This window comes from Coregonus lavaretus (genome assembly GCF_964263955.1).
Source record: "Coregonus lavaretus genome assembly, chromosome: 27".
Classification (NCBI taxonomy): domain Eukaryota; kingdom Metazoa; phylum Chordata; class Actinopteri; order Salmoniformes; family Salmonidae; genus Coregonus; species Coregonus lavaretus.
The window spans coordinates 14,134,251-14,278,429 of record NC_140014.1 but is presented as its reverse complement, the minus strand read 5'-3'; the positions used below and the strand labels follow the sequence as shown (position 1 = coordinate 14,278,429).

The 144,179-nt window shown below is 44.3% G+C and overlaps 2 protein-coding genes across 3 annotated transcripts; one reads left to right on the top strand and one right to left on the bottom strand.

The window, feature by feature from the left end:
- The first annotated feature begins 28,151 nt into the window (after positions 1 to 28,151).
- Positions 28,152 to 53,224, top strand: LOC311102551 (inositol-trisphosphate 3-kinase A-like). Of its 2 annotated transcripts, none has more exons than XM_084143925.1 (7): positions 28,152 to 28,847; positions 41,451 to 41,550; positions 48,275 to 48,488; positions 50,872 to 51,076; positions 51,344 to 51,445; positions 51,835 to 51,906; positions 52,063 to 53,224. In XM_084143925.1, exons 1-7 carry the CDS (start codon positions 28,425 to 28,427, stop codon positions 52,288 to 52,290), a joined length of 1,344 nt encoding a protein of 447 aa, XP_084000051.1. In that variant the 5' UTR covers positions 28,152 to 28,424; the 3' UTR covers positions 52,291 to 53,224. The 2 variants fall into 2 exon arrangements, with proteins under 2 accessions (XP_084000051.1, XP_084000050.1); XM_084143924.1 differs by having other exon boundaries at positions 28,185 to 28,847; positions 41,454 to 41,550; positions 52,063 to 53,198.
- A 2,666-nt stretch (positions 53,225 to 55,890) lies between these two features.
- Positions 55,891 to 132,230, bottom strand: LOC311102470 (tyrosine-protein kinase receptor-like). The gene is made up of 29 exons (XM_084143827.1): positions 132,048 to 132,230; positions 106,185 to 106,274; positions 97,955 to 98,104; positions 97,446 to 97,674; positions 94,840 to 94,979; positions 94,581 to 94,721; positions 90,621 to 90,770; positions 89,185 to 89,285; positions 88,697 to 88,857; positions 88,335 to 88,429; positions 86,601 to 86,699; positions 84,578 to 84,752; positions 83,436 to 83,586; positions 83,098 to 83,217; positions 82,575 to 82,731; positions 81,990 to 82,172; positions 75,163 to 75,261; positions 74,528 to 74,680; positions 74,222 to 74,335; positions 71,745 to 71,931; positions 71,511 to 71,601; positions 60,172 to 60,236; positions 58,530 to 58,659; positions 58,110 to 58,207; positions 57,921 to 58,013; positions 57,575 to 57,676; positions 57,291 to 57,425; positions 57,061 to 57,151; positions 55,891 to 56,968 (listed from the first exon to the last, which is right to left on the bottom strand). Exons 1-29 carry the CDS (start codon positions 132,097 to 132,099, stop codon positions 55,898 to 55,900), a joined length of 4,623 nt encoding a protein of 1,540 aa, XP_083999953.1. The 5' UTR covers positions 132,100 to 132,230; the 3' UTR covers positions 55,891 to 55,897.
- Between the last annotated feature and the right edge of the window lie 11,949 nt (positions 132,231 to 144,179).

The window sequence follows — 144,179 nt, the reverse complement described above, 5'->3', positions numbered from 1 at the left end:
CAATGTTTATAAAGAAAGTAAACAACTACTGTACTACTGCGTGGCCGCACACGACTCCAATACCATCATTACGTTTGCTGACGAGACGACGGATTTAGGCCTGATCCCCAACGACAATGAGACAGCCTATAGGGAGGAGGTCAAAGATCTGGCAGTGTGGTGCCAGGACAACAACCTCTCCCTCAACTTCAGCAAGACAAAGGATCTGATCGTGGACTACAGGAAACGGAGGGTCGAGCACGCCCCCATTCACATCGGGCTGTGGTGGAGACGGTCGAGAGCTTCAAGTTCCTCGGTGTCCACATCACTAAGGACCTATCATGGTCCAAACACACCAACACTCGTGAAGAGGGCACGACAATGCCTCTTACCCCTCAGAAGGCTGAAAAGATTTGGCATGGGCCCTCAGATCCTCTAAATGTTCTACAGCTGCACCATTGAGAGCATCCTGACCTGTTGCATCACCGCCTGGTATGGCAACTGCTCAGCATCCGACTGCAAGGCGCTACGGAGAGTAGTGTGTACAGCACAGTACCTCACTGGGGCCGAGCTCCCTGTCATCCAGGACCTCTATACCAGGCGGTGTCAGAGGAAGGCCCTACAAATTGTCAAAGACTCCAGCTACCCAAGTCATAGTCAAGTTTGGGACCAAAAGGCTCCTTAACAGCTTCCAGCCCAAAGCCATAAGACTGCTGAACAGTTAATTAAATGGCTACCCGGACTTTCTGCTTTTCACCCCCTACCTACATGTACATAGTACTTCAATCAATCAATCACCTAACCAAACCTACATGTACATATTATCTCAATCAATCATCCCAATTACCTCGTACTCCAGTACTCTGACTCGGTACCGGTACTCCTGGTTTATAGCCTTTATATACTGTAGCCTCGTTACTTGTTATTTTATTGTGTTCTTTTATTGTGTTACTATTTTATTTTTATCTATTTGTTCATTTTCTTACTTTGTAACTGCATTGTTGGGAAAGGGCTCGTAAGCAAGCATTTCACAGTAAAGTCTACACTTGTTGTATTCGGCGCATGTGACAAATAAAAATTTATTTCATTTGAAAACTATCATTTTGATATCATGTATGGTCAGTCCTTGCATCCATAGCTCTGTCTATACATTTTAGAGTGATTACATTTCTCCAGCCCCATCCCTCAGCTTTTTACCAAAACAGTGGTGGGGAAGCCGCTTTGTTATTGTTTCAACTGCTGGTTGGCCCTTTAAGCACATTGTAGTGATAATACTTAGAAACAACATCCATACTAATGCCTGTTAGTGCCACTCAATATATTAACTTAACTCTTACATCTCTGCCCCTAGTAAATGTTATTGTGATAGACAGACCTCTTTTGTACTTACAATCTCCATACTGTAGTCTGCTACTTTTGTACTCACACACAGGATATGGGCCTTTCTAATAGAATTGTGTATAATAGTGTTATGCTTTAAATCTTAATTCTTATAGGTTCTGGGTCAAAGTCTTGATTACGTGGCCATACCATACAAAATGTTACTAAACAGTCCACTACCATTTTACTACCTTCAGGATTTTCACATAGGGTAGACCCTGATTGTACATACTATCTCTGACGGTGGCATTCCAAAAGGTTGAGGTCATGTGAGGATGTTCTATGTTGTGCCGTAGCAATCCGTCAATACTTGTAGAGAACACATCATGTACTGTGGGATCAGAGAGTGGTTTATAAAAAGTGAACAATACCGAGGGCCATAGCAGCCCTCATTAAACCCTGTGATCAAAGATAAGATCAATAAAGAAAACACACAGGCAGGCAGCACTCGTAGATACAGCAGGAACACTACAGGATACACTACATGATCAAATGTATGTGGACACATCTCATTCCCAAATCATGGGCATTAATATGGAGTTGGTCCCCCCTTTGCTGCTATAACAGCCTCCACTCTTCTGGAAAGGCTTTCCACTAGATGTTGGAACATTGCTACGTGGACTTGCTTCCATTCAGCCACAAGAGCATTAGTGAGGTCGGGCGTTCTCCTGGCATCCGCCAAACCCAGATTCGTCCGGCGGACTGCAAGATGGTGATGCGTGATTCATCACTCCAGAGAACGTGTTTCCACTGCTCCAGAGTCCAATAGCGACGAGCTTTACATCACTCCAGCCGACGCTTGGTATTGTGCATGGTGATCTTAGGCTTGTGTGCGGCTGTTCGGCCATGGAAACCCATTTCATGAAGCTCCCGACAAACAGTTATTGTGCTGATGATGCTTCCAGAGGCAGTTTGGAACTCGGTAGTGAGTGTTGCAACCGAGGACAGACAATTTTGACGTGCTATGCGCTTCAGCACTCGCCGATCCCGTTCTGTGAGCTTGTGTGGCCTACCACTTCGCAGCTGAGCCGTTGTTGCTCCTAGACGTTTCCACTTCACAATAACAGCACTTACAGGTGACTGGGGCAGCTCTAGCAGGGCATAAATTTGACAAACTGACTTGTTGGAAAGGTGGCATCCTATGACGGTGCCACGTTGAAAGTCACTGAGCTCTTCAGTAAGGCCATTCTATTGGCAATGTTTGTCTATGGAGATTGCATGGGTGTGTGCTTGATTTTATACACCTGTCAGCAACGGGTGTGGCTGAAATAGCTGAATCCACTAATTTGAAGGGGTGACCATACTTTTGTATATATAGTGTATGTACTGTACAGGAACACATATCAAAGAGGAATAGCTATAAGCAATACACATTAATTACCAATTGATTACCGGTACTTTTCACACCCATACTTACAGTATATCACACAAGGTGTAGAAAGCAAACACAATTTAAAGAGAGAGAGAGAGAAAGAAAGAAAGAAAGTGTGAGAGAGAGAGAGCGATTCAGAGTGTTTAATGGTCAAATGTACAGGTGTGATTGCAGGGTATAGTGAAAATAAGTGAGAGAGGGCCCACAGTGCATTCACTGCACATTAAATCATTACAGATATAGACAGATCATTCTAGATCCATACCACACTGTACAGTAAGATCTAATTTAGCACGTGTGCCCTGTGCTCTGGCACGAGATGGCTGGGTGGCAGGGGCTGTTCCCATAGTAACTGAGGGGATTAGATTATCAGGCCCGGGTAAACCTGGTGGGAGGAGTTTGTGTAAAGGATGTCACACTGCTTGGTTAGCGAATACCACTTCCTTCTGATTTGGCTCACACCGAGGCTCGAACCCAGGACCTCTGCTTTACTAGCACACATGACCACCCTCCCGAAGCGTCTTACCAGTCGCGCCACATGAAAAGCTAGCTATTCGCTGGTACAAGTGGGGACACTTCAGACTGAGGAGTATGTTTCACACATCCACACTACATTTGCACCAGGTGAACAGTGATTGCATTCGTTTTGGAAACGGGCTGCCTCCCAGGCATGAGCCAGGTGCCCCGTTCAAAGCCCACTGGTGAAGTCGGCTCAAAACAAAAGTGACATAGCCTAGGATAGATTAAGCATGTGGAGTAATGAGTCGGATTCTTTGTTTTCACATGCAAATGTAATTGCTTTTGATAAAAACGCTTTATCTGGTGCACCGCGGCTCAGGTTAATAGAACTCCCTCAATGTCAGAACTCATGTTGTCAACCATGGTTGGCATCAACTCTCTGTGCTCCAATTGGTCCTGAGCAGTTCCAACCCCTCCTCCAGGCTAGTGATTATCTGCAGTAGTTTGGCCCTGTCCTGCTGTGCACTGAGCCCCGTCTGCATGCCGCTTGGCCCCCTGGGTCTTTCATCCAGTACCAGCACTCCTGCTGGGTGGAAATCATTAGTCACCAAGAAGTACAGGTCGCAAAATAGTTGGGAAGAGATTTTTGATGTGCCAATTCCATGGCACATGATTTATGAACTGATACACAAAACAACACTGGATTCAAAACGTATACTTTTTCAATGTAAATTATTATACAAAATTCTTGCAACCAATAGAATGTTATGCATATGGGGGATACAACCATCCCAGCTCTGCAGATTTTGCTGCGAAGAGACAGAATCATTTGATCACTTGTTTGGTACTGCCCATACAGTGAGGGAAAAAAGTATTTGATCCCCTGTTGATTTTGTACGTTTGCCCACTGACAAAGACATGATCAGTCTATAATTTTAATGGTAGGTTTATTTGAACAGTGAGAGACAGAATAACAACAACAAAAATTGTTATGAATTGAATTGCATTTTAATGTGGGAAATAAGTATTTGACCCCTCTGCAAAACATGACTTAGTACTTGGTGGCAAAACCCTTGTTGGCAATCACAGAGGTCAGACGTTTCTTGTAGTTGGCCACCAGGTTTGCACACATCTCAGGAGGGATTTTGTCCCACTCCTCTTTGCAGATCTTCTCCAAGTCATTAAGGTTTCGAGGCTGACGTTTGGCAACTCGAACCTTCAGCTCCCTCCACAGATTTTCTATGGGATTAAGGTCTGGAGACTGGCTAGGCCACTCCAGGACCTTAATGTGCTTCTTCTTGAGACACTCCTTTGTTGCCTTGGCCGTGTGTTTTGGATCATTGTCATGCTGGAATACCCATCCACGACCCATTTTCAATGCCCTGGCTGAGGGAAGGAGGTTCTCACCCAAGATTTGATGGTACATGGCCCCGTCCATGGTCCCTTTGATGCGGTGAAGTTGTCCTGTCCCCTTAGCAGAAAAACACCCCCAAAGCATAATGTTTCCACCTCCATGTTTGACGGTGGGGATGGTGTTCTTGGGGTCATAGGCAGCATTCCTCCTCCTCCAAACACGGCGAGTTGAGTTGATGGCAAAGAACTCGATTTTGGTCTCATCTGACCACAACACTTTCACCCAGTTCTCCTCTGAATCCTTCAGATGTTCATTGGCAAACTTCAGACGGGCCTGTATATGTGCTTTCTTGAGCATGGGGACCTTGCGGGCGCTGCAGGATTTCAGTCCTTCACGGCGTAGTGTGTTACCAATTGTTTTCTTGGTGACTATGGTCCCAGATGCCTTGAGATCATTGACAAGATCCTACCGTGTAGTTCTGGGCTGATTCTTCACCGTTCTCATGATCATTGCAACTCCACGAGGTGAGATCTTGCATGGAGCCCCAGGCCGAGGGAGATTGACAGGTCTTTTGTGTTTCTTCCATTTGCGAATAATCGCACCAACTGTTGTCACCTTCTCACCAAGCTGCTTGGCGATGGTCTTGTAGCCCATTCCAGCCTTCTGTAGGTCTACAATCTTGTCCCTGACATCCTTGGAGAGCTCTTTGGTCTTGGACATGGTGGAGAGTTTGGAATCTGATTGATTCATTGCTTATGTGGACAGGTGTCTTTTATACAGGCAACAAGCTGAGATTGGGAGCACTCCCTTTAAGAGTGTGCTCCTAATCTCAGCTCGTTACCTGTATAAAAGACACCTGGGTGCCAGAAATCTTTCTGATTGAGAGGGGGTCAAATAATTATTTCCCTCATTAAAATACAAATCAATTTATAACATTTTTGACATGCGTTTTTCTGGATTATTTTGTTGTTATTCTGTCACTCACTGTTCAAATAAACCTACCATTAAAATTATAGACTGATCATGTCTTTGTCAGTGGGCAAACGTACAAAATCAGCAGGGGATCAAATACTTTTTTCCCTCACTCTATATAATGTTGTTGGGTCTGTAACCATGTATGCCAGTGACAGTCTCTTCCCATTCAAATATTTGTTTTCAACAAAAAGTTCAGTAATGGTCCCATGTAATTCCCGTTGATATTGCAAGGGTTGTTTTGTTTGCACAATTCGCTGTCTGTGCATTGGTATATTGTATATAAAAGTGGATCTTCATGATTGTATTTTCCTTCCTTTTTAGACCACCAAGATGGTTATCCAAGATGGCGTAGCGGTGCGGTCGTGTTCTCTGTTGTGTGTCCGTGTAAATAGCCTGTTTTTTGTATTTTTTTTGTATTTTACGAATATTTTTCCCTATCACACTTTTCATCCTTCTACTAAATATACTTTCCTGCAACCCGCCTCACTCAATGTGGAACGGATTCTATTATTTACTCACCTTTATCTAGAATCTCCAGTTGAAACTAGCTAGCCAGCTAACTAGCTAACTAGCTACTTGCTATTAGCCACCGTTAGCGGTTTTCACCCAGAACATCGGATTTTCTGCCGGAATAACTGAATCACTGGACCTTAACACCGGATCACAACTAGCTAGCCGCAACTGAATGGATGTTGCTGTAGGCTAATCACCACTGCCCCCGAAGCAAGCACCAGTTAGCCTTGAGCTAGCCTCGAACCAGGCCCATATCCCGTCTATCTACCTCTTTGTCTACCGGACGGGAGTAGCCAGCTAACTAGCTACTTGCTATTAGCCACCGTTAGCGGTTTTTCACCATTGTTCGTGGCCTGCACTACCTACCAGCCAGCTCTAGACTGGACTATTATCGGCCAGTCTGCACTGTCTGCACAGCGCGTTATCAACCCAGAACATATCGGATTTTCTGCCGGAATCACTGAATCACTGGACCTTTAACACCGGATCATCGCAACTAGCTAGCTGAAACCAAATGGATGTTGTTGTTGGCTAATCAGCCTTGAGCTAGCCTCGAGTCAGGCACATCTCCCGGCTATTTACCTCTCTGTCAACCGGACGGGACCTCCTAGAGTCGACACGGAGCCCCGCCGATCCATCACGACTGGTCTGCCGACGTAATCGTCTGTGGTTTCAACAGGCTTCCCGTTGCGACGACCATGAAGATCCATCTGCTAGCCCCTGCCCGCTAGCACACACAAACAACAGCCGTGCTTCCTGCTCGCTGTGATGTAGCACCAATTCGAACTGCTCTCGGACTCACATATTGCTGTTCACTGGACCTTATGATCACTCAGCTGCACAGCTGATGCCTGCTGGACTGTTCCTTTACACGGTACCCTGTCCTGTTTATCTGTTTAGCCTCAGCCCAAACATTCATCGCCATTACCAGTTGTTGTCTTAGCTCTCTCTAATAACACCTGTGATTGCTTTATGCCTCTCTCCCATGTCAATATGCCTTGCCTATTGCTGTTCCAGTTAGTTCTTATTATACAATTTCACTGTAGAACCCCAAGTCCCTCTCAAACTGTCTCAAATAGCTCCTTTGTTCCACCCCCCCCCCCCCCATACACGCCGAGACCGGCTCAATCGGTGCCTCCAGTGATGCTATCTCTTTCATTGTTACCCAACGCTTAGGTTTACCTCCACTGTACTCATATCCTTCCATACCCTTGTCTGTACATAATGCCCTGAATCTATTCTACAACGCCCGGAAATCTGCCCCCTTTATTCTCTGTACCCAACGCACTAGAAGACCAGTTCTTAAATCCTTTAGCTGTATCCTTATTCTAGTCCTCCTCTGTTCCTCTGGTGATGTAGAGGCTAACCCAGGCCCTGCAGCTCCCAGTACCACTCCTACTCTCCAGGAGCTATCATTTGTTGACTTCTGTAACCGTAAAAGCCTTGGTTTTCTGCACGTTAACATCAGAAGCCTCCTTCCTAAGTTTTAGTTATTCACTGCGTTAGCACACGCCGCCAACCCTGATGTTCTAGGAGTGTCTGAGTCCTGGCTTAGGAAGGCCACCAAAAATTCAGAAATGTCCATCCCCAACTACAACATTTTCGGTCTAGATAGAACTGCCAAAGGCCCCCAGCTGTGCCCTGGACACCATATGTGAATTGATTGCCCCCCATCTATCCTCAGAGTTCATACTGCTTGGTGACCTAAACTGGGATATGCTTAACACCCCGGCCATCCTACAATCCAAACTAGATGCCCTCAATCTCACACAAATTATCAAGGAACCTACCAGGTACAACCCTAAATCTGTAAACATGGGCACCCTCATAGATATCATCCTGACTAACATACCCTCTAAATACACCTCCGCTGTCTTCAACCAGGATCTCAGCGATCACTGCCTTATAGCATGCGTCCGTAACGGGTCCGCGGTCAAACGACCACCCCTCATCACTGTCAAACGCTCCCTAAAACACTTTAGCGAGCAGGCCTTCCTAATTAACCTGGCCCAGGTATCCTGGATGGATATCGATCTCATTCCGTCAGTAGAGAATGCCTGGTTGTTCTTTAAAAGTGCTTTCCTCTCAATCTTAAATTAGCATGCCCCATTCAAAAAATTCAGAAGTAAGAACAGATATAGCCCCTGGTTCTCCTCAGACTTGACTGCCCTTGACCAGCACAAAAACATCCTGTGGCGTACTGCATTAGCATTGAATAGCCCCCGAGATATGCAACTTTTCAGGGAATTTAGGAACCAATATACACAAGCAGTTAGGAAAGCAAAGGCTAGCTTTTTCAAACAGAAATGTGCATCCTGTAGCACTAACTCCAAAAGGTTTGGGACACTGTAAAGTCCATGGAGAATAAGAGCACCTCCTCCCAGCTGCCCACTGCACTGAGGCTAGGAAACACAATCACCACCGATAAATCTACAATAATCGAGAATTTCAACAAGCATTTTGCTACGGCTGGCCATGCTTTCCACCTGGCTACCACTACCCGGCCACCAGCTCTGCACCCTCCGCTGCAACTTGCCCATGCACGCTTCTCCTTCACACAAATTCAGACAGCTGATATTCTGAAAGAGCTGCAAAATCTGGACCCCTACAAATCATCTGGGCTAGACAATCTGGACCCTTTCTTTCTAAAAATTGTCGCCGAAATTGTCGCAACCCCTATTACTAGCCTGTTCAATCTCTCTTTCGTTAACGTCTGAGATCCCCAGAGATTGGAAAGCTTCCACGGTCATCCCCCTCTTCAAAGGGGGTGACACTCTAGATCCAAACTGTTACAGACCTATATCCATCCTGCCCTGCCTTTCGAAAATGTTTGAAAGCCAAGTTAACAAACAGATCACGACCATATCGAATCACACAGTACATTCTCTGCTATGCAATCCGGTTTCCGAGCTGGTCATGGGTGCACCTCAGCCACGCTCAAGGTCCTACACGATATTATAACCGCAATCGATAATAGACAGTACTGTGCAGCCATCTTCATCGACCTGGCCAAGGCTTTCGACTCTGTCAACCACTGCATTCTTATTGGCAGACTAAATAGCCTTGGTTTCTCAAATGACTGCCTCGCCTGATTCACCAACTACTTCTCAGATAGAGTTCAATGTGTCAAATCGGAGGGCCTGTTGTCTGGACCTATGGCAGTCTCTATCGGGGTGCCACAGGGTTCAATTCTTGGGCCAACTCTTTTCTCCGTGTATATCAATGATGTCGCTCTTGCTGCTGGTGACTCTCAGATCCACCTCTACGCAGACGACACCATTTTGTATACATCTGGCCCTTCATTGGACACTGTGTTAACAAACCTCCAAACGAGCTTCAATGCCATACAATACTCCTTCCGTAGCCTCCAACTGCTCTTAAACACTAGTAAAACTAAATGCATGCTCTTCAATCGAACGCTGCTGGCACCTGCCCACCCGACTAGAAACACTACTCTCGACGGGTCTGACCTACAGTATGTGGACAACTTCAAATACATAGGTGTCTGGTTAGACTGTAAACTCTCCTTCCAGACTCACATTAAGCATCTCCAATCCAAAGTTAAATCTAGAATTGGCTTCCTATTTCGCAACAAAGCCTCCTTCACTCATGCTGCCAAACATGCCCTCGTAAAACTGACTATCCTACCGATCCTTGACTTTGGCGATGTCATTTACAAAATAGCCTCCAACACTCTACTCAGCAAATTGGATGTAGTCTATCACAGTGCCATCCGTTTTGTCACCAAAGCCCCATATACTACCCACCACTGTTACCTGTACGCTCTTGTTGGCTGGTCCTCACTACATATTCGTCGCCAAACCCACTGAGCGACACCCACCCATAGAATACGCACCAGCAGGTATATCTCACTGGTCATCCCCAAAGCCAACACCTCCTTTGGCCGCCATTCCTTCCAGTTCTCTGCTGCCAATGACTGGAACGAACTGCAAAAATCTCTGAAGCTGGAGACTCTTATCTCCCTCACTAACTTTAAGCATCAGTTGTCAGAGCACCTTACCGATCACTGCACCTGTACACAGCCCATCTGAAATTAGCCCACCCAACTACCTCATCCCCATATTGTTATTTATTTTGCTAATTTGCACCCCAGTATCTGTAATTGCACATCATCTCTTGCACATCTATCATTCCAGTGTTAATACTAATTGTAACTATTTTGCACTATGGCCTATTTATTGCCTTACCTCCATAACTTGCTACATTTGCACACACTGTATATATATTTTCTGTTGTATTTTTTTGGACTATGTTTTCTTTACCCCACAAGTAACTGTGTTGTTGTTTTTATCGCACTACTTTGCTTTATCTTGGCCAGGTCGCAGTTGTAAATGAGAACTTGTTCTCAACTGGCTTACCTGGTTAAATAAAGGTTAAATAAAATAAAAAAAATAAAAAAAATAAAAAAAGTATAATTTAATTACAATGAAGTCAATAATTTACCTCAGTGCAACCTAATTATTCTGTAACTCAACAAATTAAAAAAACTTGATTATTTACTTTACCAAAAACTAAAATACTATTCAATTCCAACCAAAACAATCAACTTGGATGAAAGCAAATCCCTGGATGGAGGAACCCAACTGTGTTACTTCAATTGGTAACGTGTAATAGAACCAATTTCCTGCTAAACAAAATATTATGTTGGTTTACAAACACCTAAGTATGACTCAAAACATAGAATTTCTTCAAGTCTCACAATTATTAGACCAATAAAGTGTGTTTGAACACAGCAAAAATACATATACAGTACATAAACAAATGTAACACTTCCTCTTATTAAATGTTCAATATTTGCCACAGAATTCCTTTAAAAATAAGTGCATTTGCAACCTGCATTAATAAACAGAATTGTTTCCAGGCATGGTATCTGAACTTCAATAAAACTGTAGAAGCTACCATACACATGGTAAGTAGAGTGCTGTTGTACATTTAACAATATTTTCCAAGACAGAGCATATCGTTGCTGTCGGGTGAAACCCTTGTAACTCCAAATGTGAAGATTTATTTTTTTACATATAAATTGAAAGGCAGGACAACCCTTTTTTAACCTCGTAAAATGTCACAGTGCTAGGAGTAAAGACACTTATCTAAAATATAACCTAATTAAAATTTGACCATTCATTAACATTGAAAAAAAATGCTACATTCAATTTCCTGATATTTGAAGATACAATACTTTCACCCGACAGCGACGATATGAAGTCTTCTCTAACCAACACCACAGCAAGAAAATGCTCCATTCCATTTCATGTTCAGCTTAGGGTCATGATGGTTGCTTTTTGTTAAGAGCTACCTGGAGCTTCCTTGTACACACACTCAAATGAGCTCAAATCTGTAACCAAAGCAATAACATCAGTCTTGGTTATTGTGAGCTTTGCAGTTTGCAACAAAGATTCTGCACTTTGGCAGACATTGTGTTGATCAAACTGCATTAGAATTTAAATTAACACTTCGAAAATGTTTTGATGAACTTGGCCTATAAGTGAAAGCTCAAGAAAGACAACTCCTTATGTAAACAACTTTTCCCCCATAGTATAAAATCTAAGTGTTTTTTCTGGCAACCTGTATGAATAAACCAAACTATTTAAAGGTATATTTGAACTTTGAATGGTTTGTTTATGTTAGGAGATACCTGGAACTTCCTTGCACACACTCAAATGAACTCACATCTGTAACCAAAATCAAGTTGAGTATCAAATCTGTAAAGAACATAAACCATAAGAGAAACACTATCAACACCTTGGTGTTGATTACTGTGAGCCTTGCAGTTTGCAACATAGATTCTGCACTTTTGGAGACATCTTCTGTCGATCAAGCTGCATTAGGACTCTCTGTAACACTTCAAAAGTGAAACGGAGTGGCTTTGGATAAACCAAGTTGAGTACATACAGTGGGGAGAACAAGTATTTGATACACTGCCGATTTTGCAGGTTTTCCTACTTACAAAGCATGTAGAGGTCTGTAATTTTTTATAATAGGTACACTTCAACTGTGAGAAACGGAATCTAAAACAAAAATCCAGAAAATCACATTGTATGATTTTTAAGTAATTAATTTGCATTTTATTGCATGAAATAAGTATTTGATCACCTACCAACCAGTAAGAATTCCGGCTCTCACAGACCTGTTAGTTTTTCTTTAAGAAGCCCTCCTGTTCTCCACTCATTACCTGTATTAACTGCACCTGTTTAAACTCGTTACCTGTATAAAAGACACCTGTCCACAAACTCAATCAAACAGACTCCAACCTCTCCACAATGGCCAAGACCAGAGAGCTGTGTAAGGACATCAGGGATACAATTGTAGACCTGCACAAGGCTGGGATGGGCTACAGGACAATAGGCAAGCAGCTTGGTGAGAAGGCAACAACTGTTGGCGCAATTATTAGAAAATGGAAGAAGTTCAAGATGACGGTCAATCACCCTCGGTCTGGGGCTCCATGCAAGATCTCACCTCGTGGGGCATCAATGATCATGAGGAAGGTGAGGGATCAGCCCAGAACTACACGACAGGACCTGGTCAATGACCTGAAGAGAGCTGGGACCACAGTCTCAAAGAAAACCATTAGTAACACACTACGCCGTCATGGATTAAAATCCTGCAGCGCACGCAAGGTCCCCCTGCTCAAGCCAGCGCATGTCCAGGCCCGTCTGAAGTTTGCCAATGACCATCTGGATGATCCAGAGGAGGAATGGGAGAAGGTCATGTGGTCTGATGAGACAAAAATAGAGCTTTTTGGTCTAAACTCCACTCGCCGTGTTTGGAGGAAGAAGAAGGATGAGAACAACCCCAAGAACACCATCCCAACCGTGAAGCATGGAGGTGGAAACATCATTCTTTGGGGATGCTTTTCTGCAAAGGGGACAGGACGACTGCACCGTATTGAGGGGAGGATGGATGGGGCCATGTATCGCGAGATCTTGGCCAACAACCTCCTTCCCTCAGTAAGAGCATTGAAGATGGGTCGGGGCTGGGTCTTCCAGCATGACAACGAGCTGAAACACACAGCCAGGGCAACTAAGGAGTGGCTCCGTAAGAAGCATCTCAAGGTCCTGGAGTGGCCTAGCCAGTCTCCAGACCTGAACCCGATAGAAAATCTTTGGAGGGAGCTGAAAGTCCGTATTGCCCAGCGACAGCCCCGAAACCTGAAGGATCTGGAGAAGGTCTGTATGGAGGAGTGGGCCAAAATCCCTGCTGCAGTGTGTGCAAACCTGGTCAAGACCTACAGGAAACGTATGATCTCTGTAATTGCAAACAAAGGTTTCTGTACCAAATATTAAGATCTGCTTTTCTGATGTATCAAATACTTATGTCATGCAATAAAATGCAAATTAATTACTTAAAAATTATACAATGTGATTTTCTGGATTTTTGTTTTAGATTCCATCTCTCACAGTTGAAGTGTACCTATGATAAAAATTACAGACCTCTACATGCTTTGTAAGTAGGAAAACCTGCAAAATTGGCAGTGTATCAAATACTTGTTCTCCCCACTGTACATCAAACCCAAAAGTAAGGCACAAGCAGATGCGACTGAACTCAGTTCATTCACCACCTCCACTCCTTCAATGACTATGCCGATGTCTTCTGGTGGATTCAGTAGTCCTTCACCTTCCTTAGGAATGACAAACACTGCTATGGTGAGCTGCTCCAACTCCCTCTGAGCCTCATCAGCCTGAACGCAAAGACAAAATAAAATGTTAAAAGGACACCATTCACTTTTCTGTAGTCTAAAATATATAATCAGTACAGGACATGCTGACAGAAACTAAGTACCAAGTATTCCTTGATCAGATCCTTCTCATCTTCTCCCAGGTAGATGATGAGGGCCTTCAGGACTCTCTTCTAATATTAGTGCCTTGCAAAATAATTCATCCCCCTTGGCATTGTTCCTATTTTGTTGCATTACAACCTGTAATTTAAATATTTTTATTTGGATTTCATGTAATGGACATACACAAAATAATCAAAATGAAAATGAAAGTGATTCTGAAAAAGATTAATAACGGAAAAGTGGTGCGTGCATATGTATTCACCCCCTTTGCTATGAAGCCCCTAAATAAGATCTGGTGCAACCAATTACCTTCAGAAGTCACATAATTAGTTAAATAAAGTCCACCTGTGTGCAATCTAAGTGTCATATGATCTGTCACATGATCTCAGTATGTATATACACCTGTTCTGAAAAGCCCCAGAGTCTGTAACACCACTAAGCAAGGGGCACCACCAAGCAAGCGGCACCATGAAGACCAAGGAGATCTCCAAACAGGTCAGGGACAGAGTTGTGGAGAAGTACAGATCAGGGTTGGGTTATAAAAAAATATCTAAAACTTTGAACATCCCACGGAGCACTATTAAATCCATTATTAAAAAATTGAAAGAATATGGCACCACAACAAACCTGCCAAGAGAGGGCCGCCCACCAAAACTCACAGACCATGCAAAGAGGGCATTAATCAGAGAGGCAACAAAGAGACCAAAGATAACCGTGAAGGAGCTGCAAAGCTCCACAGCAGAGATTGGAGTGGCCAGAAAAAAGCCATTGCTTAAAAAAATAAATAAGCAAACACGTTTGGTGTTCGCCAAAAGCCATGTGGGAGACTCCCCAAACATATGGAAGAAGGTACTCTGGTCAGATGAGACTAAAATTGAGCTTTTTGGCCATCAAGGAAAACGCTATGTCTGGCGCAAACCCAACACCTCTCATCACCCCGAGAACACATTTACATTACATTTACGTCATTTAGCAGACGCTCTTATCCAGAGCGACTTACAAATTGGTGCATTCATTATGATAGCCAGTGGGACAACCACTTTACAATTTAGTATATTTTTTTATAAAACATTTTTTTTATTTCTAGAGTATATTTTTAATTATCATTATATATATATATATATATATATATACATTTTTTTTGGGGGGTGGGTGGGGGGGTAGGGTGGGGGGGTAGAAGGATTACTTTTATACTATCCCAGGTATTCCTTAAAGAGGTAGGGTTTCAAGTGTCTCCGGAAGGTGGTCAGTGACTCCGCTGTCCTGGCGTCGTGAGGGAGCTTGTTCCACCATTGGGGTGCCAGAGCAGCGAACAGTTTTGACTGGGCTGAGCGGGAACTGTGCTTCCGCAGAGGTAAGGGTACCAGCAGACCAGAGGTGGAAGAACGCAATGCCCTCGTTTGGGTGTAGGGACTGATCAGAGCCTGAAGGTAAGGAGGTGCCGTTCCCCTCACAGCTCCGTAGGCAAGCACCATGGTCTTGTAGCAGATGTGAGCTTCAACTGGAAGCCAGTGGGGTGGGCGGAGGAGCGGGGTGACGTGAGAGAACTTGTAAAGGTTGAACACCAGACGGGCTGCAGTGTTCTGGATGAGTTGTAGGGGTTTAATGGCACAGGCAGGGAGCCCAGCCAACAGCGAGTTGCAGTAATCAAGACGGGAGATGACAAGTGCATTCTCCTTATGATAGCCAGTGGGACAACCACTTTTCAATTTTGTATTTTTAAAAATAATTTAAATGTTTTATTTCTAGAGTATATTTTTAATTATCATTTGTTATATATATATATATATATATATATATATATATATATATATATATATATATATATATATATATCAAGACGGGAGATGACAAGTGCCTGGATTAGGACTTGTGCCGCTTTCTGTGTAAGGTAGGGTCGTACTCTGCGAATGTTGTAGAGCATGGACCTACAGGATCGGGTCACCGCTTTGATGTTAGCGGAGAACGACAGGGTGTTGTCCAGGGTCACGCCAAGGTTCTTTGCACTCTGGGAGGAGGACACAACAGAGTTGTCAACCGTGATGGCGAGATCATGGAGCGGACAGTCCTTCCCCGGGAGGAAGAGCAGCTCTGTCTTGCCCGAGGTTCAGCTTGAGGTGGTGATCCAACATCCACACTGATATGTCTGCCAGACATGCAGAGATGCGATTCACCACCTGGTTATCAGAAGGGGGAAAGGAGAAGATTAATTGTGTGTCGTCTGCGTAGCGATGATAGGAGAGACCATGTGAGGATATGACAGAGCCAAGTGACTTGGTGTATAGAGATAATAGGAGAGGGCCTAGAACTGAGCCCTGGGGGACACCAGTGGTGAGAGCACGTGATGCGGAGACAGATTCTCGCCACGCCACCTGGTAGGAGCAACCTTTCAGGTAAGATGCAATCCAAGAGTGAGCCGCGCTGGAAATGCCCAACTCGGAGAGGGTGCAGAGGAGGATCTGATGGTTCACAGTATCAAAGGCAGCGGATAGGTCTAGAAGGATAAGAGCATAGGAGAGAGAGTTTGCTTTAGCAGTGCGGAGAGCCTCCGTGACACAGAGAAGAGCAGTCTCAGTTGAATGACCAGTCTTGAAACCTGACTGGTTTGGATCAAGAAGGTCATTCTGCAAGAGATAGCAGGAGAGTTGGCTAGAGACGGCACGCTCAATAGTTTTGGAGAGAAAAGAAAGAAGGGATACTGGTCTGTAGTTGTTGACATCGGAGGGATCGAGTGTAGGTTTTTTGAGGAGGGCTGCAACTCTCGCTCTCTTGAAGACGGAAGGGACTTGGCCAGCGGTCAAGAATGAGTTGATGAGCAAGGTGAGGTAAGGGAGAAGGTCTCCGGAGATGGCCTGGAGAAGAGAGGAGGAGATAGGGTCAAGCGGGCAGGTTGTTGGGCGGCCGGCCGTCATAAGTCGCAAGATTTCATCTGGAGAGAGAGGGGAGAAAGAAGTCAAAGCATAGGGTAGGGCAGTGTGAGCAGGACCAGCGGTGTCATTTGACTTAATAAATGATTATCGGATGTCGTCAGCATTCTTTTCAAAATGGTTGACGAAGTCATCCACAGAGAGGGAGGAGGGAGGGGGAGGAGGAGGAGGATTCAGCAGGGAAGAGTAGGTGGCAAAGAGCTTCCTAGGGTTAGAGGCAGAGGCTTGAAATTTAGAGTGGTAGAAAGTGGCTTTAGCAGCAGAAACAGAGGAAGAGAATGTAGAGAGGAGGGAGTGAAAAGATTACAGGTCCGCAGGGAGTCTAGTTTTCCTCCATTTCCGCTCGGCTGCCCGGAGCCCTCTTCTGTGAGCTCGCAATGAGTCGTCAAGCCACGGAGCAGGAGGGGAGGACCGAGCCGGCCGGGAGGATAGGGGACATAGAGAGTCAAAAGATGCAGAGAGGGAGGAGAGAAGGGTTCAGGAGGCAGAATCAGGAGATTGGAGGGAGAAGGATTTAGCAGAGGGAAGAGATGATAGGATGGAAGAGGAGAGAGTAGCGGGAGAGAGAGAGAGAGAGCGAAGGTTGCGAAGGCACATTACCATCTGAGTAGGGGCAGAGTGAGTAGTGTTGGAGGAGAGCGAGAGAGAAAAGGATACAAAGTAGTGGTTGGAGACTTGGAGGGGAGTTGCAGTGAGATTAGTAGAAGAACAGCATCTAGTAAAGATGAGGTCAAGCGTATTGCCTGCCTTGTGAGTAGAGGGGGACGGTGAGAGGGTGAGGTCAAAAGGCTGGGCTCCCTGCCTGTGCCATTAAACCCCTACAACTCATCCAGAACGCTGCAGCCCGTCTGGTGTTCAACCTTCCCAAGTTCTCTCATGTCACCCCGCTCCTCCACACACTCCACTGGCTTCCAGTTGAGGCTCGCATCTACTACAAGACCATGGTGCTTGCCTACAGAGCTGTGAGGGGAACGGCACCTCCTTACCATCAGGCTCTGATCAGACCCTACACCCAAACGAGGGCACTACGTTCATACACCTCTGGCCTGCTAGCTCCCCTACCTCTACGGAAGCCCAGTTCCCGCTCAGCCCAGTCAAAGCTATTCGCTGCTCTGGCACCCCAATGGTGGAACAAGCTCCCCCACGACGCCAGGACAGCAGAGTCACTGACCACCTTCCGGAGACACTTGAAACCCTACCTCTTTAAGGAATACCTGGAATAGTATAAAGTAATCCTTCTTCCTGCACCCCCCATAAAAAATAAATGTTAAAAAGGTGGTTGTCCCACTGGCTATCATAAGTTGAATGCACCAATTTGTAAGTCGCTCTGGATAAGAGCGTCTGCTAAATTATGTAAATGTAAAATGTAAATGTAAAAGAGGAAAGGAGTGGAAAGAAGGAGGCAGAGAGAAATGAGTCAAAGGCAGACGTAAGGAGGTTAAAGTCACCCAGAACTGTGAGGGGTGAACCATCCTCAGGAAAGGAACTTATCAAGGCATCAAGCTCATTGATGAACTCTCCAAGGGAACTTGGAGGGTGATAAATGATAAGGATGTTAAGCTTGAATGGGCTAGTGACTGTGACAGCATGGAATTCAAATGAGGAGATAGACAGATGGGTCAGGGGAAAAAGAGAGAATGTCCACTTGGGAGAGATGAGGATTCCTGTGCCACCGCCGCGCTGACCAGATGCTCTCGGGGTATGCGAGAACACATGGTCAGACGAGGCTTAATATCCTTGTCATCTATCGCCCTCCAGGTTCCCTTGGAGAGTTCATCAATGAGCTTGACGCCTTGATAAGTTCCTTTCCTGAGGATGGCTCACCCCTCACAGTTCTGGGGGACTTCAACCTCCCTACGTCTACCTTTTACTCATTTGTCTCTGCCTCCTTCTTTCCACTCCTCTCCTCTTTTGACCTCACCCTCTCACCATCCCCCCCTACTCACAAGGCAGGCAATACGCTTGACCTCATCTTTACTTGATGTTGTTCTTCTACTAATCTCACTGAAACTCCCCTCCATGTCTCCGACCACTACTTTGTATCCTTTTCTCTCTTGCTCTCCTCCAACACTACTCACTCTGCCCCTACTCAGATGGTGATGCGCCGTCGCAACCTTCGCTCTCTCTCTCCCGCTACTCTCTCCTCTTCCATCCTATCATCTCTTCCCTCTGCTCAATCCTTCTGCCTCCAATCTCCTGATTCTGCCTCCTCAACCCTCCTCTCCTCCCTTTCTGCATCCTTTGACTCTCTATGTCCCCTATCCTCCCGGCCGGCTCGGTCCTCCCCTCCAGCTCCGTGGCTTGATGACTCATTGCGAGCTCACAGAGCAGGGCTCCGGGTAGCCGAGCGGAAATGGAGGAAAACTAGACTCCCTGCGGACCTGGCATCTTTTCACTCCCTCCTCTCTACATTTTCTTCATCTGTTTCTGCTGCTAAAGCCACTTTCTACCACTCTAAATTCCAAGCATCTGCCTCTAACCCTAGGAAGCTCTTTGCCACCTTCTCTACCCTGCTGAATCCCCCCCCCCCCCCCCCCCCCCCCCCTCCTCCCTCTCTGTGGATGACTTCGTCAACCATTTTGAAAAGAAGGTTGACGACATCCGATCCTTGTTTGTTAAGTCAAATGACACTGCTGGTCCTGCTCACACTGCCCTACCCTATGCTTTGACTTCTTTCTCCCCTCTCTCTCCAGATAAAATCTTGCGACTTGTGACGGCCGGCCGCCCAACAACCTGCCCGCTTGACCCTATCCCCTCCTCTCTTCTCCAGACCATCTCCGGTGACCTTCTCCCTTACCTCACCTCGCTGATCAACTCATCCTTGACCGCTGGCTATGTCCCTTCCGTCTTCAAGAGAGCGAGAGTTGCACCCCTTCTCAAAAAACCAACACTCGATCCCTCTGATGTCAACAACTACAGACCAGTATCCCTTCTTTCTTTTCTCTCCAAAACTATTGAGCGTGCCGTCTTTAGCCAACTCTCTTGCTATCTCTCTCAGAATGACCTTCTTGATCCAAACCAGTCAGGTTTCAAGACTGGTCATTCAACTGAGACTGCTCTTCTCTGTGTCACGGAGGCTCTCCGCACTGCTAAAGCTAACTCTCTCTCCTCTGCTCTTGTCCTTCTAGACCTGTCTGCTGCCTTTGACACTGTGAACCATCAGATCCTCCTCTCCACCCTCTCCGAGCTGGGCATCTCCGGCGCGGCTCACTCTTGGATTGCGTCCTACCTGACCGGTCGCTCCAACCAAGTGACGTGGCGAGAAGCTGTCTCCGCACCACGTGCTCTCACCACTGGTGTCCCCCAGGGCTCAGTTCTAGGCCCTCTCCTATTCTCGCTATACACCAAGTCACTTGGCTCTGTCATATCCTCACATGGCCTCTCCTATCATTGCTACGCAGACGACACACAACTAATCTTCTCCTTTCCCCCTTCTGATAACCAGGTGGCGAATCGCATCTCTGCATGTCTGGCAGATATATCAGTATGGATGACGGATCACCACCTCAAGCTGAACCTTGGCAAGATGGAGCTGCTCTTCCTCCCGGGGAAGGACTGCCCGTTCCATGATCTCGCCATCACAGTTGACAACTCCGTTGTGTCCTCCTCACAGAGTGCGAAGAGCCTTGGCGTGACCCTGGACAACACCCTGTCGTTCTCCGCTAACATCAAGGCGGTGACCCGATCCTGTAGGTTCATGCTCTACAACATTCTGAGAGTACGACCCTGCCTTACACAGGAAGCGGCATAGGTCCTAATCCAGGCACTTGTCATCTCCCGTCTGGATTACTGCATCTCACTGTTGGCTGGGCTCCCTGCCTGTGCCATTAAACCCCTACAACTCATCCAGAATGCCGCAGCCCGTCTGGTGTTCAACCTTCCCAAGTTCTCTCACGTTACCCCGCTCCTCCGCACACTACACTGGCTTCCAGTTGAAGCTCGCATCTGCTACAAGACCATGGTGCTTGCCTACGGAGCTGTGAGGGGAACGGCACCTCCGTACCTTCAGGCTCTGATCAGTCCCTACACCCAAACGAGGGCATTGCGTTCATCCCCCTTGGCCTGCTGGCTCCCCTACCTCTGCTGAAGCACAGTTCCCGCTCAGCCCAGTCAAAACTGTTCGCTGCTCTGGCACCCCAATGGAGGAACAAGCTCCCTCACGACGCCAGGACAGCGGAGTCACTCACCACCTTCCGGAGACATTTGAAACCCCACCTCTTTAAGGAACACCTGGGATAGGATAAAGTAATCCTTCTAACCCCCCCTTACCCCACCCCACCCCCCCAAAAAATAAAATAATAATAATAATAATTGTAAAGTGGTTATTCCACTGGCTATAAGGTGAATGCACCAATTTGTAAGTCGCTCTGGATAAGAGCGTCTGCTAAATGACATAAATGTAAATGTGAATGTAAATTATTTAATATTTTTATGCAGCTACAACATTTACATGAGAGTAATGTGAACACTATGGGGATGTTGACCTTAGGATATTTTAAAGGGGCAACTACAGAATTATTTACATGAGCCAAGTGATAACTGAGCAACATATTTAAACCATTGGAAGCTTAAAAGATAATTAACAAAATGTAAATAATTAATTAAAAAAACTAAATCAAACCCAGTTCAGAACTATTGCCTTTTTGGAGATGGCGGCCCAGTGGAAGTCCTTCGTCCAAAGCTTGCTGAATGCATGCACTGAAACAATCAGAAAACACAAAACAAACAAAATTAGGATACTGAAAACAATTACTGAAAACATTTTATTTTGGTATCTTAAAAAAATGGAGAAATTGATATTATTTTTCCAAAATGAATTTGTTATACAAACTAAATGCTGGGTTAATAAATAATTAAAACAATTTCGTCATTTCGACAACCCAGCTCTGGGTCAATATAGGAAAAACATAGCATTGGGTTAATTTACCCCAGTGGGGTTGGGTTATGATTCTAACCCAGCACCTTGGGTTGAGATCTTGACCCAGCTGCTCGGTAAATTAGACTATATTGCTGGGTTAAAACAACTGTAATTCTAATTTAAATAGTGCTTATATATTTTTTGCCTTCCCTACCATACCACCCCCTCCCTTCAAGATACAATCAAGATACAATTGTCACGATCGTTGACACATGATGAAGCGGACCAAGGCGCAGCGTAATAAGCGTACATACTTTATTTGTACTGAACACGACACAAAAACAATAAACAACGATGCGTGACGTCCTGAAGTTATACACAACACAAACCTTAACGGAACAAAATCCCACAAACCCGAATGAAAAACAGACAGTTTAAATATGGCTCCCAATCAGAGACAACCAACGAACAGCTGACACTCGTTGCCTCTGATTGGGAGTCACTAAGGCAAACATAGAAAACAACAAACCAGAACCCCCAACATAGAAACACACCACATAGAACAAACACACCCTGGCTCAACAACTAGAGTCCCATTGCCAGGGTGTGACAGTACCCCCCCCTAAAGGCGCGGACTGCGACCGCGCCTCAAAAAGAGCAAAACAGGGGAGGGCTGGGTGGGCATACCTCCTCGGCGGCGGTTCTGGCTCCGGGCTTGACCCCCACTCCTTCTCTAACCCCCCAAAGTACCCCTGGTCCGGTCTGGCCCTGCTGGCACGGGCCGTGCCGGACTGACGACGCACACCACTGGCTTGGTGTGGGGAGCAGGAGCGGGCCGAGCCGGGCTGTCGAAGCGCACCCCTGACTTGGTGCGGGGAGCAGGAACGGGCCGAGCCGGGCTGACGAAACGCACCACTGACTTGGTGCGGGGAGCAGGAATTGGCCGGACCGGGCTGACGACGCGCACCACTGACTTGGTGCGGGGAGCAGGAATGGGCCGGACCGGGCTGACGACGCGCACCACTGACTTGGTGCGGGGAGCAGGAATGGGCCGGACCGGGCTGACGACGCGCACCACTGACTTGGTGCGAGTGGCAGGAACATGCCGGACCGTACTGGGAACACACACCACTGGCCCTACGTGGGGATCAGGAACAGGCCGGACCGGACTGGCAACACACGCCAGTACCTCTCGCCGTGCCTCTACAACCTCCTTCCCCCTGGTGACCAGTGACTCCCGTAACCTGGCGTCCTCCTCTGCCAATCCGCTGGGCCGCTCTGCCGCGGTCTCCTGCTGGCCCGTCGTCCACGGCGTTAGCCCCCCCCTAAAAAATTTCTGGGCGTCTCCCCTACCCGTGGACCAGGTCTCCATGTCCCTCGCCAGCCTTTCGCCCTTCTGCCACAAGGTCAAGCCCTTCTCCTCCTCACTCGGCTTGACCCAGTCGAGGAGGCGAAGGAGATCTGTTAGGGATCTCCCTGGCGATGGCTCCTGGACACGCTGCTTGGTCACATCTTGGTGGGATTTTCTGTCACGATCGTTGACACATGATGAAGCGGACCAAGGCGCAGCGTAATAAGCGTACATACTTTATTTGTACTGAACACGACACAAAAACAATAAACAACGATGCGTGACGTCCTGAAGTTATACACAACACAAACCTTAACGGAACAAAATCCCACAAACCCGAATGAAAAACAGACAGTTTAAATATGGCTCCCAATCAGAGACAACCAACGAACAGCTGACACTCGTTGCCTCTGATTGGGAGTCACTAAGGCAAACATAGAAAACAACAAACCAGAACCCCCAACATAGAAACACACCACATAGAACAAACACACCCTGGCTCAACAACTAGAGTCCCATTGCCAGGGTGTGACAACAATGTTGAATTTGAAATAATTAATTTGTTTTGCCTGCATTTCAGAACATACATCACGACAGAGAATTGTCCACAATGTACAAGAATATATACTTTTTTTAAATAGCACATGAAGTATGCTCCCTCTAATTCTCTCTCTCTCCCCTCCCGGAGGACCTGAGCCCTAGGATCATGCCTCAGGACTACCTGGCCTGATGACTCCTGGCTGTCCCCAGTCCACCTGGTTGTGCTGCTGCTCCAGTTTCAACTGTTCTGCCTGCGGCTAGGAAACCCTGACCTGTTCACCGGACGTGCTACCTTGTCCCGGACCTGCTGTTTTCGACTCTCTCTCTCTCTCTCTCTCTCTCTCTCTCTCTCTCTCTCTCTCTCTCTCTCTCGCTCTCTCTCTCTCTCTCTACCGCACCTGCTGTCTCGACCTCTGAATGCTCGGCTATGAAAAGCCAACTGACATTTACTCCTGAGGTACTGACCTGTTGCACCCTCTACAACCACTGTGATTATTATTTGACCCTGCTGGTCATCTATGAACGTTTGAACATCTTGAAGAACAATCTGGCCTTAAATGGCCATGTACTCTTATAATCTCCACCCGGCACAGCTAGAAGAGGACTGGCCACCCCTCAGAGCCTGGTTCCTCTCTAGGTTTCTTCCTAGGTTCGTGCCTTTCTAGGGAGTTTTTCCTAGCCACCGTGCTTCTACATCTGCATTGCTTGCTGTTTGGGGTTTTAGGCTGGGTTTCTGTATAGCACTTTGTGACATCTGCAGATGTAAAACGGGCTTTATGAATACATTTGATTGATTGATTGAACATAGCTTAATAAAATAGAAAGGATATTTTCTTAAAACGATTTCTAAGGAAGTACGTGTGCTATTCTGTTTTGAGCTGCCGTCATGACTCGTGACCGCCAGTGTGGCCGTAATATGGTCAGGTAACAGCCCTAGTAAGGATGCATATGGATGCAACCCATTTGAGGTGTCGAAAATTGTGAAATATGCGCTGGGAAAAGTGGAGTCTGTCAGAGTGACCAGGAGTGGTCTAAAATTGCAGTGGGCCTCAAAAAATTCCGGACAACAGAAGTTTCATGCTTTGAACTTCGGAGTAGAGCACCTGTCAAAAGAGTCATCTCAGGGTTGACGACGGACATTCAGGTTGAATACCTGAAGAGAATTCCTGGTGTGGTTGGTGCCCGGCATCTGACACGCTGGGTGAATGGAGAAAAATAAGAAAGTATGTCGGTCCTGTTGTTTTTTGATAAAGAGCATCTACCTACGCATGTGAAGCTTGGTTATGTAAGATACACTGTAAGAGCTTTCTTTCCGAAACCACTGCAGTGTAAGAACTGTAAAGGATTTGGCCATGTTTCAAGTGTGTGCAGACGGACGGAGTATACTGAAGAACGTTGTGTAGAAGGTCGACGGTGTTGCAATTGTGGTGGGGATCATGATCCCGAGTTCCTGGAGTGCCCTGTAAGGGTGAAGGAGATTGAGGTGGCAAAAGTTAGAGAGACCAATCAAATCTCTTATGAAGAGGTGATTAAAAGAATTGAGAGAAAAAAATATGCTAGTGAAGATATGGTAGTGGATGCACCAAAGCCTGTAGTAAATGTTTGTTGCCAGTCAAAAGATACCCTGTGTATTAAGAAGGTGGATGTTGTGGGGTTCATTGCCACAGTTATAAACTGTACTGCTCAAGTCTCAAAGAAGTCTAAGAAACTGGACATTATTGTGGCTGCAGCAGAAAAGTTTTTGGGACTTTACATCTGAAGACTTGCAAGGGGTACTGGTGCCGTAAGATGGCCCGCCCTCCCAGGCTCCCCTTGAGCATGTGTAGGGATCAGATCTGTTTCTTTTTTAACAGTTAAGTTGTTTGTAGCTTGTTTTTGGACACAGGTCCAGGAATGGCTAAAGGATTGCAATATTTACCTGGAGCTAACCCTGCAGAAAGCACTACTGGGTGATCTGAAAAGTCATAGTCAATCGATCAATAATATAATAATACTTTTAGCAAAAATGTTTATATTCAATTTATGATCTGTAGAAACAATGAGAATAGAAAGGTTCAGAACTTTTGTAAAACATCATAGTACAGTTGAAAAATATATGGCAAATAGAAATCCAATATGGATGGTGTTAAGAGATAGATGGGAGGTGTTGAATGGAGCTGAAGGATGGGACTAATAACAACAACTAATAACAACAAGATAACTAATGTAAAGCATACTGTGTCCATAATAAGTATATAGGTTATAGGTTGAGAGCTTTTGTGAAAGAGCACAGTTAGAAAAATATGGCATATAGACGCAAACCAGATGGACATCATGAAAATGATCAGAGGAAGTTCAGGAGTAAAAACAAACAAAATATAATTATTGTAGAATTTGACTGTGTCCATAAAATGTATATAGTATGTATGGGCTGGAAGTAGAGGCCTAAGCGTTGTTGTTCACTAGTTTACTCCAATTGGGGAAGCGGTGGTGGGGTTGGAAAGTAATGAAGGGAAATTTAATTTAAAAAAGGATATGTGTGTGTGTGTATGGATGTATGTATATATGTATGTATGTGTATATATATGTGTGTGTATGTGTGTGTATGTGTGTGTATGTATGTGTATGTGTATGTGTATGTGTATGTGTATGTGTATATATATATATATATATATATATATATATATATATATATATATATATATGTATGTATGTATGTATGTATATATATATTTGCGAGAACAAAAACATATGGGGGATTGGAAGTGATGCAGACAATTACATTGATGGAAGTTACAATCTATCTGAAATATTAAAGCTGATCTACCCCCTAAAAAAAATAGTTAAGTTGTTTGATTTAATTAGTAGTTTGGTCTTTTTTTGTGTATTATTATTATTATAATTATTTTTTGTTTTAGTTTTCTTGATGGTTGTTCCGTTTTGGGGGAAATCTTGTTTTCATCCCGCACAGTAGGTGGTGGGATGCACATTAAATTGTGCAATCGCCAATATACCATAGAAGAAGAAGAAGAAGAAGAAGAAGAAGAAGAAGAAGAAGAAGAAATATATTTCACTCATTCAGGAAGAGAGACACAATCAGGTTGTTGTGATCGGAGAGCAGATGATGAAGTGGATTCTGAATCTAATGGCGGTAGAATCAAGGAGAATCAAGGAGAATAGTCCCGTGTAGCTCAGTTGGTAGAGCATTGTTGTTCACTAATTTACTCCAATTGGGAAAGAAAGGTGGGGTTGGAAAGTAATGAAGGGGGTATGCACTCTGCTAAATGACTAAAATGTAAATGTACATTTGAACATTGTCCAAAAGAATGGAAAACGGGGCAAAGTAGAGTACAGTGATGAGAATGTCACTTCGTATCTTGTAGGAGTACGGTTTGTAAATGAGGAGCAGTTGATCGAATTACAATCTTGAGGAATCCATTTGAGATATCCAAACTGATGGAGAGAGTGCTGGGTAGAGTGAAGGCTCACCTGATTTGATACGTTTGAAGTGTCGTGTGTGTCTTTTAGAAACAGGGCACCCCTCAAGAGGGTTATATCTGGCGTCTCGTGGGAAGTCGATGTTGAAGAGATTACAAATATTCCTGGAGTGATTGATGCACGTCGGATGAATCGTGTGGTGAATGAAGAAAAAGTGAAGAGTCCATCTGTTCTTTTGTTTTTTGATATTGAGTCTCTCCCTACTCAAATGCAGTTAGGGTATATTAACTACAGAGTCAGATCATTTATCCCAAGACCAATGCAGTGTGATCATTGTAAAGCTTTTGGTCATGTTTCAAGTGTTTGCAGAAGGGAGATGCCGAGATGTCCTCTGTAGCTCAATTGGTAGTGGGTTCGATCCCCGGGACCACCCATACATAAAAATGTATGCACACATGACTGTAAGTCGCTTTGGATAAAAGCGTCTGCTAAATGGCATATTATTATTATTATGTCCAAGTTGTGGAAAAGATAATGTGTTATAAAAGTGATGAAAATGTGACATGTTGCAATTGTGGTGGGAACCATGAAGCCAACTCTTTTGAATGCCCCACAAGGGTGAAAGAGAATGAGGTGGCCAAAGTCAGGGCTTTCCAGAGCATTTCATATGCAGCAGCTGTTAAAAGGGTTGAGGGTTTGAATGGTGCACTTGAAGAGTCCATGGTGGTGGATAGGCCTTCACTGCAGGCTGCAGGGGTTGCCTTTCACCAGCAGGATCCTGACATTTTAAAGGTTAATAAGGTGGACTTTGTGGCCATGGTGATTAAAGGTGGAGAGAAGGTCCAGGAAGATAGAAATCATTGTTGATATAGCGGAGCGGTTCCTGGGCTAAAAGTTTCTTGGCAAAGGAGTTACATGGAATATTGTCAAAAGCTGTACCAACCTCTCAGGCCCTAGAGCCCGAGAAGGGAGATATGGAGATTTGAAAGAAGGAAGAAGTGTGAGTTTTGTTTTGTTTTGTCAATGTACTATTTGTATTTGTGTGGATTAAGTTAGTTTCCCTATTATGTATGGATTGTCTTTTTACCTTGTTTTGGTTTCAACCCTCCAGTTGGTGGCGGCAATACACCTTTTTGGGTTGTAGTCCGCCATAAAACCCACAAGAAGAAGAAGAAGAAGAAAAAGAAGAAGAAGAGGAGGAGGAACAGGCACAGGCACAACCACAACCAATGCGGAAGATAAGTTTGTGTGTGTCGACGCGGTGTGCGCCATGGAGTGGGGTTCCCCAAAATACCAGTCAACACATTGGACCGCCAATGACGACCGCCTGAAATCTCTCTATGCCGGACAGTAGCCTAAACAGAGGAACACCCATTGCAGTATTGCACAATACATTGAGAGTTGCACTCAAAAATAGTACCTCGTTGAGATTACCAAATCGTAGCGCCGTGCAATTTGGGATTACGTCGGTTGTGCACACTCCCGCACGTTCATCAGTCGAATGCCGAAGGAGAGGGAGAAGAGGCGAAAGACCTCCAAGGAGGCAGGTCTGTCTGGCGCTGGGATTAGTGAAGGGTTTGTTAAAGAGCGCAGAACAAGCTGCAAAGCATCTGAGATTCGCGATGAACTGTGCCAGATGACAGAAGTAAGGTTACCTGAGGTTAACTCCACTCAAGCGCAAACTAGTATGATGGAGGTGCTCCGTGTACCGCAGGTGACAATAACCCCAGATGGAGGCTGCTCGCATGAGATCGGGCAGGAGGACTGGGCTGATGTGGACGGTCCTCTACGACGGAATATGTCAAACTCCTCTATCTCCTCAACAGGTTCCTCCATAGAGTCAGAGGATGACATTCTGAGTGACAACGAGAAAAAGAGCAAGGGGAATATCACATTAGAACATTTGTGTGAGGACACGGGAGAAGTGAGTACAGACTATTCTTTATTAAAATAAAGTCAAGTTGTTATAAGTGCCTTTTGCGTCTCTTTTCATATTTTAAGGAGAAATTGTGCACCAATATTGAATTTTAAAAGCCTGTTATAGTAAATGAATTGCCCTTTAATAAAGCTGGGTTGAGAAACTCTGCTACCTTTATTATAGATGACATGGAGAATTCAATAAATCAGATTTTTATATGAATAAAGACTTGCTAAAGTGCCAAAATTCTGCATTTTTATGTCTGTAACTTCTAGGCACCCTCTGTGACTTCTAGGAGGATTTTAACCCACTTAACCCCAAAATGTATCCAGGTTTTCACCATCATATAGTTAAGCACTAGTTGTGACAGTCATTTCTGAAGATTACTTTTTATTTCATGTGGTTAGTAATTCATTTACATCTGCCCCTCATTTTAAGGTCAACCCTGTTAAAGCTGCAATATGTAACTTTTTGGGGCGACCCGACCAAATTCACATAGAAATGTGTTATAAATCTGTCATTCTCATTGAAAGCAAGTCTAAGAAGCGGTAGATCTGTTCTGTGTGTGCTATTTCTGTGCTTCCCATTCTTAAGTTTAGTTTTTGCAGTCTTTTACTTTTGTCAACCCTGTTACCCATAGATACAGGCTAGAAATGTTTTGTCTACTAGCATATCTCAGATCTGGCAGTCATTCTGATATTATGACTGAGAACTCTGTCCTGTCATGGGGAAGAATAAATCTAGCCCTATCTACATGCCAAGTACAGTACCATGTTTGGATGAAGAACAATGTTGAAGGTTCTTGAAAAGTTACTAGATTTGTTCTTAAATTCAAATCACATTGCAAACAGACATATAGAAAATATCTTAAAGCAGGGTCCAATTGTCTAAAGTAATGACATCGATGTGGTTATTTGATCACACGTATTATATGTATTGACCTACATGCTCAACGAGCACGGTCTTGAGTGTGTATTAGGTTACATTAGCAAATAGCCAAGGAGCCAAAGGGAGGGGAAGGGCTAGGCTATAGTTGTATGATAACTGGAAACACGTCTCTTCTCTGATTTATGAAGATCTTCTTCATTCTTTAAAGCTGTAATATGTAACTTTTTGGGCAACCCAACAAAATGCACATAGAAATGTGAGTTATAGATCTGTCATTCTCATTGAAGGCAATTCTAAGAAGCGGTACATTTGTTCTATGTATGCTTTTTCTATGCTTCCCTTTTACTTTCGGTTTTGTACACCAACTTCAAACGGCTGAAAATACAATGTTTTTGGTTATAGAAAATATATTTCACAGCGGTTTAAATGGTAGAATGATTCTCTACACTATACTTGCTTGTTTTGTCACATAAACTATTAGAATTTGAGCAACCAGGAAATGGCGGAGCGATTTCTGCATAGTGCATCTTTAATGGATGTAAGCCTACTGATGAATGTACTAAACGTCCTTTCCTTAATGTATTAATTAATATTTTAGAAACCCTTTCATACACAAGACATAAAGCCACATACAGTACGTGTGATACTGGTATAATCAGTTGTTTTGAGGATCTGTATAATGTTTTCTTCTTTATAGTGCAGTAACAATGAGTCACTGAACCTGAGTGAAAAACAGCACATTTTCGTATCTAATCAACAGCCAAGTGATCAGTCAGCGCTTATCACTTGGGTAATTACAGACACTTATTACAGACACTACTCTAATGGTTTATTTTGTCTTGTTTGAGATCATGTCAGATAGGCCTATAGTTAGCTATCTTAAAGGTCATTTCCTCTTTTGTGGTGCTCTTCTGTGAGACAACACAGAAGTGGAAAGGAATTAAGTTACCCCCCCATCGTAATTGAGTTAACTCCCTTCATTTCTGATGGGCCCTGGTTGCTGGTCTGAAGCAGCCATTTTGTTTTAGCCATGTCTTTATAGCACATAATACAGGCGCTGCTGTAAGCCTGACCTGCAGTATGATTTAGGAGGACTGAGGGTGGTGCTGTATTTGACTTCAACACTCTTGACTGATGATTTGCTCTATAAAATAGTGATACAGTTGTGTTGTCAGGACAATAGAGTAGTTTTAGATCCTCAAACTTAAAAGTAGCTGTGAATACCTATATGATGATCCAACAAAGTCTCCAAATAATGTCACTTGTGAACGTAAAAACATAATTCAATGTATGACTTCTCTTCTAAGGCCTCTGTTCCTCTACACCACTGGGTGGAAAATCTGATCGAAGTGAATAATAATCTGCTTGTTAGAAGCCATATTTGACTTTGTCTCCGACATCTGGAGATCTGTGTCTCTGTACCTCTGTAACTCTTCAGAGCTATGCTCAGCCATCTCCATAGAAGGATCTTAGCTGTCAGCTTCCTTTAAACACACTGAATACACATTGCCTGGCCCTGCTGGAAGAGGGCTGAGCTGTGTACACTACATAGTGGTGCTCAGTGCTCTCCAACTGGGCCAGGTCAGTATGACAGGCCACTTGAAAAGCTCTCATACCCAACCCTTTTATTGATCTTTCCAGTCATTTAAAACAAACAATAGTAATGGAAAAAGTGCCTCCCTGTTCTGAAAATAGAGATTTCATTAACTCGCTAACCTTTTTAATATAGCAGATGAAGTGTCCAGTCAGCCCCCACACTTACAATACAAGCCACCCCCATAGTCTTATGTGCAAATTTTAGCCACATTGACATTTAGTTATTGCCCTTTCAACACAACAAGAAAAGTACTACTTTGTACACTAGGTTACCCATTCTGTGTTTCCAGTAGGGGAGAGTGGGGTAAGTTGAGCCATTTTTTACATTCAGCATCACTCTGTCAAGGAAAATATATGACTCTTTCTAACAAATGTATCTACATATATTTCAAGATGTTGTGTATCCCTGGAAATAATCAGAATTCATGTAAACATTACAGTTTTGAAAAAATCACTTGTTCAAAATAAGTAGTGTCTTGGCATGACACCCTGGGTATGTGGTAAGTTGAGCCACAAGGACAGGGTAAGTTAATCTGCCTACAAATTTCTGTTCTGAATGAAATATTACCACCACCTTTTGAAAACCATGTCTATCTTTATTTCCCTAACACAATTCAACACAATTGCTTTTTTGTCTTTTAAACATTTTAGGCATCTTTAATGCAGGCTTAACTTTTTTTACTTTTTTTTACACTTTTAACAAGGGCCATGTACTGTTGTTAGCTCATATCCCAGTGATAATGCCTTGCATTATGCCTGGGAAGAAAACACAAACATTTGCACAACTTGCCATTGGCGCAACTTACCCCAAGTCAAACATTTTGACTATATTAGCCCACACAGCTACAAGGATGCACTTTCATGATAGGTTTAAGACCTCATATTGAAGCTTATAGAGACCCCAACTGATGTATAGAATAATCTTAAAATTATCTACTTTGGTTTAGATAGAAGCATCATGAAACCTCTAACACAATAAATTCATTTGACTTGGTGAAAATCTGTGTTTTTGGACCTAACTTGCTTACCACTTTTTCCATTTGGTTTCTTCCTTCAGATTCCATGAAAGGATGACCTCTTCCTAAATATTTGGTAAAATGATTAATTTTGTGAATGGTTTCCTAGAAACAAGGGTGGCTCAAATTGCCCCTTTGGCTCAACTTACCCCACTCTCCCCTCTGACAATAACTTGTAGTGAAAAAGAGTAATACACTTTGATGGCATCACATTTATTGGCACTAGCAATTTGTGAAAAAAAATGGTATGTTAATGATTGCTCATATTCAAATCTGCCAGGTTGAGAAACCGTTGCAAGGAAAATGAACAGCTTGAGTGAATCATTCAGTATTGTCACTCCCTTGTTCCAGGTCTTGTTGACTGTTCTGTCATTTTAATGGGGCAAGTTCAAGTGTAGTGGGCTTTCTTTGCAGCTGATTCTAGGAGCCTTATTTTCCATCAGTCTGTCAAACACAATAGGTACGGCTTTACAAAAGAGGTGTGTCCCAGACCTCACTAGGAATGTATTAGTAGATGGTTAAAGAAACAAAAACGTTTCACAAACATTTAGTTATTGTAATTTGTGAGAACACGCCTCATACCGTTATGGAAATTGATCATTTATTTTCATGAATTGAAATACCTACTACAATGTTGAAATTCAGACTAGCTTTTACATTACGTCTATAGAATTATATGTAGCCACAACTGAAAGGACTATATCTTCATATCTCCTTATCGTGACAGAGCACATGGCTTTTTTAAAATACATGTGCATTAATACGTTGTCACTGTACACTGTTGGTAATTCTGTGTTTGAGAGAAAGTTGAAGGCCTGTGTGGACATATGACACCCACATAGCTGCCTATACCAACAGAAAGTCAATTTTATATGCCACATCAACAACACCAGCGAGTGTCACTTGACATTTCAGAGTAGCTGTGAGTTCTGTTATTTGTTTTCAGTGTACACAATCAACAGAATGAGTAGTGTTTTTTCACTGCGGCCAATGACCAGGGCTTCACTTCCTTTTACTGCAATCTCAGCATACTGCATAGTGACATCCAACCTCTGTTTCATTCATTACCCTGAATTGTCATTGTCACTGGACTTGCAGTGCATTCGGAAAGTATTCAGATCCCTTGACTTTCTCCACAATTTGTTACATTACAGCCTTATTCTAACATTTATTAAATTGTTGTTGTTGTCCCCCCCCCCCCCCCCCTCCTCAATCTACACACAATACCCCATGATGACAAAGCAAAAACAGCTTTTAAGAATGCATTTTTTGGGAAATATCACATTTACATAAGTATTCAGACCCTTTACTCAGTACTTTGTTGAAGCACCTTTGGCACCGATTACAGCCTCAAGTCTTATTGGGTATGATGCTACAAGCTTGGCACACCTGTATTTGGGGAGTTTCTCCCATTCTTCTCTGCAGATCTTCTCAAGCTCTGTCAGGTTGGATGGGGAGTGTCGCTGCACAGCTATTTTCAGGTCTCTCCAGAGCTGTTCGATCGGGTTCAAGTCCGGGCTCTGGCTGGGCCACTCAAGGACATTCAGAGACTTGTCCCGAAGCCACTCCTGCGTTGTCTTGGCTGTGTGCTTAGGGTCGTTGTCCTATTGAAAGATGAACCTTCGCCCCAGTCTGAGGTACTGAGCGCTCTGGAGCAGGTTTTCATCAAGGATCTCTCTGTACTTTGCTCCGTTCATCTTTCCCTAGATCCTGACTAGTCTCCCAGTCCCTGCCGCTGAAAAACATCCACACAGCATGATGCTGCCACCACCATGCTTCACCGTAGAGATGGTGCCAGGTTTCCTCCAGACGTGACGCTTGGCATTCATGCCAAAGAGTTCAATCTTGGTTTCATCAGACCAGAGAATCTTGTTTCTCATGGTCTGAGAGTCCTTTAGGTGCCTTTTGGCAAACTCCAAGCAGGCTGTCATGTGCCTTTTACTGAGGAGTGGATTCCGTCTGGCCACTCTACCATAAAGGCCTGATTTGGTGGAGTGCTGCAGAGATGGTTGTCCTTCTGGAAGGTTCTCCCATCTCCGCAGAGGAACTCTGGAGCTCTGACCGAGTGACCATTGGGTTCTTGGGCACCTCCCTGACCAAGGTCCTTCCTCACCTCATTGCTCAGTTTGGCTGGGTGGCCAGCTCTAGGAAGAGTCTTGGTGGTTCCAAACTTCTTCCATTTAAGAATGATGGAGGGCACTGTGTTCTTGGGGACCTTCAATCCTGCAGAAATCTTTTGATACCCTTCCCCAGATATGTGCCTCGACACAATCCTGTCTCGGAGCTCTAAATCAAATCAAATCAAATTTTATTTGTGACATGCGCCGAATACAACAGGTGTAGACCTTACAGTGAAATGCTTACTTACAAGCCCTTAACCAACAATGCAGTTTTAAGAAAGAATACCAAAAAAATACCAAAAACATTATATGAGAAAATAATAAGAAAGAAAAGTTACAAATAATTAAAGAGCAGCAGTAAAATAACAATAGCGAGGCTATATACCGGGGGCACCGGTTAGTCGAGGTAATTGAGGTAATAAGTACATGTAGGTAGAGTTATTAAAGTGACTATGAATAGATAATAAACAGAGAGTAGTAGTAGCAGCAGCATAAAATAGGGGAGGGGGCAGCAATGCAAATAGTCAGGGTAGCCATTTGATTAGATGTTCAGGAGTCTTATGGCTTGGGGGTAGAAGCTGTTTAGAAGAATCTTGGACCTAGACCGCTTGCCGTACGGTAGCAGAGAGAACAGTCTATGACTAGGGTGTCTGGAGTCTTTGACCATTTTTAGGGCCTTCCTCTGACACCGCCTGGTATAGAGGTCCTGGATGGCAGGAAGCTTGGCCCCAGTGATGTACTGGGCCGTACGCACTACCTTCTGTAGTGCCTTGCGGTCGGAGGCCGAGCAATTGCCATACCAGGCAGTGATGCAACCAGTCAGGATGCTCGCGATGGTGCAGCTGTAGAACCTTTTGAGGATCTGAGGACCCATGCCAAATCTTTTCAGTCTCCTTAGGGGGAATAGGTTTTGTCGTGCCCTCTTCACGACTGTGTTGGTGTGCTTGGACCATGTTAGTTTGTTGGTGATGTGGACACCAAGGAACTTGAAGCACTCAACCTGCTTCACTACAGCCCCGTCGATGAGAATGGGGGCGTGCTCGGTACTCTTATTTTTTCTGTAGTCCACAATCATCTCCTTTGTCTTGATCACGTTGAGGGAGAGGTTGTTGTCCTGGCACACACGGCCAGCTCCTGGGGGCGGCCTGTGAGGAAGTCCAGGATCCAGTTGCAGAGGGAGGTGTTTAGTCCCAGGGTCGTTAGCTTAGTAATGAGCTTTGAGGGCACTATGGTGTTGAACGCTGAGCTGTAGTCAATGAATAGCATTTTCACATGGGTGTTCCTTTTGTCCAGGTGTGAAAGGGCAGTGTGGAGCGCAATAGAGACTGCATCATCGGTGTATCTGTTGGGGCGGTATGCAAATTGGAGTGGGTCTAGGGTTTCTGGGATAATGGTGTTGATGTGAGCCATAATCAGCCTTTCAAAGCACTTCATGGCTACAGACGTGAGTGCTACAGGTCGGTAGTCATTTAGGCAGGTTACCTTAGTGTTCTTGGGCACAGGGACTATGGTGGTCTGTTTGAAACATGTTGGTATTACAGACTCAGACAGGGAGAGGTTGAAAATGTCAGTGAAGACACTTGCCAGTTGGTCAGCACATGCTCGGAGGACACGTCCTGGTAATCCGTCTGGCCCTGCGTCCTTGTGAATGTTGACCTGTTTAAAGGTCTTACTCACATCGGCTACAGAGGGAGTGATCACACAGTCGTCCGGAACAGATGATGCTCTCATGCATGTTTCAGTGTTAGTTGCCTCGAAGCGAGCATAGAAGTAATTTAGCTCGTCTGGTAGGCTCGTGTCACTGTGCAGCTCGCGGCTGTGCTTCCCTTTGTAGTCTGTAATAGGTTGCAAGCCCTGCCACATCCGGCGAGTGTCGGAGCCGGTGTAGTACGATTCGATCTTAGTCCTTTATTGACGCTTTGCCTGTTTGATGTTTCGTCGGAGGGCATAGCAGGATTTCTTATAAGCTTCCGGGTTAGAGTCCCACTCCTTGAAAGTGGCAGCTCTACCCTTTTAGGTCAGTGCGGATGTTGCCTGTAATCCATGGCTTCTGGTTGGGCTATGTACGTACAGTCATGTACAGTCACCATGGACAATTCCTTCGACCTCATGGCTTGGTTTTTGCTCTGACATGCACTGTCAACTGTGGGACCTTATATAGACAGGTGTGTGCCTTTCCAAATCATGTCCAATCAATTGAATTTACCACAGGTGGACTCCAATCAAGTTGTAGAAACATCTCAAGGATGATCAATGGAAACAGGATGCACCTGAGCTGAATTTCGAGTCTCATATCAAAGGGTCTGAATAGTTATGTAAATAAGGTATTTCTGTTTTTTTTTTTTAATACATTTGCAAACATTTCTAAAAACCTGTTTTCGCTTTGTCATTATGGGGTATTGTGTGTAAATTAAGTTAATCCTATTTAGAATAAGGATGTAACGTAACAAAATGTGGAAATAGTCAAGGGGTCTGAATATTGTATCTCCGTACTTTAAAAAAAATATGGTTTTACTTTTATTTATTCAGGGGAGCCCAATTTGAGACCAATGGTGTCCTGAGTACAAACCTCTTCACAATCAAGAAAATGGACATTCCAAATAAAACACGAAGAATAAAAAAAATGCTACAATTTTAACAAATAAACCAATACAATCAATCAATTGGTCGAGACCAGAGGGACCTCAAGAGTTAACCCACCCTGCGAGCGGGTTTGGTAGCTCATTCTTTTATACTTTAGTAGCAAAGTTAGGTAAGTTGGAAGCTTGTGTAGTAGAGCTTTGTAAACAATCTGCTTCCTGCTATTTAGGGAGAGGCAAGATCTATTTCTGAAAAATAAGCCCACTTTAAATCTTAGCTTTTTAACTACAGTGGCTTGCGAAAGTATTCACCCCCCCTTGGCATTTTTCCTATTTTGTTGCCTTTCAACCTGGAATTAAAATTTATTTTGGGGGGGTTTGTATCATTTGATTTACACAACATGCCTACCACTTTGAAGATGCAGAATATTTTCTCTTGTGAAACAAACAAGAAATAAGACAAAAAAATAGAACTTGAGCGTGCATAACTATTTCTCCCCCTTTGTAGAGCCACCTTTTGCAGCAATTACAGCTGCAAGTCTCTTGGGGTACAGTGGGGGAAAAAAGTATTTAGTCAGCCACCAACTGTGCAAGTTCTCCCAATTAAAAAGATGAGAGAGGCCTGTAATTTTCATCATAGGTACACGTCAATTATGACAGACAAAATGAGAAACAAAAATCCAGAAAATCACATTGTAGGATTTTTAATGAATTTATTTGCAAATTATGGTGGAAAATAAGTATTTGGTCAATAACAAAAGTTTCTCAATACTTTGTTATATACCCTTTGTTGGCAATGACACAGGTCAAATGTTTTCTGTAAGTCTTCACAAGGTTTTCACACACTGTTGCTGGTATTTTGGCCCATTCCTCCATGCAGATCTCCTCTAGAGCAGTGATGTTTTGGGGCTGTCGCTGGGCAACACAGACTTTCAACTCCCTCCAAAGATTTTCTATGGGGTTGAGATCTGGAGACTGGCTAGGCCACTCCAGGACCTTGAAATGCTTCTTACGAAGCCACTCCTTCGTTGCTCGGGCGGTGTGTTTGGGATCATTGTCATGCTGAAAGACCCAGCCACGTTTCATCTTCAATGCCCTTGCTGATGGAAGGAGGTTTTCACTCAAAACCTCACGATACATGGCCCCATTCATTCTTTCCTTTACACGGATCAGTCGTCCTGGTCCCTTTGCAGAAAAACAGCCCCAAAGCATGATGTTTCCACCCCCATGCTTCACAGTAGGTATGGTGTTCTTTGGATGCAACTCAGCATTCTTTGTCCTCCAAACACGACGAGTTGAGTTTTTACCAAAAAGTTCTATTTTGGTTTCATCTGACCATATGACATTCTCCCAATCCTCTTCTGGATCATCCAAATGCACTCTAGCAAACTTCAGACGGGCCTGGACATGTACTGGCTTAAGCAGTGGGACACGCCTGGCACTGCAGGATTTGAGTCCCTGGCGGCGTAGTGTGTTACTGATGGTAGGCTTTGTTACTTTGGTCCCAGCTCTCTGCAGGTCATTCACTAGGTCCCCCCGTGTGGTTCTGGAATTTTTGCTCACCGTTCTTGTGATTATTTTGACCCCACAGGTGAGATCTTGCGTGGAGCCCCAGATCGAGGGAGATTATCAGTGGTCTTGTATGTCTTCCATTTCCTAATAATTGCTCCCACAGTTGATTTCTTCAAACCAAGCTGCTTACCTATTGCAGATTCAGTCTTCCCAGCCTGGTGCAGGTCTACAGTTTTGTTTCTGGTGTCCTTTGACAGCTCTTTGGTCTTGGCCATAGTGAAGTTTGGAGTGTGACTGTTTGAGGTTGTGGACAGGTGTCTTTTATACTGATAACAAGTTCAAACAGGTGCCATTAATACAGGTAACGAGTGGAGGACAGAGGAGCCTCTTAAAGAAGAAGTTACAGGTCTGTGAGAGCCAGAAATCTTGCTTGTTTTTAGGTGACCAAATACTTATTTTCCACCATAATTTGCAAATAAATTCATTAAAAATCCTACAATGTGATTTTCTGGAAAAAAAAATCTCAATTTGTCTGTCATAGTTGGCGTGTACCTATGATAATAATATACTTTTTTTTCCCGAAAATGACATTGTAGGATTATTAATGAATTTATTTGCAAATTATGGTGGAAAATAAGTATTTGGTCACCTACAAACAAGCAAGATTTCCCACTGTATGTCTCTATAAGCTTGGCACATCTAGCCACTGGGATTTTTGCCCATTCTTCAAGGCAAAACTGCTCCAGCTCCTTCAAGTTGGATGGGTTCCACTGGTGTACAGCAATCTTTAAGTCATTCCACAGATTCTCAATTGGATTGAGGTCTGGGCTTTGACTAGGCCATTCCAATACATTTAAATGTCTTTCCCTGTATTTAGCGGCATCCATCATTCCTTCAATTCTGACCAGTTTCCCAGTCCCTGCCGATGGAAAAACATCCCCACAGCATGATGAGAGGTGTTGGGTTTGCACCAGACATAGCGTTTTCCTTGATGGCCAAAAAGCTCAATTTTAGTCTCATCTGACCAGAGTACCTTCTTCCATATGTTTGGGGAGTCTCCCACATGGCTTTTGGTGAACACCAAACGTGTTTGCTTATTGTTTTCTTTAAGCAATGGCTTTTTTCTGGCCACTCTTCCGTAAAGCCCAGCTCTGTGGAGTGTACGGCTTAAAGTGGTCCTATGGACAGATACTCCAATCTCCGCTGTGGAGCTTTGCAGCTCCTTCAGGGTTATCTTTGGTCTCATTGTTGCCTCTCTGATCAATGCCCTCATTGCCTGGTCTGTGAGTTTTGGTGGGCGGCCCTCTCTTGGCAGGTTTGTTGTGGTGCCATATTCTTTCCATTTTTTAAATAATGGATTTAATGGTGCTCCATGGGATGTTCAAAGTTTCAGATCTTTTTTTATAACCCAACCCTGATCTGTACTTCTCCACAACTTTGTCCCTGACCTGTTTGGAGAGCTCCTTGGTCTTCATGGTGCCACTTTATTGGTGGTGCCCCTTGCTTAGTGGTATTGCAGACTCTGGGGCCTTTTAGAACAGGTGTGTATATATACTGAGATCATGTGACACTTAGATTGCACACAGGTGGACTTTATTTAACTAATTAAGTGACTTCTGAAGGTAATTGGTGGCACCAGATCTTATTTAGGGGCTTCATAGCAAAGGGGGTGAATACATATGCACGCACCACTTTTCCGTTATTTATTTTGTAGAATTATTTTTAAACACTTTTTTCTTTTTCTTTTTACTTCACCAATTTGGACTATTTTGTGTATGTCCATTATTTGAAATGCAAATAAAAATCAATTTAAATTACAGGTTGTAATGCAACAAAATAGGAAAAACGCCAAGGGGGATGAATATTTTTGCAAGGCACTGGAGCTCATCTGTATATTTTTTAAACATTCAGTCTTTGTCATCCAAATGCCCAGATATTTATAGGTGGGGACCTGATCAATGGGAGAACCTTCGAATGAATAAATATGTAGTCCATCATAAACATTTTTGCGAGAATTAGAGAACAAGATGTATTTAGTCTTGCCCACATTAAGTATACGTTTTAAACCTACCAGGGCTTTCTGTAAGGCAACCTGGCCAGATTGCAGCTCTAACATAGCCTGGTCATCAGTTGGGGCAATGGCATACATAAGTGTCGTCTGTTTACAGATGAACATTACAAGTTTTAATATCTAGAAAACTAGACTTAACACCATCAGAAATCACAATGTGATGTCTGCCAGATAATTCTCAAACCACTTGCAAGAAGCATGATACAGGCCTATTTCAGTCAACCATTGTTATGAGAATGTGATGGTCAACAGTGTTGAAGGCCTTGGAGAGGTCTATAAAGAAGGCAGCATAATGATTTTTATGATCTATGCAATTTAACACATCAGCTGAAACAGTGCCATGTCCAGGTCTAAAACCGAATTGGTGTGGAAATGATTCCATTTAGAGTGTAAGAAAATAAAATGTTATGTTTCACCTCTGTGTCATCAAGCAAGTGCTAAGTACTGTCTGTGAAGCATTTCTGCTGTGAACATGCTGTGTGACTCACTCAACGTCTCATCACAGATAGGGAACCAAAGTCATCATGTCTCTGCCTGAATCATCCACATCTCGTTGAACAAGCTGTCCATGACTGTGTCTTAATGCAAATCACATGGAAACAGCAAGCCAGTCAGGTGGGACCATACACAGTAACAGTGGCCAAGTGATTATGACAGCTGTCCATCAACAATTTGATTCAATGATCATTATTGTTATACAACTTAATTGACATCCACCCGACTAGTGAGTGCTGGCTTGAGGAGGACAGTGTCGCTGCCTGGTTGATAATGAACCAGATACTCCAAAGAGGTAAAGCTGACTGTTACTGTGCTTGGTCTTCCTTCAGCAGAGCAAACCCTGGTGGAAGATAGAGACTATCGTCAACTGGCCTTTTGTTGGCTCCCAGAGAAGAAACCTGTCCTGGGTTCAACTAGCTGGACACAAAGGTAAAGCACAGTCATCATGGTCATGACCCCTCACCTATCAGAGCAGCACACCAAAAACCAATCACTAATGTAAGATGATACATACTGTACACATTCCACACAAAATAAAGCACACAAGACACAGACCGTACTGTATACTATTAGTCACACTCAACTGCAAATTCAATCTGAAACAATCTTCTTGACCCTAACCAGCTTCAAGACGGGTCAATCAACCGAGACCTCTCTCCTCTGTGTCACGGAGGCTCTCCGTACTGCCAAAGCTGACTCTCTCTCCTCTCCTCATCCTCCAAGATCTGTCCGCTGCCTTCGACAGCATAAACCATCAGATCCTCCGCTCCACCCTCTCAGGGCTGGGCGTCTCAGGCTCTGCACACTCTTGGATTGCATCCTACCTGTCAGGCCGCTCCTACCAGGTGATGTGGAGAGGATCTCTGCAGCACGTCCTCTCACTACTGGTGTCCCTCAGGGCTCGGTTCTAGGCCCTCTCCTTCCCCCTTCTGACACCCAGGTGGTGACAGGCATCTCTGCGTGCCTGGCAGACATCTCAGCTTGGATGTCGGCCCACCACCTCAAGCTCAACCTCAACAAGACGGATTCGCATTTCCTCCCGTAGAAGGCCTGCCCACTCCAAGACCTCTCCATCACGGTTGACAACTCCACGGTGTCTTCCTCCCAGAGTGCAAAGAACCTTGGCTTGACTCCAGACAACTCCCTATCATTCTCTGCAAACATCAAAGCAGTGACTCGCTCCTGCAGGTTCATGCTCTACAAATCCATAGAGTACGACCCTAGTACCTCACACAGGAAACGGTGCAGGTCCTAATCCAGGCACTTGTCATCACCCGTCTGGACTACTGCAACTCGCTGTGGGCTGGGCTCCCCGCTTGTGCCATAAAACCCCTGCAACTTATCCAGAACTCTGCAGCCTGCCTGGTGTTCAACCATCCCAAGTTCTACCATGTCACCCCGCCCCTCCACACACTACACTGGCTTCCAGTCGACGCTCACATCCACTAGAAAACCATGGTGCTTACCTACTGAGGAACTGCCCCTCAACCTTCAGGCTATACTCAAACCCTACACCCAACCCGAGCACTACATTCTGCCACCTCTGGTCTCTTGGCCATCCCACCCCTACAGAGGGTCCGCTCCCGCTCAGCCCAGTCAAAGCACTTCTCTGTCCTGGCACCCCAATGGTGGAACAAGCTTCCCCTTGAAGCTAGGACAGCAGAGTCTCTGCCCATCTTCTGAAAACAACTAAAACCCAACTACCTCTTCAAAGAGTATCTTGAACTTATTACACATTTGTTGTTACAACCTGAATAAAAATTGGATTCAATGTATACTTTTTTCACTCATCTACACACAATATCCCATAATGACAAAGTGAAAACATGTTTTTAGAAATTTTTGTAAATGTATTGAAAATTAAATACAGAAATATCTAATTTACATAAGTATTCCCACCCTGGAGTCAATACATGTTAGAATCACCTTAGGCAGTGATTACAGCTGTAAGTCTTTCTGGGTAAGTCTCTAAGAGCTTTCCACACCTGGATTGTACAATGTTTGCACATTATTCTTTGAAAAATTCTTCAAGCTCTGTCAAGTTGGTTGTTGATCATTGCTAGACAGCCATTTTCAAGTCTTGCCATAGATTTTCAAGTCGATTTAAGTCAAAACTAACTAGGCCACTCAGGAACATTCAATGTTGTCTTGGTAAGCAACTCAAGTGTATATTTGGCCTTGTGTTTTAGGTTATTGTCCTGCTGAAAGGTGAATTTGTCTCCCAGTGTCTGTTTGAAAGCAGACTGAACCAGGTTTTCCTCTAGGTGCTTAGCTCTATTCTGTTTCTTTTTATCCTAAAACAACTCCCGAGTCCTTGCCGATGACAAGCATACCCATAACATGATGCAGCCACCTCCGTTCTTGAAAATATGAAGGGTGGTACTCAGTGATGTTTTGTGTTGGATTTGCCCCAAACATAACGCTTTGTATTCAGGGCATGAAGTTTTTTGCAGTTTTACTTTAGTGCCTATATTTTTTTTATATTTTTTATTCTGTACAGGCTCCCTTCTTTTCACTGTCATTTAGGTTAGTATTGTGGAGTAACTACAATGTTGTTGATCCAACCTCAGTTTTCTCCTATCACAGGCATTAAACTCTGTAACTGTGTGTCAGTGATGTCATTTCAGGGCAAAAGTGTTTTCTGGCTTCGTGCTTTACTGCCGCTTCTCCCTGGTACCTGTTTTGCCTAACAGTGTTTACTCGTTAACTGTGATTCGTTATTTCTTCGTCTCTTTTTTGTTGTTTTGTTTTTGTCCACTTTTAGGCCTACTGGAGTTGTGACTTTTACAACCTTGGCTTATTAGTGCTAGCTAGTTAGCTTTTAGCCTACCTCTGAAAGGCTCAGCATGGTCAATCCGTGGTCTGCAGTGGCTTTACAACATTTACTACTGATACAGACTCTGCAGAAGTCAGAGCAAACTTACTTTTTGGCTTCACAGAGCTGTTCTCAAGGAAGTGAGTTTGTGTTTTATACAGGACCTCCCGCCCCCACCTACCATCAACCAATCATGTCAATGCGGAGCTATACGGAGCCCTCTACATTGTTACAAAATGTGAAAGGCGCATGGCAATGCGGTACAGAGCTTGATTTGGCCTCTGCATGCCTCCGGAGGCTCTGCAATTGCGTCACACCCTCAATACGAAGCCTCCGACCACATTTTCAGATCAAGCACTGCTGTGATCACTTCCACCTGCCTGGATTCTTCCTATGATCGCTGGCCTCCTGTTTCACTGACCCACCTCTGGATTATTGCCTTGGACCTCCCTCCTGGAATACCTATCAGATTACCCACTTTGATTCTCCCGCAGCCCGGTATGGCTTCCGCCTCCCCCTGCTTATTTGCCGGTTAGCTCTATGGCAGTGGTCACCAACCAGTCGATCACCAAACATTTCTGTAGAAAAGCCAACAAAGGCTTGCACTCCTTTTTTTTGTGTGTGTTGCGCTGTTGTCTGTAGTTGCAATTGATTCAGAAGCCCTGCGCATGGGGCAGGCAAAGTGTTCCCATTTTGAACCATTTCGTTTGTCTGAAAAGACAAACTCCGCCTACCAGGCAGACCGGGAGATCTGTGGCTAAAATAAGTGTGCCTACTGCAGTGGCCAATCGGATAGCTAAAATCACCTTGCCTACAGCTTTCCCGGCTACAGCAAAGTTTGATACTAGCCAACATGAGGTTTCATAAGTTTTAAAACCATGACGAGAGAGAGACTGTCAAAGAATACAGCAAAGAGCTGCTGTTTTTATGAGTGAGTTCATGTCTGTTTTTATTCAACACATTAAACGCGCTTCTCCCTACTTCTCCCGCAGCAATGAATGAGTAGCCAAGTGTATCGATAGCCTTGCATTTTACTTATTATTAGCAGCTTCTCGTGTCTGTTTTAATATCAAGGAATATTTCACCTTCTCTGGTCATTGGAACAACATGAATTTGTGCATGAGGCAGATGCAGTTCGACTTGAGTTTCACCATCAGGTGGAAGACTGTGTCCCCTCTTTCTGCTCAGTCTCACTGGAGAAAAGGAAGGAGAGAGTAGGGACCGTGAGAGGTGGAACCTCTGCTGCTCTCTCCTTCCCTCCGCTGTGATTAATGCCGTGTTCAAAACAACTGGGAAATCTCGGACTTCCGACCTCAGTAGGATCAAGACAACTGGGAACTCTGACAAAAATGAGATCCAACTGGGAACAATCGTTTTGAACGGTCATCCAACTCAGAATTCCAAGTCGGAAACTCTAGAGCTCCGACTTTCCGACCTGAAGATCACTGACGTCATGATTTGACCATGTATTATTTCCCGAGTTCCCAGTTGTTTTGCAAGCACCATGACCATCAGATGCAGGTACCATCAGTCGTGCCTCGCATGTGCTACACCAACTGATCTATTTGTTATCAAAGCTCGAGTTTTGAAATATAATATGGTCTGAGAAGAATATCAGCAGGCCAGGCCTATAGCCAATATGCTGTGATAATGTGTTAGGCCTACTTCACAAACCTCCTTCCTAAATAACTATTTTTATTAGGTTAATGCTACATTTGAAGTCCTGTTTAAGAAATATTCTGAGCGGTAGAACTCTGCTTGCTTTTTGACTGCGAAAGTGATCTTGACTCAGAAAAGGTTGGTGACCACTGCGCTACGTCCTCTACCCTGAAGTGCTTCTCTCCCTGGCTCTGGTAACCCAGTCTCAACTCTTTTGCCATCGCGTGGGCCCCAGTCGTCAATCTCATTGAGTAAGTCTCCGCTCTCTCTTTGCTTTTGCTCTGCTGGCAAAGATTTTGTTTTTGACTGTGGGTTATAATGCTAGCTGGTTTAGAGTAGGCTAGTTGGGCTCTAGCTTGCTGCTTTGCTGACCATTTACATTTACATTTTAGTCATTTAGCAGATGCTCTTATCCAGAGCGACTTACAGTTAGTGAGTGCATACATTTTCACACTGGCCCCCCGTGGGAATCGAACAACCTCAGGGGAATGTTCTGTGGTGGTTGTTACAGATGTTGTGCACAACATTTTAGTGCATGTTAGGAGAACATTCCAAGGATATTTCATTTAATCACTTTCTGAAGAAGAAGAAAATATTTTGTTATCAAAAACATAATTTTAATGTATTGGGATGTTATCATTTTAATGTTAGATAAAAACTCTAATTAGAACGTAATGTTGTATGTTAACTAATGTCCTAGGAATGTTCCCAGTTTGCTGGGAAGAGATTGGACCCAGTGGGCAAAAATTCCTAACATTTTCAAATTATGGATTTTTCCAGGAACTCCGCATGAGATGCACACCAACTGGTTATCAATGAGAGATTGAAAAAACACAATAGCTAACTTTACAAATAGTAAAAATCAACTAACAAAAATATATAATTACCCCAAAAAATATATGGTTTGGCCTTTTTTCCAAATCACTCTCCCTCCCTTCGACCACTGAACTGTAGCTGTTGTCTGTGTGGTTGGGGGGAATGCCAGGAAAACTCCTAGAGCACCAACCAGGCATTCACAGACATACCCAGACCTGCTGCCATATTGCCCTTTTATCAGAGCTAACCACCTCACAATCTCCTGCAAAGGCCAGGAGTGCATGCCTGACAGACAGACAGGGGAAGAGGCATTGTGAGCCCCTTGTCAACAAATGTATATTGATTTTGATATAATGTATACAGCGTGTGCAGTACATTCCAACAATATACTTAAAAAACATGTATGTATTAGAATTGGTGTAATTACTATAATCAGATGTAATTTCGACAAATGACACTGCACTAGACGACCATGGCAGTTTCCTTCCTCTCCGGCAACTAAGTTAGGAAGGATGCCTGTATCTTTGTAGTGACTGGGTGTATTGATACACCATCCAAAGTGTAATTAATAACTTCACCATGCTTAAAGGAATATTCAATGTCTGCTTTTTTGTGGTCCTGTATCGCTCAGTTGGTAGAGCATGGCGCTTGTGACGCCAGGATTGTGAGTTTGATTCCCGTGGCTACACACACATAAAAATGTGTGAATGCATGACTGTAATTCGCTTTGGATAAAAGCATCTGCTACATGGCTTTATTATTATTATCATTATTATTATATTTAAAAAATACCAATAGTTGCCCTTCTTTGCGAGGTATTGGAAAACCGCCCTGGTCTTTGTGGTTGAATCTGTTTGAATTTCTACAATCTGTTTACAATTATCTGTATGTGTGGGGTACAGAGATTAGGTATTCTTTCAAAAATCATGTTAAACACTATTATTGTGCACAGAGTGAGTCCATGCAACTTATTATGTGACTTGTTAAGCAAATCTTTACTCCTCAACTTATTTAGGCTTGCTATAACAAAGGGGTTGAATACATATTGACTCAAGACATTGCAGCTTTTCATTTTTTATTAATTTGTAAAAATTAAAAATAATATTATTCCACTTTGACATTATGGGGTATTGTGTGTAGGCCAGTGACACTATCTAATTTTAATACATTTTAAATTCAGGCTGTAACACAACAAAAATGTGGAAAAAGTATAGGGTTGTGAATACTTTTTCAGAAGTCACTTTAAGAATTTTTTTTACATTTTACATTTTTAGTCATTTAGCAGACGCTCTTATCCAGAGCGACTTAGTTTATTTTTATTTATTTATTTAATCATTATTATTATTATTATTATTATTATTATTATTATTATTAATTTTTTTTTATCGAACCCACAACCCTGGCGTTGCAAACGCCATGCTCTACCAACATCCCTGCCTGCCATTCCCTCCCCTACCCTGGACGACGCTGGGCCAATTGTGCGCCGCCCCATGGGTCTCCCGGTCACGGCCGGCTACGACAGAGCCTGGATACGAACCAGGATCTCTAGTGGCACAGCTAGCACTGCAATGCAGTGCCTTAGACCACTGCGCCACTCGGGAGAGACATTTTTATAGTTTTTTCCAACTAGCACTGACTCTACTGATTAACATTACATTTACATTTACGTCATTTAGCAGACGCTCTTATCCAGATTAACTTCTGTATTTGGGTAAAATGTCTACGTACGAATGCACTTTCTGTAAGTCGCAGTGAATAAGAGTCTGCTAAATGACTAAAATGTAAAAAAAATGTAAATATAAACTGGTAATCCATTAGTAGTTTTCTGTGGAATGTCAGTGTGTCTGTGCTTCTCTTTTCCAGGTAATTTCAAAGCTGGCGGCGAAGGCACCATTCTGAAGAAGTTCTCAGAGAATGAGAAGCTGTGTTTTGAGAGATTGCAGGGTGACGTGCTCCAGGGCTTTGTACCAGGATACCATGGGGTGGTGGAGAGGGATGGGGAACCATTCCTACATATGACTGATCTACTGGTCAATTTTGATGAACCCAGTGTCATGGACTGCAAGATGGGAGTGAGGTAGGGAAGCAGCAATAGTGAGTAGAGAGTAGCAGTAGGTTTGTTTTATAATAATGTGCAGAATACTATACCCCTATAGGAGGATTGGGTGAAAGAAGGTATTAAGCAATGTTGAGAAAATGGCAAACAAATCACTGTTGGAGTAATATACAGTGGGGGAAAAAAGTATTTAGTCAGCCACCAATTGTGCAAGTTCTCCCACTTAAAAAGATGAGAGAGGCCTGTACTTTTCATCATAGGTACACGTCAACTATAACAGACAAATTGAGAAAAGAAATTCCAGAAAATCACATTGTAGGATTTTTAATGAATTTATTTGCAAATTATGGTGGAAAATAAGTATTTGGTCAATAACAAAAGTTTCTCAATACTTTGTGATATACCCTTTGTTGGCAATGACACAGGTCAAACGTTTTCTGTAAGTCTTCACAAGGTTTTCACACACTGTTGGTGGTATTTTGGCCCATTCCTCCATGCAGATCTCCTCTAGAGCAGTGATGTTTTGGGGCTGTCGCTGGGCAACACAGACTTTCAGCTCCCTCCAAAGATTTTCTATGGGGTTGAGATCTGGAGACTGGCTAGGCCACTCCAGGACCTTGAAATGCTTCTTACGAAGCCACTCCTTCATTGCCCGGCGGTGTGTTTGGGATCATTGTCATGCTGAAAGACCCAGCCACGTTTCATCTTCAATGCCCTTGCTGATGGAAGGAGGTTTTCACTCAAAATCTCACGATACATGGCCCCATTCATTCTTTCCTTTACACGGATCAGTCGTCCTGGTCCCTTTGCAGAAAAACAGCCCCAAAGCATGATGTTTCCACCCCCATGCTTCACAGTAGGTATGGTGTTCTTTGGATGCAACTCAGCATTCTTTGTCCTCCAAACACGAAGAGTTGAGTTTTTACCAAAAAGTTATATTTTGGTTTCATCTGACCATATGACATTCTCCCAATCCTCTTCTGGATCATCCAAATGCACTCTAGCAAACTTCAGACGGGCCTGGCTTAAGCAGGGGGACACGTCTGGCACTGCAGGATTTGAGTCCCTGGCGGCGTAGTGTGTTACTGATGGTAGGCTTTGTTACTTTGGTCCCAGCTCTCTGCAGGTCATTCACTAGGTCCCCCCGTGTGGTTCTGGGATTTTTGCTCACCGTTCTTGTGATCATTTTGACCCCACGGGGTGAGATCTTGCGTGGAGCCCCAGATCGAGGGAGATTATCAGTGGCCTTTTATGTCTTCCATTTCCTAATAATTGCTCCCACAGTTGATTTCTTCAAACCAAGCTGCTTACCTATTGCAGATACAGTCTTCCCAGCCTGGTGCAGGTCTACAATTTTGTTTCTGGTGTCCTTTGACAGCTCTTTGGTCTTGGCCTTAGTGGAGTTTGGAGTATGACTGTTTGAGGTTGTGGACAGGTGTATTTTATACTGATAACAAGTTCAAACAGGTGCCATTAATACAGGTAAAGAGTGGAGGACAGAGGAGCCTCTTAAAGAAGAAGTTACAGGTCTGTGAGAGCCAGAAATCTTGCTTGTTTGGAGGTGACCAAATACTTATTTTCCACCATAATTTGCAAATAAATTCATTAAAAATCCTACAATGTGATTTTCTGGAAAAAATATTCTCATTTTGTCTGTCATAGTTGACGTGTACCTATGATGAAAATTACAGGCCTCTCTCATCTTTTTAAGTGGGAGAACTTGCACAGTTGGTCGCTGACTAAATACTTTTTTTCCCCACTGTAATTTAGCAATATCAGAGAGCATTTTCCATCTTACACTTCAGTGCTCCTGATAGCAGAACATACACATTGTAAACCTGTTTTATTTGCTCTTGATAAAAAACCTGTTACTGTTTCTGTGAGGATTTCCTGCCACACATAGTGGGCGGGGTGTCACATCACACAGAGGCCCTCACTAATGAGCCTCACATTTCCTGTACACAGACAGAAAGAACCACGTACACACGCGCATACACATATACAGGGTGGTTGCAGGCACAGGTTTCCCCTGGAGTCTCCCTTCTGACAAACACAATCAATGAATTACCCAAGCTCTCTCACTTGCAGCTAACACACACTTATACTGTCAGCCTGTGTACCCTGGAGTCTCCTCCTGACTTCTTTTATACAAAGGAAGTTCGGTTAGCAGAATGAAACTGACATTCACCGCACAAACATTGACTTTGCTTCTCTTTTTGTCTACCAAGTAAGACTAAGCAAGTCAATTCTTCCATCCAAAGCATAACAAACTCATAGCATTGTCATTGTCTGTAATGCTTCCACACCAACTCCACTATCATCATACACAAACAAGACAATGAAAAGTCACTTAACTGTGAGGATTGTGAACAGTGTCATGGCCGCCCTGTTGTCCTCTTCTCAGGACGTATCTGGAGGAGGAGCTGGTGCGAGCGCGGGAGCGGCCGAAGCTCCGTAGGGACCTGTATGACAAGATGCTGGAGGTGGACAGTGAGGCCCCCAGCCCCCAGGAGCACCTCCAGAGGGCTGTCACCAAACCCCGCTACATGCAGTGGAGAGAGACCCTCAGCTCCACACACACCCTTGGGTTCCGCATCGAGGGCATCAAGGCAAGTACCAGTGTGTCAGTCTGTGTCAACGTAAAGGAGGAAATTCAGTCAGTGTTCACTCAAAACGCCACCATAGAGATCATTTTCCATTTAAACCAGAAAAGGCTTTTCCTGGACAAAAAACAACAACATTTTCAATGGTTTAATGTTGCTGTTAAGTTTTCCATTTGAAGTTCAAAACATATGCAATTTAGTCATGTTGTAGCCTTGACCTTATTGCACGTGGACAGTGCTGCTTATCACCATATTGACTGTTCCTTCTCTCAGAAAGCTGATGGTACATGTCATACGGATTTCAAGAAGATCCGGTCAAAGGAGGATGTCACACAGGTCTTCAGGGACTTTTCCGGAGTCAACACAAACATACTAGTAGGTTGACAGCTACTAGTCCTACCTGTTATGGTGTTACAGCCGCATTCATTTGCATGTTCTGCTGATTCTTAGACAAATAGAGACATACCTGTCTCATTTAAAGGCAATACTTGAACAGTCAAACAAATTGGTTTGACTTTACCTGTCTCATGTAAGAGCTCATGAAAAGTAATACACACATTGGTAAATATTTGGATAGGATGAGCAACCCACATGGCAATATGCACTACAGTAGATCCTGTTGGAACGACAGATGGCAAATGGAATTTAACTACCAATACACATAACCTCTATTGATTTAATGGATTTATCAAGGGAGGTTCCCAAGTCTCAACTCTATAGCCAGAATAATCATATTGCCCCCTATTTCCCCTCCTCTCATACAGAATTCCTACCTGAGCAAACTAGTAAAAATTCAACAAGCCCTGAAGTCATCTGAATTCTTCAAGAGACACGAGGTGAATAGAGGAGCTTTAGTTCATCTGCACCTGTTTTCTGTTAAGATTTGTTCATCACGTTAGATATATTAAACACATCTAAGAGCTTTTGTGAGGCATACCGGTGAATAATATGAATGATTATATTGTAATGAGTACACGTCTTCTCTCTCCAAGGTGATTGGGAGTTCCCTCCTCTTCATCCATGACCACACTGAGCGAGCTGAGGTTTGGCTCATTGACTTCGGTAAGACTACAGGTCTACCTGAAGGACAGACTCTGGACCACTGCATACCCTGGCAGGAGGGCAATCGAGAGGACGGATACATGTGGGGACTGGACAACCTGAAGAGGACACTGGGCTCTTTGACCAACAAAGGAAATAGTGAAGGAACTAGTAAATAAACTAGTAAATTGACTACTGAGTGAACTAGTGAGTGCCTTTAAGCTATGGCCACCCGGAAGGGAGATTAATTGTACATAATTCTAGCAGTTAGAGGACCCTGGCAGTATTATACAGTCTCAAGGGTCCTCTCAGTCACAAAGTAGACCTACTGTATGAATCACACTTACAGCTTACCTACCTACTTTATTCAGCACAACCAATTGTATCTCTGAGTAAGTATTGTTGGAAATAATACTGTATTGTTGAAGCTGTTGTAGCGTGGAGGTAAGAGGGAGGAGGTTTAGCATGTCTGTGCCTGCTGAACAAACTATACATTTTAGGGTATGAAATTTAATGAATATACAGAAACGTGTTATTGTAAAGCCTGTACATTCTAGAAAGTCATACAATACTGCCTAGGTAAGGGACAGTATTGCATAGAAATCCAACACACTCCATATTCCAAGGTATCATTAGATATGATTGATTGAAGTTGATAATCAAGCATGTCATTTTTGGTTTTTGGTTTCAAATGTTATTTAAGACATTGGTCATACTTTATTCTAATACAGTTACATACACTAGTTTGTATTTAGGATCATATCATTACCATGGTGAAGGATGAATTAAAAATGAATGAATCTTTCTAGCAAGTATTGCATTTTGACAGTCTATGAGACTAACCTCAGAAAAACACTATTGCCTTGTCCGAATGAGTTAGCAATGGTTGTGTATTGGGATTTCATATGTTAAAGTAAAAATCTGTATTGCTGTATTACAAAACACTTAAATAGTTGATTTGTTTTGGGTAGAGAGATACAACAACAAGTATATTGCATAGAGTTTATAGCGTTTGTTCTTCTGTGTAGAGGCACAAAACTTTGGATCTGAAACCAATATTAAAATAAAATACAATTGTGTTTTCAGACTTTTTTGGGAGGGAGATTGTATCTTACAAGCAAGTCTCTTCTTCTTATTGGTGTCCTTTGGTAGTGGTTTCTTTGCAGCAATTCCACCATGAAGGCCTGAACAGTTGATGTTGAGATGTGTCTGTTACTTGAACTCTGTGAAGCATTTATTTGGGCTGCAATCTGAGGTGCAGTTAACTCTAATGAACTTCTCCTCTGCAGCAGAGGTAACTCTGGGTCTTCCTTTCATGTGGCAGTCCTCATGAGAGCCAGTTTCATCATAGCGCTTGATGGTTTTTGCGACTGCACTTGAAGAAACTTTAAAAGTTCTTGAAATTTTCTGAATTGACTGACCTTCATGTCTTAAAGTAATGATGGACTGTCGTTTCTCTTTGCTTATTTGAGCTGTTCTTGCCATAATATGGACTTGGTCTTTTACCAAATAGGGCTATATTCTGTATACCACCCCTACTTTGATTGGCTCATACACAGAAATTCCACAAATTAACTTTTAACAAGGCACACCTGTTAATTGAAATGCATTCCAGGTGACTACGTCATGAAGCTAGTTGAGAGAATGCCAAGAGTGCAAAGCTGTCATCAAGGCAAAGGGTGGCTACTTTGAAGAATCTCAAATGTAACATATTTTGATTTGTTTAACACGTTTTTGGTTACTACATGATTCCATGTGTTATTTCCTAGTTTTGATGTCTTCACTATTATTATACAATGTAAAAAATTAAGAAAAACCCTGGAATGAGTAGGTGTGTCCAAACTTTTGACTGGTCCTGTATATAGGCTTCTAAAGGAAACACCATCCCTCAAGGTCTCAGCAGGTTTACAAATCATGGTTAATAGTGATGTCAAGAGCATGACAAGACTTGTCAACCTGTAGGCTACAATCCGAAATATTGTGAGACTTTGAGGTGGCTACAAAGTGCATCATGGAACCATAGAACATTATCGTAACCTAAAATATCCAGTAAACAATGTTTATTTCAGTGTATTAAGCTAACGTATATCATCAACCGTACCGCTTTAACAACAGCTCATAACAATAATAATGTTCTCTTGTGACATAAATACTGAGAAATAAAAAAGTTAATGGCAAGCAACCCCTTAAGTAAATACGAACTCTAACTAAATGTATTTGGTACTTCATATGAGAATGCTGTCCCCTGCTGAGTGTAGGAGGTATAGTAGAGTACTACATTACAAACCTGTAGTGCTCCAGCAGACCCAATGGCAGTATTCAACTACAACAACAACAACACATAATAAACATAAATACACTTTATAAATGAAGTATAACTGCTACAAATGTACAAAGTTAGTCCAGTTGGAATTCTAATGTCAAATAATAGTATTTCATATTTTGGTGTTGCCAAGGTGAAATTCAGTAGTATTAACATTTTCTGTGGTGGAACAAGATGGACACATTACAGAGGATCTCCTACCACATTATCTGCTCTAGGTTTCTCTAAAACCCTCTTCAGTAAAAAGTGAGAATAGTCACCATAAGATTAAATTCACATAGAGAGGGTCAAGTATTAGTAAACAATTAATATAATACAGTAACACAGACTACAGTATTAAGAAAATAAGTGTGGAAATGACTGCATTTAAACGCTATCTAAGTGGTCTAAGGCACTGCATCGCAGTGCTAGCTGTGCCACTAGAGATCCTGGTTCGAGTCCAGGCTCTGTCGCAGCCGGCCGCGACCGGGAGACCCATGGGCGGCGCACAATTGGTCCAGCGTCGTCCAAGGTAGGGGAGGGTTTGGCCGGCAGCGATGTGGGTTCTTTCCCACGGGGGGCCAGTATGGAAAAAAACAAAACATGTATGCATTCACTAACTGTAAGTCGCTCTGGATAAGAGCGTCTGCTAAATGACTAAAATGTAAATGTAAATGTATAACTATGACAATTCTAAACGAGATGAAATGTTGCTCATGCGCCTTATAGGGAACGGTAGGTGGCACAAGTTATTATAATTCTCAATCCCAGTCATTCATTCCAGTGTAAACCTACAATACAACTTTATTATCCATAGTTTGAGTGAAGAATGGAAATGTTTTCTGCTCTCTTGATTTCTCAACCCCCCACACATCACACAGACACACAGTTGAGAGGAGCACAGGGTCAAGATGCAGTGCAGTGCCTCTGGATGGAGAGCATGTTGTGGAGTTATGGGCCTTGCTCAAGGGCCTAACGGTAGGGGATTGTTGTTGGGAAATGAACCCAGCAGCTAAAGATAATGGTACAAACAGAGAAGAAAGGAATGGACTAACAAAAGAGCCCCGAAGCAGAGGAGACACTGCACATTTGAATGGATGCCAGACATTGCAGATGAATCCAGCTAGGGCCTAGAAATCCTCTGAGGCTTGGATGTGCTTCTGAGCCAGTGATGGCCTTCTTGGGCTGTGTCATATTCCACATCAGGAAGAGAACATGCCAACTGTCTCCTGGCAATGTAGCATCTCTTCCTGTCTGTAAACTGTTGTGTTTTCTTGCTACTGTGCCTTTCATATAATTCTCTCACCGCCTATACTAACAAGAACGCATCATCAGTAGTACCAAAACGATATTAAACCAAATGAAAAGGGAGTGAAAATGATTTGGTCAAAATGGCTGCCGTCTCCAGTAGTGTGTTCCTGTGCGTGGCCAGTGAGGTGTGGGGTCTGTTCCAATGTTCTGCTCCGCTCCCCCAGTGGCCAGGGTTAGACAGGGGTGACGCTGAGGTCCTCCGACAGGGAGAAGCCTGAGTCTCTGTCCCGGGTGGGTTTCTCAGGTTTGGTGTGCCTCCTCACATCCTCGTGTCCGTAGCTGGCGTGGCGCTTCAGTAGCAGTTTGGGCATACAGGAGGAGGCCGTGCCCAGGCCTGCCCCTGAGCAGGAGGAGGAAAAAGAGCCGCTGGGGGCACAGCTGGTGCTAGCACTGGTGCTGGGGCAGGGCTCTGGTCCTTTGGGCACCACCAGGGACAGGCTCTCCGCCTCGTAGCTCTGCTCGTCGTAGGCATAGTTGACGTTGCCACAGGGGAAGCTCTGCAGCTTAGCCAGGTCCACGGCCTGGCCCCCGCTGGCTCCTCCTGCTGGGCCCTTCCGGGAGGACACCAGGCTGAGGCTGGGTGCACCCTGGGGCTGGGGAGCAGAGAGGGTCTGGCAGGACGAGGGGGGGGATGAGGAGCACAGGCTGCTGGGGGCAGGGAGGCCGCTGCTGCCATCGCACCCAGAGTCGGTGCACTCGGAGGTAGGGGTAGCTGCCTGGAGGGCGGAGGAGCTGCTGGACAGGGGCATGGACTGGGTATGAGACAGTGCTGTCTTCCCCCGACCAAAGCTCTCCAGAACCCAGGAGCCGTAGGTTGGGTTCCACAGGTTCTTGGTCTTGTTTTTGAGCCTCTGGCTGCCTGAGAAGGAGCTGTTCCTGGAGCAGGGCTGGTGGAGGGGCTCGGGTTGGAGCCAGGCCCCAGGGCAGGCCCCTGGAGCAGGGACAGGCTCGGCCCAGCAGGGCTCCAGGGCCTCGCGGTATGAGGCCACCTCCTGAGGCAGCTGCTGGGGCCTATGTAGCAGCAGACAGGGCTTGTGGGGTTGGGGCAGCGGGGTGGGACCAATACCCAGGCCCAGACCCAGACCCAGGCTGCTGAGCTGGGGAGAGACCTCCTGGGAGGCAGAGTGGGCCACCAGCAGAGGGGTCAGACTGCTTGAGGTGTCAGGGCAGATCACAGTGCTCAACTCCTCCTCCACTGTGGGGCCATACTCCACAGGCAGGGGCGTGTTGATCACATCAGGGTCCTGGGTGGAAGAGAGAGAGAGAACATAAATGGTAAATATGAATGGTGAGTGTTGTAAAGGAAATGCATCCCTGGCTGCCAGTGGGTCAGTACCTGAGTGCAGTAGTTGATCCTCTCCAGAATGGTGGAGAAATTGGGTCTGTGTTCAGGGCAGTGCTGCCAGCACTGTGTCATGATCCGGTAACTACAGAAGGGAGAGGGAGAAAAAAACTAAATATCATGGAGTTAAGTCTAAAACTGCATATTGGCCTTGCAACGACACTAAATGCATTATAAACTCCGCCAAGAGTTAACTCTGCATCAGCTCAATCTGATCTACTCACACAGGCCCTGGACAGCTCTTAGGGGGGTCCATCCTCCCCCCACTCGTCACAAACTCCAGAACCTCCTGGTTGGTCTTGCAGGGGTAAGGCATGTAGCCCAGAGAGAAAATCTCCCAGAGCAGTACTCCAAACGACCTGCAGAGGGAGAACAGAGCTCAGTTTAAAAAGTTGATAAGAGAAATCAGTTGCTGTCCCATTTACACTGGCTGTATGTACTTATACTAGTCATTCAACTTTGGATAAATCAACTTTGGATAAATCATGTAGAAGAGTAAATGGGTTACCAGGTGTCAGTCTTGCAGGTGAAGATGCCCTCCATGAAGGCCTCTGGCGGCATCCACTTGACGGGCAGCATGGCACGGCCACCCTTTCTGTAGTAGCTGGCCCTATGGAGGAGAATGAGTCATGGTTATCATCTCAAACTCTAGGTGTATAACTCAATGGGAATAGTACTCTTGAGTCTTCATCACTGCATGGAGTGAGACCAGACTGATCCTACAGATATGTTGAGATTTAAACTGGGAAAAACCCACAATGGAGAAAATAAACAGTTCATGTCATGAAGATCAAGAGGCTTGGTAGATGCTGAGCGTGGTATCGGGACAGATAGAACAGGTGGTTTAAGTGTACCTGTATATATCACGCGCCATTCCAAAGTCTCCTATCTTAGCCACTCTGTCTGGCCCAGGGCAGGTCAGCAAACAATTCCTAGCAGCTATGTCTCTGAAACACACAACAAACAACATTGAATACCTCTTTATGTAATATGAATACTGTATACAAAAAGGTAATGGTTTGGTTGTGGTAGGACATAGTAACCTGTGGATGAAGTGGTTCTCCTCCAGGTAGCGGCAGCCGAAGGCGATGTCTCTGGCCATGTGTAACAGCTCCAGCATGGTGAGGGAGGAGCTCTGACTCTGAAACAACACCACACATACAAAACCATTACTACTGGCATACACCTACACAGACCTACAGGGCTGTTGAACAGTTGAGGCAGTTGAGAGACACTCTGCCGCTGACTGTTTTAGGATGGTTCTGTCTAAGGGAGCTACTGACCATTTTAGGTCGGTTCTGTCTCAGGAAGCTACTGACCATTTTGGGTCTGTTCTGTCTCAGGAAGCTACTGACCGTTTTAGGTCGGTTCTGTCTCAGGAAGCTACTGACCATTTTGGGTCTGTTCTGTCTCAGGAAGCTACTGACCGTTTTGGGTCTGTTCTGTCTCAGGAAGCTACTCACCGTTTTGGGTCTGTTCTGTCTCAGGAAGCTCTTCATATCTCCTCCAGTCATCAGCTCAAGGAGGATGAAGCGGGGCAGGATCTGCAGACTCACCCCAATGCAGCGCACTATGTTCTGGTGACTGAACTTACTGTGGACACACAAGGACAGTGGTGGTGAATACACTACCTCAGGCTCGGAGAGTTGGTCAGACTGTAATGGCTTCAGGGTACACAGGATCCGGCACCATTCTGTTTTGGACTGTTTAGTTCCAGAACCTATTTGGCCGGATCCAGTACCTCTCTTGACAAAAAAAAACATCATGTGAAAAAGTAGATTTTCAGCCCGGACCTGATATTCTAAAAGTTGATTCGGGTTGGGCCGGCCCGGGTTTATGGTTTGCGCAACATTATGTTTGAGACCAACACGTGGCCGTGGCTGTGTGAGAAGCGCGCCTGTATCGCTCACAGAACTAGAATGAGATTAACTTTCTATGACCTCTCTCCCTCTCTCTGCTCTGATAGACATGAGCCTGCAACTCTCATCTCTCCAGCGTTGCACTTAATTTATGTCCTTATATAATCATCGCCGCGCGAAGGGTTCTGGAGGAGCTGCAGCATCCCTGATAAATTGAAATAAATTTGACAAAGTTATAGAATTACTGCTGTCTGTTCAGAAATAAATTAAATAATTCCGAATAGACTACTATACCACGAGAAGGCCCATAATTTAGCCACAGAGGATCAATAGCTTCTTTTAAAAAAGGCCAAGCTGTGGATTGTGTGTAGCCCAATAACAAGGCATAGCCTACAGTCGGGAATGCGCGGCAAATCTGTCAGTTGCAATCTGTCAATTGCATGAAATTAGTTTATTAAAAGGCCACATTTTCCCCGGACCCTAGGCTATTAAAAATGTTCCCCATATGTGCAACTTCTGTAAGTGCCTCTACTCTACTGCTCTATGCCACTACGCAAATGCAATGGAATTATATGCATGTATTAATGTGTCTGTGTTTACATCTGTATGTCTAGGGTTATTTCATGGCCAGGAAACACTCCGGGTCCCAATTTACCCCAAGCTGCTTATTATGTACTCTGTTGTGCCTGCTTTAGCCCGACAGCATCTGCTTGACAGATATGCTTTCTAATGCTTTCAGCAGAGCTCCATTTGGAGGTGAGATGGGGTTCTTCTGGCAAGCAGCTGCTGTCTCCTCGATAGCGATGAATTACCTGACTCACTATGATAAACAACAGCTGGGAAGCTGGTTACCAAAACAAGCAGCGAATGAGGAGAGTACACAAAACATGGCAGCAGACTAGCCTGCCGAGCGCTATGTGATGGAATGACAGTGTTTGGGTCTCGTCTGCCTGCCTCATGTTACGCTATGTTATGGTATGCATCCTTTGTGTGTGTGTGTGTGTGTGTGTGTGTGTGTGTGTGTGTGTGTGTGTGTGTGTGTGTGTGTGTGTGTGTGTGTGTGTGTGTGTGTGTGTGTGTGTGTGTGTGTGTGTGTGTGTGTGTGTGTGTGTGTGTGTGTGTGTGTGTGTGTGTGTGTGTGTGTGTGTGTGTGTGTGTGTGTGTGTGTGTGTGTGTGTGTGTGTGTGTGTGTGTGTGTAGTGCAGGAGGAAGTGGATGGGGCCCTGTGTGTTCCAGCCCAATGCACCTCATAATCAGGGCCTCCATCAGGAAATCCATCTCGTCCTGTTCGGAGCAGATCTCCGGAAGAGTCTGTGGAGCAGAAAGGTAACAATAGGCAGTCAGGCCAATCAGGTCCTATTCAGAGTAGAACACATGCACACACACACAGAGACAGAGAGAGAGAGAGAGAGAGAGAGAGAGAGAGAGAGAGAAGAAAGAGAGAGAGAGAGAGAGAGAGAGAGAGAGAGAGAGAGAGAGAGAGAGAGAGAGAGAGAGAGAGAGAGAGACAGAGACAGAGAGAGAGAGAGAGAGAGAGAGAGAGAGAGAGAGAGAGAGAGAGAGAGAGAGAGACAGAGAGAGAGAGAGAGAAGAGAGAGAGAGAGAAGAGAGAGAGAGAGAGAGAGAGAGAGAGAGAGAGAGAGAGAGAGAGAGAGAGAGAGAGAGAGAGAGAGAGAGACCCCATGGCATGCACTCATCAGCTGATTCACCTCAGGAACTACAGTTGATTTTTGGCGACTCCATTAACCACAATATTAGACTTAAAAATAATCATCCGGCGATCATGAACAATAATAATAATATGCCATTTAGCAGACACTTTTATCCAAAGCGACTTACAGTCATGCGTGCATACATTTTTTTTTGTGTATGGGTGGTCCCGGGGATCGAACCCACTACCTTGGCGTTACAAGCGCCGTGCTCTACCAGCTGAGCTACAGAGGACAACAACAAAAATGTAAGGTTTTGGTCCCATGTTTCATGAGCTGAAATAAAAAATCCCAGAAATGTTCCATACACACAAAAAGCTTATTACTCTCAAATGATGTGCACAAATTTGTTTACGTCAGTTAAAATCAAATAAAATTGTATTGGTCACATTCACATGCGGGTGTAGCGAAATGCTTGTGTTTCTAGCTCCAACAGTGCATGTGTATGTGACCAATAACATATGATTTGATTTGAACAGTGAGCATTTCTCCTTTACCAAGATAATCAATCCACCTGACAGGTGTGGCATATCAAGAAGTTGATTAAACAGCATGATCATTACACAGGTGCACCTTGTGCTGGGGACAATAAAAGGCCACTCTAAAATGTGCTGAGGAGTATTGTGCAGTTTTGTCACACGTCACAATGCCACAGATGTCTCTAGTTTTGAGGGAGCATGCAATTGGCATGTTGACTGCAGGAATGTCCAACAGAGCTGTTGTCAGAGAATTTAATGTTCATTTCTCTACGTCCTTTTAGAGAATTTGGCAGTACATCCAACCAGCCTCACAACTGCAGACCACGTGTAACCACACCAGCCCAGGACCTTCACATCCAGTCTGAGAAGGGGGAGTGCTGAGGAGTATTTATGTCAGTAATAAAGCCCTTTTGTGGGGAAAAACGAATTCTGATTGGCTGGGCCTGGCTCCCCAGTGGGTGGGCCTGTCTCCCAAGTGGGTGGGCCTATGCCCTCCCAGGCCCAACCATGGCTGCGCCCCTGCTCAGTCATGTGAAATCCATAGATGAGGGCCTAATGAATGTATTTAAACTCACTCACTGATTTCCTTCTATGAACTGTAACTCAGTAAAATCGTTGAAATTGTTGCATGTTGCGTTTATATTTTTGTTCAGTATACATTATTTACCAGGGGGCAGGGCTACCGACATGAAGGCTAATCTGAAGATGGTGCTGGTTGAGGCCAAAACTGTTGAGTGTAGATGGTATAGGGTTATTGTTATCCACGTCGGCACAAATGATGTTGGGATGAAACAGTCAGAGGTCACCAAGCGCAACATAGCTTCAGTGTGTAATTTAGCTAGAAATATGTGTTGGCATCGAATAATAGTCTCTGGCCCCCTCCCAGTTAGGGGGAGTGATGAGCTCTACAGCAGACTCACACAAATTAATCACTGGTTGAAAACTGTTTTCTGCCCCTCCCAAAAGATAGAATTTGTAGATAGCTGGCCCTCTTTCTGGGACTCACCCACAAACAGGACCAAGCCTGGCCTGCTGAGGAGTGACGGATTCAATCCTAGCTGGAGGGGTGCTCTCATCTTATCTATCAACATAGACATGGCTCTAACTCCTCTAGCTCAATGAGATATCTTAGTGGAGTCTCCCCCTAGCACAGTCAGTGTAGTCAGCTCAATTTTCCCCATTGAGACCGGGTCTGTGCCTCAATCTAGGTCTGGCAAAACTAAACGTGGCAGTGTTCGCCTTAGCAATCTCACTGGAATAAAGACTTCCTCCATTCCTGTCATTATTGAAAGAGATTGTGAAAATACCTCACATCTCAAAATAGGACTACTTAATGTTAGATCCCTCACTTCCAAGGCTGTCATAGTCAATGAACTAATCACTGATCATAAACATGATGTGATTGGCCTGACTGAACATGGCTCAAGCCTGATTAATTTACTGCGTTAAATGAGGCCTCTCCTTCTGGTTACCCTAGTGACTATATCCCTTACGCATCCCGCAAAGGCGGAGGTGTTGTTAATATTTATGACAGCAAATGTCAATTTACGCGGAAGAAAATGACTGCGTCTTAGTCTTTTGAGGTTCTAGTCATGAAATCTATGCAGCCTACTTAATTACTTTGTATAGCTACTGTTTACAGGCCTCCTGTGCCATATACAGAGTTCCTCACTGAGTTCCCTGAATTCCTATCGGACCTCATAGTCATGGCAGATAATAGTCCACAGACCCACTCCAAAAGGCTTTCGAAGCCATCATCGACTCAGTGGGTTTTGTCCAACATGTCTCGGGACCTACGCATTGCCACAATCATACCCTGGATCTAGTAGATATGGAATAGATATTGTGGATCTAAATGTTTTTCCTCATAATCCTTGACTATCGGATCACCATTTTATTCGCTTAGACCCCAACCAAGGATTATCAGGAGCTGCACTATAAATTCTCGGACAATGCTAAGATTCCTAGGTGCCCTTTCAGACTCCCTCCACCTACCCAAGGACGTCGGAGTACAAAAATCAGTTAACCACCTAACCTAGGATCTAAACTTAACTTTGCGTAATATCCTAGATCCAGTCGCACCACTGAAAACAAAAAACATTTGTCACAAGAAACTAGCTCCCTGGTATACAGAAAATACCTGAGCCCTGAAACAAGCTTCCAGAAAGTTGGAATGAAAATGGAGCTCCACCAAATTGGAAGTCTTCCTACTAGCTTGGAAAGACAGTACAGTGCAATATCGAAAAGCCCTCACTGCTGCTCGAACAGCCTACTTTTCAAACCTGATTTGAAGAAAATAAAAACAATTCCCCCAAAAAATTCTATTCTGACCAAAGCTAACTAAAAACCAACATTCCCCAAGTGAGGATGGCCTTCACTTCAGCAGTGAGGAATTCATGAACTTCTTTTTCGACGAAAATATCATGATCATTAGAAAGCAAATTGCAGACTCCTCTTTGAATATACGTATTTCTCCAAAACTCAGTTGTCTGCAGAGAACTGCCAGGACCTCGGATCAATGGAAACAGGTTATTTAATCATGTATTTCTCTACACATTCACGACAATAGTCATGGCCTCTAAACCTTCCAGCTGCCTACTGGATCCTATTCCAACTAAACTATTGAAAGAGCTACTTCCTGTGCTTAGCCCTCCTATGTTGAACATAATAAATGGCTCCCTATCCTTCGGATGTGTACCAAACTCACTAAATGTGGCAGTAATAAAGCATCTACCCCCCCCAAAAAAAAATATATCGGCCAATATCGAATCTCCCATTCCTCTCAAATTATTTTGAAAAAGCTGGTGCTCAGCAACTCACTGCCTTCCTGAAGACAAATAATGCTCCAGTCTGGTTTTAGACCCCATCATAATAGTGAGATTGCACTCGTGAAGGTGGTAAATTACCTTTGAATGGCGTCAGACCAAGGCTCTGCATCGGTTCTTGTCCTCAAGGTTCAGTTCTAGGACCACGATTGTTTTCACTATACAGTGCATTCGGAATGTATTCAGACCCCTTGACTTTATTCTAAAATTGGTTAAATATATAAAAATCCTCATCAATCTACACAAATCAAATCAAATCAAATTTGATTGGCCACATGCGCCGAATACAACAGGTGCAGACATTACAGTGAAATGCTTACTTACAGCCCTTAACCAACAGTGCATTATTTGTAATAAAAAAAGTAAAATAAAACAACAACAAAAAAGTGTTGAGAAAAAAAAGAGCAGAAGTAAAATAAAATAACAGTAGGGAGGCTATATATACAGGGGGGCACCGGCTAGTTGAGGTAGTTGAAGTAATATGTACATGTGGGTAGAGTTAAAGTGACTATGCATAAATAATTAACAGAGTAGCAGCAGCGTAAAAAGATAGGGTGGGGGGGCAGTGCAAATAGTCCGGGTAGCCATGATTAGCTGTTCAGGAGTCTTATGGCTTGGGGGTAGAAGCTGTTGAGAAGTCTGTTGGACCTAGACTTGGCACTCCGGTACTGCTTGCCGTGCGGTAGCAGAGAGAACAGTCTTTGACTAGGGTGGCTGGAGTCTTTGACAATTTTGAGGGCCTTCCTCTGACACCGCCTGGTATAGAGGTCCTGGATGGCAGGAAGCTTGGCCCCAGTGATGTACTGGGCCGTACGCACTACCCTCTGTAGTGTCTTGCGGTCGGAGGCCAAGCAGTTGCCATACCAGGCGGTGATGCAACCAGTCAGGATGCTCTCGATGGTGCAGCTGTAGAATTTTTTGAGGATCTGAGGACCCATGCCGAATCTTTTCAGTCTCCTGAGGGGGAATAGGCTTTGTCGTGCCCTCTTCACGACTGTCTTGGTGTGTTTGGACCATGATAGTTCGTTGGTGATGTGGACACCAAGGAACTTGAAGCTCTCAACCTGTTCCACTACAGCCCCGTCGATGAGAATGGGGGCGTGCTCAGTCCTCTTTTTTTCCTGTAGTCCACAATCATCTCCTTTGTCTTGGTCACATTGAGGGAGAGGTTGTTATCCTGGCACCAAACGGCCAGGTCTCTGACCTCCTCCCTATAGGCTGTCTCATCATTGTCGGTGATCAGGCCTACCACTGTTGTGTCGTCGGCAAACTTAATGATGGTGTTGGAGTCGTGCCTGGCCATGCAGTCATGGGTGAACAGGGAGTACAGGAGGGGACTGAGCACGCACCCCTGAGGGGCCCCCGTGTTGAGGATCAGTGTGGCAGATGTGTTGTTACCTACCCTTACCACCTGGGGGCGGCCCGTCAGGAAGTCCAGGATCCAGTTGCAGAGGGAGGTGTTTAGTCCCAGGATCCTTAGCTTAGTGATGAGCTTTGAGGGCACTATGGTGTTGAATGCTGAGCTGTAGTCAATGAATAGCATTCTCACGTAGGTGTTCCTCTTGTCCGGGTGGGAAAGGGCAGTGTGGAGTGCAATAGAGATTGCATAATCTGTGGATCTGTTGGGGCGGTATGCAAATTGGAGTGGGTCTAGGGTTTCTGGGATAATGGTGTTGATGTGAGCCATGACCAGCCTTTCAAAGCACTTCATGGCTACAGACGTCAGTGCTACGGGTCGGTAGTCATTTAGGCAGGTTATCTTAGTGTCCTTGGGCACGGGGACTATGGTGGTCTGCTTGAAACATGTTGGTATTACAGACTCAGTCAGGGACATGTTGAAAATGTCAGTGAAGACACTTGCCAGTTGGTCAACACATGCTCAGAGTACACGTCCTGGTAATCTGTCTGGCCCTGCGGCCTTGTGAATGTTGACCTGCTTAAAAGTCTTACTCACATTGGCTACGGAGAGCGTGATCACATAGTCATCCGGAACAGCTGGTGCTCTCATGCATGCTTCAGTGTTGCTTGCCTCGAAGCGAGCATAGAAGTGGTTTAGCTCGTCTGGTAGGCTTGTGTCACTGGGAAGCTCGCGGCTGTGCTTCCCTTTGTAGTCTGTAATAGTTTTCAAGCCCTGCCACATCCGATGAGCGTCAGAGCCGGTGTAGTACGATTCAATCTTAGTCCTGTATTGACTCTTTGCCTGTTTGATGGTTCGTCGGAGGGCATAGCGGGATTTCTTATAAGCGTCCGGGTTAGAGTCCCGCTCCTTGAAAGCGGCAGCTCTACCCTTTAGCTCAGTGCGGATGTTTCCTGTAATCCATGGCTTCTGGTTAGGGTATGTACGTACGGTCACTGTGGGGACGACATCATTGATGCACTTATTGATGAAGCCAGTGACTGATGTGGTGTACTCCTCAATGCTATCTGAAGAATCCCGGAACATGTTCCAGTCTGTGCTAGCAAAACAGTCCTGTAGCTTAGCATCTGCGTCATCTGACCACTTTTTTATTAACCGAGTCACTGGTGCTTCCTGCTTTAGTTTTTGCTTATAAGCAGGAATCAGGAGGATAGAGTTATGGTCAGATTTGCCAAATGGAGGGCGAGGGAGAGCTTTGTATGCGTCTCTGTGTGTGGAGTAAAGGTGGTCTAGAGTTTTTTTCCTCTGGTTGCACATTTAACATACTGGTAGATATGAGGTAGAACGGATTTAAAGTCCCCGGCCACTAGGAGCGCTGCCTCTGGATGAGTGTTTTCCTGTTGACTTATGGCCTTATACAGCTAATTCAGTGCAATCTTAATGCCAGCATTGGTTTGTGGTGGTAAATAGACGGCTATGAAAAATATAGATGAAAACTCTCTTGGTAAATAGTGTGGTCTACAGGTTATCATAAGATACTCTACCTCAGGCGAGCAAAACCTCCAGACTTCCTTAGTATTTGATTTTGTGCACCAGCTGTTGTTTACAAATATACACAGACCGCCACCCCTTGTCTTACCGGAGTCAGCCGTTCTATCCTGCCGATGTAGCGTATAGCCGCTAGCTGTATGTTATCCATGTCGTCATTCAGCCACGACTCGGTGAAACATAAGATATTACAGTTTTTAATGTCCTGTTGGTAGGATAACCGTAATCTTAGGTCATCCAATTTATTTTCCAATGATTGAAGATTGGCTAATAGGATTGATGGGAGCGGCAGTTTACTCGCTCGCCGTCGGATCCTTACAAGGCACCCCGACCTACGTCCACGATATCTCCGTCTCTTCCTCATGCGAATGAGGAATGTCTGTAGGATATCCTTCGCGGCCGCCTCGTTGAAGAAAAATTATTTGTCCAATACGAGGTGAGTAATCGCTGTCCTGATATCCAGAAGCTCTTTTTGGTTATAAGAGACGATGGCAGAAACATTATGTACAAAATAAATTACAAATAACGCGGAAAAACACACATAATAGTACAATTGGTTAGAGGGCTGTAAAACGGCAGCCATCTTCTCCGGCGCCATTCTATCCATTCTATCCACACAATACCCCATAATGCTATGAGACTCAAAATTGAGCTCAGGTGCATCCTGTTTCAATTGATCATCCTTGAGATGTTTCTACAACTTGATTGGAGTCCACCTTTGGTAAATTCAATTGACTGGACATGATTTGGAAAGGCACACACCTTTCAATATAAGGTGCCACAGTTGACAGTGCATGTCAGAGCAAAAAACAAGCAAACAAAGGAATTGTCCGCAGAGCTCCGAGACAGGATTGTGTCGAGACGCAGATCTGGGGAAGGGTACCAAAAAAGGTCTGCTGCATTGAAGGTCCCCAAGAACAAAGTGGTCTCCATCATTCTTAAATGGAAGAAGTTTGGAACCATCAAGACTCTTCCTAGAGCTGGCCGCCCGGCCAAACTGAGCAATCGGGGGAGAAGGGCCTTGGTCAGGGAGGTGACCAAGAACCCGATGGTCACTCTGACAGTGCTCCAGAGTTCCTCTGTGGAGATGGAAGAACCTTCCAGAAGGACAACCATCTCTGCAGCACTCCACCAATCAGGCCTTTATGGTAGAGTGGCCAGACGGAAGCCACTCCTCAGTAAAAGGCACATGACAGCCTGCATGGAGTTTGCCAAAAGGCACCTAAAGGACTCTCAGACCATGAGAAACAATATTCTCTGGTCTGATAAAACCAAGATTGAACTCTTTGGCCTGAATGCCAAGCATCACGTCTGGAGGAAACCTGGCACCCTCCCTACGGTGAAGCATGATGGTGGCAGCATCATGCTGTGGGGATGTTTTTCAGCGGCAATGACTGGGAGACTTGTCAGGATTGAGGGAAAGATGAGCGGGGCAAAGTACAGAAAGATCCTTGATGAAAACCTGCTCCAGAGTGCTCTGGACCTCAGACTGGGGCGAAGGTTCACCTTCCAACAGGACAATGACCCTAAGCACACAGCCAAGGTTGTCTAGACAATGCAGGAGTGGGTCGGGACAAGTCTCTGAATGTCCTTGAGTGGCCCAGCCAGAGCCCGGACTTGAACCCGATTAAACATCTCTGGAGAGACCTGAAAATAGCTGTGCAGTGATGCTTCCCATCCAACCTGACAGAGCTTGAGAGGATCTGCTGAGAAGAATGGGAGAAACTCCCCAAATACAGGTGTGCCAAGCTTGTAGCGTCATACCGAAGAAGACTCGAGGCTGTATACGCTGCCAAAGGTGCTTCAACAAAGTACTGAGTAAAGGGTCTGAATAATTATATAAATGTAATAATTAATTTCTTTATTTTTTTTATACATTTGCAAAAATCTCTACAAACCTGTTTTTGCTTATGGGGTATTTTGTGTAGATTGATGAGGGGAAACAACTATTTAATCAATTTTAGAATAAGGCTGTAACGTAACAAAATGTGTAAAAAGTCAAGGGGTCTGAATACTTTCCAAATGCACTGTATATGCTACCTCATTCAGAAACACAATGTCAACTTTCACTGCTATGCAGAGGACATACAGCTGTACATTTGATGAAACATGATGAAGCCCCAAAATGGACTACTCTGGAAGCCTATGTTTCAGACATAAGGAAGTGGATGGTGGCAAATGTTTTACTTTTAAACTTGGACAAAACAGAGATGCTAGTTCTAGGTCCCAAGAAACAAAGAGATAATTTTGATGGTTGTACAGTCATCTCAAATAAAACTGTGAAGGACCTCTGCGTTTTTCTGGACCCTGATCTCTCTTTCGATGAACATATTAAACAAATATTTAAAGAGCAGCTTTTCCATCTTTTCCATCTTTTTAACAAGCTAAACCACTTCCACCTTTTGTCTAAAAATGATGCAAAAAAGCTAACCCATGCTTTTTTTTTACTTCAAGATTAGACTACTGCAATGCTCTACTCTCCAGCTACCCGGATAAAGCACTAAATACACTTCAGCTAGTGCTAAATATGGCTTCTATAATCTTGACAAGAACCCCCAAAATGTATCGTATTACTCCAGTGCTAGCCTGGCTTCCTGTTAAGGCTATGGCTGATTTCATAGTTTTACTGCTAACCTACAAAGCATTACATGGACTTCCTCCTACCCATCTCTCCGATTTTTTTCCTGCCGTACATACGTACATGTACGCTACGGTCACAAGACACAGGACTCCTTATTGTTCCTAGAATGTATTTTTTTTTGTTGGTATTTTACCCCCTTTTTCTTCCCAATTTTGTGGTATCCAATTGGTAAGTTCCTAGAATTTCTAAGCAAACAGCTGGAGGCAGGGGTTTGTCCTTTAGAGCTACATTTTTATGGAATGGTCTACTGATCTATGTGGGAGACGCAGACTCGGTCTCAACCTTTAAGTCTTTACTGAAGACTCATCTCTTCAGTAGGTCCTATGATTGAGTAGAGTCTGGCCCAGGGGTGTGAAGGTGAACGGCAAAGCACTGGAGTGACGAACCGCCCTTGCTGTCTCTGCCTGGCCGGCTCTCCTCTCTCCACTGGGATTCTCTGCCTCTGACCCTATTACGGGGGCTGAGTCACTGGCTTGCTAGTGCTCTCCCATGCCGTCCCTAGGAGGTTGCATCACATCTTGCCAGGCTTTTTTCGCTATACTTGACTTGAGTGGGTTGAGTCACTGACGTTATCTTCTTGTCCGGTCTTGCGCCCCCTCGGGCTCGTGTGGTGGGGGAGATCTCTGTGGGCTATACTCCGTCTTGTCCCAGGGTAGTAAGTTGGTGGTCTGTTGATATTCCTATGGTGGTGTGGGGGTTGTGCTTTGGCAAAGTGAGTGGGATTATATCCTGCCTGGTTGGCTCTATCCGGGGGTAACTTTGGACAGGGCCACAGTGTCCCCCGACCGCCCCTGTCTCAGTCCCCAGTATCTATTCTGCAATAGTCTATGTGCCGGGGGGCTAGGGTCAGTCTGTCCTATCTAGTGTATTTCTCCTGTCTTATCTGGTGTCCTGTGTGATCTTAAGTATGCTACCTCGTCTCTCTCTCTGAGGACCTGAGACCTAGGACCATGCCTCTGGACTACCTGGCCTGATGACTCCTGGCTGTCCCCGGCCCCAGTCCACCTGGTTGTGCTGCTGAATCATTTTCTGCTGTTCTGCCTGTGGCTATGGAACCTGTTCACCAGAACTGCTGTTTCGACTCTCTCTCTCTCTCTCTCTCTCTCTCTCTCTCTCTACCACACCTGCTGTCTCGACCTCTTAATGCTCGGCTATGAAAAGCCAACTGACATTTAAACCTGAGGTGCTGACCTGTTGCACCCTCTATAACCACTGTGATTATTATTTGACCTTGCTGGTCATCTATGAACAGTTGATCATCTTGAAGAACGATCTAGCCTTAATGGCCATGTACTCTTATAATCTCCACCCGGCACAGCCAGAAGAGGACTGGCCACCCCTCAGAGCCTGGTTCCTCTCTAGGTTTTTTCCTAGGTTCCTGCCTTTCTAGGGAGTTTTTCCTAGCCACCGTGCTTCTACATCTACATTGCTTGCTAGTTTGGGGTTTTAGGTTTCTGTATAAGCAGTTTGTGACATCTGCTGATGTAAAAAGGGCTTTATTAATACATTTGATTGATTTTCACACCAGGTTTTCTAGGAAAATCAATGAATTAACTAATATATGTAGCTGAATTAATTAATGAATTATGTTCTGTACAATGTCATCATCTACAGTATGTGTGATGCAATTATGTTACATTTTAACCACAGGAGGTTGGTGGCACCTTAACGGGCTTGTGGTAATGGCTGGAGCGGAATGGTGGAACGTTATCCAATACATCAAACACGTGTCATTGTTACTTACAACAGAGGCAAAAAGGGGACCTTGTTTTTGTTGACCTCCAGGCAGTTCTCAATGCAACAGACCAGCAGTGCATATAATGAAGGAAATGTAAAGGAAAACTACCATAGAGGAATACATGTTTTTGTCAAAAGGTTATCAATATTAACCATCTTCTCTCTACTCCTGCTTTTTAGACATTCAGTCATATGCACTGCCCAAGAGCAATTACTTCCTTTCAACTGCTATGTGCTAATGTGCTCTTAGTCATGGAGGAGTAAAGGAGACGGAGGAAGAGGAACTGACCTTTATAGCCACTTGCATGGCTGTGTTCTCTCCATTCATCCCTAGAACCTGGCCCTCATACACCTCCCCAAATGCTCCATGGCCCAACGCCCTGCAAACACACACCAAGCCAGACAGATGACAAAGAGCTTAATTCCAGAGTCCAGTCAAAACCTGAAGTGACTTGAATATAGCACACTACTACAATCAATTATCATGTAATACACTTAATAGCTTACTGTGTGTGTGGCTTACCTGAGGAGGGTGATGTTCTTGCGTGGTACTTCCTTCAGCTCGCTCAGTGAAGCAGCCTTGCCAGCGAAGCAGTAGTTGGGGTTGTAGTCTGTCATGATGGTCGATGACCGGATCTTACTCAGCTTGTACTCTGGACTCTGGAGACGCAGTCTGACCGCATGCAGCTGGTTCTTCTTACGGTAGTATACTGTAGGGGAGAGAGACCAGGAAGATAGCGTTGGTTACTGTGATACAGCCCTCTGCTTCAAACTGTTACTATCCTGTACCGATCAGAGACACAACAACCCACTAACGCATGCATCACACACACACTACCCTAATGTCTGTCTGTCCTCTAACCTCTGGCCTCTGACCTCTAACATATGGCCTCTGCCCCTGGTCCAATCAGTGACTAGCTGACAGTCTGTGAGTTGAGGACCGAGGACTCACCCTCCGTGGAGGCGGCCTGCGGCCTCGATGCAGGTTGGTAGTCTGCCTGGGGGGCTGGGTGGGTGCCCTGGGGGGCGATGCGTGGAGGTGAGAGGTGCCCTCTGCCGTGACGTCGAGCTGCAGGTGCAGACAGACGCGACGCTCGGGGGAGGAGTGGGGGGCCCGTGGACAGACTACCAACCTACATGGGGGAGAGCTCAGGTGAAGAGACACTGTTAACTGTCTGAGGTCTGTCTCCACCTGGAAGGGCCATCTCCATGGGCCACTGTGTGGCTGCATGACCATCTGGCTTTTGGGTTGGGTTGAGTGTGTGTGTGTGTTGTGTGTTATGCATGTTGTGTATTTAGGATATAGGGAAACTATATACTGACACTGTACAGTATGCTTTTTGAATTGACAGCTCTGACATCACTTCCTCTGAGGCTTATGGGAAAGTTCAAAGGGACTTTCACTTCACTGTGAAACTTTGTGTTAATTACGAGTTTTATTTATTTAGCATTGGAAAGAAGTGTGTTACAGTTAGTGCACAAGTCAAACTCTAAATATATGTATCTCATACTGACATAGAGGGATGGTTTGTTGCCTTCATGGACAAAAGTTATCACGTAGTTAATCGTTAATATGCCAACACTATATTTTTATTGGTAGTATTAACTCCTCCACAGTTGAGAGATGTACACTATATGAGAGAAGTATAGGGGATTAGGAAGACCATTTCAAATCAAATAAAATAAAATGTTATTGGTCACATACACGTGTTTAGCAGATGTTATTGCGGGTGTAGCGAAATGCATTTCGCAGTAAGGCAGTAATGCTTGGATCCTGACAGGGCATATGCATAGTGATGAGTCACCACCACAGTGCTTTTCAAGTTTAAATTGACATTCTGCCATGATAAGACACTCCATGGTTAGACACTCCTTGGCTGGAAAATAAGAGTCTTGCACTGACAGAACTTACCTCCCGTCTTACTGCAAGAGAAACATCAAATAATCCCTCAATGTAGTACATTTTTTTGCCAAAAAACTAATAAGACAATCTGTACTTTTTTTTTGCATGAGCACACATAAAGTACACATATGACACAGTAGCAGCATTCAATATGATATTGATCATTGCCTATTGGCAAGACAAAGTTAGACACTAATATTAGGAGAATCGATTATTATTCTCTCCTTCCATCCTCAAAGCAGAATAATCAAAGGTACAATTTAAAGGTTCATATCAGTCATTTTCCTAATTCCCTAATCATTCCTTTTAGCAGGCTAATTGTGCAATCATTAGCATTAAGCAGTTAAACCATGTATCACCTTGAATTCAAATAAACCCATGTCATTATAAAATAAGTATACAGTAGAGGGTAAGAATTGTTACTGGAGATGTGTCCAATGTGCCCTTTGAAGCATGAATAGATATACAGTATATGTTATTGCACACAATTGGGACCATCAATCCCAAAGTGCCACACAACCAACTGAATACCTAGCTAACCCCTTAACTCTAACAGAAATGTCTTAGATTTTGTGGTCTGAAATAGTGCAAGAGTGAAAGGTGGTTAGTCTCACTGTAATCCCTTAAGCCCCTCTAAAAGTATGTGTATCACACTTAAAATATGTCTAGTCTCTACCAGGCTTGATATCTGAAAGAAATATAATGCCCAAGGGCTGGCAAGGCAAACCCATTATTGTCACTGTGGAAAATTATAAGCCAAAATTCCTAAAAGGCCACCTTTTGTACTCTTTCTGTCAAGTCTCTGAGATATTTTATATTCAAGCTTTGCCTTTCTCTACAATTAAGTCTCTTCCTGGCTTTTAACTGCAGTGAAAATCGTGTACTTCTGCCATTCACTCTCATCCAATGTCACATTTCCCTCAAAGAGAATACATTAAACCACAGCTTGGTTTAAAATGCTAAGCGTCCTGCCTTTTCAGGATGCTTTCATTCTGAAAGTTAAATACAGTATCGTTGGCATGGAGAGAAGCTCACAGCTCACAGGCGATGAAAGGTGGAGGGCACAGAGTCGACACAGAACTGGAAGAGTCTCTTACTGAGGGTGAGGCTGGCGCAGGTCAGGACGATGCCCGTCACCACGGTAGATGCCACCACGGCCAGGATGAGGGACAGGGACAGCTGGCCTTTTGGGGTGAGGCTCTGAGGGACTGCTGCTGGTGGGGGGGGGTCAGAGGTCAGGGTTAGCAGGGGAAGATAGAGAACCACTAAGATCATAACAATGTATCAGAGACAATGGGACTACTAGTAAGGTAGTTAACAACCTTCCATTCCATTCCTCCATTTATTTTATTTGATGAGTGTGCCATTTAATGTAAATATTTCCATGACTGTACAGAAGTTACCTGTGCAGGTGACGTTGTCACTGGCCAGCACCTCCTCGTTGTGACAAAGGCAGAGGATGAGTCGAGTGTCCTCGTCTCGTTTGCAGCTCTGGGTCTGGCAGTGACTGCAGTTGAGCTGCACCTTGATCTCACATTCTCCATGGCTCTCCATGGCTGAGTGGAGAGGATGACAGAGGAAGTTACATCACCACATGAATCTCACAAGAACAATGCTGTAGCACAAGCACTGGTCAACTTAGCCATATGTATGATTAAAAAGAGAAGATGTTTTACAATCTGAGTTCTTTGTATCTCTTCTTCTTAACATTGTCAAACACTGGTGTTAAATTCTTAGCTATGGTCAACTAAACTTAATCATGATTTCACTGTAAAGTCGATACTGCATGACCATGGATCAATTGATCTGTTTTAGTTAGTGTCTTTGTCATGTCTTTCACTACACAGAGGACTGCTTTGTATTCCGGGCAGGACTGGCGGCACATGCTTTGGTCACAAATGACATTGTCGTGCTGTAAAGAATTGAGGGGATGCCTGTTTTTCCACATCAGTGGCTAAAGAGAAGACAGCATGGCGCCAGGATCAACAGGATCCGTGAGGCGATCAATTAGTTAACTGGTAGTAGGAGAAAGCCTTACCTGCCAGCGGCTGGAGAAATATCTCCCCCATGGGATGAACAAAGGAGATGCCATCCTGACCACCCGCTGTGATGTCATCAGTCAGCGCGGCATCGCCACCTTGATTTAGATTAAACACGATATCAAAGATAAGTGCATGTTTGAGCTAATAATAATAATAATAATGGCTTATTATTGCCTGCATAACATCTGCTCACATTATAAGTGGCAATCTTCCTTTTGAACAAAAAAGGTCTGGGTAGAGGGAGAGTATGTGTGGTATGTTAATGATGCTGAAAGAAATCGAATGTCTCTCAATCTGTTCATATCTGGATCGTTCCACCAATATGGTGCCTTTTGAGAAGTGTAATTTGGTCAAAAAAAAGTTTTCATGAAGAGCACATGTTCAACTTCATAAAAAAGTTCCCATCTCAAGAGGTTAAATTAAAAAAAGGACTATAGTAAATGCCTATAAAGTACCAAATAAAGTAAAGGGGTTGACCATAACAGGTTTAATCTTAAATCCCCTTCTGACAGGGGGTATTGAAAGCAAAATTCTAATAGTTTGCCTAATTTTAGTTTATGTGACAAACAAGCAAGTATAGTGTAGATAATCATTTTACCATCTAAACTGCTGTGAAATATATTTTGAAATATATGGTGTACAAAACCTGAAAGTAAAAGACACAAAAACATAGAAATAGCGCACATAGAACATATGTACCGCTTCTTAGACTTGCTTTCAATGAGAATTACATACACTACATCACCAAAAGTATGTGGACAGCCCTTCAAATTAGTGGATTCGGCTATTTCTGCCACACCCGTTGCTGACAGGTGTATCAAATCGAGCACACCGCCTTGCAATCTCCATAGACAAACATTGGCAGTAGAATGGCCCGTACTGAAGAGTTCAGTGACTTTTAACATGGCACCGTCATAGAATGCCACCTTTCCAACAAGTCAGTTCGTCAAATTTCTGCACTGTTAGAGCTGCCCCGATCAACTGAAAGTGCCTTTATTGTGAAGTGGAAACGTCTAGGAGCAACAACGGCTCAGCCACTAAGTGGTAGGACACACAAGCTCACAGAACGGGACTGCCGAGTGCTGAAGCTTGTAGTGTGTAAAAATAATCTGTCCTCGGTTGCAACACTCAATACCGAGTTCCAAACTGCCTCTGTAAGCAATGTCAGCACAATAACTTTTCGTCGGGAGCTTCATGAAATGGGTTTCCAAGGCCGAGCAGCCACACACAAGCCTAAGATCACCATGCGCAATGCCAAGTGTAGGCTGGAGTGGTGTAAAGCTTGCCACCATTGGAATCTGGAGCAGTGGAAACGCGTTCTCTGGACTGATGAATCACGCTTCACCATCTGGCAGTCCGATGGACGAATCTGTGCTTGGCGGACACCAGGAGAACGCTATCTGCCCCAATGCATAGTGCCAACTGTAAAGTTTGGTGGAGGAGGAATAATGGTCTGGGCTGTTTTTCATGGTTCGGGCTAGGCCCCTTAGTTCCAGTGAAGGGAAATCTTAACACTACAGCATACAATGACATTCTAGACGATTCTGTGCTTCCAACTTTATGGCAACGGTTTGGGGAAGGCCCTTTCCTGTTTCAGCATGACAATGCCCCCATGCACAAAGCGAGGTCCATACAGAATGGTTTGTCGAGATCAGTGTGGAAGAATTTGACTGGCCTGCACAGAGCCCTGACCTCAACCCCATTGAACACCTTTGGGATGAATTGGAACACTGACTGCGAGCCAGGCCGAATCGCCTAGCATCAGTGCCTGACCTCACTTATGCTGTTGTGGCTGAATGGAAGCAAGTCCCTGCAGCAATGTTCCAACATCTAGTGGAAAGCATTCCCAGAAGAGTGGAGGCTGTTATAGCAGCAAATGGGGAACCAACTCCATATTAATGCCCATGATTTTGGAATGAGATTTTTGATGAGCAGGTCTCCACATACTTTTCATCATGTAGTGTATCTATAACTCACAATCCTATGTGAATTTTGTCAGGTAGCCCAAAAAGTTACATATTGCAGCTTTAATACCAATAATTTATTAAACTTCTATAGCGCTTCCATAATAGAAATCTCAAAGTGCTTCATAAGCAAAAAATTATAATAAAATAAATAAAAGCAATGTATCATGACAGGTCAGGTCAACCAATACAGGCCAAGTCTTTGAATGCTGCATCCTCTGCACATGGAGAGAGTCCGTTCATGGCTTGAGCAGAAGGAGCTGATCAGAGGATGGTAGATGATGGTCATGGAGTCTGCTCATGATCTTTTAGAGGGCAAGACTGGGAACCAGCTTGTCATATAGCCACTGGACTGCTATTCCACTCTGTGAAGCACCCACTGTGTGATGCCTCGGCAGCTCTGGGTGCCAGAAAGCCCACCACACAAAGTTCAGAATAGTAGCCAGTCGTCCTCTCTACGAGCCCTCTGCCCCAGCACTGTATTCCTCCATCTCCCATTCCTCTCACGCTTCAAGAGACTCCTCACATGATTTTCTCAAAAGATGGCAGCCATGTGAAATAGAAAAGCTGCTACTGTTTCCAGATGCATTTTTTAAACAAAAACATTAGCCAGCTAGCTAGCTAGCCAAGCCAAAAATAGTTGACCTGTCAGTCAATCTGCAAATCCGTGGCTCAAAACCACCAGATACTGTATATGCATTAAAAACGAATTGTTATGAAAAACTAAAATGTTTGTTCCAAAGTCAATGAAAACACACTTAAAAATAACTAAATATGTACACATTTACAGGAGCTCTCTGTCTAGGCTGCTACCAATGAATGAATGATGTTGTCTATCTATGGGTAACAGCCAGGGTTGACGTGTTATGCTCGACCCACTCAGTTTAACATCACAAAACACCAGGAAATGGCCAAAATGAGTACAACCAGCTCATCTGCTTTTACACTTTTATTTGACTATTAGTTGTTCAATGTTTCTTTTGAAAAAATATATTTAAAAAGGAATAGTTTCACCATATTAAAACGAGAGTTCACTTCAAGTAACAGGGTCGATCTTAAAATGAGGGACAGACGTAAATGAATCACTAATCACATGAAATAAATAATAATCTTCAGAAATTACTTTGTCAAAGCAACAAAATAACCAGTGCTTTACAATGACGGTGAAATTTGGAGAAATATTGGGGTTAGGTGTGTTAAAATCCCTTACTGAAAAACCATGTGATCTTATATGAAGTTAATGTGATAACATGTGACGTTTGCCCCCTGACAAAGAAATGATCAGTCCATAATTTTAATGGTAGGTTTATTTGAACAGTGAGAGACAATAACAATAAAAAAATCCAGAAAAACGCATGTCAAAAATGTTATAAATTGATTTGCATTTTAAAGAGGGAAATAAGTATTTGACCCCTCTGCAAAACATGACTTAGTACTTGGTGGTAAAACCCTTGTTGGCAATCACAGAGGTCAGACCTTTCTTGTAGTTGGCCACCAGGTTTGCACACATCTCAGGAGGGATTTTGTCCCACTCCTCTTGGCAGATCTTCTCCAAGTCATTAAGGTTTCGAGCCTGATGTTTGGCAACACGAACCTTCAGCTTCCTCCACAGATTTTCTATGGGATTAAGGTCTGGAGACTGGCTAGGCCACTCCAGGACCTTAATGTGCTTCTTCTTGAGCCACTCCTTTGTTGCCTTGGCCGTGTGTTTTGGGTCATTGTCATGCTGGATTACCCATCCACGACCCCTTTTCAATGCCCTGGCTGAGGGAAGGATGATGGCCCCGTCCATCATCCCTTTGATGTGGTGAAGTTGTCCTGTCCCCTTAGCAGAAAAACACCCCCAAAGCATAATGTTTCCACCTCCATGTTTGACGGTGGGGATGGTGTTCTTGGGGTCATAGGCAGCATTCCTCCTCCTCCAAACACGGCGAGTTGAGTTGATGCCAAAGAGCTCGATTTTGGTCCCATCTGACCACAACACTTTCACCCAGTTCTCCTCTGAATCATTCAGATGTTCATTGGCAAACTTCAGATGTGCTTTCTTGAGCAGGGGGACCTTGCGGGCGCTGCAGGATTTCAGTCCTTCACGGCGTAGTGTGTTACCAATTGTTTTCTTGGTGACTATGGTCCCAGCTGCCTTGAGATCATTGACAAGATCTTCCCGTGTTGTTCTGGGCTGATTCCTCACCGTTCTCATGATCATTGCAACTCCACGAGGTCAGATCTTGCATGGAGCCCCAGGCCGAGGGAGATTGACAGTTCATTTGTGTTTCTTCCATTTGCGAATAATCGCACCAACTGTTGTCACCTTCTCACCAAGCTGCTTGGCGATGGTCTTGTAGCCCATTCCAGCCTTGTGTAGGTCTACAATCTTGTCCCTGACATCCTTGGAGAGCTCTTTGGTCTTGGCCATGGTGGAGAGTTTGGAATCTGATTTATTGATTGCTTCTGTGGACAGGTGTCTTTTATACAGGTAACAAGCTGAGATTAGGAGCACTCCCTTTAAGATTGTGCTCCTAATCTCAGCTCGTTACCTGTATAAAAGACACCTGGGAGCCAGAAATGTTTCTGATTGAGAGGGGGTCAAATACTTATTTCCCTCTTTAAAATGCAAATCAATTTATAATATTTTTTACATGCGTTTTTCTGGATTTTTTTGTTGTTATTCTGTCTCTCACTGTTCAAATAAACCTACCATTAAAATTATAGACTGATCATTTCTTTGTCAGTGGGCAAATGTACAAAATCAGCAGGGGATCAAATACTTTTTTCCCCTCACTGTAAAAGCAACATGTGATAACATGAAACTACACATTTTTGCATGTGAACCCATGATCTCATGTGAAATAAATGTGACAACAGGAATACAACATTTCAAAAAGTTTTCCACATGTGAAAATACAATTCCACATGTGAGAGTTAGATTTTCTGCAATTTACATGTGAGGTGAAAACATGTTATTCTCCTCACATGTGAAAAGGTGGTGTTAATATGTGAACTCTAAATGTAATACATGTGAACATATGGTTCCACATATGAACTGACCTGACACGTCTCTTTTTTTTTTACATGAGAACATTTCAGCTCAACACGTGAAATCGCATTTCCGCATGTGAAATTGCTGTTTTCACATGTTGAAACAAGAGATGTGTTAGGTTAAATTTCACGTGTTTTTTTGTTGTAGGGAATGAAATTATATGGGGGTTTTAAAGTAAGTGGTATGCTGTACAGCTAAAATAGTGTACTTAAAAAAAAAATCAATGACAATATTTGACATGATCACTTAGTACTGACGTTTCAATATCACCCCACCTGGGATTTGAACTCACAACCTCTGGATTCGGGGTACACTGATTTTTCTGCTGCGCCGCAAAGTCTGTAGCATTCCTCTACACATTCATTACTTATAATACATCTCTGCACTTAGCATTACGGATAATCCTGAATGAAGATGCACAAATATCATACCCCCAAGACATGCTAACCTCCCACCATTACAATAACAAGGGAGGTTAGCATTTTTGCGGGGTACTTTCTCACTCATCATTATTCACGATTCATTCAGGATTATCCGCAATCATGGTAGCATCCACATTAACGTAGAAGTGTTTAGAAACATATTATATTCTTATTTACAATAAAAGTGACTCCAAAATGACCCAATACATTATTTACCATTAATTTCTATTGGGCACAAAATAATCTGAAACACAACCAAAACAAACAGCAAATGCATCCAACAAATGTGTAGAGTCACAAGCTTGATGTAGTCATTGCGTGCTATGATTATGGGACCAAATACTTCACTTTTTACTACTTAAATAAACACGTAAGTGAATTTGTCCCAATACTTTTGGTCCCCTAAAATCGGGGGGAACTATGTACAAAAAGTGCTGTAATTTCTAAACAGTTCACCCGATATGGTGAAATTTTAGGGGTTTTCTGTATAGTTGTCTAATGTTGGTGGGGCATATTATTCTGTTTAAATAAACATACACAATGTAATCATGTATGTCAAAGTGTGTCAAGTAGGTAAGTTGAAAACACTATGTTAAAAGATACAGCTTGTGTGTCTATCCTAACTACTCATTTTTGTTTGCAGGGCATCACCTGTGAAATCTCATGTGAAAAATATAAAGGTTATGTGATCACGTGAAAATCCACATGTGAAACTTCATGTGAAATATCATCACGTGAAGTGTTCCAAAAACACATGGTTTTACATGATTTCACACAGGCCAAATGTGGAAATTTCACATGTGAAATCATGTGGTTTTTCCATAATGGGTGAAACAGGGTTGACAGAAGGACATGTCAAAATGTTTAATTTTGGTCCTTTAGCAAGTCTTTATTCAAACAAAAAATCTGATTTATTTAATTCTCTATGTGGTCTATATTAAATGGCAACTCATTTAATATAACAGGCTTTTAAAATTCAATATTGGTGCACAACTTCTACTTAAAATATCAAAGTTACTCTTTTGACGGAACAACCCATCTCCTCTCAGTCATGTTTTGCAGAGGAGCCAAATGGAACTCCAATCTTATCAATCAATTAAGTAGAACTTTCTTCCCGAGCCAGAACAGGGAGCAGGGTCTTTCATGATCCACAACTAGTAAATCATACTAGATAAAGACAGAAAAGCAGTGAATGTTATCAGCCTGCCCCTTTCCTTGGGGCCAAAGTAAATTCTCCAGCATAAATATCTTGTCAGATTCATCACAGCTAGATAAGAGCTGGAGGCTACAGAGGGAGGATCTTAAATCCTATAATAACACCCCTAACAGTATAGTACAGCACATAGGAAAGCAATAATAATAATTATTATTATTTTAATATATGTGTGTGAGCTTACCTCTGTATCCGCCTCCTCCTCCTCCAGCAGTGCAGGCTCCCCCTCCCCCTCCGAACCCCCCGAAGGTGGCCCAGGACAGTTTGGATAAGGCTTGGGGGCAGGAGGAACCCCCCTCGGCCCCCTCCAGGAGAGACTTCCCTGACCACAAGTAGCTGGAGGAGTCCTTCCAGCCTCCACCTCCCCCTGCAACATACACACACACACACACACACACACACACATACACACACACACACACACACACACACACACACACACACACACACACAAACACCTCATTTAGCCATCACACTCTCTAAACACTTCCATCGATGTTTGCATAAGATGTGTCGATAATTGTTCCATAACACCCTGCTGGTCAAACAAGATTTACTGGGAATGTTCCAGCTTCTTGATACCAACACCTGCACTCCTGCCCTTTCTCTGACACACTCCTGTCCTTTCTCCTGAAGACACTCAAGTAGGAGCTTTAGCAGTCAGAGGAATGAAAGCCATATGTTTTCAGGGAGCAGATAGTTAGCTCTGTGAAGAAAATCAGGGCGAAGGGACACATGGAGGTGATGATGTAAAGGCAACCCTACCAACCTGCTGCTCCAGTCTTGCCGTTGGAGCTGGTGGCCACCGTGTCATTCTCGTACTGCTCCAGAGGGATCTGGTCCAAGCTGCTCTCTGGGTCCTCCAGGTAGGCTTTACCTCCACCACCAGCTGCTATAAGTAGAGGCACCAGTACTCCACCCTCCATCTGGCAGGGGTCACAATCAAACACAGTAACAGCTTTTAGAGTACCACTCTACCCTCTGCCATGGTCCATAGTCCACTTAGGGGCCAGTCCAGCGTTACAAAGAGATACAACTCCTAGGTTAAAGGGCTCTTGTGATAAAAAACTATTAACATAACCTCTGACCTCTACTGCTTGTAACACTACATCTGTAGATAAAGACCATGATAAATTATCTTTTAGAATGCATTCAGAACTTTTTTGAAGCTTATCAATCGGCTCATATCTAGCAGCTACATCTGCTTCCGACGGACACCATCATGAGATAAAAGCAGAAAATAGTTGAATGAAGTTAGGTTGAGAGGAGGGACTCTTATTAGGGACTCTTACCTTGTAGATATAGGTGGCTCCTCCGCCACCCCCTCCACCTCCTGCCCAATCCTCACCAGTGAACGCATCTTCTATCACTGAGGATTCCCCCAGGCAGATCTTCTGTGTCAGGGGATTTCTCTACAGAGAACAATTGGATATGGTCAGATCAGAGCGAGAGAGAATGGCTGCCAGTCTGAAATTATATTTTCATACCATCAGGAGGGAAATACTCTCTGGATGGTACCCGAAGTACCAGGAAGTAATCAAACATTGAAAGAAAACTAAACACTTTGAACAGCAGGTTATCCACCCATAATGTCACCTGAGATAGCCTAACTCTCCCCTCTAACACTTACCCCTGGACAGGCATCCTCCCCCTGATGTCCCACCAGTATATACAGGATGTCTCCCTTCTCCAGAGGGAAGATGGCTGAGATGAAGACCCCGTGGGAACGCTTGTTGTGGTTCTTTGCTCCTTTGCCACCTGCAGCTCCATAGGCTGAGATCCTGAGGAGGGCACATTAAACATGTGATAAGACCACTGAAGGTCATGTTTGGTGCTTAGGTGACCTTATAACAGTGGCTACTCAATTAATTACGAGTGAGCATTGCAGAAAGGATGCAAAAAAGCCATGTTGGTTTGGTCTCTATAGTGCATCAGAAGATTTGCAGCTCTTCAAATCATACTGTAACACTGGCAATACCAAGGCTTTGCCTGAGACTTGTATCATCAGCTTGTATCATCAGATGAAATCATGGTAAATATTCTGTAGTTTTACTGTAATCAGAGCTCAGCTGAGCCCCCCGACAACAACATACCAATGCTAACAAAGAAGAGCAGAGAAGCTCCCTGATACCCACTTCTTGTCTTTCTTTACCCCTTTTAACATCTAGTGTTGTGGAGCTCATTGTAATGAGGCCCCATGACTAGACCAGCAACTACAATAAATGAGTTCAAAGCCTTGCCTTGGCAGGGGCCAGATTATGGAGAGAGAGTGAGCAGTGAGCACAGATAGACTAATCTATGCCTCCAGCCGGTGAGTCACGCTTCTCACTCTGCCTCAGTCTTACTTACTTACACACACACACACACACACACACACACACACACACACACACACACACACACACAGCCCAGGCAGGGTCTGAACCCATATCAGACTCCCCCTCCCCTAACCTGGATGATGTGGAAATCAATCTTGGCACTCCAGAGACTTGCCTATATTCTATAGGTCTAGCAGATACGTGACATGAAGGTGATACAGGGTAGTATTTAACCTGTATTTATTCAGTTGACTGATTTCTCAGGTTAGGCGGCTGCTTCCTGCCAGCTGTCAGTCGTGACGTACAGATGCAATCATTGGTCAGGGGGCTTGTTTCAAGCATCTTTACCATATGGTTTAGTCTAGTGCAAGAGTGTTCCGATTGCAAAACAGTTGTTCTCTGTGGCTTTCATATTTCTACAAGATTAGAAGAACATAGCAAAATGTGCACCCACATGTATCTGTTGGTGGCTGGTACCCTCCAGGTCTGCACTCCTTTGAACGGGCCCTCCTTGCCCACGGTGACACTGACATTGGTGTTGCGGTATGCGCTGTCACACTGGGCCTGGGTGGGGCCCTGGGGGCCACTGGCCCCACAGGATGTGAACCACCAGGTCATCAGGGTCACCTCTGAGGAGAGGAGACAGACACATGAGCCACATGTCAGTCAACAAACAAACTCCCTGTGTTGCATGGAAAGGATACAGACATACAGTGGGGGAAAAAAGTATTTAGTCAGCCACCAATTGTGCAAGTTCTCCCACTTAAAAAGATGAGAGAGGCCTGTAATTTTCATCATAGGTACACGTCAACTATGACAGACAAAATGAGGAAAACAAAATCAGAAAATCACATTGTAGGATTTTTTATGAATTTATTTGCAAATTATGGTGGAAAATAAGTATTTGGTCAATAACAAAAGTTTCTCAATACTTTGTTATATACCCTTTGTTGGCAATGACATAGGTCAAACGTTTTCTGTAAGTCTTCACAAGGTTTTCACACACTGTTGCTGGTATTTTGGCCCATTCCTCCATGCAGATCTCCTCTAGAGCAGTGATGTTTTGGGGCTGTCGCTGGGCAACACGGTCTTTCAACTCCCTCCAAAGATTTTCTATGGGGTTGAAATCTGGAGACTGGCTAGGCCACTCCAGGACCTTGAAATGTTTCTTACGAAGCCACTCCGTTGCCCGTGCGGTGTGTTTGGGATCATTGTCATGCTGAAAGACCCAGCCACGTTTCATCTTTAATGCCCTTGCTGATGGAAGGAGGTTTTCACTCAAAATCTCACGATACATGGCCCCATTCATTCTTTCCTTTACACGGATCAGTCGTCCTGGTCCCTTTGCAGAAAAACAGCCCCAAAGCATGATGTGTCCACCCCCATGCTTCACAGTAGGTATGGTGTTCTTTGGATGCAACTCAGCATTCTTTGTCCTCCAAACACGACGAGTTGAGTTTTTACCAAAAAGTTCTATTTTGGTTTCATCTGACCATATGACATTCTCCCAATCCTCTTCTGGATCATCCAAATGCACTCTAGCAAACTTCAGACGGGCCTGGACATGTACTGGCATAAGCAGGGGGACACGTCTGGCACTGCAGGATTTGAGTCCCTGGCGGCGTAGTGTGTTACTGATGGTAGGCTTTGTTACTTTGGTCCCAGCTCTCTGCAGGTCATTCACTAGGTCCCCCCGTGTGGTTCTGGGATTTTTGCTCACCGTTCTTGTGATCATTTTGACCCCACGGGGTGAGATCTTGCGTGGAGCCCCAGATCGAGGGAGATTATCAGTGGTCTTGTATGTCTTCCATTTCCTAATAATTGCTCTCACAGTTGATTTCTTCAAACCAAGCTGCTTACCTATTGCAGATTCAGTCTTCCCAGCCTGGTGCAGGTCTACAATTTTGTTTCTGGTGTCCTTTGACAGCTCTTTGGTCTTGGCCATAGTGGAGTTTGGAGTGTGACTGTTTGAGGTTGTGGACAGGTGTCTTTTATACTGATAACAAGTTCAAACAGGTGCCATTAATACAGGTAATGAGTGGAGGACAGAGGAGCCTCTTAAATAAGAAGTTACAGGTCTGTGAGAGCCAGAAATATTGCTTGTTTGTAGGTGACCAAATACTTATTTTCCACCATAATTGGCAAATAAATTCATTAAAAATCCTACAATGTGATTTTCTGGATTTTTTGTCCTCAATTTGTCTGTCATAGTTGACATGTACCTATGATGAAAATTACAGGCCTCTCTCATCTTTTTAAGTGGGAGAACTTGCACAATTGGTGGCTGACTAAATACTTTTTTCCCCCACTGTACATATAGTGGAGCAGCTGCTGAGGAAATCAAAGGAAATTACTTTAATGGATGCACCTGGTGTATTATGCAAAATGGAGGGGAAAAGCCCTGTGAAAATCAAACTGCAAAGGACATTGGTCTTAGAAATGCAAAATATATTCCATTAGAACAGCTGGTAGTGTACCTGAGGCAGAGGGCTCTGGGAGGGGGCTGAAGAAATCCAGTTTACTGATGGAGTCCATTTCGTGGAAGAATCTGTGTCCGAGCAGCAGGGAGTTGAGATCTGAGAGGAGGGAGACAGACACATTCATCTCTACAGTCTACAGACGGACCTGAAAAACATTCTCTTTCATACGTCTTCTATTAATAATGGTTTCTTCAAAGACGGAGACAGAGATAGGATTTAGAGCGTAGATGTGTTTTTGTGAGGGCAGGATAAGTTCCAGTTGAGTAGATAAAAAGGGATGAGCTGCAGGAAGTTCATGGGTTGAGGAGATGGAGAAAGAAAGACAGACTTATGGAGAAAGTAGAGAAAGACAAAGGGCTTCAGGAGATAAGTAATAATTGCGAGGGAGGACATTGTTTAAGTCTTAGCAGGAGACATGATAAGGGAGGTTATGACTTAGGAGCTGCAATTAGCTGTGGAATTCTGGAGGGTCTGGAGATGTGCTACAGTAAAACGTAATAGGGACGATAAATCTGTGTGCCGATCATATCACGCCCAACTGGTGCCTGTCTGGCGTTGCCAACCCACAGCCAACCCGCAGCCACAGAACCATTTGCCTTGCACGAGACTCTGCAAGCCCCCTGCCTCCCTCCCAACATTTACCTAACCGCATTTGCAATGCCTATCAAATAAAACGAATATTGGCAGACTTCTCCAGAGTTCTGACCAAAGAGCTTCATGGTAGAGAAGAATCGATGGAGCGAAGAAGATGTGTCCTCGAGCGTGACAATAACGTATATGACACTGGAACCCATTGTTGGCGTAACATTTTATTGTCGGATTGCAGATTCGAATCCCAGGGGAGAAGCATTCTATGTCGGTTTCCCTCTTTCAGAAGCAATCAGGCAGTGTGTGGATCATCGGGCCTCCAGGGGAGATCTCCAGCTGCGTTGGAAACAGTGGTTAGCCGTCGCATCTGTGTGCATCATTCTTCTGTATTTTCTTTTAACCTTTATTTAACTAGGCAAGTCAGTTAAGAACAAATTCTTATTTACAATGACGGCCTACCCCGGCCAAACCCGGACGACGCTGGGACAATTGTGCACCGCCCTTTAGGACTCCCAATCACAGCTGGATTATGATACAGCATGGAATCGAATCAGGGTCTGTAGTGACGCCTCTAGCACTGCGCTGCAGTGCCTTAGACTGCTGCGCCATTCGGGAGGCTGGTATGACCTTCTTAAAACAATTCCATATAACTTAGTAGAACCCCCTCCCCCCTCCCCCGGCTTAGACAGGGCTTAGACTGTAATGGGTTAAGGAATCTTATTAGCTCTATCTTTATGAAAGAGGCCCCTCTCAATCAGTAAATGTAATCTTAAGACATTTACATTTACATTTTACATTTAAGTCATTTAGCAGACGCTCTTATCCAGAGCGACTTACAGTTAGTGCATACATTATTTTATCGAACCCACAACCCTGGCGTTGCAAACGCCATGCTCTACCAACTGAGCTACATCCCCTGCCGGCCATTCCCTCCCCTACCCTGGACGACGCTGGGCCAATTGTGCGCGCCGCCCCATGGAAGTTTTACTCAATTGCTGTTCGTTTGAGAGATTATTCAATGACGTGCTAGGAGCCCTCCAAATGGTTGCCCACTGTACTCTAGCCATACATACAGTATGCTACAGTATCTACATTGAGAGCTGGCTTTGTGTTGTGTACAGATTGTGTTACATGGAGGGCTACCTGTGTCAAAGCATGCTGCCCCCAGGGCAATGTCATCTAGGGCGATGTCAGCATTGGAGCCTGGTCCCCACAGAGCCTTCACCTTGAGGTGGAACCTGGGAGAACACACATCACCATGAATGGAGGGAAACACAGTATGGTATTATTTTCATATTAGTTTAAGTACCAAAAAATACCTTAAATTCTTTCACATATCAGTCTATGCATTTCTTAGTTACTACAAAAAACTATTTTTGTACTAACTAACACAGTCATCATTTATCAATGAACTACAATCACTCAAGAAACTAACTTTGAGCTTTTATGTGCTGTATGTTTGACACCTCTGGTCAGTAATTTAGCAGTACATTATGGCACTGTACCCATTGAGGAGGGCAGGTAGCTGCAGAGTGATGTCCTGCCAGTTGTCTTTCCACTGTCCAGACCTCTCCCACACCAACGGGGATGCAACAGTACCGTTATCCTCTAGTGACAGCAGCACGGTGCCATTAAACTCCCCATAGAGATACAGGGAGAAATGCAACTGCAGACAGCGACATCAAGAACAGACGTTACAGTGAATTTCATGACATACTGTTTGAAGACTTGAACATGGCTTAACTGTATGAAGATTAATATTCTGTGTGTAGTACTAGAGGACTGCTCTTTGTTATGATAGAGCCGCTGACTAATTACCAAAAAAAATGTAAGACTTGGCTATGGTTGTGAGATTCTGGCATCTTTGAGGGTGTTTCTAAAACGTCCTTAATGAGGATGTCTAGAACTCATCAGTGAGTCATCAGTGAGCATGTAGTAAGTAGGGGAGATTGTAAGGAAGCCATTGGTGGAAAGATAGGTCTATTTTTCTCACCTGACAGGCTGTGGTAGAGACCGGTTGGGGGAAGGAGGAACTTCGGACAGACGCTTTAATACTGGAACTGTTCCCTCTCACCGCCAGGAACAGGAAGTGCCCTGGGGGGGACAATAACCGCAACACTGAGGGGAGTGGACACTGACATATTGCACCACTCAAAAGGGTATTACTGATAGAGCTCTGAAGAGAACAGCCTTTCAGTGCTCATCTGCAAAACTATATATATTGCCTTGGTGCAGTGCTTGTCAATTTGGAATGAAACCAATTGGAGCTCTAAACTGAAATGCAGAAGTCAATGAAAGGAAATCAATTTAGCAGAAACAGGGCACGCTTTACCTCACACCACATCATGCTGGGCTAGATAATGATCAAGTATTATAACTGATTGTAAATCATCTACAAACTTTCCAAAGGATATAATTCAAATATATTCAGTGATAAACCCATAGGGCAGGAGTATTCAACTCTGACCCTACGAGGTCTGGAGCCTGCTGGTTTTCTGTTCTTTCTAATAATTGATTGCAACCACCTGGTGTACCAGGTCTAAATCATTCCCTGATTAGAGGGGAAAGGCAGTGGAACTGGCTTCGAGGTCCAGAGTTGAGTTTCAGGGCCATAAGGAATTTCTCCGACTAAGCCAGTGTTTGCCAAACTCGGTTCTGGGGACCCCAATGGGTGCAAGTTTTGGTTTTTGCCCTAGCACTAGACAGCTGATTTAAATAATCAAAGCTTAATGATGAGTTGGTTATTTATCAGCTATGTAGTGCTACGGGCAAAAATCTAAACGTGCACCCCTTGGGGTCCCCAGGATCGAGTTTGGGAAATACTGTACTAAGCCATTAAATTCCCCAATGTTTTGATAACTTGAATCTAAATAAAAATCCATTGGAGTCATAAAAAAAACATGGATTTCCAGTCTCTGTGTAATATGAGAAACATGGAAAGAAACCTGAAGGATCATATTTTCCTATACAGTCTTCTCATAGTTCCCCTCTCTTAGCTCAAGCACCTGATGGACGAGACTCAGCAGCACTTGAAAACCAATTCTCAGAGGACACATCTAACCCTAGAGCTGTAGGATACCATCATATCTCCATTTACAACTCCTGGTCAATTGCCTATTGGGTGCAAAAGGTGCTTATACTATATTGCTCATATGACAAAAAGGTTGCAAGATTGAACAGTGAACTGAATTTTCAGTACACTGTATGTCCATCAGTGTTTAGTGACTGAGTAAAAAACAATACCCAATTTACAGGATGAGGACCAGTCTAGTGTAAAATTGATATTTTATACAGCACAATGCAATACCCAATCTCTATTTATGTCTAATATGATAAAGGTGCCATGTATACCCCCTTCAAATAAAGTGTTAGCCAGCAATTTTAGGCCTGGTTACCTTTGAGTGACCTGGTGTGTTTTGCACCATTTACCTTGTGTGTTTTGCAGAGCTGTCCCCAGCACGTCTTTACTGTGTCCCAGTTCCTCCCCACTGACTCTCCTCCAAGAGGACAGCTCATTGGACGTTGACCAGCCACAGGACCCAGGCTCAAAGGAACAGTGGGCTCCATAGGGCAGAGTGTCTGCATGGGGACACAGTGGACCAAAACATACTCGCTTCACTGACTCATTCAGTGCCCTATACACTTATACATTCAGATACAGCTTATACAAATTAAAGCTTCTCGAAAATTCGAAAATTCTAAAATTGATGAAATTGTTTTTTTCCCTCATCAATCTACACACAATACCCCATAATGAGAAAGCAAAAAACGGAAAAATCACATTTACATAAGTATTCAGACCCTTTACTCAGTACTTTGTTGAAGCACATTTGGCAGCGATTACAGCATCGAGTCTTCTTGGGTATGATGCTACAAGCTTGGCACATCTGTATTTGGGGAGTTTCTCCCATTCTTCTCTGTAGATCCTCTCAAGCTCGCTCAGGTTGGATGGGGAGCGTTGCTGCACAGCTATTTTCAGGTCTCTCCAGAGATGTTCGATCGGGTTCAAGTCCGGTCTCTGGCTGGGCCACTCAAGGACATTCAGAGACTAGTCCCGAAGCCACTCCTGTGTTGTCTTGGCTGTGTGTTTAGGGTCATTGTCCTGTTGGAAGGTGAACCTTCGCCCCAGTCTGAGGTCCTGAGCATTCTGTAGCCCATTTTCATCAAGGATCTCTCTGTACTTTGCTCCGTTCATCTTTCCCTCGATCCTGACTACTCTCCCAGTCCCTGCCGCTGAAAAACATCCCCACAGCATGATGCTGCCACCACCACGCTTCACCGTAGGGATGGTGCCAGGTTTCCTCCAGACGTGGCGCTTGGCATTCAGGCCAAAGAGTTCAATCTTGGTTTCATCAGACCAGAGAATCTTGTTTCTCATGGTCTGAGAGTCTTTAGGTGCCTTTTGGAAAACTCCAAGCGTGCTGTCATGTGCCTTTTACTAAGGAGTGGCTTCCTTCTGGCCACTCTACCATAAAGGCCTGATTGGTGGAGTGCTGTAGAGATGGTTGTCCTTCTGAAAGGTTCTCCCATCTCCACAGAGGAACTCTAGAGCTCTGTCAGAGTGACCATCGGGTTCTTTGTCATCTCCCTGACCAAGGGCCTTCTCCCCCAATTGCTCAGTTTGTCTGGGCGGCCAGCTCTAGGAAGAATCTTGGTGGTTCCAAACTTCTTCCATTTAAGAATGATGGAGACCACTGTGTTCTTGGGGACCTTCAATGCTGCAGAAATGTTTTGGTACCCTTCCCCAGATCTGTGCCTCGACACAATCCTGTCTCGGAGCTCTACGGACAATTCCTTCGAACTCATGGCTTGTTTTTTGCTCTGACATGCACTGTCAACTGTGGGACTTTATATAGACAGGTGTGCTCCTTTCCAAATCATGTCCAATCAATTGAATTTACCAAAGGTGGACTGCAATCAAGTTGCAGAAACATCTCAAGGATGATCAATGGAAACAGGATGCATCTGAGCTCAATTTCGAGTTTCATAGCAAAGGGTCTGAATACTTATGTAAATAAGGTATTTCAGTTTTTTATTTTTAATACATTTGCAAAAATTTCTAAAAACCTGTTTTTGCTCTGTCGTTATGGGGTATTGTGTGTAGATTGCTGAGGATTTTTATTTATTTAATCCATTTGAGAAAAAGGCTATAACATAACAAAGTGTGTAAAAAGTCAAGGGGTCTGAATTCTTTCCAAAGGCACTGTATGTGATAAAGTATGGTCACATTTAATTTGCACGTTGGTAATAGTCAGTGACAAATATCATAGCTAAGCAGGGCTGGGCTTGGTTAAAACCCTGGATGGGAGACCAAAGGGTAGCTTTAGATAGATACATTCTCCAGTGGGAGGTGCTGCCCAGCCTATTGTTTTTTTCTGATAGTGGATATTACGTTGAAGATCTGACATTGTTTTAAAGGTACAAATGAAACATATTTTATACAAGGTTTTTCTATGTTTACATTTGGTTATCATGATGACATAATCCTGTGGTTGAAATTTCACCCTCAAAACAGTTTACGTTGACGTCTTTTTTCAAATCCAATGTATTTTCCACGTAGATTCAACGTCACAATACGTTGACAAATGACGTTGAAACAATGGTGATTCAACCAGTTTGTATGAGAGGGGTAAACGTTCATGTTTGATATGCTAACGTTACTAGCTAGCATTGATAGCTAGCTGTTTTATTGTCTTGCAAGCTACATTTAGCTAATGCGTGTACGAACGAGAAAATAAACCCTTTAATTGTGTGCACGTGCTTGTGAATTGTTGCATTATTCAAGAGTGTAATATGGTTTAGTTGCATTATTCAAGAATGTACCTAGCTAATATGTTTTAGAGGAAAAGTTGCTTGCATTGTTGAATAGCTTGCAAGCTTACTGGCTAGTCAGTGCCAGTGGCTACTGTGACACTAACATTTACAGTAAATTTGGAGCTGCAGAGCAAGAATGTCACATTGCCAGCCACAACGAAAGGTAAGTCAAGGCTGTAATGTTAACTGAAAAGTTTATGTATATCAGTGGAGGCTGCTGAGGGGAGGACGGCTCATAGTAATGGCTGGAATGGAGTCAATGGAATAGTATAAACCACATGGAAACAACATGTTTGATACCATTCCATATACTCCATTCCAGGCATTATTATGAGCTGTCCTCCGCTCAGCAGCCTCCACTGATGTACATATTATGTCAATTGAAATCTTGTCACGCTGCCTCTCCTTAAATGTTTGTCAATGAGAATAGCCTCTTAATTACCTAGTGGAGGTACAAGTTGTATTCTCCATGTGTGAACCATTCTTTACATTGAATGTATTTTTGATTGAGTGTTAAGATGGCTTTTATGACTAATGGTGTTGATGTGAGCATTGATGCAAGGGCTGCAAGCATTGATTGCTACCTTTATGTTGTCACTAACTAATCAATTCCCTTTGTATCATTTCACAAAGCTGCCGTTTAAAAGAGCATTTACATTCAAATGCCAGCTGAATAATGGTATTTCAGTTCCAAGTGGTGTCTTGGAGAAACAGTACATTTATTAAACCCACAGAGAATGGTCCAAAGAAAAATATTAGCCTTAGTGGAAGGACTCTTTTGGCACATTTCTGTCTCTAAATGCAATGCCCACCTAGTGGTTGTTACAGTTAGCTCTTAGGATAAGGAACTGACTGAGAAACACAGTAAAGAGAAGGAGAGCACTTACTGTTGGCTAATCCACTGCCTCCAGTGAAAGGATTAACAATTCATCATGGCCTTAAACTTTAATACAGTTAATGCAAATGGCATGCACCCTGCCAGGGGTACCACACTCTGTCTTTGTGGCTTGTCACATCACTCTTCTCACTTCTAATTGCATTAATTTATTCCAATGAGAATACCCAACTAAAAACAAAGTGATTTAAAATGCTGAAACTCTTTTTCCTTTAGGCTTAGTTATTTCAAACATAATCTGATCCTACGTTATAAGATTTACTTTGAAAAAAGATTGTGTTGGTGAGGTAGAAAATAAATAATCAAAGCTGACAATGAATTATGGTGAAGGCCTATTTGAAATGTCAGAATATTACACAACTTATTCCAATTTCCAATGAAGTTTAGATAAGAGATATAAACATATTCGACAACATCTTTCTTGGAAAGATCAGATGCAAGGTACACATACATAGGGCCCAGAATTGTACCTAGCCCCGTGATGACCATGAAAACTCTGGACCCTGAATTCACCCTCAGTAATGTCATGTAACGTTGTTGCACTGTTGAAGCTGCTCTTAGGGATACTGCGAGATTCTGCCAATCAAGCCGTTCTTCTACTTTTCATCTGACTCTGGGTAAGTAGAAAAACTGCTTAATTGCCAGAATCTCGCAGTATCCCTTTAAGGCCTTAGACTCACCACAGATAAATCCCTCATCCTCCCCTAGGGGGCAGTCACTGTGGAAGTCACATACTCTAGTCTTGTCAATGCAGCCTCCCAGGTCACAGTGGAAAGAAGTGATCTCGTCACAGTCTGTGCCCAGCTGTAATTCATGGTGACCTGGAACAAGAAAGAGTTCACATTTAGTTTCCAGATTAGTTTACGAATTAGTTTACGGAAAAATATCATAGCATTTTTATGTTTCTATTGATGTTTGGAGATGTAATTCAGAATTTACCCATGTCACAGTCTATGAGCTCCAGGGAGTCGAGGGCCAGAGAGCCCCTATCCTTCCCCAGGCAAGTGGAGTAGAGCAGGGTCACCTGGAAGGGCTCATCCACCTCTCCAATCACCGCCTCCAGCACCTCCCACTGGTCCCTGCTCCAAGCAAACAGAGGGTTAACTGTGCATGTGTGCGTGTGGGTTGGCTCTTCTATGCTTGTGGGGACCTAAAATCCCCAAAAGTCCCCACAAGGATAGTAAAACAAGGAAAATTCTCCCTCGTGGGGACATTTCTCACATCCTCATGAGGACAAAGGCTATTTTAAACTTAGGGGTTAGGTTTAGGGTTAGAATTAGGGTAAGGGTAAGGGGTTAGTGGTTAGGGTTAGGAGTTAGGTTTAGGGGTTAGGGGTCAAGGTTAGAAGGTTAAGTTTAAGCTTAGGGTAAGGGTTAGGTTTAGGGAAAATTGGATTTTGAATGGAAATGCATTTTAGGTCCCCACGAGGATAGAAGCACATAGCGTGTGTTTGTTTGTGTGTGTGTATGTGCGCGTGTGTCTAGGTGGCAAAATCTTGAAAGGACTTTCGGTTCAAATAAGTATCTAAGCAGCCTTGTCTATGTAACAAACAGTCTCTGGTCATCTGTAGAAATTAAATGGGCAGTAAGTGGATAAACAACTTTACTTTTATGGGAGAAGTGAGTTGCATCTTCATACCCACGCAACCATTATACTACAGTTTATATTCTACTTAAAGTTTATATTACTACATTTTACATTCAGGTTTATACATTTCCCTCTCAACTGAAGTCAGCATAACATAACATATTATGTCCATCATCTCAACATCTGCTCATTCAACTATTTTTAAGTGCAATCTATAGTGCCACTTTTTGGGATGTCAGTATGAATTTAATGTGTTTGTTTGTAATTTTGTCTTGTCTTTTACCATCAAAGACCACTTTAGAAACAAGTGTTTTAATCAATAATGTGATATCCTCTGGCTATCCTCTGGGAACACATTGTACATATTTTTGTATATCTTTTGCCCAAATAAAATTACATTCAAACTGTCTGCATTCCAGTCTTTCTTGACAACATACAGTACACTGTTCAGATTGGCTTTATGCTGTCTTTGCTCCTGCAGTACCATCCATACAACAACCATCCATCCACGTGAGGTTCCCTGAGCTCAACGACAGCACAGGAGCTAGGAGATCCCCCTGCTGCATAGCGTCTTAAATAAAAACATTTAAAAACATTTAAAAAAACATATTGTAAAGTGGTTATCCCACTGGCTATAAGGTGAATGCACCAATTTGTAAGTCGCTCTGGATAAGAGCGTCTGCTAAATGACGTAAATGTAATGTAAATGCCTTAAACCACTTTCATTTGGAAATCCAGTAATTCTCTAATCCCTTTATCTGAGACCTGTCAGAGAACCTAGGAGCATAACACCACACCAATGGATATTTATAGACTAGCTAGCTCACGTTAGGAGAGGAGACCCCCAAACCCATTTAGGCAGTGTGGATTGACTAAGATATGAGAAGAGAGCTAAATGGAATATGTGTACATCACCTTTCAAATCCAAGTTTAAACCCTAATGACATTTTTTTTTTGTTGATAGGTACGCCTTTATTCGAGAACATTAAAGGAGATGCTCTTAACAGCCCACTTCTATTACTACCTCAGCGAATAGGTACAAATGTATCTGTACATTACGGTGGGTGAGTGCTGAAAATCATACAGTACTGTACATTCTGTGAGAAAAAAGACTTGTCAAGCTGAAAGCTTAGTGATCCCACCATGTTGACTTCCATCTGTTTCTTCTATATTTCCACCCCTGCTAATACAGTATGTCTTGCTTCCAGTGGCGATTAAGGCGACCTGTCATCCCCAGTACTCACCATCTTACTGTCTGTGAGTTAAAACCTCTTTCATAATGAACAAGCACTCCATTACTCTCCAAATAAAGAGGCTAGGTTATAACCAGCCCTTCCCTCCACGCTACTGTCCAGGCCAATTATGTCCAAATTCATTTTCAGGGTCTGCATTTGGAAACAAAATGCTTTTATCTGGTCCCAGAATGGCTGTGCCCAACATATTAGATCAATATTAAGGACATTTGCCCAACAATAGTTACACAAAGGTGATCTCTCTCCATGTCAAGGGATGTAGTGGTATTTCCATGCCATACTTAAAGCTTATTGTATGTCAAGTCCCTCTAGGCGTCCCAGGAACCTACACTTCAGTGCATTATAGCAGATTGATCCATGTCTTTCTTAAAACAACCACTTCAATCCATCAACAGACTGAGTACCTTATAGTTATTAGCAGTGTTTCAATGCAATGCTGTCCCCTTTCTTTCACTACTGTATTAGGTGGATTGGTGTAGGAATTCTGAGTTCGCCACTAAGAACTTCCTCGAGATACAATGTAGAGTACCGTAAGTGAGTTACACATGGATGCAGTGTAGAGCTAGTCCAGCAAATGCTACTACTCTAAGCATACAAAATAGAGATTGTTGAGAAGTTGTGTGGAATGTTCAAGTGAACAAGCGTAAAATTGAAACATAAGAGGCTAAACATGAGCATAAAATCTAATCATAAGGCCTTGCTGACCTGGTGCCATCTTGGGCTCTGCCACTGAGAGCTGCTGTGCTGATGACAGATGCTGAGTCGACTGGTTTCACTAAGACTGAGAGGTTTCCAGCGGTGGGCCCTGACTCAAAGCGGACCAGCTGCAGATGGCACAGTGGACCACTATTGTAGACCACTGGACTAGTGATGTGGTATTCACACTTCCTAGATGCCCTGGAGGCAGCGGAGGGACTCAAAAGCAGGAAGTGACCTAGAAAGGGAGGGAAACAGACAATAATTTCCCTGAAGTAAAAACAAAATATCAAAATTATTAGGGAAAATACTGCATTTTCCAACTGCACATAGACCTACTTACAGTGTTAAACACCGTAAGTGTCCTTCTCTCTTGGCTGTTTTCCCAGCACTCAACACACGTCACCATCTCTCTAATGACTCTGAATACAGTATACTACAATATGCTCTCAGTGAGATGAAAGAAGTAGCACATTAAAAGTGTGAGTGAAAAACACAATTTGTGACTGTGCCCTTACCATCAGAGCTCCCCTCCGAATGGTCGCTGACCGGCCTCATGGCCTGTGTGCTGGATCTGTGTTGCTGTGGTGATGTGACCCTCCAATCATATCTGATGCTGTGATTGGAGAAGCTCCAGGAGCAAGGCGATTCAAAATCACAGGAGGTAACTGCAGGAGTGAGGATAAAGAGTTTATGTTATGTGGGCAGCTTGTCTCTCCCTTTTCTGTTTCCCTTCCTCCTTGTTTTGTCCCCTCTTTTTCTGTTGTATGTGTGTTTGTCCCCTTTATGTGGGTGTGTCTGGAGTGGAGCAGGGGGCGTGCTCAGGATCTGCCTCTCCTGTGCAGCTGCGGGTTGTTTCCAGTGATTCCTGCCTACGCAGCTGCATCCTATTCTCTCATCAACCTGCACTACTTATTCCTGGGCATGGCTCTCCACCGGCGCCAGATCGTTGTTCTTACCAGAGCGGTAACTTGGCTCACCAGTAAAGTTATTTTGTCTTTGTCTTCAGCCTGGCTCTCCACTCTCCTTAACCTGTCGTTTGTTTTGTCTTCAGTTCAGCCATACCTCCCAACCTGCCTGCCTTCCTGCCTGTCGGTCTGCCTGCCTGCCTGCCTGCCTGCCTGCCTGCCTGCCTCAGCCTCTCCTTCCTCCGGAGCCGACTAGCCCACTCTGTTCCTTTACTCCAGTTGTTTTTGGACTAAGACAATTTGAACTTTTATTAAAACATTTTTGTTTCTTCCACTCCCTTTGTCGTGTTGGTTTCTCTGAGTGCTGGGTTGAACCATAGCCATAACAGTTTAATTAGATCTGATACTGACTCTGTGGACCTGTCACACATTCTTGCTAAACACTGGCCACTGTAACTGTATGATACCATTTCTATTGTACTGTATTCATTCCTGAGTGGCGCAGTGGTCTAAGGCACTACATCTCAGTGCTTGAGGCGTCACTACAGACCCCCTGGTTCGATTCCAGGCTGTATCACAACCGGCCGTGATTGGGAGTTCCATAGGGCGGCGCACAATTGGCCCAGCGTCGTCCGGGTTTGGCCGGTGTAGGCCGTCATTGTAAATAAGAATTTGTTCTTAACTGACTTGCCTAGTTAAATAAAGGTTAAATAAATAAATAAATTCATGTCAACATGGAATTCAAGAGGGACACTCCATCTGAAATAGATTTGTAATCAAATGAGTTGACAGTATTTATACAAATGAATGAAATGGAGACATAACCCACTTTGACAGAAACACATGGAAATAATTATCCTTATCTGATGCCAATTTAGGCCAACATGGCAGCCTGCTTCAGAATTATGATGAGATCACAACTCCTTAAATGTGTACTCCACTCCACCAATAGTTCCTTAGAAACTCAAAATGCCCATGGGTGAAATTAGCAGAAATTAACCAAATCTCCCGGCAATTGTCATTTGAAATGGTTACAGTAAATTAGCTACAGTATAGACTTCATCTTCAAGGACAGCATAGAACGGAGAGATAATCTCATGATTGCTGACACATCCTCAGTACAGTTACCACAGTTTGTGGGCATTACTGTTTCTACTATAATTCTGAACATATTCAGACAAGCAATGCAGAGTGATCCACATAATTGGTAGCCTCACAGGGGTCACTGACACTTTCCACTCATACCAAAGGAGCTCTCTGACATGCATTATCTAAGAGTACATTTACCAGACTCTGATAATGACAATAAGCAGACTATCTCCAAGAACAGCAAATACCAAACCAGATACAGCATATTCAGTAGAAAATGTATATTTAGTTTGACATTGAAAACCTTTTATAAAGCATCTCTGAGCCTTAACAAAAGGCCATCATTAAATATCAAAATAAAATAAAATAAATGTGTATTTGTCTGTCACGGTTTCGGCCGAGGCTGCTCCTTCTCCTTGTTCGGGCAGGCTTCGGCGGTCGTCGTCTCCGGAGTACTAGCTGCCACCGTTCGATGTTCCTATGTTTGATTGGTTTGTCTGTTTTGTTACACCTGTTCCTCATTAGTGTTCATTATGCGTCCTATTTAGTTCTCTGAGTTTGGTCAGGTGTTGTGTGTAATTGTTTATTGTCACGTTGTGTGCTAGTCCGTTTTTCAGTTCCCTCTGTATTTTGTATTTTGAGAGAGAGTTCCGCACTTTGTGCGCCTTGTGTTTACTTTACCGTGTTGCGTAAAGTTCGCCTGTTGCCTGTTGCCGTGTGTGGCTTGTTCTTTGGACTTCACTAAAGACGTCTGTTCGAAACCTCTGTGTGTCCTGCGCCTGATTCCACACTACCTCTACACTCAACCCTGACAGAATTACACACCGATTCAATGGAATCAGCAGGAGCAACCGCACCCAGTGAAATCATCGAGGAGCGTCTTCGTGGACAGGAGGACAGGATTAATCAAATCGGACACGCTCTGGATAGAGTTATGAACACCCTCCATCGATGGGAGACCAGCGGGGTACCCACGACCCCACCTACCACACCATCAGTCAGTCCGCCTGTCCAACTTCCGGAACCCAGTGGGATTCGGCTCTCGCTCCCGAGGGCGTACGACGGCACCGCTGCCGGGTGTCAAGGGTTCCTGCTGCAAGTTGAACTCTACCTCGCCACCGTACACCCGGCGCCCTCGGGACACGAGAGCGTCTCCGCCCTCATCTCCTGTCTCACCGGCAAGGCGTTGGAGTGGGCCAACGCCGAATGGAGGAGAATAGACCCGCTACTATCACCTATGCGGAGTTCTCCCGCCGCTTCCGTGCAGTTTTTGACCATCCACCAGAGGGGAAGGCGGCGGGGGAGCGTCTATTCTACCTCCGGCAGGGGATGAGGAGCACTCAGGAGTTTGCTCTGGAGTTCCGGACTCTAGCGGCAGATGCAGGGTGGAATGAGCGGGCTCTCATAGATCACTTCCGCTGCAGCCTCCGGGAGGACGTCCAGAGAGAGTTGGCGTGCAGGGATACCACGCTTTCTTTTGACCAATTGGTTGACATGGCCATTCGGCTGGACACCCTGCTCGCCACCCGTGGACGTCCCGGGTGGGGGTCGCCCATTCCACCCTCCAGCACCTCCGAGCCTAGCCCTATGGAGCTTGGAGGTGCTGGCGCTAGAGAACGGAGGAGAAGGAGCCTGAGGGGGGCCGTCCCCTACACCAACTGTGGCCGTGGAGGGCACACCGCGGCTAGGTGCTGGGGAGGGTCTCCTGGTGGAAGAGAAGGCAGGCCACACATTGGGCAGTCCTCCCAGGTGAGTAGGCGCCCCACTTACCCAGAGCTTTCTGTCGTTCACATAACTATACCTGTTTGTTTTCCACAGGTTGCAACTCGTTCCCAGCATAAGGCGCTAGTAGATTCAGGCGCAGCTGGGAATTTTGTAGATCGTAAATTCAGTGTAGAGTTAGGGATCCCTCTCCTTCCGGTAAATAATCCTTTCCCGGTACATGCCCTAGATAGCCGTCCGTTAGGATCCGGGTTGATTAGGGAGGTCACAGTGCCACTTAGGATGGAGACGCAGGGGGGTCATGAGGAGACGATTCAGCTCTATCTGATCGACTCTCCTGTGTATCCGGTGGTACTGGGGCTTCCCTGGTTGATTACACATGATCCTACTATTTCGTGGCGAGAGAGGGCTCTTAAGGGGTGGTCTGCTCAGTGTGAGGGGCTATGTCTGGGTGTTTCCGTAGGGGCGACCTCGGTGGAGAGTCCGAACCAAATGCCCGCACTGCACATTCCCCCCGAGTATGAGGATTTGGCCCTCGTGTTTAGCAAGACTAGAGCGGCGCGGTTGCCGCCTCATAGACAGGGGGATTGTGCGATAGACCTCCAGGCAGGAGCTGCGCTCCCGCGGAGCCATGTGTATCCTTTGTCACAAGAGGAGAAGAGGGCAATGGAGACATACATTGCCGAGTCTCTGAGACAGGGATACATACGGCCCTCCACTTCGCCCGCGTCCTCAAGCTTCTTTTTTGTGAAGAAAAAGGATGGAGGTTTGCGCCCGTGTATTGATTACCGCGGTCTCAATCAGATTACTGTGAAATATAGTTATCCACTCCCTCTGATTGCGACTATGACGGAGTCATTACACGGGGCACGGTTCTTCACAAAATTGGACCTCAGGAGCGCATATAACTTGGTGCGCATTAGAGAGGGCGATGAATGGAAGACAGCATTTAGTACTACCTCCGGTCATTACGAGTATCTCGTCATGCCATACGGGTTAATGAATGCTCCATCAGTCTTCCAATCCTTTGTAGATGAGATTTTCCGGGACATGCAGGGGCAGGGAGTAGTCGTGTACATAGACGATATTCTGGTGTACAGTTCTACCCGAGCCGAGCATGTAGCCCTGGTGCGCCGAGTGTTGAGGAGGCTGTTGGAGCATGACCTGTATGTCAAGGCAGAGAAATGTCTGTTCTTCGAGGAGTCGGTCTCCTTTTTGGGTTATCAGTTGTCTGCGTCAGGGGTGAAGATGGAGGTTGACCGTGTGTCAGCCGTGCGTAATTGGCAAACCCCAACCACGGTTAAAGAGGTGCAGCAGTTCTTGGGTTTTGCGAATTACTACCGGAGGTTTATCCGGGGTTTTGGACAGGTGGCAGCTCCCATAACGTCCCTTCTGAAGGGGGGTCCGGTGCGCTTGCGGTGGTCAGCTGAGGCGGACAGGGCTTTTGGGAAACTGAAGGACCTGTTTACCTCGGCTCCGGTGCTGGCGCACCCGGATCCCGCTTTACCATTCCAAGTGGAGGTGGACGCGTCTGAAGCCGGTATCGAGCGGGCGTTGCGCACCGACCCTAGCCCTCCACAGTGTCCGGTGGGTCGGACGTACGTCCCGCTCGAGGTCCGGGATCGACTCATTTATTGGGCTCACACGTCACCCTCCTCTGGGCATCCAGGAATTGGCCGGACAGTGCACTGCCTTAGCACAAAGTACTGGTGGCCAACGTTAGCCAGGGATGTGAGGATTTATGTCTCCTCCTGTTCGGTGTGTGCCCAGTGTAAGGCGCCCAGACACTTGCCCAGGGGTAAGTTACAACCCCTGCCCGTTCTACAACGACCCTGGTCTCACCTTTCGGTGGATTTTGTTACAGACCTTCCCCCCTCCCAGGGGAATACCACCATCCTGGTCGTTGTGGATCGGTTCTCGAAGGCCTGTCGTCTCCTTCCCATGCCGGGTCTTCCTACTGCCCTACAGACCGCTGAGGCTCTATTTACCCACGTCTTCCGGCATTACGGGGTACCCGAGGATATAGTGTCTGATCGAGGCCCCCAGTTTACCTCCAGAGTCTGGAGAGCGTTTATGGAACGGTTGGGGGTTTCGGTGAGCCTTACCTCGGGTTACCACCCGGAGAGTAATGGGCAGGTCGAACGTGTCAACCAGGATGTGGGTAGGTTTCTGAGGTCGTATTGCCAGGGCCGGCCGGAGGAGTGGGCGAGATATGTTCCCTGGGCCGAGATGGCACAGAACTCTCTCCGCCACTCCTCCACTAAACTAACCCCTTTCCAGTGTGTGTTAGGGTACCAGCCGGTTCTGGCACCTTGGCATGAGAGCCAGATCGAGGCCCCTGCGGTGGATGAGTGGGTGCGGCGCTCGGAGGAGACGTGGAACGCTGCACACATCCATCTGCAGCAAGCCATCCGTCGACATAAGACGAGCGCCGATCTCCACCGCAGTGAGGGGCCAGTGTACGCACCTGGAGATCGAGTCTGGCTCTCGACCAGAAACCTGCCCCTCCGCCTGCCCTGCCGGAAGCTGGGTCGGCGGTTTGTGGGGCCTTTTAAAGTCCTGAGGAGATTGAACGAGGTGTGTTACAGGTTACAACTGCCCATTGATTACAAGAATATTAACCCCTCGTTCCATGTGTCTCTCCTCAGGCCGGTGGTAGCTGGTCCACTCCAGGACTATGAGATAGAAGAGACTCCTCTGCCCCCGTTGGACATCGAGGGGGCTCCAGCGTACACTGTTCGGTCCATCCTAGATTCGAGACGCCGGATGGGGGGTCTCCAATATCTCGTGGAGTGGGAGGGGTATGGCCCGGAGGAGCGGTGCTGGGTGCCGAGGAGGGACATCCTAGACCCGTCTCTTCTGACCGAGTTCCATCGTGGTCATCCCACGCGCCCTGCTCCGCGTCTTCCTGGTCGTCCCCGAGGCCGGGGTCGGCGCACGGCTGGAGCCGCGCGTCAAGGGGGGGTACTGTCACGGTTTCAGCCGAGGCTGCTCCTTCTCCTTGTTCGGGCAGGCTTCGGCAGTCGTCGTCTCCGGAGTACTAGCTGCCACCGTTCGATGTTTCTATGTTTGATTGGTTTTGTCTGTTTTGTTACACCTGTTCCTTATTAGTGTTCATTATGCGTCCTATTTAGTTCTCTGAGTTTGGTCAGGTGTTGTGTGTAATTGTTTATTGTCACATTGTGTGCTAGTCCATTTTTCAGTTCCCTCTGTATTTTGTATTTTGAGAGAGAGTTCCGCACTTTGTGCGCCTTATGTTTACTTTACCGTGTTGCGTAAAGTTCGCCTGTTGCCTGTTGCCGTGTGTGGCTTGTTCTTTGGACTTCACTAAAGACGTCTGTTCGAAACCTCTGTGTGTCCTGCGCCTGATTCCATACTACCTCTACACTCAACCCTGACATTGTCACACGATTTGTAAACAACAGGTGTAGACTAACAGTGGAATACTTACTTATGGGCCCTTCCCAACAATGCAGAGAGAAAATTTTTACATGAGGAATAAATACACAATGAGTAACGATAATTTAGCTATATACCGAGTCGATGTGCAGGGGTACGAGGTAATTGAGGTAATATAATAATATAATATGCCATTTAGCAGACGCTTTTATCCAAAGCGACTTACAGTCATGCGTGCATACATTTTTGTGTATGGGTGGTCCCGGGGATCGAACCCACTACCTTGGCGTTACAAGCGCCGTGCTCTACCAGCTGAGCAGGTAGATATGTACATATAATTAGGAATAAAGCGACTAGGCAACAGGAGAGGTTATAAACAGTAGCAGCAGCGTATGTGATGAGTCAAAAGAGTTGTGCAAAAAGGGTCAATGCAGATAGTCCGGGTAGCTATTGGGTAACTATTTAACAAACTCTTTAGCAGTCTTATGGCTTGGGGTAGAAGCTGTTCAGGGTCCTGTTGGTTCCAGACTTGGTGCATCGGTACTGCTTGGCATGCGGTAGCAGAGAGAACTATGACTTGGGTGTCTGGAGTCTACTACACTCAGACAATTACGCACAAATTACTCATGTCAGTACATATTCAGTACAGTTTCTTCTCATCAACCAGACTTTACTAAAATGACCTTAGAAACCCTGCTTAGTGTTATTGTCCATTTCAGACTAATTCCATTTGCGCTTGAACTTACCCAAAGTGTAGTCAGGAGATATCTAGCATCTCTCCAATAAGACACCAACAAGACAATTCAAGAACGCTGCTTGGTGTCTGATGAAGCCAAACTAGTCATTTGTGAATGATCAGACATTGAAACAACTCCATTATAAGCAGAAGACCAGGGAATGTCAGTCTGGAAGAGGAAAATATACATTTTTAGGGGCTCCATAACTGGCATGGGGAATCTAACAATCCCAATCTAATCAAGTGAATGTGGAGGGAGTCATGTGAGGGTCCTGAAGGAGTGAAACCACTAATAAGAAAGCCGTCCCTCTCCTCTGGGAGGCAGAAATATCCCAATGGAAGTGGTTAGGTGGAAAATGTATTTAAATCAATTTGATTGCAATGCAGTTTGATGGGTTACTATAAATACACGCATGCCTTTGTCGTGAATAAACAATGTAGATGAGGCTTTTTGTGTGAAACAAAATTTCAAGACGGTCTTCATTTAATGAACGAACAAGACTGACAACGCAACGCTTTTGACTTCAGACTGTGTCACATTTTATATTTAGAGATGTTGCTGCAAATCAAAATGAACACATTACAATGTTGTAAAAGCTGTGACAAACACTGTATTAGATTAGTGCTTTCAATGGTTTTAATTCACTCTCTGCAGACCACACATACTACTACCTAAGAGAAACGGCAGCCCTAGAAGGCAAAACAATGAATAGCGACAGACACCTGAACCTAAACAAGTTGGGTTCCATACACACTTTGAATATTTAACTAACGATATGGGAGAGTATTCTATGTAATTGCATCAATAATGTCAATAAGTCAATAATGATTTATTCTCCAGGTCTGCTAATGACAAACAGCTAGCTGTGGTTGTGTCTAAGTGAATAGTCTTACTTTGGCTCTCGTCCTCAGGGCTCAAGTGATGGGGGAACATGAAGTTCTCCTCCAGGGATTTGTCCAATAGAGCAAGGCTGGAGCTGCTAACTGAGAGAGAGAGAGAGAGAGAGAGAGAGAGAGAGAGAGAGAGAGAGAGAGAGAGAGAGAGAGAGAGAGAGAGCGAAATAAGTGGTTACATGATTGTTGTTATTGAATGTGTGTCCCGACAGCAGAGGATAGGTGGCTTGCTCAATGTTCTCTGATGAGGCCTTTTCATATAAATTGCACTCTGACATGTTGAATATAATTAGCAGATGAATGTGGCCAAATGATTGATGTTTTTGTTGTCCTACAGTTTCAATAATGAATCTGAAGCCCACAGAAGATAATTGCTTGTCATATAACCTTGGGTAGGATCAATTTGTGTTCACAACGACTTGTTGTAGCCTACGCATATGAACAAGATGTTTGTAAAAGGTGAGTTTGTACTGTAATAAAACAAGGTTCATAACATTTATAAGGCATTGTTAACAGGTTGTAAATCCAAAACTTGAGAGGTGCAGTATAGTATTACGTACGTGAGCACAATTACCTAACATTACTTTAGAATACATCGTTTGTTTACATGGGCTGAAGTTAACAATCCGTTAACAACTTGGCTTGAGCTCTACACAATAACCAAAAAGGGTTATTAAAAACTCCTTTGCCCTGTTTGAAATGGGCACACATTGCTTTGGATAGTAGTATCAAAGTAGATCAACTATTGGTACTAATATTGAATTACATTAAGCTCTGTTTTGAAATAAGTCATTTTTAGCTTTCATGAAAAACTGGGACAATAAGTTCAATACAAGGTAACAATTACACAACAGCTCATAACCTTCTCTCTGGATTGACATACAGTATATTGGGTCCTCTCATTGCTATATACAATATTATCACCACCTATGACTAAACACAACCCCTGTCTTTCGGGCCTGTTTTAATCTTGGCAATAAAACCTCCACTTGTTTATAGAGGATGGAACATCAATATATTTCTCTTAATCGTAGTAGTTAGGAATGTCTCCTCCCTGAATCTGACTGTCCTTAGATTTCAATAACATCAGCTGAACTTAATTATCCAGTAATCCCTTTGGCTACGGCTTGTCTACACTTACTCAGTTAAATGAGGATGGAGGGGATCAGGCTTGAATTTATCAATCCTGGTCAGTGAGATTTACATTACAATAAAACACTTGGATACACACATTCTGGAAACCATATTTCACTGCTTTTTTATTTTCTACCACAGGAGGCATTCAAGGTCATCTGGGTTCTCAAGGCAGCTAGGCTTTCAGAATGTGTTAAAAAGAAAATATACACCACCGGTCAAAAGTTTTAGAACACCTACTCATTCAAGGGTTTTTCTTTATTTTTACTATTTTCTACATTGTAGAATAATAGTGAAGACATCAAAACTATGAAATAACACATATGGAATCATTTAGTAACCAAAAAAGTGTTCAACGAATCAAAATATATTTGAGATTCTTCAAATAGCCACCCTTTGCCTTGATGACAGCTTTGCACACTCTTGGCATTCTCTCAACCAGCTTCACCTGGAATGTTTTTCCAACAGTCTTGAAGGAGTTCCCACATATGCTGAGCACTTGTTGGCTGCTTTTCCTTTACTTTGCGGTCCGACTCATCCCAAACTATCTCAATTTGGTTGAGGTCGGGGGATTGTGGAGGCCAGGTCATCTGATGCAGAATTCCATCACTCCCTTCTTGGTAAAATATCCTTTACACAGCCTGGAGGTGTGTTGGGTCATTGTCCTGTTGAAAACAAATGATAGTCCCACTAAGCCCAAACAAGATGGGATGGCGTATCACTGCAGAATGCTGTGGTAGCCATGCTGGTTAAATGTGCCTTGAATTCTAAATAAATCACAGACAGTGTCAGCAAAGCACCCCCATACCATAACACCTCCTCCTCCATGCCTTACGGTGGGAAATACACATGCGGAGATCATCCTTTCACCCACACGCGTCTCACAAAGACAATCTCCAATTTGGAGTCCAGACCAAAGGACACATTTCCACCGGTCTAATGTCCATTGCTCGTGTTTCTTGGCCCAAGCAAGTCTCTTCTTATTAATGGTGTCCTTTAGTAGTAGTTTCTTTGCAGCAATTCGACCATGAAGGCCTGATTCACACAGTCTTCTCTGAACAGTTGATGTTGAGATGTGTCTGTTACTTGAACTCTGTGAAGCATTTATTTGGGCTACAATTTCTGAGGCTGGTAACTCTAATGAACTTATCCTCTGCAGCAGAGGTAACTCTGGGTCTTCCATTCATGTGGCGGGCCTCATGAGAGCCAGTTTCATCATTGCGCTTGATGGTTTTTGCGACTGCACTTGAAGAAACTTTCAAAGTTATTGAAATGTTCCATATTGACTGACCTTCATGTCTTAAAGTAAGGATGGACTGTCATTTCTCTTTGCTTATTTGAGCTGTTCTTGCCATAATATGGACTTGGTCTTTTACCAAATAGGGCTATCTTCTGTATACCCCCCTACCTTGTCACAACACAACTAGGTCTCCCGTCACAACTAGGTCTCCCGTCTAAGGCACTACATCGCAGTGCTAGCTGTGCCACTAGAGATCCTGGTTCGAATCCAGGCTCTGTCGTAGCCGGCTGCGACTGGGAGACCCATGGGGCGGCGCACAATTGGTCCAGGGTATGGGAGGGAATGGCCGGCAGGGATGTAGCTCAGTTGGTAGTTGGCGTTTGCAACGCCAGGTTTGTGGGTTTGATTCCCACAGGGGGCCAGTATGAAAAAATAAAAAAATAATAATGTATGCACTCACTAACTGTAAGTCGCTCTGGATAAGAGCGTCTGCTAAATGACTAAAATGTAACTGATTGGCTCAAACGCATGAATCCACAAATTAATTTTTAAGAAGGCACACCTGTTAATTGAAATGCATTCCAGGTGACTACCTCATGAAGCTGGTTGAGAGAATGCTGGTCATCAAGGCAAAGGGTGGCTATTTGAAGAATCTCAAATATAAACTATATTTTGATTTGTTTAACACTTTTTTGGTTACTACATGATTCCATATGTGTTATTTCATAGTTTTGATGTCTTCACTATTATTCTACAAAAACCCTTGAATGAGTAGGTGTTCTAAAACTTTTGACCAGTAGTGTATATTAATAAACTACTCACAGAAGGGCCATAAACAAGATCAGGCAGCAGAGAATATGTGTGAGTGCTCTGTTTTCCTGAGGTACATACAGTAGGCCTACATTACAGTAGTTCCACAGAGTGAGAAGCAGCAGGATAAGTATACCAGCAGGAATATCTATCCAAACAACATTAGAGTTGCCTCATACACAGCCCACAGAAAACACTCCTCTCCCAAACACTCTATTTGATATGCATCATGTTATTTCTGAACAGGGTGCAACATCAACACCGTTACAGTAAACCCTTAGAGGCTTAGGAATTCTAACACAAAGAATAAAGTCCTACTCATGTTTCCTGATCCATCTGACTCAAGGTTCCAGGCTACCGATACGCTTTACATCTCTGACTCCCCAAACAGGAACTCAGCCGAAGTGATTTAAATAAATCAAATGTGTATAAACAGATTAATTATAGAAAGCAAGCCAAATTCGAAACAACGATAGCCAAATTTTGACTACAAAGTCACACAAAAATAAAGCGGACATGACAATTTTAGCTCTATGGAGTAGAGGGCCGGATACAGGACACAACGCCAATAATCAGAGCCCTGGGGGTTAATGGACCAATCATGTGACACACCCCACGGTCCAATTAGGATCAACACACACAGACAGGAATAGGGGTTTCCACTGTGGGTCAGCATAACTCAACCTCTCAAGACTGGACAAAAGAGACAATCAAAATAAGCCAATACTAGTATCACGTCATTCTAAAGATTGACGCCTGTATGAAAAACATAACAATAGGCAGTCTGTATGTTGCCAGACGCTCAAGAAAAACATACGAGACAGGGCCATGCTTGAGAAATTGAATTATAAAAAAGCAGTTCACTAAATGAAGTAGGCTGTAAATATATCGGGTAAGATGCAGTTTTTAATACTGTATAAAAACCAACATTTCACTGCAAACATCAACATATTTTCTCAGCTTAGATGCCATTTGGCCTCATTTGTCATGTTTAATTTCAGAAAACACTAAAACAAATAAATGTATGTTTACTTTGGGGGTGTTGGCTTCTTGGCTAGCTACTGGCTATCAAATGAGGCAAAGATGTTTCCAGAGTAAGGGATTATTTGACTGTTTAACGACACATGTGAGGACCAAAGCTGAGATGACTCCCTAAGATTGGCTCTAAAAATGTAACTTTATATTTATTATATGAAAATTATATCCAATCAACAATCGCAGGATATCTGGTCATCTTCAGACATGCCAGGAATGGATGATCTGGCTCATTAGCTAGTGCAGGCCCAGCCTCAAAGCGGAGCCTGTGATTCAGGTCCAGGCTGTGTCGTGTGCTGGCTACTCCAGCTGTTGAGCTGCACAGGCGACTGAGCACATTTGACGGAGACAGCTGGGCCTGCTTAGTCACCCAGCTCCACGTCTCCACACTGCCAACAAGCTCCTAAGCAGACTTGTCTCTCCTCCTCTACTCTTTCCCTTCTCAGAACATCATGCAGCAGAACAACGTCTTCTTACATCCTCTGTCCCCTGCTGAGTCATCCACTGGAAGAACATCTGCCTGCTTCAGAAAGGCTTTATCCCCTCTGGGAAGAGTAATGTCAACTTATACTATAGCCTCATGATCTAAGAGAGGATGACAACGTCCCACGGTCTGAAGACAAAGATGGTATTCCACAGCATTTCAACTCAATCACACAAACCTGGGTTCATAACCTCTCTGTCACATTTAGTTCAACTTCAAAGTTAATGTCTGGTGTACCTGGCACGCACTACAAAAACCCCACAATGTGAAATGTTTACTCTTGATAACAGCCTTTTGGGTACATTTGAGCAATTTGAATTGTTTGCATGTGTTCCATTTCACCTCACACCTTTCATGCTCTGAGGAGGTCTGTGAAACAGAACAAACACCTACAGTAAAACATTTAAATTGCCACATAAAATGGACTTGAAAGATATTTAGTTCAGGGAACGCTGTAGCTTACAGTACATTCTCACACTGGAGCGTTTTGCTCATTATATTTTCATAGTAATTTTTTTTCCTTCCAAGGGTTCTAGCACATAGTGGATTATGATATGTTAATAAAGCAGTACTGAGCTATTTCAGATTTTGCAAAATTGTATTCTGACCAAAAGAGTGCCCAAAACGTATAACACTTGATATAATCTGTAGGAAAATGAAATAATTCACAGAAAAGTTCTTTAGAAGCGAGACATTTATTTGCAATCTTGTTTTAATGAAATCTATATCCAAATCCTGAGGCATGGTTTGTTGTAGAGAGACATCAACTAGAATCAGTGGTCTGCATCATTCCCAACTGACACCAATTTATATCCTGTTTAAGTCATGCACTGTCTATTCATGCAGAAATGCCTAAACATATCAGATGTCTCACACATGTTGGTGTTAAAAGCTCTGCAGGATGTACAGGAGCTGGTGCTGTACCCACTGAGAGGGGATGTCCAGAGGGATAGACTAATAATAGAGCTTTGACAGTGCATGGGCAATTTACTGAAGCTAAAAGGCATAAACCATGGTGCTATTCTTCCAATGGACCATTGAATGCCTGTCACAGTGCTACAACTCAGTCATCATCACCATCTTTCCTAAGTCGTCAGAAAAGCCACATACAAAGCTATAAAGTTCTGTACTGACTCTTTAACAGTGGAAACTGGACAAGACTGGAAACTAAAAACAGAACAACAAAAAAAACTATCAAGACAGTCAATTTACTATCAAGGCGAAAAAGGCTCTGGTAGAGAAAGAGCCCAAAATCATATCACATTGTTCTGAGCAACAGCCTTGTCTTTTTCTAATGTCGTTTATGAAAGTTCAGTCTGAAACTCGTTTAACTTCATCTAGTAAGCTTAACATAATTCACTTTTGTTTCCTATTGTACGGGCATATTGAGAATGAATACAAACATCATCATCCTCAGCATAACTTCTTGTTGCTTCTCCTCTTTCCTATTAGCCATGTGCGGAATGTTACTCACCTATTTAGCTTATAGCCTATAAGCATCGCACAATAATGCACATTCCTCACGCTTGCTGTTTAACCTATGGGCCCACTCTTGCAATTAGTACCTTCCTCTCTCTCAACCTGTCACAATCGTTGTAAGAGGCAGACCAAGGCGCAGCGTGATAGGCGTACATCTTTTAATGAGTACTTTACACAATAACAAAACGATACGTGAAGTCTAAAGGTTCACCAACACAAACCTATACAGAACAAGATCCCACAATTAACTAGTGCCAACAGGCTGCCTAAGTATGGTTCCCAATCAGAGACAACGAGAATCAGCTGCCTCTGATTGGGAACCACCCTGGCCAACATAGAAAACACGAACTAGAACAAAAACATAGAAACTACAACATAGACACTACACACCCTGGCTCAACTTTTAAGAGTCCCCAGAGCCAGGGCGTGACAGTACCCCCCCCCCCCAAAGGCGCGGACTGCGACCGCGCCAACCAAACACAACAGGGGAGGGGCCGGGTGGTCATTCCGCCTCGGAGGCGGATCCGGCTCCGGGCGTGACCACCACTCTCTCGCTACCCCCCCGTAGCGCCCCTGGTCTGGTCCCGCTGGCCGGAGCTGGACTGGACACCGATGGAGCGGATTGCTCAGGCTCTGGTGTGGAGCAGCTGACCGGTGCCTGACCAGGCACCGGTGGAACAGGCACGGGCTGTGCCGGACTGACGACGCGCACCACTGGCTTGGTGCGGGGAGCAGGAACGGGCCGGACCGGGCTGACGACGCGCACCACGGGCTTGGTGCGGGGAGCAGGAACGGGCCGGACCGGGCTGACGACGCGCACCACTGGCTTGGTGCGGGGAGCAGGAACAGGCCGGACCGGGCTGGCGACGCGCACCACTGGCTTGGTGCGGGGAGCAGGTACGGGCCGGACCGGGCTGACGACGCGCACCACAGGCTTGGTGCGGGGAGCAGGAACAGGCCGGACCGGGCTGACGATGCGCACCACAGGCTTGGTGCGAGGTGCAGGAACAGGCCGGACCGGGCTGGCGACGCGCACCACTGGCTTGGTGTGGGGAGCAGGAACGGGCCGGACCGGGCTGGCGACGCGCACCACTGGCTTGGTGCGGGGAGCAGGATCAGGCCGGACCGGGCTGGCGACGCGCACCACTGCCTTGGTGCGGGGAGCAGGAACAGGCCGGACCGTACTGGGAACACACACCACTGGCCTTGTGCGGGGATCAGGAACGGGCCGGACTGGTAACACACCCCAGTACCTCTCGCCGTGCCTCTACACTCTCCTTCCCCCTCATGACCAATGGCCCCCGTAACCTGGTGGCCTCCTCTCATAGTCCGCAAACTCGCCCTGTAGCTGCCTCCAGCAGCCCCGTCGTCCATGCCGTGTGCCCCCCCCAAAACATTTCTTGGGGTTGCCTCTCGCCTGTCCGACGACGGCCCGGTTGGCGCCGCTTCTCCTCTCCTGCCTGGGCATCCTCCCTCATCGCCCTCCGGTAGCGGACGGCCTCCTCCGTGATCTTCCCCCAACCGAGGAGGACATCTACCAGAGTAACCTCCTGTTCCATACCCGGCATTTGCTCCTGCACACGCTGCTTGGTCCTATATTGGTGGGATCTTCTGTCACGATCGTTGTAAGAGGCAGACCAAGGCGCAGCGTGATAGGCGTACATCTTTTAATGAGTACTTTACACAATAACAAAACAACAAAACGATACATGAAGTCTAAAGGTTCACCAACACAAACCTATACAGAACAAGATCCCACAATTAACTCGTGCCAACAGGCTGCCTAAGTATGGTTCCCAATCAGAGACAACGAGAATCAGCTGCCTCTGATTGGGAACCACCCTGGCCAACATAGAAAACACGAACTAGAACAAAAACATAGAAACTACAACATAGACACTACACACCCTGGCTCAACTTTTAAGAGTCCCCAGAGCCAGGGCGTGACACAACCAATGGGTGTAAATCTTGGGATGTATTTAAATGTCAACTTACGCTCGTTTCCTCACTTTCTCACTTTTCGACAACCATCCACCACCTCACCAACACCAGCTATAACACACTGAACCACAAGGGTATACTTTATCACCATTTAAAGAAAACACGGAGGGATAAGACTCCCATGAGCTTAAAATAGGAAGTAACTCCTGGACATTGGGTTCCCTTGTAAAATTAGATTAGAGATTGGACTCCAAGTGTAATCATTTTCCATGTGTATCCATCCATAATGGACTCCATGTGTATCCATCCATACATAGGGACTTGTACAATACAGCTTCAACATCAATATAATATCTACGGTATGATCTGACTCAGAGCCATTATGTTTGACCTTGACACCAAACCAGCTCCCTGCTCTCAGAGGCTAAGAAGTATCTTGGAAGAAGAGGAGACAAGACAGTGGACTCACTGATAAACAGAGCAGCACATGTGTTGAACACACATCTGTTGAACACATCTGTACTCTTCATTAGAAGTGCTTGACGTTCATTAGGTTCCAGGACAGTGAAACCACGAGCACATTGGCTGCATATTTGCACAGCGCTCTTCACCAAGCCTGTCAACAGGAATGTTTTCCTCATTAACTGAAGGCTTTCACTGAAGGCTTTCGCATTCCTGTCATATCATATAGAGCTGAGATTAAGCAATTATGTTCCTTACCCAGTATAGAGTTAATAATGATCAAATATAACCAGGGATTACTTCCTGCAGTCAACTTCCTATTCATGTATTATGTCTTAAGTACATCCCAATCCTATTTCAAATGCTATAGTGTACATTAGTGGAATGAAAACAGGTTGACATGGCTCTTCCTGACTGGTATCCATTCAGGGAGGAATATTGCCCTTTTCATTTGTCCCACTAGGGCAGCGAGACTGACAAAGTCCAGCAACTTAACTGGTCAGCCTATTTGAATGAAGGTCTACTCTGTTAGTCTGTGACTGGTACTATACTTACTGTGGTTACAGACTTAAGTAACTCTGGAGTCAACCAACAACTTCTCTGCTGAACCTCATTGTTCTAAAGGATTAGGAAGATGTCAGTCTGACAAATTCAAGCCCTATTAATAGGCCGTTAGAGCAGGTTTTTCTCCATTAGACATACAGAACCAAACCTATGATAACAGAACATGGAATTCCAAAACATGGTCATGACCCACCACAGGAAATTGTGTTTCAGGTTTTATTTTCTTGCTCATTCCAGACATATCGTATGGGGCTGTCCACCAGAACTCTGATGCACACCACTGACACATCCAGGAGAGCACCGCTGCAGAAAATCAAATACACAGGAGACTGGGCTCTTGTGATTACAGATATCCTCAAGAGCACAAACTCAACAGCGAAGAGGTAAAACTCAGCAAAATCTGCTCTCTGTCAATCAGCCAGCCAAAATACCACGACAGTGTTTTCATGTTAGTGGAAATTGGCAATTTCCAAAGAACTTTGTACAGGAGGAACCCTAGATCTGGACTGATCACAGAGACTGGATGGAAATATCCAGGCCTCCAGCTGTAATAAGTTCCTCTTTATTTTTCAAACTAAGCATAACTGGGAACAGGGTCTGTGCTGCAACTTGCCTCGTCCTTTCCTACCTAGAGAGACTATTTGACCACTAGGAAAAACATGGCTACCGCACCGCAAGTCTGCGACAAAATACAGGGTCTGTTGTTGGAGCAAAATGCTGGTCTTTTCTCTCCACACTTCTAAGGACCTATTCATATGCAGTGAATCAGGCTTTTGGCATTTCCCAAAAATTACGCTCCATAATTCAATTTATAATTTCATTGGTTGCAGCTAGGCTTGAATTAGATGCAAGGGTTCCTCAGACCCCTGTCCATCCATTTACACTAAAAGCCCACAACATCCAGACATTCTGCCCCCCCCCCACACATCCTCTCTATCCCCCATCCATCCACTAACCCCATCACGACCTCGCTTTTCCATTAACACATTGAAGAGTGAGGTTTTTATATAATGTTCAGTTCTTGTCCATGTTAGTGGAAATTGGCAATTTTTAGAGGACTTTGTTCGGGAGGACCCCATAGGATGGCAATATCTGGACTGACCACAGAGACAGGAAGGAAATATGAACCATCACAACCTCGCTTTTCCATTAACACACTGAAATCTATATGCTATGACGACATACAGTACATCAGAGATTTTTTTTTTCCCCTTTCGAAATATCATAGAGAAGATGACATTCTCCCTAGACTTTGTGCCATTGCCTATAGGCTTACGCTGCTCCAAGGTCAGGGATATCTGAGACTATGCATAATGCTGGTCAAATTACATAATATGACCAAACGTATGTGGACACCTGCTCATCGAACATCTCATTCCAAAATCATGGGCATTAATATGGAGTTGGTCTCCCCTTTGCTGCTATCACAGCCTCCACTCTTCTGGGAAGGCTTTCCACTAGATGTTAGAACATTGCTGCAGGGACTTGCTTCCATTCAGCCAAAAGAGCATTAGTGAGGTCAGGCACTGATGTTGGGCGTTTAGGCCTGGCTCGCAGTCGGCGTTCCAATTCATCCCAAAGGTGTTCGATGGGGTTGAGGTCAGGGCTCTGTGCAGGCCAGTCAAATTCTTCCACACTGATCTCGACAAACCATTTCTGTATGGACATCGATTTGTGCATGGGGGCATTGTCATGCTGAAACAGGAAAGGGCCTTCCCCAAACTGTTGCCACAAAGTTGAAAGCACAGAATCATCTAGAATGTCATTGTATGCTGTACCATTAAGATTTGCCTTCACTGGAACTAAAAGGCCTAGCCCAAACCATGAAAAACAGCCCCAGACCATTATTCCTCCTCCACCAAATGTACAGTTGGCACTATGCATTCGGGCAGGTAGTGTTCTCCTGGCATCCGCCAAACCCAGATTCGTCCATTGGACTGCCAGATGGTGAAGTGCGATTCATCACTCCAGAGAACACGTTTCCACTGCTCCAGAGTGTAATGGCAGCAAGCATTACACCACTCCAGCCGACGCTTGGCATTGCGCATGGTGATCTTAGGCTTGTGTGCGGCTGCTCGGCCATGGAAACGCATTTCATGAAGCTCCCGAGTAACAGTTATTGTGCTGACGTTACTTCCAGAGGAAGTTTGGAACTCGTTGGTGAGTGTTGCAACCGAGGACAGTGCTTCAGCACTGGGCGGTCCCATTCTGTGAGCTTGTGTGGCCTACCACTTTGCGGCTGAGCCGTTGTTGCTCCTAGACGTTTCCACTTCACAATAACAGCACTTACAGTTCACCGGGGCAGCTCTAGCAGGGCAGAAATTTGACGAACTGATTTGATAGAAAGGTGGCATCCTTTGATGGTGCCACGTTACAAGTCACTGAGCTCTTCAGTAAGGTCATTCTACTGCCAATGTTTGTCTATGGAGATTGCATGGCTATGTGCCCAATTTTATACACCTGTCAGCAACGGGTGTGGCTGGAATAGCCGAATCCACTCATTTGAAGGGTTGTCCACATACTTTTGTATATATAGTGTAGATGGCGTCATCTTCATAGAAAATGTGAGAACCTTTCAATTCTGCATTAAAATCAACAATTCCCTAGTGAGTCATGCAATCTACGGTACAGTAGGTCACCATTTAAAAGACGTATCAGGCTGTATTCCATTCAGGGAGGCCTACAATCTAACTGCTCCAATCATTCACATAACATGAAACGAGGGATTGATTAACTGAAAACATGTTGAAAGTCTTTATCATTTAGAACAATGTCTAAAGGGGGTAAATACATTTTCACAGCCTGGTTTTGATTATCCACCAGGAAATGGCTCATCACTGGCTTATGAAGTGGCAGATGCCATGCCATGGATGCCATCAGATGAGGGCTTACCTACTGGGGGCACTACTTTATTTAATAAAATACAATTTAATACAACTTGTACATTTATTTAAACATATTTGTTTAAGATTAATACATTTCCATTGTCTTCACCCTAGTACATTATCCTTCTTCCTATTATGTCTTTCATTGTTCTATGTTTTGGAGTCTGGTCTTCTTTGGTCTGTTATTTAGATGGGTTCTGTTGTTTTTTGGTTGATATATGATGTCCGTTAGGTCCAGGTATTTACAAAGGGGTCCAGTTTCAAGCGGATTGTAGCTGTTATTTGTTCCATATCTTGGATGTCGTTAGTTATGTTGGTCCAGTCCAGGATGGTTGGTACTTGAGGTGATAGCCAGTGTCTTGTTATTGCTTTCTTACTTCCGGCTAATAAGATGTTATATTGCAGTCTTGGTATAGTACCCACATTGGGTAATGTGTTTAGCAGATGTAAAGCACATCAGAGAGTAAAGCTTTGTCATTCACTACAAGTTACCTTGAAAATATTACTTTAGAATTCGAATTTGTCTGAATCTGCCAACACTCATTATTCCCCTCTAATTGAGCTTTAGGAGCAACAAGCCACAAAATGATTTGCATCAATGGCACCACCTGTAGTATATTATGCTGTTTTCTAAATGTCCTTGAGTCTTAAAGAGTTTTCATCTTCTTCCTTGTTATTCAAATATATTAACACTGCGTTAATTGCTAATTGAGACAAGGTTCACAATTAACTGCTTAATTAAATGCACAGCCCATCTGTTCATTCATACAGTAAAAAAATCTATTAAATATGCCATCATAATAAACAAATTCAAGTGAGAATCAAAGTATTGGAGGTTACAGAGTACAGTGCATTCGGAAAGTATTCAGACCCCCTTGACTTTTTACACATTTTGTTACGTTACAGCCTTATTCTAAAATTGATTTAAAATAAATGAATCCACATCAATCTACAAACAATACCCATAGTGACAAAGCGAAAACATGTTTTTATAAATTTTTGCAAATGTATTCAAAAATAAAAAACAGGAATACCTTATTTACATAAGTATTCAGACCCTTTGCTATGAGACTACATTTTGCTCAGGTGCATCCTCTTTCCATTGATCATCCTTGAAATGTTTCTACAACTTGATTGGAGTCAACCTGTGGTAAATGTAATTGATTGGACATGATTTGGTAAGGCGCACACCTGTCTATAAGGTCTATATTCCGTTAACAGTGCATGTGCAATAAAAAAAAAAAAGCTCAGAGACAGGATTGTGTCGAGGCACAGATCTGGTGAAGGGCACCAAAACATTTCTGCAGCATCGAAGGTCCCCAAGAACACAGTGGCCTCCATCATTCTTAAATGGAAGAAGTTTGGAACCACCAAGACTCTTCCTAGAGCTGGCTGCCCGGACAAACTGAGCAATCAGGGGAGAAGGGCCTTGGTCAGGGAGGTGACCAAGAACCCAATGTTCATTCTGACAGAGCTCCAGAGTTCCTCTGTGGAGATGGGAGAACCTTCCAGAAGGACAACCATCTCAGCCGCACTCCACCAATCAGGCCTTTATGGTAGAGTGGCCAGACGGAAGCCACTCCATAGTAAAAGGAACATGACAGCCCGCTTGGAGATTGCCAAAAGGCACCTAAAGGACTCTCAGGCCAAGAGAAACAAGATTCTCTGGTCTGATGAAACCAAGATTGAACTCTTTGGCCTGAATGCCAAGCGTCACATCTGGAGGAAACCGGGCACTATCCCTACAGTGAATTATGGTGGTGGCAGCATCATGCTGTGGGGATGTTTTTCAGTGACAGGGACTGGGAGACTAATCAGGATCGAGGGAAAGATGAACGGAGCAAAGTACAGAGAGATCCTTGATGAAAACCTGCTCCAGAGTGCTTAGGACCTCAGACTGGGGCGAAGGTTCACCTTCCAACAGGACAACGACCCTAAGCACACAGCCAAGACAATGCAGGAGTGGCTTCGGGACAAGTCTCTGAATGTGAGTGGCCCAGCCAGAGCCCGGACTTGAACCCGATCTAACATCTCTTGAGAGACCTGAAAATAGCTGTTCAGCGACGCTCCCCATCCAACCTGACAGAGCTTAAGAGGATCTGCAGAGAAGAATGGGAGAAACTCCCCAAATACAGGTGTGCCAAGCTTGTAGCATCATACCCAAGAAAACTTGAAGCTGTAATCACTGCCAAAGGAGCTTCAACAAAGTACTGAGTAAAGGGTCAGATTTTTTTCCAAAAAATCTAAAAACCAGTTTTTGCTTTGTCATTATGGGGTATTGTGTGTAGATTGATAAGGGGAACAAAACAATTTAATCCATTTTATAATAAGTCTGTAACGTAACAAAATGTGGAAAAAGTCAAGGGGTCTGAATACTTTCTTAATGCACTGTATATATTCTTGCCAAGTTCAACATTCCCCAAAATCCAGTCTCTCATCTAATATTAATATATTACCATGGCATAACGTTAGCATATTGAATCTGATATGACAGTACAGAAAGGTTTTCACAATGGCCTGAACAGCTCTTCCATCTAAGAGCCTCTTTACACTACACTAGTTTAATGACACGTACTAGTTCCACGGCACATATTTTTGTAGCGTAAAGCTTCAAAACTACACATATTTCACTAATGTAAAGACAACCTAAGCCTGGCAACTGGCGGCCTTGGGCCTAACATGCACAGCTGCATTCTCATGTCATGTCACTCCAGCAGCATTATGATGCCCAGCAGGCAGACCTTTGATCTAGTATCTCTCTGAAGTGAACCTGAAACTCTACTACAGTACAGCCTTCTAATTAGTCTACAATACTGGCCCAGTCAATACGCAGGAATATAGCCCAAAAAGGTGTTCTGCATTAAACTTGTATTACTGTAAACTGAAGACTTCTGCGGTGGTCATCTACAGTGTTTCCCCTATATTCATTTAGGCGTTGCCGCCACTCCCCCCAAAAATATATTTTTGCCGGGACATGCTTTTAAAGGGATAGCTCGAGATTTTGTCAACTAAGCCCTTTTTCAGATGAACTCATGGATACCATTTTTATGTTTCTACATGCAGTTTGAAGGAAGTTGCTAACTAGCATTAGCGCAATTGATAACTAGCATTAGCGCAATGACAGCTAGCATGCTAGTTAGCAAGGGCTACCTTCAACTTCCTTCAAACTGCATGCAGATACATAAAAATGGTATCCTGAGTTCTGACTCTGGGTATGTAGAAAAAGGGCTTAGTTGACAAAATCTCCCACCATCCCTATAAGATCAAACAGAGCGAGAGGTGGAGAATGAGAGCCACGAGCACATAGCCACCGCTTGCTCCTTATCATCTCCCTACAGTGCAGTAGGCACGCATCACTTATATTTCCAATGGTGTCAACATAATTACATTTTCATGCATTTGGGAGAATGTATTTTTTTTAAGTCACCAGAAGTGACCTTCTCACAGTCGTTCTACAAAAAAAATCTCACGGGAGGCAGTGACCTCCGCCACTTACTTATATCTATCTACGATAATATGGTGTATAGCCTACAGTACATATTTCTGTACAAAGACTGTTTACAATAGCAGTATTCTAACTAAAGGAGAGCTCACTCCCAACTGAGATTTTCACCAGCAGCCATGTCAGCTCGTATATCAATTCAAAATAATCAAATTAAGTTTAGATTACATCTAATTGAAATAAATGTGAAGCTGCAACCAGTGTGGACAGTAGATTTCAGAGACAACATATAGAGCAATTCCCTTTGCTGTCTGCTGTTGGTGTTAATTTCACCTAGACAGATGGAGGGAGGGAACCGACATTAATTGTGGTTCTTCTTATTAAAACACAAATGAAGTTAAGCAGGTCATGCACATACTGTAAGCTGGTCACCTCCTTTCCCTTCTTGGTTATTGAAAAGTCTACAGTGAACAAAAAGCCCTACAGTACCGGTACATATCACTATAGCTCAATAATTCCAATGAGAGTGTCTCTGAGTCATGCATGGGTATTTTAATGAATCAAGTATATTTTCTTAAGTAACCTCAAATCAGGTTTGGATTCCCTCCTTACTTCTGGCAGTTGCTTCTTCAATCATACTAAAAGCAAGAGTCAAACCAAAACAATGCACAGGGCTATTTAGACTGAGACACAGAGACATAATTCTGGTCTTAGTTAACTGGCATTTACAGGAAGACATTTTGTCATCTTGCAGAATAACAAAGGCTCAAACATGTTCTGCAAACTAAGTTGTAGTCTATTTTCATTAGTATGCTAGAAAAAGAACTACTTGATTGTGCCAGAGGTGAAAATGATACAAATTGCTAATTCAGATTGAGATCTGTGCCCTGTTTTGCCTTATGGAATAGATTATTTAGTAACTTTACCGTGATGACCTTCAAAGCATACCATTGGATAAGTTATTTAATCAGTTATATGGATAGTAAGGGCAGCTAATCAAAAAAACAATGCCATTGGTGAGCTATCTAAGCAATGCCTGGCAAGAATATATAAAATCAGTAGAGAAGCATGGCTTGGCATCTGCTTTCTGCTGAGTGATACATCACTTTTAATGTCTCTTGCTTTATAAATCAAATCAAAATTGTATTTCTCACGTGCCAAATACAACATGTAAAATCAAATCAAATCAAACGTATTGGTCACATACACATGGTTAGCAGATGTTATTGCGAGTGTAGCGAAATGCTTGTGCTTCTAGTTCCGACAGTGCAATAATATCTAGCAAGTAATATCTAACAGTTTCACAACAAATATAATACACACAAATCTAAGTAAAGGAATGGAATAAGAATATATAAATATATGGATGAGCAATGTCATTGTCAGAGCGGCATAGGCTAAGATGCAATAGATAGTATAGAATACAGTATATACATATGACACGAGTAATGCAAGATATGTAAACATTATTAAAGTGGCATTATTAAAGTGACTAGTGTTCCATTTATTAAAGTGGGCAGTGATTTTCAAGTCTGTATGTAGGCAGCAGCGCCTCTGTGCTAGTGATGGCTGTTTAACAGTCTGATGGCCTTGAGATAGAAGCTATTTTTCAGTCTCTCTGTCCCAGTTTTGATGCATCTGTACTGACCTCGCCTTCTGGATGATAGTGGGGTGAACAGGCAATGGCTCGGGTGGTAGTTGTCCTTGATTATCTTTTTGGCCTTCCTGTGACATTGGGTGCTGTAGGTGTCCTGGAGGGCAGGTAGTTTGCCCCCGGTGATGCGTTGTGCAGACCGCACCACCCTCTGGAGAGCCCTGCGTTTGTGGGCGGTGCAGTTGCCATCCCAGGCGGTAATGCAGCCCAACAGGATGCTCTCAATTGTGCATCTGTAAAAGTTTGTGAGGGTTTTATGTGACAGGCCAAATTTATTCAGCCTCCTGAGGTTGAAGAGACCCTGTTGTGCCTTCTTCACCACACTGTCTGTGTGGGTGGACCATTTCAGTATGTCAGTGATATGTGCGCCGAGGAACTTAAAACTTTCCACCTTCTCCACTGCAGTCCCGTCGATGTGGATAGGGGGGTACTCCCTCTGCTGTTTCCTGAAGTCCACGATCATCTCCTTTGTTTTGTTGGCGTTGAGTGAGAGGTTATTTTCCTGACAACACACTCCCAGAGCCCTCACCTCCACCCTGTAGGCTATCTCATCGTTGTTGGTAATCAAGCCTACTACTGTTGTGTCGTCTGCAAACTTGATGATTGAGTTGGAGGCGTGCATGGCTAAGCAGTCATGTGTGAACAGGGAGCACAGGAGGGGGCTGAGCACACACCCTTGTGAGGCCCCAGTGTTGAGGATTAGTGAAGAGGAGATGTTGTGTCCTACCTTCACCACCTGGGGGATGGCCCGTCAGGAAGTTCAGGACCCAATTGCACAGGGCGGGGTTGAGACCCAGGGCCTCAAGCTTAATGATGAGCTTGGAGGGTACTATGGTGTTGAATGCTGAGCTATAGTCAATGAACAGCATTCTTACATACAGTTGAAGTCGGAAGTTTACATACACCTTAGCCAAAAACATTTAAACTAAGTTTTTCACAATTCCTGACATTTAATCCTAGTAAACATTCCCTGTTTTAGGTCAGTTAGGATCACCACCTTATTTTAAGAATGTGAAATGTCAGAATAATAGTAGAGAGAATGATTTATTTCAGCTTTTTTTATTTCATCACATTCCCAGTGGGTCAGAAGTTTACATACACTCAATTAGTATGCTTCATGGTTGGGATGGTGTTCTTCGGCTTGCAAACTGACCCCTTTTTCCTCCAAACATAACGATGGTCATTATGGCCAAACAGTTCTATTTTTGTTTCATCAGACCAGAGGACATTTCTCCAAAAAGTATGATCTTTGTCCCCATGGGCAGTTGCAAACTGTAGTCTGGCTTTTTTATGGCGGTTTTGGAGCAGTGGCTTCTTCCTTGCTGAGCGGCCTTTCAGGTTATGTCGATATAGGACTCGTTTTACTGTAGATATAGATAGTTTTGTACATGTTTCCTCCAGCATCTTCACAATGTCCTTTGCTGTTGTTCTGGGATTGATATGCACTTTTCGCACCAAAGTACGTTCATCTCTAGGAGACAGAACGCATCTCCTTCCTGAGCGGTATGATGGCTGCGTGGTCCCTTGGTGTTTATACTTGCGTACTATTGTTTGTACAGATGAACGTGGTACCTTCAGGCGTTTGGAAATTGCTCCCAAGGATGAACCAGACTTGTGGAGGTTTACAATTCTTTTTCTGAGGTCTTGGCTGATTTCTTTTGATTTTCCCATGATGTCAAGCAAAGAGGCACTGAGTTTGAAGGTAGGCCTTGAAATACATCCACAGGTACACCTCCAATTGACTCAAATGATGTCAATTAGCCTATCAGAAGCTTCTAAAGCCATGACATCCTTTTCTGGAATTTCCCAAGCTGTTTAAAGGCACGGTCAACTTAGTGTATGTAAACTTCTGACCCACTGGAATTGTGATACAGTGAATTATAAGTGAAATAATCTGTCTGTAAACAATTGTTGGAAAAATTACTTCTGTCATGCAAAAGTAGATGCCCTAACTGACTTGCCAAAACTAACAAGAAATTTGTGGACTCCAACCTAAGTGTATGTAAACTTTCGACTTCAACTGTAGGTATACCTCTTGTCCAGATGGGATAAGGCTCTGTCATAGCCGGCCGCGACCGGGAGACCCATGGGGCGGCGCACAATTGGCCCAGCGTCGTCCAGGGTAGGGGAGGGAATGGCCGGCAGGGATGTAGCTCAGTTGGTAGAGCATGGCGTTTGCAACGCCAGGGTTGTGGGTTCGATTCCCACGGGGGGCCAGTATGAAAAAAATAAAAAATAATAATGTATGCACTCACTAACTGTTAGTCGCTCTGGATAAGAGCGTCTGCTAAATGACTAAAATGTAAAATGTAATAAGGCAGTGTGTAGTGTGATGGCAATTGCATCGTCTATGGACCAGAAGTCCCCACGAGAATAGTAAACAAACACAAATGTGTCCAACTGGGGACATTTTGTTAGTCCCCACGAGGTCAAATGCTATTTCTAGGAGGTTTAGGGTTAAGGTTAGAATTAGTGTTAGGGTTAGAATTACATGAATGGTTAGGGTTAGGAGCTAGGGTTAGTTTTAGGGTTAGGGTTAGGAGATAGGGTTAGTTTAGGGTTAGGGTTAAGGTTAGGTTTTTGGGTTAAGGTTAGGGTTAGGGTAAGGGTAAGAGTACGGGTTAGGGTTAGGTTTAGGGTTAGGGGTTAGATAAAATTGGATTTTGAATGGGACTGAATTGTGTGCCCCCACAAGGTTAGCTGTATTAGACTGTGTGTGTGTGTGTGTGTGTGTGTGTGTGTGTGTGTGTGTGTGTGTGTGTGTGTGTGTGTGTGTGTGTGTATGTGTGTGTGTGTGTGTGTGTGTCTGTGTGTGTGTGTGTGTGTGTGTATTGTGTTAGAGTGTCAGTGTACAGTGGAGTCTCCTCAGAGGAGGAAAGGAGGACCTCAGTGAATATCCTAAAGATAAAAATAATGAAACATAAAACAATATATACTTTTTAGATAAAACTATACTAAATATATAAACATGTGACCAAATAATTTATTAAAACACACTGTTTTGCAATGAAGGTCTACAGTAGCCTAAACAGCACTCTGTAGGGTAGCACCATGGTGTAGCCGGAGGACAGCTAATTTCCGTCCTCCTCTGGGTACATTAACTTCAATACAAAACCTAGGAGCCCCCCCCCCCCCTTCCATAGACTTACACAGTAATTATGACAACATCCGGAGGACGTCCGCCAACCTATCAGAGCTCTTGCAGCATGAACTGACATGTTGTCCACCCAATCAAAGGATCAGAGAAGGAATCTAGTACTGAAAGCATAAGCTACAGCTAGCTAGCACTGCAGTGCATACAATGTGGTGAGTAATTGACTCAAAGAGAGAGAAAGACAATAGTTAAACAGTTTTGAACATATTCATTTCTTTAAAAATTAAGGAGAAACAAGAGAGAGAGAGCTAGCTATATTTAGAATGTTTTCACTTTCACTTACTTAGCTAGCGAATGCAGCAAGCTAGTTTAGCCTACTCAAACAACAGACTCAGACAGAGCGGGATGCTATGTTACCTAGCTGGCTATGGCTATGGCTATCCAACACTGGAACTCTTCCAAGTCAAGGTAAGCTTTTGGTTTTATGAATTTATTGCCACCGGGGCCCACCGGTGTAACTGCTAAACTGCTTGCTAACTGTACACTGTACTGTATGATTGTAGCAGGTTTCCTAACGTGTTAGTTCTAGTAGCTATGTTGACTTGATGTTAGCTAATATGGTAACAACGATGTAGGCTGTGTGTAGCGGTTAGCGGTTATGATATGAAGGTTTGGCTTGGAAAGCTGTTTGTATGTGGCTGCTATGAAAGTGAACTGTGTTTGCGTGTGATCAGGGGTGTATTCATTCCACTGATTCTGTTTAAAAATATTTCTTAAACGGAAGCAAATGGAACAAAACAGGGATAAACATACCTCAATTTGTCCAATAGAAGCTCTCTTTTGCATCTGTTGGACTAATGATTAAACCCTAGATCAGCTAGATGTAGGCAAGATTGTGCAAGGCGGTATTGAATGTGTCAATGTTTGTCACCTTGATTACTCAAATTTCTCTCGACCTGTGCGCATACGTTGTAAACGTTCATTCATAGGCTAGGTTGTAGCAACCTCATGGATGGGTATAGGGAAAATTAGAGTATCATGTAGTAGCCTAAACCTTTCGATGTTACATTGAGCTGGGTGAATGGAATATGAATGACAGTCATCCAATATGCTGTAATATAAATAACGCCATGCTCATTAAAAGAAATAATCCTCCTCCCTCATCTTAAACGGCACGATCTCCACTGTCAGTGTAGTACGCCACTGTCAGTGTAGACCCCTTGACTTTTTCCACATTTTGTTACGTTACAGCCTTATTCTAAAATGGATTAAATTGTTTTTTTCCCTCATCAATCTACACACAATACCCCATAATGACAAAACAAAAACAGGTTTTTAGAAATGTTCTTAGGTATGATGCTAAAAGCTTGGCACATCTGTATTTGGGGAGTTTCTCCCATTCCTCTCTGCAGATCCTCTCAAGCTCTGTCAGGTTGGATGGGGAGCGTTGCTGCACTGCTATTTTCAGGTCTCTCCAGAGATGTTAGATCGGGTTCAAGTCCGGGCTATGGCTGGGCCACTCAAGGACATTCAGAGACTTGTCCCGAAGCCACTCCTGTGTTGTCTTGGCTGTGTGCTTAGGGTCATTGTCCTGTTGGAAGATTCACTTTCACCCCAGTCTGAGGTCCTGAGCGCTCTGGAGCAGGTTTTCATCAAGGATCTCTCTGTACTTTTCTTCGTTCATCTTTCCATCAATCCTGACTAGTCTCCCAGTCCCTGCCACTGAAAAACATCCACACAGCATGATGCTGCCACCACCATGCTTCACTGTAGGGATGGTGCCAGGTTTCCTCCAGACGTGACGCTTGGCATTCAGGCCAAATAGTTCAATCTTGGTTTCATCAGACCAGAGAATCTTGTTTCTCATGGTCTGACAGTCTTTATGTGCCTTTTGGCAAACTCCAAGCGGGCTGTCATGTGCCTTTTACTGAGGAGTGGCTTCCGTCTCGCCACTACCATAAAGATCTGATTGGTGGAGTGCTGCAGAGATGGTTGTCCTTCTGGAAGGTTCTCCCATCTCCACAGAGGAACTCTAGAGCTCTGTCAGAATGACCATCGGGTTCTTGGTCACCTCCCTGACCAAGGCCCTTCTCCCTCGATTGCTCAGTTTGGCCGGGCGACCAGCTCTAGGAAGAGTCTTGGTGGTTCCAAACTTCTTCCATTTAAGAATGATGGAGGCCATTGTGTTCTTGGGGACCTTCAATGCTGCAGAAATGTTTTGGTACCCATCCCCAGATCTGTGCCTCGACACAATCCATTCTCGGAGCTCTACGGACAATTCCTTCGACCTCATGTCTTGGTTTTCGCTCTGACATGCACTGTCAACTGTGGGACCTTCTATAGACAGGTGTGTGCCTTTCTATAGACAGGTGTGTGCCTATAGACAGGTGTGTGCCTGTGGCCAATTGAATTGACCACAGGTGGACTCCAATCAAGATGTAGAAACATCTCAAGGATGATCAATGGAAACAGGATGCACCTGAGCTCCATTTCTAGTTTCATAGCAAAGGGTCTGAATACTTATTTAAATAAGGTATTTCTGTTTTTAGTTTTTTATAAATTTGCAATTTTTTCTAAAAACCTGTTTTCACTTTGTCATTATTTGGGTATTGTGTGTAGATTGATGAGGATTTTTTAAATTTTTAATCAATTTTAGAATAAGGCTGTAATGTTAGAAAATGTGGAAAGAGTGAAGGGGTCTGAATACTTTCCGAATGCACTGTATGTGTGAGTGTGTGGGTACATTAAGCATGTTCAAGAGAGTCAGTGCAAAAAATAAGAATAAATAAGAATAAAAGAAGGGGTCAATGCAAATAGTCTGGGTAGCTATTTGATTAACTGTTCAGCAGTTCTATGGCTTGGGGGTAGAATCTGTTAAGGAGCCTTTTGGTCCCAGACTTGGCACTCTGGTACCACTTGCCGTGCGGTAGCAGAGAAAACAGTCTATGACTTGGGTGGCTTGAGTCTTTGACAATTTTTGGGGCCTTCCTCTGACACCGCTTGGTATAGAGGTCCTGGATGGCAGGAAGCTTGGCCCCAGTGATGTACTCGGCCGTACGCACTACCCTCTGTAGCGCCCTGCAGTCGGATGCCGAGTAGTTGCCATACCAAGCGGTGATGCAACCAGTCAGGATGCTCTCGATGGTGCAGCTATAGACATTTTTAGGATCTGAGGTCCCATGCCAAATCTTTTCAGCCTCCTGAGGGGAAATAGGCGTTGTCGTGCCCTCTTCACAACTGTGTTGGTGTGTTTGGAACATAATAGGTCCTTAGTGATGTGGACACCAAGTAACTCGAAACTCTCGACACGCTCCACTACAGCCCTGTCGATGTGAATGGGGGTGTGCTTGCCCCTTCTTTTTCTGTAGTCCACGATCAGCTCCTTTGTCTTATAAGGTACTGCATCAAGGTCAAGGATTGAACATGTTTAACCTGATTTTAATATATTTTTATATGTTGTAGCTACCACTATAGGTTCACTCTATTAATTGAAAATACACAAGACAGCGAACATTTCAAGATAGGTAAACAACTTATTATAAGGGACAAAGTGGTGATTTTAAGTTTTAATATTGAGAAAATCAGAGTAGTTCTATGGTAGCAGCTGCCAGCACAGTCAAAATTGCAAGCTAGATTATCTACAAATGTGCACACTACAAATCAGCATTTGTTTTGGTTGTTTTCAGACCCAATTAAATGATAAGCCTGTTATCAAAATATTATATACATGCTTGGAATTCCCTGCCTCTATTTGACTAAACTAACAGTTCATCACAATAAATACTTAGTTGGGAAATAAATTAATATATTACAATAAGATGCATTGGATAAATTCTGGTGATGGGTCCCATCTACAAGACATGCTTTCAGTTTTAATGAGCACATGGATGACTACCAAAATAATAGAATCTGTGAAGCTGCAGTACTCAGAGTAATAAAGGTCTGTGAAATGAGTTCTGGTTCTCACATTGAAGAGATGAAGAAGGTATAATTGAGTAAGAAAGTGACTTTTACTCTCCACTGATACCACTTTATTACAGTGTAATTACTAATTTGTTCCGATGTAATTAACACATTTGATTTGATAATACTTAAATGATCCTCATCTAAGGAATATTCTGCCATGATATATAGCAAGAACGATTTCATTAAACATGAAGAAATAAGCCACTATAAAGGAGAGCAAAACCCCCTTTTATAATTTGTTAATAAAGTTTTCATATAATTTTACTATTTAAAATGTTGAGAGATTTATGCAAGTAAAACATGTTTTAAACCAAGCCAAAACCACATTATGTAAATTATTAATATTACATTTACATTTTAACTTCATGAATCTTACATTAGTGTTTTCCTGTAATATATACTTAAAACAAATTGTGGCAGTAAAAGCTGATGTTTTCCTAATGCATGATTTAGCATTAGGAACACATGAAGTTTTACTGCCACAATTAGTTTTAAGTAATTTTAAAAAAGGGCAGGAAGTATGTGGTAGTGTGGTAGTGTAGTAGTAGTGTAGTGTAGTGTAGTGTAGTGTAGTGTAGTAGTGTAGTGTAGTGTAGTAGTAGTGTAGTGTAGTAGTAGTGTAGTGTAGGGGCCCCGTGTAGCTCTGTTGGTAGAGCGTGGCGCTTGCAACGCCAGGGTTGTGGGTTCGTTTCCCACGGGGGGCCAGTGAAAAAAATCAAATATGTATGCACTCACTAACTGTAAGTCGCTCTGGATAAGAGCGTCTGCTAAATTACGTAAATGTAAAATGTAGTGTATGGGAGTGCAGTCATAATTCCTCTTAAGACAGTCAGGATGGCATGTTTAAACTTAGTGTGCTTATTTTCGAAAGGTACAGGTACACTATATGCAGAAATGTAAACTACCGTTAAAACAGACATATACAAGCAGGCTCCTCAGGAACTCCCTGAGACATTATGGATTATGGAGATTGGGAAGATTTGCATATGGCTGTAAGGATAATGAAGGCTTATTCTTTAAGGAAATACAGGTAAATCAAGGACATAGGGTTGCCTACATTAGGGAAAAAAGTGAGGCACAGTTAAATAAATATGGACTATCCATGTGAATATTGTTTTGAAATAATCCAGCACAATTCCAAATATGCAGGGTGCCAAGAATCACAATGTCAAATAGCAAAGAATTATTCACTGGCAGTAATGTTTATAATCACAGTTGATCTGAAGCTACAATAGGTCGCAAAATGGTTATCTGACCATCTCAGGCGATTATTTCTAAAACCTATGATCACACAATAATAATTCACTTGAGAAATCAGTTGAGTAAACAAGTTCAGGTTGACTGCCACAACCTTTCCTAACAAATGGAAATGTTGTCGTTCTGAATTTTCCAGGAGCAAAAATAACTCTAAATGACTCTAAAATTATGTTAACCTTAATGATTCGGTCAGGAAAGTGTATTAATCTCACAATAAAGTTAATGGATTAATATGCCTATCATAGAAGAATAACATATCATGACCGTGATGGGAACTGATGCTGAAACTTCGAATAAAGTATATTCAGTGTATCTAGACCAAACTAAAGAGATTTTAAAAAAACATTAGTGAAATTGACTAATCAAGCCGCAATATAGCCAATGAAATTATAAATAAATGACTATAGTCTACTTACCTATCAAAACGCTGACAGCGATATTAATAAAAGTGTGTCTTATACAATCCATGGCTCCTTTTGGAAGGATCCTGGAAAGAGTTGTCCTTTTTTAGCACTTTTACCACTTTTATTTATTCATGTAAACAAATTATAAACAACCAAAAACACGTTTTAGATCACCAAGTCCCAAGGACGTGCAGCCTCTTTGCGAGCGTAGATTCTACTTAACCTTGCTGTAATAGTGGCGATGCTGATGCTGCAGCGTTTCGGTCTGAATTGGCAAACCAACTCAAATTTACTCCCGAATTCATGCCTGCTCCTTCTCTTTGTGTTACCTCTGCCTACTTAGAAACTTGGTCCTAAAGCCTGCCTCTCAATTCTCCCGAGCAGTTGTGGTGTCATGCAGTAAATTATTGCTTTTCAGAGGGCTTTGTATATGGCAGTTGGTATTGTCATGTTTTACTGTTTGCACAGCCTCATCTCATACACTAGACTTAACATAGTAAACGTAAATCCAGGATACTTAAATTAGTATGATTCCCTAACCTTAATCCTTTTAGCTGACCCTAACCCTAACCCTAACCTTAACCCTTATAGATGACCGTCTTAACCCTTTAACCTAACTCCTAAACTTAACCCTAACCCCTAACCCCTAGCCTAGCTAACATTAGCCAGCTAACATATAGTACGTTTTGCAAATTCGTAACATATAGTACGAATTGTCATTTGTAACATATCATACGAAGTGAGTGATGGACATCCACTAATGAATACATACCATATGAAACATATCATATGAAATGCTCTGAGACCAGGTTGGTTTGCATGGAGAACTCATTAAAGCAAAAGAAAAACACTGCCTGTTTCACAGAATCTATATGCTTTTACCACAGTAGAGCTTTCTAGCTGTACTTGTGTGATTGAATTCCAGATGTAGTATCAAGAGGAAACAGTGATGAGCCTACAGTAGTAGCATTTGTGTTACTTAATTGAGCAGTTTTTAAATCAAATCAAATCAAATTTTATTTGCCACATGCGCCAAATACAACAGGTGTAGACATTACAGTGAAATGCTTACTTACAAGCCCTTAACCAACAATGCAGTTTTTTAAAGAAAAAATAAATAAATAAAAAGTGTTAAGTAAAAAAAATAAAAGCAAATAACTAAAGAGCAGCAGTAAAATAAAATAACAGTATGGAAGCTATATACAGGGGGGTACTGGTACAGAGTCAATGTGCGGGGGTACCGGCTAGTCGAGGTAATTGAGGTCATATGTACATGTGGGTAGAGTTAAAGTGACTATGCATAAATAATGAACAGAGTAGCAGCAGCGTAAAAGAGGGGGATGGGGTGGGGCGGGGGGGCACTGCAAATAGTCCGGGTAGCCATGATTAGCTGTTCAGGAGTGTTATTGCTTGGGGGTAGAAGCTGTTGAGAAGCCTTTTGGACCTAGACTTGACGCTCCGGTACCGCTTGCCGTGCGGTAGCAGAGAGAACAGTCTATGACTAGGGTGGCTGGAGTCTTTGACAATTTTGAGGGCCTTCCTCTGACACCGCCTGGTATAGAGGTCCTGGATGGCAGGAAGCTTGGCTGATGTACTGGGCCGTACGCACTACCCTCTGTAGTGCCTTGCGGTCGGAGGCCGAGCAGTTGCCATACCAGGCGGTGATGCAACCAGTCAGGATGCTCTTAATGGTGCAGCTGTAGATTTTTTGAGGATCTGAGGACCCATGCCAAATCTTTTCAGTCTCCTGAGGGGGAATAGGCTTTTTTGTGCCCTCTTCACGACTGTCTTGGTGTAAAGGAACTTGAAGCTCTCAACCTGTTCCACTACAGCCCCGTCGATGAGAATGGGGGCGTGCTCAGTCCCCTTTCTTTCCTGTAGTCCACAATCATCTCCTTTGTCTTAATCACATTGAGGGAGAGGTTGTTATCCTGGCACCACATGGCCAGGTCTCTGACCTCCTCCCTATATGCTGTCTCATCGTTGTCGGTGATCAGGCCTACCACTGTTGTGTCGTCGGCAAACTTAATGATGGTGTTGGAGTCGTGCCTGGCCATGCAGTCATGGGTGAACAGGGAGTACAGGAGGGGACTGAGCACGCACCCCTGAGGGGCCCCCGTGTTGAGGATCAACGTGGCAGATGTGTTGTTACCTACCCTTACCACCTGGGGGCGGCCCGTCAGGAAGTCCAGGATCCAGTTGCAGAGGGCGGTGTTTAGTCCCAGGGTCCTTAGCTTAGTGATGAGCTTTGAGGGCACTATGGTGTTGAACGCTGAGCTGTAGTCAATGAATAGCATTCTCACATAGGTGTTCCTCTTGTCCAGGTGGGAAAGGGCAGTGTGGAGTGCAATAGAGATTGCATCATCTGTGGATCTGTTGGGGCGGTATGCAAATTGGAGTGGGTCTAGGGTTTCTGGGATAATGGTGTTGATGTGAGCCATGACCAGCCTTTCAAAGCACTTCATGGCTACAGACGTGAGTGCTACGGGTCGGTAGTCATTTTGGCAGGTTATCTTAGTGTCCTTGGGCACAGGGACTATGGTGGTCTGCTTGAAACATGTTGGTATTACAGACTCAGTCAGGGACATGTTGAAAATGTCAGTGAAGACACTTGCCAATTGGTCAGCACATGCTCGGAGTACACGTCCTGGTAATCCGTCTGGCCCTGCGGCCTTGTGAATGTTGACCTGCTTAAAAGTCTTACTCACATCGGCTACGGAGAGCGTGATCACATAGTCATCCGGAACAGCTGATGCTCTCATGCATGCTTCAGTGTTGCTTGCCTCGAAGCAAGCATAAAAGAGATTTAGCTCGTCTGGTAGGCTTGTGTCACTGGCCAGCTCGTGGCTGTGCTTCCCTTTGGAGTCTGTAATAGTTTTCAAGCCCTGCCACATCTGACAAGTGTCAGAGCCGGTGTAGTACGATTCAATCTTAGTCCTGTATTGACTCTTTGCCTGTTTGATGGTTCGTTGGAGGACATAGCGCTCCTTGAAAGCGGCAGCTCTACCCTTTAGCTCAGTGCGGATGTTGCCTGTAATCCATGGCTTCTGGTTGGGGTATGTATGTACGGTCACTGTGGAGACGACGCCATCATTGCTCTTATTGATGAAGCCAGTGACTGATGTGGTGTACTCCTCAATGCTATCTGAAGAATCCTGGAACATATTCGAGTCTGTTCTAGCAAAACCGTCCTGTAGCTTAGCATCTGCGTCATCTGGCCACTTTTTTATTAACCGAGTCACTGGTGCTTCCTGCTTTAGTTTTTGCTTATAAGCAGGAATCAGGAGGATAGAGTTATGGTCAGATTTGCCAAATGGAGGGCGAGAGAGAGCTTTGTATGCGTCTCTGTGTGTGGAGTAAAGGTGGTCTAGAGTTGCACATTTAACATGCTGGTAGAAATTAGGTAGAACGGATTTAAGTTTCCCTGCATTAAAGTCCCTGGCCACTAGGAGCGCTGCCTCTGGATGAGGGTTTTCCTGTTTACTTATGGCCTTATACAGCTCAATGAGTGCAATCTTAGTGCCAGTATCGGTTTGTGGTGGTAGATAGACAGCTACGAAAAATATAGATGAAAACTCTCTTGGTAAATAGTGTGGTCTACAGCTTTGAGATACTCTACCTCCGGCGAGCAAAACCTCGAGACTTCCTTAGTATTAGATTTTATGCACCAGCTGTTGTTTACAAATATACACAGACCGCCACCCCTTGTCTTACCGGAGTAAGCTGTTCTATCTTGCCGATGTAGCGTATATACCGCCAGCTGTATGTTATCCATGTCGTCGTTCAGCCTCGACTCAGTGAAACATAAGATATTACAGTTTTTAATGTCCCGTTGGTAGGATAACCTTAATCTTAGGTTGTCCAATTTGTTTGCAAATTATTGAACATTGGTTAATAGGATTGTCATGAGAGGCTCTGTAACTATTCATTTTACCAAAGGTGGGTGCCTAGTTATGAAATGAAAGGTTACAAGCACAAGAACTCACTGTTTCCCTTCTTGGACAGAAGACATCCAAATTATGATTCAGTTTGAGACAAATAAATAGGAAGTAATCTGTTAGGTCTCACAAAACCAAATTAGTGAACACCTAAAAAAAAAGTCCCTATTGCAAAGTGCAAAAGTCCATTCCTCGACATGACTCCATTATGCCATTGGATTCTTCTTCTTACTGTATGATATTCCATTCCTTTTCATTCATCAGTGCTCCTCTTCTTGTAACGTAGAACTTGACTAAGTTGAGCGTCCATGTGTCGTGTCTGATGTGTTTTTAAAACAGGATATGGTTACGCCTGTCACCTCGTAATAACCTGCTAATAGAGGTTTCCTGCCTTTGATGTGTTTACAAAGATGAGTGAAAATCAAAGGCCACAGCTATCTCAGCATAACGCTAATAAAGACGATGCATGCTTAATCTGTATTTTTTCAATTGAAGTTTGTTCAGACTATTTTAAAGCAATGGGCATACATTGTATATTAATAATCACATCACAGTGCTTTTGATCTGTTTTATAAGATTAGGAACAATAGATGTCCTTATAGCTCGCCATGAACTGTATGAACATATATAATAAAATGTTTGTAAAAGGACCCATGAGCACCAACATGTGAAGTTTATAAGAGCTTGTCAAATCTTGTGTCAAATAAAAGCTAAGGGTCTATATTTTTTCTAAATTGAGGCATATATACACTCAGTGTCCAGTTTATTAGGTACACCCATCTAGTACCGGGTCGGACACCTCTTTGCCTCCAGAACAGCCTGAATTCTTCAGGACATGGAAACGATGCTCAATCGTTATCAAGGGACGTAACGTGTGCCAAGAAAACATTCCCCACACCATTGCCACCAGCCTATACCATTGACACCACGCAGGATGGGGCCATGGACTAATTTTTTTATTTAACCTGGCAAGTTAGTTATGAACAAATTCTTATTTACAATGACGGCCTACCCCGGCCAAACCCAGACGACGCTAGGCCAATTGTGTGTCGCCCTATGGGACTCCCAATCAGAGCCGGCTTGTGATACAATCAAACCAGGGTCTGTAGTGACGCCTCTAATACTGAGATGCAGTGCCTTAGAGCAACGCGCCACTCGGGAGCTCATGCTGCTTATGCCAAATCCTGACTGCCATCAGCATGACTCAACAGGAACCATGATTCGTCAGACCAGGCAATGTTTTTTCCACTCCTCAGTTGTCCAGTGTTGGTGATTGCGTGCCCACTGGAGCCGCTTCTTCTTGTTTTTACATTTACATTTACATTTTAGTCATTTAGCAGACGCTCTTAACCAGAGCGACTTACAGGAGCAATTAGGGTTAAGTGCCTTGCTCAAGGGCACATTAACGTCATTTAGCAGACGCTCTTAGCCAGAGCGACTCACAAATTGGTGCGTTCACCCTATAGCCAGTGGGATAACCACTTTACAATTTGGGGGGGGGGGGGGGGGGGGGGGGTTAGAAGGAATACTTTAGCCTATCCCAGGTATTCCTTAAAGAGGTGGGGTTTCAAATGTCTCCGGAAGGTGGTGAGTGACTCCGCTGTCCTGGCGTCGTGAGGGAGCTTGTTCCACCATTGGGGTGCCAGAGCAGCGAACAGTTTTGACTGGGCCGAGCGGGAGCTGCGCTTCCGCAGAGGAAGGGGAGCCAGCAGGCCAGAGGTGGATGAACGCAATGTCCTCGTCTGGGTGTAGGGACTGATAAGAGCCCGAAGGTACAGGGGTGCCGTTCCCCTCACTGCTCCAAAGGCAAGCACCATGGTCTTGTAGCGGATGCGAGCTTCAATTGGAAGCCAGTGGAGTGTGCGGAGGAGGGGGGTGACGTGAGAGAACTTGGGAAGGTTGAACACCAGACGGGCTGCGGCATTCTGGATGAGTTGTAGGGGTTTAATGGCACAGGCAGGGAGCCCAGCCAACAGCGAGTTGCAGTAGTCCAGACGGGAGATGACAAGTGCCTGGACCAGGACCTGCGCCGCTTCCTGTGTAAGGCAGGGTCGCACTCTCCGAATGTTGTAGAGCATGAACCTGCAGGAGCGGGTCACCGCCTTGATGTTGGCGGAGAACGACAGGGTGTTGTCCAGGGTCACGCCTAGGCTCTTCGCACTCTGGGAGGAGGACACAGCGGAGTTGTCTACCGTGATGGCGAGATCATGGAACGGGCAGTCCTTCCCCGGGAGGAAGAGCAGCTCCGTCTTGCCAGGGTTCAGCTTGAGGTGGTGATCCGTCATCCATACTGATATGTCTGCCAGACATGCAGAGATGCGATTCGCCACCTGGTTATCAGAAGGGGGAAAGGAGAAGATTAGTTGTGTATCGTCAGCGTAGCAATGATAGGAAAGGCCATGTGAGGATATGACAGAGCCAAGTGACTTGGTGTATAGGGAGAAAAGGAGAGGGCCCAAAACCGATCCCTGGGGGACACCAGTGGTGAGAGCACGTGGTGCGGAGACAGCTTCCCGCCACGCCACTTGGTAGGAGCGACCGGTCAGGTAGGACGCAATCCAGGAGTGAGCCGCGCTGGAGATGCCCATTTCGGAGAGGGTGGAGAGGAGGATCTGATGGTTCACAGTATCAAAGGCAGCAGACAGGTCTAGAAGGACAAGAGCAGAGGAGAGAGAGTTAGCTTTAGCAGTGCGGAGAGTCTCTGTGACACAGAGAAGAGCAGTCTCAGTTGAATGACCAGTCCTGAAACCTGATTGGTTTGGATCAAGAAGGTCATTCTGAGAGAGATAGCAAGAGAGTTGGCTAAAGACGGCACGCTCAATAGTTTTGGAAAGAAAAGAAAGAAGGGATACTGGTCTGTAGTTGTTGACATCAGTGGGGTCGAGTGTTGGTTTTTTGAGAAGGGGAGTAACTCTCGCTCTCTTGAAGACGGAAGGGACATGGCCAGCGGTCAAGGATGAGTTGATCAGCGAGGTGAGGTAGGGGAGAAGGTCACCGGAGATGGTCTGGAGAAGGGAGGAGGGGATGGGGTCAAGCGGGCAGGTTGTTGGGCGGCCTGCAGTCACAAGTCGCAGGATCTTATCTGGAGAGAGAGGGGAGAAAGAAGTCAAAGCATAGGGTAGGGCAGTGTGAGCACGACCAGCAGTGTCATTAGACTTAACAAACAAGGATCGGATGTCGTCAACCTTCTTTTCAAAGTGGTTGACGAAGTCATCAACAGAGAGAGAGGAGGGGGGGGGGGGGGGGGGGGAGGATTCAGGAGGGAGGAAAATGTGGCAAAGAGCTTCCTAGGGTTAGAGGCAGATGCTTGGAATTTAGAGTGGTAGAAGGTGGCCTTAGCAGCAGAAACAGATGAAGAAAATGTAGAGAGGAGGGAGTGAAAAGATGCCAGGTCGGCAGGGAATTTAGTTTTCTTCCATTTCCGCTCCGCTGCCCGGAGCTCTGTTCTGTGAGCTCGCAATGAGTCATCAAGCCACGGAGCTGGAGGGGAGGACCGAGCCGGCCGGGAGGATAGGGGACACAGAGAGTCAAAGGATGCAGAAAGGGAGGAGAGGAGGGTTGAGGAGGCAGAATCAGGAGATTGGAGGGAGAAGGATTGAGCAGAGGGAAGAGATGATAGGATGGAAGAGGAGAGAGTAGTGGGAGAGAGAGAGCGAAGGTTGCGGCGGCGCATTGCCATCTGTGTAGGGGCAGAGTGAGTAGTGTGGGAGGAGAGTGAGAGAGAAAAGGAAACAAAGTAGTGGTCGGAGACTTGGAGGGGAGTTGCAGTGAGATTAGTAGAGGAGCAGCATCTAGTGAAGATGAGGTCAAGCGTATTGCCTGCCTTGTGAGTAGGGGGGGACGGTGAGAGGGTGAGGTCAAAAGAGGAGAGGAGTGGAAAGAAGGAGGCAGAGAGAAATGAGTCAAATGTGGACATAGGGAGGTTGAAATCCCCCAAAACTGTGAGGGGTGAGCCATCCTCAGGGAAGGAACTTATCAAGGCGTCAAGCTCATTGATGAACTCTCCAAGGGAACCTGGAGGGCGATAGATGACAAGGATATTAAGCTTAAATGGGCTAGTGACTGTGACAGCATGGAATTCAAATGAGGAGATAGACAGATGGGTTAGGGGAAAAATTGAGAATGTCCACTTGGGAGAGATGAGGATTCCTGTACCACCACCCCTCTGACCAGATGCTCTCGGGGTATGCGAGAACACATGGTCAGACGAGGAGAGAGCAGTAGGAGTAGCGGTGTTTTCAGTGGTGATCCATGTTTCCGTCAGCGCCAGGAAGTCGAGGGACTGGAGGTTGGCATAGGCTGGGATGAAGTCAGCTTTGTTGGCAGCAGAACGGCAGTTCCAGAGGCTGCCTGCGACCTGGAACTCCACGTGGGTGGTGCGTGCAGGGACCACCAGGTTAGAGAGGCAGCAGCCACGCGGTGTGGTGCGTTTGTGTAGCCTGTGCAGAGAGGAGAGAACAGGGATAGGCAGAGGCATAGTTGACAGGCTGTAGCAAATGGCTACAAAAATGCAGAGGAGATCGGAATGAAATGGGCTAAGCATCTGGGAGTGGAGAGAGCAGGGCCTCCCTCACCAAAACTTCTACCTCGGAAACTAAAATTGTTTCACTGAACCACCCGAAGAAAAAACTCTCCCAACTTCCGCCTTTGGAAATCAGAATTGTTGTGAACCACAGCGGTTCAATGTTTAAAGGAGTAGACTCAACCCACTTTGTTCAGCTAGCCAACTATGACTCCATAGCCAACTAGCAGACTAGCATCCAATAACAATAACACACCGTTTAGCGCCAACACTTGGTCACAACAAACCACCAATATTGTGATAACACACTAAACAGATCATTCGTGTCTGTGTCAAGTTCCTTACATGACGCAGCAATGATTAGACGTTGGCTAGCTAGGACAAGTAAATTGTGGTTAGCTACTTCAGTACAGCCAAATGGTCATGTTGGGTAGCTAGCAATGGCCACTGTGTCGACTCTGTTTGAAGAACGGCTAGCTAGCTAGCTTCGTGCTACAGCTGGCACGGCCGAGGACACTGCCAAGACACAGTAACTACCCACAACAACCCACGAAGCCTAGCTATGACGCCGTAGCCAACCTGCAAGCTAGCATCCATTAACACACAACCTAGCATCAACACCTGGCCACAACAAACTGCCAAGAGTGTGTCAGCACACCAAACAGACAAATCAAGTCCGTGTCGAGTTCCCTTCACAACGCAGCAAAAAAAATTTAAAAAAATAATAATAATAATAATTAAACGTTGGAACCAGCTCTCCAGCGTTGCTAATCGTTACCAATAGCTACCCGCTAGCTAGCTAGCTTCGTGCCTCAATTCTAACCCACAATTACCCACGGAAAGCTACAATAACAACAATACTAACCTACAATAAATACAAATACAATACCACTCCTTTTAGCTGATAGGAGTGGAACCCGGTGTGGCCATCTGCTGCAATTGCCCATCCATGACAATGACCAACGAGTTTTGCATTCCAAGATGCCGTTTGGCACACCACTGTTGTACTGCGCCGTTATTTGCCTGTTTGTGGCCCGCCTGTTAGCTTGCACGATTCTTGCCATTCTCCTTCGACCTGTCATCAATGAGCTGTTTTTGACCACAGGACTGCCACTGGTCCAAACACACCAAGACAGCCTTGAAGAGGGCACGACAAGCCTATTCCCCCTCAGGAGACTGAAAAGATTTGGCATGGATCCTCAGATCCTATTAAAAAAGTTACACAGCTGCACCATCAAGAGCATCCTGACAGGTTGCATCACTGCCTGGTATGGCAACTGCTCGGTCTCCGACCGCAAGGCACTACAGAGGGTAGTGCTTACGGCCCAGTACATCACTGGGGCCAAGCTTCCTGCCATCCAGGACCTCATAGACTGTTCTCTCTGCTACCGCACGGCAAGCGGTACCGGAGCGCCAAGTCTAGGTCCAAAAGGCTTCTTAACAGCTTATACCCCCAAGCCATAACAGCTAATCAAATGGCTACCCGGACTATTTGCATTGTCACTGTAAGGTCTACACCTGTTGTATTCGGCGCATGTGACAAATACAATTTAATTTGATTTGATTTGATTGGATGTTTTTTGTTTGTTGCACTTTTTTCGGTAAACCCTAGACACTGTTGTGTGTGAAAAGCCCAGGAGGCTGGCCGATTAGCTCACCCATTTTGCCCGTTCTAACGTTCAATCGTACAGTAAATCAAATCAAATCAAAATCAAATTGTATTTGTCACATACACGTGTTTAGCAGATGTTATAGCGGGTGTAGCGAAATGCTTGTGCTTCTAGCTCCGACAATGCAGTAATATCTAACAAGTAATATTTAACAATTTCACAACATTTTACCTAATACACACAAAACTAGTAAGGAATGGAATTTAAGAAAATATACATACAGTGGGGAGAACAAGTATTTGATACACTGTCGATTTTGCAGGCTTTCCTACTTCCAAAGCATGTAGAGGTCTGTCATTGTTATCATAGGTACACTTCAACTGTGAGGGATGGAATCTAAAACAAAAATCCAGAAAATCACATTGTATGATTTTTAAGTAATTAATTTGCATTTTATTGCATGACATAAGTATTCGATCACCTACCAACCAGTAAGAATTCCAGCTCTCACAGACCTGTTAGTTTTTCTTTAAGAAGCCCTCCTGTTCTCCACTCATTACCTGTATTAACTGCACCTGTTTGAACTCATTACCTCTATAAAAGACACCTGTCCACACACTCAATCAAACAGACTCCAACCTCTCCATAATGGCCAAGACCAGAGAGCTGTGTAAGGACATCAGGGATACAATTGTAGACCTGCAAAGGGCTGGGATGGGCTACAGGACAATAGGCAAGCAGCTTGGTAAAGCAGGTTGTAAATGAGAACCTGTTCTCAGCTGGCTTACCTGGTTAAATAAAGGTGAAATAAAAAAAATAAAAAATAAAATGGTGAGAAGGCAACAACTGTTGGCGCAATTATTAGAAAATGGAAGAAGTTCAAGATGACGGTCAATCACACTCGGTCTGGGGCTCCATGCAAGATCTCACCTCGTGGGGCATCAATGATCATGAGGAAGGTGAGGGATCAGCCCAGAACTACACGGCAGGACCTGGTCAATGACCTGAAGAGAGCTTGGACCACAGTCTCAAAGAAAACCATTAGTAACACACTACGCCATCATGGATTAAAAATCCTGCAGCGCACGCAAGGTCCCCCTGCTCAAGCCAGCGCATGTCCAGGCCCGTCTGAAGTTTGCCAATGACCATCTGGATGATCCAGAGGAGGAATGGGAGAAGGTCATGTGGTCTGATGAGACAAAAATAGAGCTTTTTGGTCTAAACTCCACTCGCTGTGTTTGGAGGAAGAAGAAGGATGAGTACAACCCGAAGAACACCATCCCAACCGTGAAGCATGGAGGTGGAAACATCATTCTTTGGGGATGCTTTTCTGCAAAGGGGACAGGACGACTGCACCGTATTGAGGGGAGAATGGATGGGGCCATGTATCGCGAGATCTTGGCCAACAACCTCCTTCCCTCAGTAAGAGCATTGAAGATGGGTCGTGGCTGGGTCTTCCAGCATGCAACGACCCGAAACACACAGCCAGGGCAACTAAGGAGTGGCTCCGTAAGAAGCATCTCAAGGTCCTGGAGTGGCCTAGCCAGTCTCCAGACCTGAACCCAATAGAAAATCTTTGGAGGGAGCTGAAAGTCTGTATTGCCCAGCGACAGCCCCGAAACCTGAAGGATCTGGAGAAGGTCTATATGGAGGAGTGGGCCAAAATCCCTGCTGCAGTGTGTGCAAACCTGGTCAAGACCTACAGGAAACGTATGATCTCTGTAATTGCAAACAAAGGTTTATGTACCAAATATTAAGTTCTGCTTTTCTGATGTATCAAATACTTATGTCATGCAATAAAATGCAAATTAATTACTTAAAAATCATACAATGTGATTTTCTGGATTTTCTCTCACAGTTGAAGTGTACCTATGATTACAGACCTCTACATGCTTTGTAAGTAGGAAAACCTGCAAAATCGGCAGTGTATCAAATACTTGTTCTCCCCACTGTATATGGACAAGCAATGACAGAGCGGCATTGACTAAGATACAGTAGAATATTATAGAATAGAATGCAGTATATACATATGAGATGAGTAGTGCAAGATATGTAAACATTATTAAAGTGACTG

Bases quoted from the DNA above. Each gene is read 5' to 3' on its own strand.
- LOC311102551 (XM_084143925.1), top strand. From the start codon at position 28,425: ATGCCGAAGGAGAGGGAGAAGAGGCGAAAGACCTCCAAGGAGGCAGGT. The intron at 48,489-50,871 runs GTAGGGAAGCAG...TCCTCTTCTCAG, and splicing joins GACTGCAAGATGGGAGTGAG to GACGTATCTGGAGGAGGAGC. The intron at 51,907-52,062 runs GTGAATAGAGGA...TCTCTCTCCAAG, and splicing joins AATTCTTCAAGAGACACGAG to GTGATTGGGAGTTCCCTCCT.
- LOC311102470 (XM_084143827.1), bottom strand. From the start codon at position 132,099: ATGGATTGTATAAGACACACTTTTATTAATATCGCTGTCAGCGTTTTG. The intron at 106,275-132,047 runs GTAAGTAGACTA...TCTCTCTCTCAG, and splicing joins CGCTGTCAGCGTTTTGATAG to TTAGCAGCTCCAGCCTTGCT. The intron at 94,980-97,445 runs GTCAGCAAGGCC...TGCTTGGAGCAG, and splicing joins AGAGCCCAAGATGGCACCAG to GGACCAGTGGGAGGTGCTGG.